General features: G+C 54.0%; 22 protein-coding genes across 22 annotated transcripts in view; 11 read left to right on the top strand and 11 right to left on the bottom strand.

Annotated features, from left to right (window-relative positions):
* Nucleotides 1-901: 901 nt before the first annotated feature.
* NCLIV_062410 (conserved hypothetical protein) lies at nt 902-5,022 on the bottom strand (the record flags this gene model as incomplete). The annotated part of the gene is made up of 3 exons (XM_003885792.1): nt 902-3,487; nt 4,184-4,417; nt 4,852-5,022. The coding sequence occupies 3 exons, from the start codon at nt 5,020-5,022 to the stop codon at nt 902-904; spliced, it is 2,991 nt and encodes a 996-aa protein (XP_003885841.1).
* A 1,950-nt stretch (nt 5,023-6,972) lies between these two features.
* NCLIV_062400 (conserved hypothetical protein) lies at nt 6,973-8,196 on the top strand (the record flags this gene model as incomplete). The annotated part of the gene is made up of 1 exon (XM_003885791.1): nt 6,973-8,196. One exon carries the CDS (start codon nt 6,973-6,975, stop codon nt 8,194-8,196), a length of 1,224 nt encoding a protein of 407 aa, XP_003885840.1.
* Nucleotides 8,197-10,435: 2,239 nt separating this feature from the next.
* On the top strand, nt 10,436-14,685 carry NCLIV_062390 (conserved hypothetical protein; the record flags this gene model as incomplete). Its single annotated transcript, XM_003885790.1, has 2 exons — nt 10,436-13,649; nt 14,429-14,685. The coding sequence occupies 2 exons, from the start codon at nt 10,436-10,438 to the stop codon at nt 14,683-14,685; spliced, it is 3,471 nt and encodes a 1,156-aa protein (XP_003885839.1).
* Nucleotides 14,686-17,812: 3,127 nt separating this feature from the next.
* NCLIV_062380 (putative CAM kinase, CDPK family CAM kinase TgTPK5) lies at nt 17,813-27,302 on the bottom strand (the record flags this gene model as incomplete). The annotated part of the gene is made up of 16 exons (XM_003885789.1): nt 17,813-17,904; nt 18,254-18,468; nt 19,049-19,163; nt 19,600-19,693; nt 19,836-19,956; nt 20,113-20,249; nt 20,553-20,678; nt 21,349-21,474; nt 21,894-21,976; nt 22,304-22,457; nt 23,279-23,371; nt 24,938-24,940; nt 25,133-25,231; nt 25,764-25,834; nt 26,504-26,573; nt 27,150-27,302. The coding sequence occupies 16 exons, from the start codon at nt 27,300-27,302 to the stop codon at nt 17,813-17,815; spliced, it is 1,752 nt and encodes a 583-aa protein (XP_003885838.1).
* A 3,312-nt stretch (nt 27,303-30,614) lies between these two features.
* On the bottom strand, nt 30,615-33,330 carry NCLIV_062370 (At5g09770, related; the record flags this gene model as incomplete). The annotated part of the gene is made up of 3 exons (XM_003885788.1): nt 30,615-30,725; nt 31,202-31,366; nt 32,050-33,330. 3 exons carry the CDS (start codon nt 33,328-33,330, stop codon nt 30,615-30,617), a joined length of 1,557 nt encoding a protein of 518 aa, XP_003885837.1.
* Nucleotides 33,331-35,129: 1,799 nt separating this feature from the next.
* NCLIV_062360 (putative DNA-directed RNA polymerases III, 39 kDa polypeptide) lies at nt 35,130-41,576 on the top strand (the record flags this gene model as incomplete). The annotated part of the gene is made up of 8 exons (XM_003885787.1): nt 35,130-35,309; nt 36,678-36,819; nt 37,564-37,730; nt 38,491-38,544; nt 39,014-39,098; nt 39,603-39,715; nt 40,114-40,260; nt 41,529-41,576. 8 exons carry the CDS (start codon nt 35,130-35,132, stop codon nt 41,574-41,576), a joined length of 936 nt encoding a protein of 311 aa, XP_003885836.1.
* A 1,778-nt stretch (nt 41,577-43,354) lies between these two features.
* On the bottom strand, nt 43,355-45,010 carry NCLIV_062350 (Ribosomal protein S27, related; the record flags this gene model as incomplete). Its single annotated transcript, XM_003885786.1, has 2 exons — nt 43,355-43,436; nt 44,844-45,010. 2 exons carry the CDS (start codon nt 45,008-45,010, stop codon nt 43,355-43,357), a joined length of 249 nt encoding a protein of 82 aa, XP_003885835.1.
* Nucleotides 45,011-46,159: 1,149 nt separating this feature from the next.
* NCLIV_062340 (DNA-directed RNA polymerase subunit N, related) lies at nt 46,160-47,272 on the top strand (the record flags this gene model as incomplete). The annotated part of the gene is made up of 3 exons (XM_003885785.1): nt 46,160-46,254; nt 46,745-46,839; nt 47,244-47,272. The coding sequence occupies 3 exons, from the start codon at nt 46,160-46,162 to the stop codon at nt 47,270-47,272; spliced, it is 219 nt and encodes a 72-aa protein (XP_003885834.1).
* A 1,562-nt stretch (nt 47,273-48,834) lies between these two features.
* On the bottom strand, nt 48,835-50,174 carry NCLIV_062330 (hypothetical protein; the record flags this gene model as incomplete). The annotated part of the gene is made up of 3 exons (XM_003885784.1): nt 48,835-48,898; nt 49,286-49,478; nt 50,099-50,174. The coding sequence occupies 3 exons, from the start codon at nt 50,172-50,174 to the stop codon at nt 48,835-48,837; spliced, it is 333 nt and encodes a 110-aa protein (XP_003885833.1).
* A 5,088-nt stretch (nt 50,175-55,262) lies between these two features.
* On the bottom strand, nt 55,263-57,780 carry NCLIV_062320 (conserved hypothetical protein; the record flags this gene model as incomplete). The annotated part of the gene is made up of 5 exons (XM_003885783.1): nt 55,263-55,328; nt 55,697-55,839; nt 56,293-56,343; nt 57,098-57,150; nt 57,515-57,780. The coding sequence occupies 5 exons, from the start codon at nt 57,778-57,780 to the stop codon at nt 55,263-55,265; spliced, it is 579 nt and encodes a 192-aa protein (XP_003885832.1).
* A 1,961-nt stretch (nt 57,781-59,741) lies between these two features.
* NCLIV_062310 (Function: human SRp75 can complement a splicing-deficient extract, related) lies at nt 59,742-61,646 on the top strand (the record flags this gene model as incomplete). Its single annotated transcript, XM_003885782.1, has 2 exons — nt 59,742-59,888; nt 60,732-61,646. The coding sequence occupies 2 exons, from the start codon at nt 59,742-59,744 to the stop codon at nt 61,644-61,646; spliced, it is 1,062 nt and encodes a 353-aa protein (XP_003885831.1).
* Nucleotides 61,647-65,234: 3,588 nt separating this feature from the next.
* On the bottom strand, nt 65,235-66,593 carry NCLIV_062300 (hypothetical protein; the record flags this gene model as incomplete). The annotated part of the gene is made up of 5 exons (XM_003885781.1): nt 65,235-65,254; nt 65,762-65,887; nt 66,074-66,121; nt 66,244-66,300; nt 66,509-66,593. The coding sequence occupies 5 exons, from the start codon at nt 66,591-66,593 to the stop codon at nt 65,235-65,237; spliced, it is 336 nt and encodes a 111-aa protein (XP_003885830.1).
* Nucleotides 66,594-69,171: 2,578 nt separating this feature from the next.
* Nucleotides 69,172-69,954, top strand: NCLIV_062290 (conserved hypothetical protein; the record flags this gene model as incomplete). The annotated part of the gene is made up of 1 exon (XM_003885780.1): nt 69,172-69,954. One exon carries the CDS (start codon nt 69,172-69,174, stop codon nt 69,952-69,954), a length of 783 nt encoding a protein of 260 aa, XP_003885829.1.
* A 1,493-nt stretch (nt 69,955-71,447) lies between these two features.
* NCLIV_062280 (conserved hypothetical protein) lies at nt 71,448-73,218 on the bottom strand (the record flags this gene model as incomplete). Its single annotated transcript, XM_003885779.1, has 4 exons — nt 71,448-71,704; nt 71,920-72,124; nt 72,388-72,497; nt 72,765-73,218. 4 exons carry the CDS (start codon nt 73,216-73,218, stop codon nt 71,448-71,450), a joined length of 1,026 nt encoding a protein of 341 aa, XP_003885828.1.
* A 2,303-nt stretch (nt 73,219-75,521) lies between these two features.
* NCLIV_062270 (putative high mobility group (HMG)box domain-containing protein) lies at nt 75,522-80,367 on the top strand (the record flags this gene model as incomplete). The annotated part of the gene is made up of 11 exons (XM_003885778.1): nt 75,522-75,538; nt 75,839-75,947; nt 76,380-76,448; nt 77,248-77,295; nt 77,593-77,657; nt 78,088-78,169; nt 78,693-78,731; nt 79,073-79,184; nt 79,501-79,545; nt 79,880-79,993; nt 80,171-80,367. The coding sequence occupies 11 exons, from the start codon at nt 75,522-75,524 to the stop codon at nt 80,365-80,367; spliced, it is 897 nt and encodes a 298-aa protein (XP_003885827.1).
* Nucleotides 80,368-80,883: 516 nt separating this feature from the next.
* NCLIV_062260 (conserved hypothetical protein) lies at nt 80,884-82,208 on the bottom strand (the record flags this gene model as incomplete). Its single annotated transcript, XM_003885777.1, has 13 exons — nt 80,884-80,895; nt 80,949-80,967; nt 81,026-81,155; nt 81,208-81,258; nt 81,315-81,327; nt 81,379-81,413; nt 81,470-81,515; nt 81,581-81,592; nt 81,650-81,696; nt 81,753-81,807; nt 81,866-81,908; nt 81,961-82,076; nt 82,131-82,208. 13 exons carry the CDS (start codon nt 82,206-82,208, stop codon nt 80,884-80,886), a joined length of 657 nt encoding a protein of 218 aa, XP_003885826.1.
* A 1,752-nt stretch (nt 82,209-83,960) lies between these two features.
* On the bottom strand, nt 83,961-91,466 carry NCLIV_062250 (conserved hypothetical protein; the record flags this gene model as incomplete). The annotated part of the gene is made up of 7 exons (XM_003885776.1): nt 83,961-85,418; nt 85,672-85,838; nt 86,200-86,347; nt 86,941-87,021; nt 87,407-87,526; nt 88,212-88,274; nt 88,752-91,466. 7 exons carry the CDS (start codon nt 91,464-91,466, stop codon nt 83,961-83,963), a joined length of 4,752 nt encoding a protein of 1,583 aa, XP_003885825.1.
* A 2,770-nt stretch (nt 91,467-94,236) lies between these two features.
* NCLIV_062240 (conserved hypothetical protein) lies at nt 94,237-99,132 on the bottom strand (the record flags this gene model as incomplete). Its single annotated transcript, XM_003885775.1, has 1 exon — nt 94,237-99,132. The coding sequence occupies one exon, from the start codon at nt 99,130-99,132 to the stop codon at nt 94,237-94,239; it is 4,896 nt and encodes a 1,631-aa protein (XP_003885824.1).
* Nucleotides 99,133-103,129: 3,997 nt separating this feature from the next.
* On the top strand, nt 103,130-107,009 carry NCLIV_062230 (Glutaminyl-tRNA synthetase,related; the record flags this gene model as incomplete). The annotated part of the gene is made up of 5 exons (XM_003885774.1): nt 103,130-103,553; nt 104,428-104,971; nt 105,574-105,674; nt 106,118-106,265; nt 106,649-107,009. The coding sequence occupies 5 exons, from the start codon at nt 103,130-103,132 to the stop codon at nt 107,007-107,009; spliced, it is 1,578 nt and encodes a 525-aa protein (XP_003885823.1).
* A 988-nt stretch (nt 107,010-107,997) lies between these two features.
* Nucleotides 107,998-111,007, top strand: NCLIV_062220 (Glutaminyl-tRNA synthetase,related; the record flags this gene model as incomplete). Its single annotated transcript, XM_003885773.1, has 7 exons — nt 107,998-108,179; nt 108,773-108,955; nt 109,169-109,307; nt 109,685-109,813; nt 110,027-110,163; nt 110,400-110,511; nt 110,681-111,007. The coding sequence occupies 7 exons, from the start codon at nt 107,998-108,000 to the stop codon at nt 111,005-111,007; spliced, it is 1,209 nt and encodes a 402-aa protein (XP_003885822.1).
* Nucleotides 111,008-113,669: 2,662 nt separating this feature from the next.
* Nucleotides 113,670-114,385, top strand: NCLIV_062210 (putative REX1 DNA repair domain-containing protein; the record flags this gene model as incomplete). The annotated part of the gene is made up of 3 exons (XM_003885772.1): nt 113,670-113,704; nt 113,934-114,048; nt 114,272-114,385. 3 exons carry the CDS (start codon nt 113,670-113,672, stop codon nt 114,383-114,385), a joined length of 264 nt encoding a protein of 87 aa, XP_003885821.1.
* Nucleotides 114,386-118,153: 3,768 nt separating this feature from the next.
* Nucleotides 118,154-121,098, top strand: part of NCLIV_062200 (HCNGP-like family protein, related) — a gene marked incomplete at both ends in the record, with an annotated part of 4,146 nt that continues 1,201 nt past the window's right edge. The window contains 5 exons of the mRNA XM_003885771.1: nt 118,154-118,648; nt 119,204-119,257; nt 119,467-119,565; nt 120,114-120,234; nt 120,711-120,890. Coding sequence (XP_003885820.1) covers nt 118,154-118,648; nt 119,204-119,257; nt 119,467-119,565; nt 120,114-120,234; nt 120,711-120,890 — 949 coding nt within the window. The remainder of the gene's footprint in view (nt 118,649-119,203; nt 119,258-119,466; nt 119,566-120,113; nt 120,235-120,710; nt 120,891-121,098) is intronic.

Below are 121,098 nucleotides of genomic sequence, written 5' to 3'. Positions count from 1 at the left end.
TTGTCAGTTGAACCAGCCCAGCGGTGGCCTCAAGACTGACGGGCAGAGGCGAGGTTTTCAAAAGCGCTTGTCAATACTTTTTCCGTTTAAATCTCCATGCTTTATTGAAGAGCGTTTTGCCTGGAGGTTTAGACTGCTCAGGGACTTTGCGTATACAGACACGGTGTATGATTATGAGACGCGCGAGCCTGCAACCGTGCAACAAAGGATTATGTATTTGGTCGAGTTCCGTTGCTCGTTATCGTGATGTATCAATTTTTCGTCTGTCGCGTTTCGACTTTGATTTAGTTTCGTCGTCAAAGTAGGCGGCACCGTTGATATGCACTCGGGGAAAACAGCCACGCTTTTTTGCATCAGGTGCCTGATGCGTGTTGATGGCCGGCATGTAAAAAGAAGCTCCACTGCCTGATCCTGTGGGGGCGTTTCTACGGCGAGTGAAGTGGGGCTCGGTCTCGGTTGAAGGCAGCGATGGTACATGCACAGCACCCCGTAGGACGTTCATGTGTTTGAATTCATATTCACAAAAGGAAACGCATGATGAAAAAAAACCGACTGCCTTCGATCGCACACCGCCGGTCGTGCGGGCCGTCGACCGTTCTGCCTCTGTAATGAAGGCGGCGTAACCGTTTTAGCATTCGGTGGACCAGAGCGTTTTGCGTGGTGTGTGCGAACGAAAATCACGATGCGTCACGTTAGTGAAGTCGGTGGAGGCAGGGGCTAAGCAACGAGGTTGCAGAGCACCGGTGTCGCAGTAAAGGTTACTCCGACTGGAAGTAGAAGCTAAACGTGTAGCGAGCTATGAGGCCAGCGCTGCGTAATGGCGCCCCTGAGAGAAGAGGCATGCTTTTGTCTGAGAAACACTTTTTGTGCTTTGGCCACTCCAGGCAGGCACACCATTCATTCAGGAGCACGTCCAGCTCGCGAGACGGTGATGAATCTGTTCCAGCAGCTTTTGCTTTTGAGCGGAGCTCTTGGGATTCGTGCGGGGCGTTTGTTCTGAGAGAGCAGGTTCCTTCGAGAAAGCTGAGGATTCGTGATATTTTCCCGCAGCCTTTTCTGCTGCCACGTCATCCACAAACAGGCCGATCGCCTTCTTCAGGCTCTCGAGCTCGTCAGGCTCCAACTGGTAAAGCAGCGACCAGAAACGGGTCTGACCGTCGCATAACTGGGTCAGGACTTCTGCAATGACTTGTTTTACCCGCGAAAGAGACCAGTTCGGGGATCCAGCCACCGTTGTCCTCGTCGCATTCATTTCGTCGCAGGTAGTGAAGTCTCCAGATACTGCTGTGCATTCCGCAGATGCGGAATTTTCGGAGGCGGCGAGTAGATCTAGCAAAACACCAAGTATCTCTGCGAGGATATCCGCCTCAAGAGAGGCACCGAAAAGCCGCCCGATCACACCTGAAGTTGCCAGGCGCTCAAGCAAGATACCTTTCTCGACTGTACAGATGGGGCACACCTTCCTCCCCATGGTGGCTTTTGCCTTACACTTGGCTGATGACCGCGATGCGCTTTCCTCCATCAGGACGGGCTCTGCGGTGCGGGGAGGCTGCGTCGATATAACCTGTTCCTCGCTGCCGTCGTCAGGCTGGACACTTGAAAACGCCGCTCTTCCTCTGTTCTCCGGCGAAGCCCCTGCTGTTAACGCACTGGCTAGCTTTGTGGATTCACGTAAGCCATCGTCCCCCTCTTCAGTGTTGAAATGCACCTGATGCCGGCATTTTGCTTTCCATTGTTGGACAAAGGAGAAGAAGGTTACTGGAAGCGGGGATGTACTTGGAAGTGCCGGCAAAGGGCCCTGTCTGAGAGGTTCATTCGCCCCTCCAGCGCCTACGCTAGTGAGAATTCTGCTTTTGAACCCTTCTTCGGATTTTGAGGAGCTTTTTGCTTGTCCTTCCCCGCTTTCTCTACGAATTGTCGCACCCGGCGTTTGGGGGGTGCCTGGCACCGGAGCCCGCGATTCATCTTCAACTTTCCCTTTTGGGAATGCCTCCGGCCCGCCGGCGCTTTTAGCTTCAACAACACGCGCCCCAACGTCAGCCGGATCAACCGCTCCAGCACGAGCCGAGGCAACGGTCGAGGTTTCGCTCGTAGCATGCGTTGGTTCAACGAGGTGAAGACTTAAATTTCGCGTCGGCGTGGCGACTAGGGTCCGAGCAATTGCATCTATGTTAGCGCGAGACTTCCTCTTTCCCGTTTTCCCGACCTCATTCTTTCTGTCATCCTTCGCCGTTTGTCGCTCGTCTCCCTGCGCCCGTGTGCTGACCTTGCCGCTCCGGTTGATGTCACGTGGAAGTGGCGAAATCTGCTCCTCTCGGAGCTTCTGCATACGGTCTAGAATTTCCACCGTCTCTTCGTAGAAACGTCGCTGTCGGATCTTTCTGGCGACGAGCTGCCGTTCCCGTTGCAGAGCTCGGAGTTCCTCGAGATCCGCTTTCAACCGATCAGCTAGACTGATTTTCGTGGTGGGCCCTCGACCTCGCAGCGTTGCAAGCGCAGGCTCTGCACCAGTGCTCGCCACCTGGGTGCCGGGATTCAAACTCCAACTCTCGATCTGCTGGTCTTTAAGAGCTTTTGGTTCGCTCTCAGCATCCAGAGAGCTTGACGCGCCTGTCAACGAAAAATCCTTTCGTCCTCGCTGGTGAACTGTGCCACAGGCGTTCCTCTGCTCTGGGCTGTCTGGGTGATATATCGCGACTTCAGAGCTCAGGCCGTCAAAGTCCTCTGTTTCAAAAGCGTCGAGGCTGTCGTGTTGCAACACTTCAGCAGCTTCCTCCCCTGTTGGCTTTCGCAGCTCCGTAGTTCCTCGCGACTGAAGTGCAGCGGCAAAAGAGTCTTCAGACACCAAGTCACCTCCAGTCGACGCCGGTTGAGCTCGGTTCGTTTCCTGAGGACGTTGACTTTGACGCATCTGCACTTCCAAACGTCTGAGTGTTGCTATCGCAGCAGCATAATCACCAGCTTTCCGTGAGCACGTGGCCTCTAAGAAGGCGACGAAGGGGCTCTCCGGCCACAGTTTCTTCGCCTCCCTTGTGCGCTCAAGAGCTGTGGCAGTTCGCGATAGTCCAAGCTGGGCAAATCCATCGTTGGACAAAACCACAGACTGGAGCTTCGCAAAATGTCGAAACACTGCTGGCTTCGGACCAGACGACGCCTGTGGATTGGAGCCAGCGGATCGCGGACCGCAAAACACAGGCGGTTTCCCCATTGCCGCGAATGCCAGCTGAAACGCTCGCGAAGCGCTGCGAAGGCTCTTTTGTCGAAATTGTTCGATGCCGTTGAGATTGAGAACTAACGCCTTCTTAACGTTGGCTTCCGCCTCGGCAACAGCATCGGCGAGCAGTTGCATCTGGGTGCCTTGTTCAAGGGTAACGCTCTGCGGAGAAGCCCCCGATTGAGCCTCCGCGTCATGTGCAGCATCGCGGCGTCGACCGACGCGCGTCAGCACCTTCATCTTCGACCGTAACACTTGATTATTTTCTTCAATCTAGCATTCGCATAACGCAAAAACGACAAACGCCGGTGTCGTGTTCCCCGCTAAAGAACCCAGTTGCATGCATGGAAGCGGAAACTCTTTGGAGGTTGCAAGGATTACAGATCTCGAGAAGGAGCGCCACACAGAAAGACGCAACAGAGACTCAGTCACATTGGTGTCCATGTTTACAGGGGCATCTTCTAAAATGGGGCCGGTGCTTCAGTCGCGCTGTCCGAGAGCGCTTGCAACGTCCGTGAGAATGGACGGTACTGGGCATGTGTTCAACTGCCGGGTGTGAACGCAGCTACGCACTTTTCCTGAAAAAGACGTGGAGAAAAGATCGGGAATCCATGTTAGCTGGTGACGTGAACATCGCTCTACGGCGGTTTTCTTTGCCTGAAAGGGGGAAACGGTGTCAACTGTACGTTTTTTGATCCTCATTTCTGTCGGGAAGGCGACCAAGGAATTACCATACACGAATACAGACTCCTTAGGGTTGTGCGCTGATACGGTGTGCAGATCCTCGACGGGGTTTGGCTGTCTTGCATATTTGGAATACAACTCGAGATCGATTGCAACAGCTGTCGTTTCGAAGCAGACGTGATCCGGTGATGCAGAAAGTGTTGATGGCAGTGCCCAGAAAAGGAATGCTACGCTTACACACGGATATCGATACACGCATGTAGGCGTTTGACAAAACAAATGTACCTTCGGTAGATGCCGTGAAATTTGCGGTGGTGCTGCCTTGGAGGAAGCAGTAATTAGTCCAGGATCTTTCACATCTTCCCTGTCGATTTTTTCGAGTTCCTCGTCCACATTGAAACGATCCCACGCGGAATAGTACGCGGGTAACGAGTTCTCGTCGCGGGCCAGCGTCCGGTTTCTTTCTCGCGGATATGAAAGCTGCTGCTCAGGCAACGGCTGCCGCTCGAGACTCTTTTGCTGCACGATCGATTGTAAGCACAGGCAGAGACCTTGAAGAGAATTTAAGACAGAGTACAGCTGGATGTAAATGAAAATCGGTGTGTATTTCTGTGTCGCAGTGGTCGTGACTCGTGACGGAAAAGAGAGCCTATGCGGCGCCCGAGATCGAAGTTAAATTAGAGGAGCTTCGGGAAGGATTTGTTGTTGGGGTCCAACAACATTCGGTTCCTCCAAACGCTGCTACAGAAGAAAGCGTTACTTCAGAAATCTCGGTTGTCGGTAGGTGAGCGAACGAAAAGCCATCAAAGGCGAATGACCCTGTCTTCTGACGCAGTCCCGTCTCCTATGCAAATGAACTTAGTCGAATGACAAAAGAATAGCTGTCGTCAGTCACATCAGCAGAAGCGTCTGAAATGTTTCTGCCATCACCGTACAGCTGCCGTTCCACGCACCTGAGACAGCCGTGAGGTCTGTGGTAGAGCCGGTTCGGGGGTGTGTCGAGTTTTGCGCTCCTTTCTCTCTTTCTCTTTCATCTCTTTCTCCCACTTCCTGAGGTCCTCAAAATAGTTCCGGATATCCTCGGCATTGTGGCGAATTTGAGTCTGAATACCAATCCCCGCCATTTTGCATCACTGAGTCACCGTTCGGAGAAGCCTTCGTATAGACAACAGACAAAATGGTCCAGATATCCTGTGAAAGGTATGCCAATCCTGTTGCAATAGTAAGTGTTGTTACTCCTGCGACTGAATTTCGTTTACATTAAAATGCCCGGCGCAGCGTTCCTGTTTGAATAAGCAGTTGCAGGCATCCACTGGTGCCGGTCACTTGGTAACACCTCGAATTTTCTGAAAGCAGAAACAATGCTGCTCGAACGATTATTGGTCTCGTTTGAAGACTCCGCTCTGCCTGCATATACGTTTTGACAGCCAATTTCTTCTTTGCTGACAACGGAAATTTGGTCCTCCCACCATGCGTTTCTCCTTGTATCTTGCAATAAGCGACGAGGGGCACAACCTATTTCTTTCAAAACAAGCCCAGCGATCAGAGGGTTTGGAATTTTGCTTCTCCCTGCCTCACATGCCACGCTTGCGTACCAGATATAAATTCAGCCTCCGAAGTGCAAATGATCATCTGTGGACAAAATTATTTACACCTCAGTATGTACCGGCCGAAAGGGAAACTGTGGTTGGACTTGAGAACAGATCCGTCGATAGCCGGGAGTCTCCGTTCAGCGAGCTCGAGGACGAGCAGGGCATCGGCCGCTGTTCTTGCTTCATACAGTAGAGTGATTGCTTTTCCGCCTCAAAACACACACGACTTCATCCTAACATGCGGATCTTTTGGAACCTGAATCGACCTTTCTGAGGGTTTCCCACGGCACGGTAAAGAACAAGGCATAGGTGCGCGTCTAAACTACATGGAAGGCAAATTTGCAAGGCGAAGGCTATTCAGTGGAGGCGATGGCTAAAAGAGGCAGAAAAAAGCAGCTTGTGATCGTCCACCTCAAACCAAGGCGCGCTACCGTTACGTAGGTCGGTGTTGAAGGCAGGATTGAGAACTCGCATGCACCCCCCAAACGTGCCGCGTCTCAAAAGAGTACACAAGCTATCAGCTTTGCGATGACGAAAACTGAAGGGTGCAGAAGCAAATAGTGAACCGCTGGGCTCTTGGAATGTAACAGCACTTCAGCTTTCGAAAGGACTACACCTGCATCGAAGTTGGGCTGCAGGCGCGCACTCTTGGTATGGGCATGTTACCCGCCGCTTCTGCCAAGAGGAGGCGGGTGTGTTGTCTTTTGTCCATTCCTCATAAACGGAAAAAAATGGCGAGATTCAGTTGGCATGTGTGTTTCTTCGTGGCTCAAAAAGACTCTCATCCGGAGAAATAATGATTAAACAAAGATTTCGTGGTGTGCAATCTGCAGCACTGGCTACGAAAAGGCGCCGCACCCTCGCTGCCACAGTCCAACTCGTTCATCGGCGACAGGCTCATCGGATACGAACTTTCGGAAAGAAAAAAGCTTTCAACGCACTGTCTACGCACTTACACACTTCTTTTTGTAGGCTGTAATTCCGAGACGTAGACAGATGACCGTTTTCTTTTGGTTGCAGTCACTGCCGCAGAGAGAGGTCACTACCGGGGTCATCTGTTAGCTGTTTTCGTGCATGCCGCGTTATCCGCGCTGTTTGGTTTCGACCGGGCGACATAAAAGAAACTGCAGCGAGGCGGAGCCATAGGGAGCAGGCCGGTGTGCTCCAGTAACTGTACCGCTTTTTCCGGTCGTGGCGCTGGTCAGTTCCCGCGTGCGTGTACACTGCCGTGTCTTGCGACATCACCCTCGACTTTTCGTCCCCCTTGGCTGTGGCGAATGCGACTCCGAAAGGAAAGTGCCCGCCCTCCACACATTTCGAGTTTCTACGAGTTGGCTGTAGAAACACTATTTTTCACGAGTAAGTGTGAACCGCGGGAACACTGATGCTTACGTCGCTCCCTACGGAGTGGACAGGCAGTCTCTGCGTGACTGGAACTGATCCCGCTCGTGGACTTTGAAAGCGTTCGTGATCAAGTCAATCATGTCCGCTTTTTCTGGCTGCCAAAAGGCAACAAGGGAACCATTTCGTTCAGTTGCATCCTCCCCCTGCGCAGTGCGCTCACCACGTCGGTCACTTTCTGCATTTTCGGCGTTGCTTTTCGTTGCACTGCTTCATCTCACCTGCCAGTCGGCTAAGTCTAGCCCCGGCTTCCCTCGACCGGCCCTCCAGACGGCCTCGTGTGGACATCTCCGACCATTCGATGGCCCGCCACTTTCCACCCAGCCACTCGTTCGTGTCCACCTTCCTGTGGTGTCGGCGGGTAGCGGCTGTAGCGTCCAGCTACTGACTTCACACGGGGATAGACCATGGCGTCAGCAACTGGCTTTGTCCTTTCAGAATTCTTGGTTATTTGCAGAAGCAAAGTGCCCAGTGGAATACATGCCTTGCAAAACTTGGCGCCTGCAGCCACCGGGACCGTATTTGTTTATTCGCTGTAGCTACAGCGGTCGTCATGCTTCTCGAGATCAGCTCGGGTATTCAGGACTGGAGTCTCGTCTGAGACAATTTTCATCTGGGAGACTGCTGACACCCTGGGCCAGGCGCTTCTCAGTTCAAGACAAACGAACCAGAGGACGGACACGTTCTCGTCGCCAGGCGCTTACTGACAGCCAGCGAATGAGCAGTTCAAGTCTCCACGATTACCCTCCCTGTGCTCCGCTTCCCACTGGTTGCCTTGCTGGCTGTTCGACGGGAGTCTTGAGCAGCCTCGCCAGCTCCCCTGACCGAACGGCAGGTTCTGCTTTTCTGCCTGCATTTGGCGGGGCCGGCCCCGCGAGTGGTTTTTGCTACTCGACGCTGTTCGGCAGCCGGAGCAGCACGAGCAACCCGAAACAGGTGGCGCAGCAAGGAGCTCAAAAGAGTGGCAAACAGGGCACGAGCACCTTCTCAGCGTCTGGGAAAATCGTATCGGCTCTGCCTGGAGGATACTTTATGGTCGAACTGACCGCTGTGACCTCTCAGCCACGAAGCCACGGCGCGTCTTCCGCTGGCCCCTATTCGCCCCCACCTATTGTCACACCCCCTGCTCTGGTGGGGAAGCAAATGCTGTGCAGTTTGGGCGGCAAGTTGCGTCTAAACAGAATTCGCGTGCAACTTTTCGACGTGGTAGACGTCGAATTCTGTCCCCTTGACCCCACACGTGGCCGCATTGTGTATCGGCGGAAACCAACGGCTCAAGACACGTCGTCTTCGCATCCCAGTTGACGCAATTCAAAAGAATGCCCTCACTTTCTAAAAATGGATAGAGAGCAGTCATGGGACAGTTCCCTTCTTCAAACTTGGAATGAACGGGTGGTACCTCCGCACTGTTTGGGTCACGCTCTTTCTGGGGCAAGTCCTGTCAGGCTGACTAAGCAACATCTCGGGGCATCTGGGCTCGACGTTCATGTCGGGAGGTTATGAAAACATCAGGATGGACGGCAGCAAATCCCCTTCGTCCCCACAGAGTGGCTGCACGGCCGTGAAGTGGGCTCTTAAGCCCACGGCATTGTAGTCGACAAGTTCCTACCGCGGGGCTGAACGTTTTATACTTGCTTCGCACACCTGTTATTGTTGGCGGGCAGTGAGGCTACTGGTTCAATGCAGTTCGGACAGTCAAGTTTTCTCATACGCTGTAGCGGAAAGGGGGGGAAACGGGGCATAGAGGCGGAAAGGCGCCGTTTGTCTGCGTTGGATTTATCGTGGAGCGATTCTGTTCACTTTCAGAATTGGCGGGCGGCGTCGGCAACGGGGGGCCGCCCGGAATTTCAGGCTCATGTGGTGATCGTGTGGGGCAGAACAGATGTGTGCGGATTTTTTTGCGGGAATCTGGGTGCGCACAGTTGCATTAGGTGAGACACTGGGTTTTGCCTAACGTTTGTACAGTCCATCGGCGCGAGCGAGCGTGTAGAGGACTCTTTGTGCCGCTAGCTTTCGCGCGAGAGAGCAAAGAATTCTTATGCAACAGGCAGCGTGACTGCCCCACTAGGCAAGCTACATGACGTGGTGTTGCTCCGTTTAACATAATATGCACGCCATCCGTATAACAATTCCTGTAGCCCGAGGTATTTGTTGTTACAGTACTTGTCCTCTACTCATTTCAAACTGTGTAGATCTGCGCACTGAGCACAGCTTGTTTTTGTAACAGCCTGTCTCGCCATACCATTCCGTTGTCTCTCAGAATCCAACAGTGGTTCAGATCACCCACGGATAAGGCTCGACCAAAGATAGGCGAAGTGAAGTACGTAGTTGGAGAAAGGTGTAGACACCAGTTGTTTGCATAAACGAAATATGGACGCACATAGTAGAACACAGCCCCATCTTTCACATACCCAATACGTGAAGTATCAGTGTGTTTCTTTAAAGCAGTTCTGGTACTACACGAGATGCCCAGAAATTTTAGGCGTTTTCTGTGGGACCAGTGGCCGCCGGCTTGCCACCGGTTATGCATGCAGTGATCCCTGTATGCTGCTGCGCGGTTGCGAAACCTCCTATTTCACCGTCGGACAAGTTCCTCCCCTAGTCAACTTACATAAAAAAGGTATCCGATGTAGTTGACTCGAGGGCTGTTTGGCATTCCATGCCTGACTTCGTGCCTCGTGAGAATCTTGCACCCGAAGAAGGGTGCCCTCGGCTAACGCACACTTGAAGAAGTTGCCTGTGCTACTGTATTGGACTGACGCGTTAATCGTTTCCAATAGCAATATTCAGAGTTGTGTGAACAGCAGTAAATTCGGCGAGCCTTCGGCTATACGCACTTGAAACAGTGGAATGACGCTTGCCCCACACCCCCGAGGAGTTTCCGTTGCCTCAGCGACTCCAGTCGGTGTCAACCTGGAAACAGAGTAAATCTGCTTGCTGAGGTCGAACACTGTCTCCGAACCATTTTTGGGGACAGACTAGCGGTTAAGGTTCATGTAGTGAAGAACGTCGTTCCAATGGATCAGGCTTGGCCGGATTTCAGTTACCGGCACGGAAAAGGGAAAAAACTCAGATTCAGCAGCACAGACACCACATGATAAACCCACAAACTGCCCTCTCCTGGTACTTCCTCCACCGACGCAATCACTCGCGGACGATGCAAGAAATTCCGTCTCCTGTCTATCCACATTCGTACCGATTTGAGTGAATCAAAGGAATCATATTGACGGAGAAATTACTGAGGGCGCTTTTCGAAACAGTGTTCGGATCAAAATGCCCATGACTGTCTCTGTACCTTCTCCTTGCTCCTTCTTCTTGCTACTTCGCCGGAGCTCATTCCAAACGGAACTTAGTCTGTCAGTTTGATGCCACTGCGTCGCTGCGTTTATAGGGATGATTCCACCAACGCCCTCGATCCTCGGTGCGCAATGGTACACGCTGAATGCAGGTTGCAGATACTGGCTCGGGTCATGCTGTCCCCGTGGAATTCCCAGTCCAAAACGTGGGTCCAGGACCAAAAGAGCAAAGCACCTTTTTCACCAGCATGGGTTGCGATGGTCCAGCGGCCTCGATGGCCGCTAACTTTTCTCTGGACAGTCTTCCGCCGCAGCGGTCTGTGTCTCTCTACTGGGTTGAGAAATGGCTTCTGGCCTTAGATGCCTTCCAAGTCTGGTGCCTGCTCTGGCTGATTGTTCTTCCCCAGTTCCCTCCGTCCTGGAACCAACATACTTTTCCGGCGCTGGCGGCCAACTTGGACTTGTTCCACTTGCTCTTGAATCGCTTAGACTCGTCAAATGTTCTCGTTGCCAGCGCTGCAGGTTCCACCGCCAACTCCCGTCTCGTTCTTGCTTGCGTCTTCACTCTCGTCGTTCTGGCTACTGCAGTGCTGCTCTGGGGGGGATCTCGATGGATAAGCTTTGCCAAATCCCCGAAAGAAAAGAGGCAGGAAGCTCGCGAACGCGCCGAGGAGCTCCAACGGAAGCAACGGCAGTCCTCAGGTCGTATGTCCCTCAGCGTCGTATTCGCTTTGCAGAATGATGAACAGATAAGAGATCGTGATTCCAAATTGCTGAAGCTTTGCGATTTCGGTGCTGATCTTTGGCATGAAGCCTGCCTCTGTGTTGTCCAGGGACGGGTCATTCTGGTGACGTGGATGTTCGCCCCATACCTAAATTCGGTACTCCCAATCGTTTTTTGTCAAGATCAAGCAGAAATATGTGACGACCAAGGCCTGTTCATAGGGCGTGTTGTGATTGGGATAATTGCCTTCCTGCTAGCTGTTATGGCCATGTACTACGTAGGCAACCAAGTGAACGCCCATTTGGTGGCGCAAACAGACGAAAACCATGAAGAATACGTCCAACAGAAAGAGCTGGAATACATGTTGCACCTGAATGATAGCTGGCGTGTACAAATGTTGTGGGCGTTCACATCTTTTCGGCGCGAATGGGGGCGAGTTTACCACCGGCAAACGCTCATGGTTGTCAAATTCCTCCTCTGCCTTCTGGTTTCCTGCTTTGGGAACCAGGCGTATAAGCCCTCTACGGGTGTCGCTTGGCTTTTTCAGCAGATGTTCCCTTCCGGCCTTTCGAGCGCGTCAACTTCTTCAGACACATCTGGAGCGGGAGGTTCGTCACCTTCCGTTATCACCACAGACACGCCGTCTTGGGCGATAGACCCTCTTGCAGAAATGGCTGCAAATCCGTTTGGTTCACGGACTCAGAGTGTCCTCGCCTTTACCATAATCTGCGTCTTTGTCCTTCTGTGTCTACTGAGGATGCCTTACCGGCAACGATCCTCGAATGTTTTGTTTGCGTTTACGTGGATCACGCTTGGAGTGCTCTCAGGCTTCAGCGTCACTCTTGCCTGCTCGGCAGAGACGCCTGTGCTCCTTCACGCTGAGAATATGCTGTTACTTCTTCCTCTTCTTCATGCTGTGCTCCTGTTTGTCTGGGGTCTCACGATTGTGATCGGCGTCTTTCGAACTCTCCTCCCGAGCTCGTCCAGCGCTCTTCTTGTGCCCCCAGAGCACGATACGGAAGAGAATCAACTCCTCGATGACCTTGGCTCCAGCGGCTTTTGGAAGGAGCAGCGGAAGCGACGGTGGAAGGAAAAACGAAACCTCTTCATTCATCATGCCCACAACATGATTCGTAACATCGCGTCTAAGAACGCCGCGAAAAAGATCCCCTTGGTCAAAAGGTCAAGCAGCTCCATCTGGGCAGGGGACGAAGACGACGGTAACGGTGCCTACCCCAATTTCGTGGATAGTCCGTGGCCGATCTCCTTCTACGAAGGACGATACTTCGTTAGAACCTTTCCGGACGTTTTACTATCTCTCAAAGTGGCCCAGCACACCATCGACCGGTACCTTTTCGCTGACAAGACATTGGTTCCGCTCTCGTCTCTGGACGCGGCGCACGCAGATCTGCAGCGCCATCTTCTCAGCTTTCTGAGTCTCGGGGATAGCGAGAACCCGCTCCTACGGAAGACGAAGAACGCCGACGAGAACCACCTCGATCCTTCTGCGAATCCAGATGAGCTCCAGCAGGCACTGGCGCGTGCAAAAAAGAAACTTGCAGATCTTTTTGGCGAAGAGGAATCGAGTGATCAAGGGGAGGAAGATGATCCGGGTGCCGACGACTCCGACAAAGAGCACACAGAAGTCACTGAGCCGGATGAGATGGATGATCTACTTGGCGCCACCGGCCCCCGACCCCATCTCGACACGAACTTTGTTGACGGTTGGGACACAGGAGGCGAAAACAAAAGGGTTCACAGACTTATCCATGCGGTTCAAGAGCAGTCTCTCCGGCCGCGCCGCGCGAACATGGCGGCTCGTTTTGACGTTCCCGAAGAGGAAGATCCTTTTGCAACACTCCTCGCCAGGAAAGCCCGGACACAATCTCAAAAGCGTCCCGTCGGACGTGGCATCGAAGAGACACCTCTCGAATCTGCTCTAAAGGCGCTAGACGAGGAGGGAACTGTACGGAAGAGGCGGGCGACCGCGTTGGCCCAGAAGCTACTCGACTCACTTGCTGCTTTTTCCTCAGAGGACCGCGGCTCGGATACCCACAGCTCCTCTGATGCTGAGGCATCCAGTTCCACAAACGGCATCAGCGGCGTGGAGAGCCGAGCCGTGGCACTAGTAGGAGAACGTATAGACAGGGCGGTTGAGCACAGCACACACGCGGATGCGGAGAACGCAAATGAGGTACAGGAAAGCGCGAGAGGCGGAAGAACGCTGGACGATCTCCAAAAGCTCCTTCAAATTGATTTTGATGTCCCCACATTAGCCTCGACCATGGAGTTGAAGAAGATGTGGGCGGAATTCGAGGAAAAGCGCGCCCCCCAGGCGCAGTTTGCACTTGTCCCTGCCAGCGGCTCCGAAGGGACAGAGAAAGGAGAGGCAGACAGCGCCAGAGTTGAATCCGCAAACGGACAACCGACAGAAGCTGAGAAGGCAGAAAATCAGGAGGGAAACCTATCCGCTTCTGGAGCATCCGCGAATGAGGTCAAGAAGAAGAAAAAGGAAAGGAAAAGGCTGAAATCGGATCCGGATGCATTTCCTTACCTTCCAGAAGATTCTCGGAGGGCTCTGCTAGAGTTTCAGGTTCGACGTCTCAGCACACTATCTCATCTGTCTCAACGCTTTTCCGCTGTGCCTATCAAAAAGCTGTTCCAAGAGATGCAACACCGACAATCGCTCAGTCACGCCTTCCGCTGGATTCTGTTGGAAGCGTTTGAAATTCTTACCAGTAAGAAAAAGCTCGTGCACGCCCGTCCTCCTACTGCCACAGGCGTGCAGCCACAGTAAAACGAGCACACACGAGATCGATCTAATGCTCGCCGGTAGACAGGAAGGCCGCGCCTTCAGAAACCAGGTGTTAGCTTTGCCTCCGTCGAAAGTTTGGCTATGACCTCAAAAAACCCGATGTTTGTCGAAGTATAAAAGCACCTCGGAAGGATCGGAGAACCGAGCACGAGGCAGCCAAGCCATTCATCCGATTGCTGTGGGGTGTCCCTAAATATGCTGACCTCTGTTTTGTGTTCAACAACAAGGCATGTGTCGAAAAAGAATGGACGAAAAGCGTAGCTGCACGTTTTGTCTGAAAGAGCGCACGCCGAAGGAATGTATTCTAAACGAAAACATTTCACCTCGTTCTTCCGACGTACACGCCCAAGCACCCCAGGCTCATCCTCGAAGCCACAAACGGTGTAGTACAGAGACTGCTCCTCCTGCAGGCACTGGATTTCCGTCAAAACACCGGTCCTTTCGCGCCTTGACTCGATGCGGGGAATCTGTTCCCTGCGCAGCGAGGCTGGTGCTTCCCGAACGAGCTGGCATTTGTGCCTCAGAAGGCGTCTCTGTGTACGGGCGAATGCTTCGTTTTTACCCGCAAGTGGCCGAGGGAACGGCGGTGTGTCAGAGCACCCCCGTTCCAGCTTCGCACTGGGCTCGTTTCACACTTCCCAGAAGCGCGAGTCGCCCAGAATTGACCCACCTTCGTGGGACTTCTTTTCGTTATGTGTTCAGGCCTGAGAAAAGAGGTGGCCCAGGTGACGTGCCTGCCTAAAGCCTTACCCAACGGGGGAGACGCACTCATGGCGTTGCTGGCCCAACGGTGCCGACAAAGGGACAGAGATCTGATTTTCATGCCCGCGAAGAAGAAGCGCATTCACATGAAACTTCTTGCGATACAGTTCCTTTGTGGCAAGCATCTAGCTACTAGCGATCGTACAGACGAAATCGTCTCTCAGATGCTCCGCGGTCTCACCAGTCTTTTCGAGTGAACAGGGAAAAACCTAGGCTGCTTGATTCTCAGGACTCTTGTTGAACCTGTGTTCTCGCAAACACAGTGAAGCACAGCCGTGCGGGGTCGTCTCCTCTTTATGTCCCCTCGTCGTTAGTCACGTCGGTTTCCACTTCCCTGCGTTTCCTCCTTCGCAAACAGTCTTCCCGACTATCCACGCCTTCGGGCGAAACCCTTTGCGAAGCAGGTGGGTCTCTCAGTCGCTGACGCCCGCCACGCAAACCACGCGTTTTCAGTGAAATCTTGAAGCCGCCATTCGCGAGCAAATGTGAAAGCCGTATCGAACTGTGTCGCAGCAGCCTCGCGGCAGGGCGAAGAGCGTCCACTGCCTCGCCCCTCCAGTATGAAGAGTCTCATATGAATACCAGAGACTGCATCGTTGGGGCACCCGCGCGCGATGCGAGAAGAGAGTCTTTCGGGACTCCAAGAGCGAGAAGGAAACAGAAACTCACGGAGTCCCCGTCCCGAGGTCGGTACAGCTCGTGTTTGTTGCTGACAGAAAGAGACGAAGCGGCCTGCGTGCGCCGAGCCATCGCGACGCGAGAACGCGTGGGGAATGCACTTTGTCGAAAAGGCGATAGCGGGCCTTTCCCCGCCACGGAAAAGCAGAGGCCGGAGTGGAAAGGGGAAAATGTGCAGCATCTACATTTTTTCCGGTTTTGTTCTAGGAAGTTTCCGTCGAACACAGCAAGACTCAGAAAACACATTAACCCAACTGGTACGCCGCGACGCAACAAAAGACAAAGTCGGAGACTGCTGGGACTGCCAAATCCGCCACGAAAAAGCCGGCCGCGAAAAATAAGGTTTTCACGACAATGTATGCCAACTGAATTTGCTTGTGCCGGCCAACACCTAAAAAGAAAACACGGCTTTCCTGCTTCGGCACACCCCTCGTGCGGGCGTCTGTTGCCGCCCTCTCAGAACCAGGTTTGCCAATCTTTAGACCAAAAATGAGATCCCGCCGTGCCGTAGAAGCATAGCTCCTCACCGAGGCGCTACGACGCGACAAACGGACAGAACGACTAGACGGAGTGTATACCTGCAGATGCACACATGCGTACTGGGACTCACTCGCCCAGCGGGAGAAACGGGCTTTCGACAGCCTTGCACGACACGCGTTCGCTCTGAATCAAGCGCGCGAACGCGACACGGATTTGTATGGAATTCCTTTCGCCAGCGCAGAGCATCCCACGAACACCCGGTGAGTCCGCGACAGACAGCCAACGCCGGTGGACAAAACTACGAGAAGTTGAAAACGGAATTAACGAAAACGACATACAGAGGCGGGAGCCTGGGGAGGCCACGCAAGTTGTGTCTGCCGGCAACGGTGCAAAAAAAGCCGATACAACGATGCGGAGATGAAAACGCGCTGTGTCACTTCCCTTAAAACACAAAATGCTCTTCACAACCGCACCTGGGAGACGCTGGAAGCAATGAGACTCGTCTTCTCCCAGAGGGCCTTGCCCCTTCCGTTCCTCCCTGCACGTCCCTGGCATGGGGCTAGGAACTCTAGCCGCCGACTGCAGGCCTGCATCAATGGTCTCCGCACGTGAGGCGCTTCACGTGCCCAAAGCCGACGCCCCAGAAACTGCGCTTGTTCATCAGCCACTCCACGATTTTGTTTCGGTGCGGTCAAGTGAAAGCCAGGACTGCGCTGTCGTGCTGCACGGCGACGGGTCTACGACGTCATCAAGTCGCAGAACTCGTAGAAGTCCACGTATCTGTGCCGTTTGCACAGACAGAAACAAGACACATTTCCAGTAACTTTGCACATCTCAGAGAGCGCGCGCACTCCACAAAGTGAACGAACACAAGACACACAAAAAAAGCAACGGCCATGCGCACGTCGAAGGGGAAACAAGCAAAACGAGACATGTACCCATCCGGGCAAAATGGGATTACACGGTTCGGTGTACCCGGCAATGTACCTGTAACTCTACCCACCTTTCCCCGACACATGGAAAGGCATATATATATATATATATATATACATGGAAAACATGCCCGACGAGCGAGAAACCACATGCTTCCTCTGAAAGCTAGATGGGTTCCATTTGCGACAGGATGCTTGGAGACAAAAATGCAAACGAAAACGACTTCCCATATACCGTCTCTGTGCAGTTACGTTTCTGCAGAGAGGAGATGGCCAGTCGGAGGAATGGCGTTGCCTTAACTTCTTTTCTCAGATTTTTATAAAAACGTCTTTTCTGTGTCTCTCTTCGGAAACCCAACTGGACACAGCTAATCCACTTACCCATCATTATTTTTGTCCACCTCAGCGAAAATCAGCCTGAGTTCCTCGTCTGTCAACTGCCCATATCTGCAGTCAACCGCGCACGGAGAAGTCCGAGAGAGAAACATTTGTGTTCCACGTAAGCCGAAATCACGAAGCAACTCCCGCGAAAAAAACACGAAAGCCGCGTGTGAACGCGAATCACCACGACAGCGACAAAGACATGCAGTTCTTAAAACGCGCAGTCGCGCGCCGTTTGGCGTCACCGTCCGAGAACTCGCACCATCAGAGAAACAGGAAACCCGAAAACAGGAAAACGACTGGAACAACTGATACAGCGACATCGGGACGAAGGATAGAACGACGAAAGAGAAGAGAATAGACAGACACACAGAAGGAAGGGAAAACGAGAGAGGTCTACTGAGACGACACTGCTGCATGCACCCTGCCGTGCGCACTCACCTGGACCCTTTTAGTGCCTTGCGTAGGGTGTCCATTGTGAGGCATCCCTCGCCACGAACATCAAACTTGTTGAACACTTCTCGAAGCTGCTCCTCCTGGAGCGTCATGCGTCGCAAAAGCAAAGCACTAATAAACTCGTTGTACCCTGCATGTGCAAACAATTCGCACACAGTGTATATATATATATATACATATATATACATATATATACATATATATATGCATATACATATATATATATATATACATATATATACATATATATACATATATATATGCATATACATATATATATATATATATATATATACATGTCCAGAGAAAACTTTCAATACACGTGTGGAAATATATATATATATATATATATATATTTCATCTCCCCTGTTGTGCACGTCAGTCCTGTCTGTCGTCACTAACCAATGAAGCCTTGCTGCTGGGCGTCAATGGAGTCGACGATGGCTGCCAGTTCGCTCTCGATCACTTTGTAGCCCGCGTTGTGCATGCCTGAATGAACGCAGAGAAGGCCAAGGCGCGCGAGACCCACACACCGCTGCAGCTGGATATTTGAGGAAAGCGCCGTGCCGTGAGTGCGAGCTGCCAGACAGCAGCATTCAATTCTCAGCCGCGTCCACCGAGTCGTCCACAAGCCTCAAGAGCACAGGTCAACAGCCCCCCCGCCACTCTCGCGCCTGTCTACTGCTGCCTCTATTTCCGAGAAGGAAGTCTCCACGATTCCGGGTAAACCACACCTCTTGGGTGAATCGCAACTCGCACCCTGCCGAGTACGTCCTCCGGCCCTTCACATATGGGTCCAAAAGATCCTTGGGCCGAGACAGCAAAACGCCTGACGTACTTTCTTTCAGTTCGTCAATGGTGATGGTGCCGTCGCCTTTCTGGTCGAGCGCTTCGAACTTTTTCCGCAGTTCCAAAATGTCTGTTTCATTCAGTTCCTTTGCCAGCAACTGCAAGACGGCCTGCTTCAGCCGGTTCTGGTTCTGCCAGTTTCGCAGACCTTCGAAGACTGACGGCGTCAGCTGCGAAGGCTTGGCTTGTCGACCCTGCATGAATCTGAGAAGAAACGAGAACGAACAGCGAACACGTCCTTTTAAAGCTCGAGCTGTGAACACGAGAAAGCAGGCAGGCAAAGATCTGCTGGCCCGCCAGGTGCTTTGCGTGTGTCCCTGGACACACGGATTTCCAGACTAGATGCAAATGGTTTATATACAGCCATCCGGGCCGACGGAAAGGCATGTGTACGAGAGCTCGGGACACACGTATATGCATCACCTGTGTATGTACACCGCGAACTACGGCTTTGTGGGTGACGCGCCTTTCCGGCTAGCACAAATACCCGCCAGGAATCAAGACTACGAACGGACAGCTCGGTGAGCCCCCGATGTGTGCAGTGCGCCCGCGGGAATCGAAGCTCCCGGCACACATCCAGGGTTCCTGTTGGTTCTGCGGACGCAGGTATTCTACGGATACCTGCAACCGTGCGTGCGTTTTTTACCGGGGGGAGAAAACGGCGCAGATCCCAGTTCATCGGTATTCCCCCGTTAGGCCTGCCATCCGCTTACAAAGCGTCCACCAGGGTGCATGCACACTCCTTTTTTTCTTCCCTTTGTGTCCCACTCGGAAGACGACTTACTGGAACCACGGATGCTCGAGAGCCTGCGCAGCACTCAGCCGCTTCTTCGGATTCTTGACAATCAACTTCCGCACCAAATCTTTCGCCTGGGCTGTCACACACTGCCACTCGTCGCCTAACGAAACCACCAGATCAGACAGCACAACTCAAAACTTGCGCCACGGACGCACCAGACCACCCGCGCTGAACGCTGATACGGCACTACCTCCCCGCCACGCTGCTTGCTCGCCAGTTATCCGCGCATGAGGCCCAATCTATATATATACAAATACATATTCACTCTCTCTGGCATACGCCCCCCCCGACGTCAGTACGCGCTCCATGCATGCGGAAGGACTGTGCGCGCATGTGTATGTACACCACGCAGGCGGGCCTTTTTTCCACGCTTAAACCAGAAACGTGCCGATCTGTGTGAGTAGCTCTCCCGTGTTTCCTGCGTGCACAAAGGAACCGCGTTCTTCGGCGCCCGGCTCTCCTGACTCTCCCCGAGCTGCCACAGGACAGAGACTGCTGGGCCAACAAGCCTGAAGCGCGCTCCCTGCATCCCGCACCTGCCGTGGGCGGCTCAATGGTCAGAATTTTTGTCTTCACTGATTCCTCGTTGTCCAGGCCAGGAACGTAGAAGGGGTGAATGCCGGAAAGAAGCTGCACAGACCACAGCGTACCAAGGCTCCGGCAATGACGCAAACCGCAAGCGCAGCGAGCGGGGACACCAGGGGGGATGTAGAAAGGCGAACCCCCCTCAAGTGTGCGCATAGAGGGCCTTCGTCGCGGCTGCGCGGTTTACCTGGTACATGATGATTCCGACAGCGAAGATATCGCATTTCTCGTCGTAGTCCCCGCGGATCATCTCGGGCGCCATGTAGTGCGGCGTCCCTGCCCGCTGCATGCGCACTCGACGAACGTACCTGAACAAGCAAAGCAGAAAGACGCTCTGAAATGGCACGCCTCGCACTCGAGAGTTCGCTGCAGGGACAGCGAGTGGAAAACGACCCCGACGTGGGGGTCTCCGCGGCTGTGCACACAGGAAAAGGGACGCCGCCTCTCGCATAGATGGTCCTCACCAAGGAATAATGTGCTTCCCGTTGAAAGACGGCAACAGGCGGGCCATCGCTCCGCCGACGCCGCCACGCTTCTCTTTCACTTCCTTGGCGGTCTCCCGCAGCCTCTGCATTGTATCGCTGAGGCCGAAATCGATCACCTGCGAGGAAACGAAGACAGAACACAGCTCGGTCGCACCCTCCTCAACGGGTGATTCTGGGGCCAGCGCGATCGCAGCAGATACACGGCAGCGTCGGAAGGCAAGTCCACATGAGGAAACGCGAACCAGAATGAAGCGAACGCAAGGTCAAAAGCCTTTGTGTGTCACCACGTGGGCGCATGCACACAAACAAACGACTGTGTGCACAAACACCTGAACGCCTACTTGCAGTTCGGTTCTACGTATCCACTCTCCGAAAACACCGATGCACGCTTAGGCTTTCCCGCGCTCGCACCTCCTTACCTTGATGGGCGAGTCTGGGGTTGTGTCGACGAACAGGATGTTCTCAGGTTTTAGATCTCGATGGACAACCCCCCTCTCGTGGCAGTACGCGCAGGCAGACAGAATCTGGCGCATCCAGTGGGACACCTGATCGCCAAGACAGCGCATTGGGAGGACAGGACCAGCCTAGAATCCACGACAGCAGGCGCGTGTAGAGAGTCGCACGGGAGGCGAGGTCAAGGAAGGAGCATGGCGAACGGCGGCGGTAGGCGGTTTCGCGTACTGCCCAGCTCTACGACGGCTGTTTTCTCACGCCAAGAAGCCAGATAAAATGTGGGGAAACCCAAGGCGAGAAACGCATGGCCTGGCCAACTGGCATACGCCCCCACACTCCCCTGTTTGTCCGTGATTGTATTTCCACAAGTGATCTTAACTGTGCTATCTGCTAACAGAATATCGCCCCGCCCCACATCGAAAAGAAAGCTCCACCCCGCCGCGGGATGGACGGCCAAGGTGGAACGAAGAACACAGGGGGTGCGACGCAGAACGAACTCCTTTTGTGCGACTTGCTTCACAAGACATGCTCCCGAATCCCCATCCGACTTCTGCAGCGAGACGCTACACATACTAAAATGCAAATGAGACGAAACGCAGTCACTGATGCGACTAGGAAAAAAGACCGCTTCTTGTCTTGAGAAAACGATCGAACAGAGACCGCCGCACATCGATTGGCATGTGTAGGTACACCGGGGCCGCCGCCTGGGAGGCGGGAAGGCAGAAGCGCAAACGAAACTTTTTAGGATTTGAGAGGCCCTACCTGCTCTTCAGTGATAGGGGACCGGAGTTTCTCGTAGTGCTGGACAATGCGGTCGAAGAGAGGGCCTCCGTGGCACAACTCGATGATCAAGTAGATCGTGTATCCGTCTTGATACGTCTCGTATAGCTGAAAAACAGCAGAGAAATCTCATAAGTTCCATGTGCAGCCTTTGTGCATAACTGCAGGCCTCGAAGTTTGAGAAATCAAAGATCTCCTTTGCGAACGTTTTCTTCACGAGCAACAGTCCGCGCGAGAGGCATTTGCAACCAAAGCGCGCCTGAAGTCTGTCGCCGTGGTCTGGCGACACGCTGCAGAGACGCTGCGTCAAACTCAGGTCCCGCACTCTGTTCTCCTGACTCTACCGCTGAGAAATGGGCATCAGCTGCGGCGACACTCGCCGCGTTTCTGGTGGCAACGAACGCGTCTGCTCTGACGTTCGCTCGCGGAGGCGCCTGCCTCAGTCTCTCGGCGCACAGAGAGAAAAAATCAATTTTCTCTGTTGTGCTATGGTTCACGGTTTGCCGCCTTCCCGAACCTGCGCGCACCTTCATGATGTTTGGGTGGTTCAGTGCCTTGAGCAGCTCGATCTCGGCCTTGATCAACTCCCACTGATCCGGTGACTGAATGCCTGCATCGAAGACGGCGACAGAGGCAACGACAGTGAGTGAGGAGAACGACGCGACGGCTGAACGCATGCTACGCGAACAGCAAACAACTTCGCCCCCGGCCCAGCTGTATCTCTTGGTTCCGACCCCAGGCCGCCAGGCTGTCAGGGAGTGGCGACGCATCCAGACGGCAAAGCTGCGTCCACTGTTTATGCGAAACAAAACCCTGGAAAACCTGTCGCTTTTGCCAAGAAGGCGTCGCTGAAAACCAACACTCCGCCTTCAACGACCGCATCTGCGTGAAAAAACTGGGAACAGGCAAACGCGCGGGAAAGACAAAACCAACCTACCTATCGACTTGCACGCGCGCCGCGCTCCTGTCTTTTTATTTGTGACCAACTGGACTTTTCCGAACGACCCCTTCCCAGCTGTCTCTCCGAAAATGTAGTCTTTGTACACTTCGCAGATCCCGTGGTGAGCCGGATACATGATGTAGGATGCGAGCTGCAGCACAGAAGCAACCGACAAAAAGAAGGATCGAAGAGATGATCTCTGCGCGCGTGTACATACACGGCGACGCCTTGGCGCAAAGATGCCCCGCTGTGAACAGCTGTCACCAAAGGACGAGTAAACCTAAACTGGCGAACGCGCCCATCGATAAGAGTCGAAAGCCACCATGCATTCTTTAACTAGCCGGATATTAATCTTGACTAAACGCCCCCTTGGCGAACAGGCAAGAAACCAAACGGAAGAAACCACGGAAACAGGTTACGCCGGACCACACACGCTTCCCCAGCGGGTACGCACGAGGACGCATCTCGGCGAGAGCGACGCGAAAATAGAGAGACGATAAACGTGGAGAGAGACACATAGGTATCTGTAGCAATGTGAATCCGCGGATGTGCGTTTCTGTTCTGGGCACCGGCTTCTTGTTGACGCTGAAGCCTCCGTTCACGTTCGTAACTCGTTCCTCCGGTCCTCCCCACCATGGACTGTATGCCCGCCAGGCGCGTGGCGATTCACAACCTCAGGCTGCACACTACGTGGGATCCTGGGATTCACTTTGCCACGACCGTTTTCGTGACATCGCAGCAACGTGCAAACGACGGGGACAGGCGTGACTATGGCAGACCTAAAAAGCTTAGATTTCGCGACACGGTAGAGGCGCTACAACAGCGCGCGCTGACCGATGTTGTGACTGATTCGACAGTCAACGCACACAAACACACACGCCGCGTTCGTCTCTCGATCGAGCGGGGCTGCGTTGGAGCATTCCTTTTGACACGTGCTCTGTCTTCCGTTGAACTCGCACAGGTGTTCCGTACCATGAGAGATTGCTCCTTGTTATCCACCAAACTCCCGTCGGCGCCGACCCCCCCTCGTGACGCCGCGCTCTGGCCAGGCGCCCCTGGACGTCGCTGAGGAGAAAAAACAAAACTTGAGACTGAAGCTTTCCCTTCCCGAAGCAGAAGAAAGAAGATGTAAGAGGACCGCCAAGCGGCACGCACTCTTAAACCAAAAAATACATATATATATATATATATATATATACATATATATACATAATATACATATATAAAGACATGTGCATATAAGTGAAAACGCACAACTCGGTTATCAAAGATCAGCCGTTGCTTCACTCCACGAACAGGAGAAAGAATCTGTCAGACAGCTAGAACCAGCACATTCACGCCAGGAAGCACCACGCGTGAGCGCGAGGCTAGGGAACGCGCATTTTCACCAAGTGGTCACAAGTTGATAAGCGCGCGCAGTCCGGGAAACGGCACGAATGGAACCTGCAGCCTTGGAAATGGCTAGAGGGACACAGACAAGGGGTACATGTGTTTTGTAGACCGGAGACACCCAGTTTTCGGCGTGTCGCTACAACAAGCATTGAAAGACGGGCGATCCGGCTCAAGGGGCTGGTTGCACTTTGCAATCTCCCGTGCACCCTGCACACGGCACTTCCCCTCAGGGGCGCCGAGGGACGGGAAGAAAGCCGCGTGACGCTAAGCAGTGGGAGAGGACAGACTGACGGAATCAAAAAGTCTAGAAAAAAGGTCCGAGAGAGACAGAGGGAGACCAGAGAGCTTCGCATGAAAAGACAGCTGTGGGCAACGAGGCAGAAACCACACCCGCGTAGGTGAGCCCTGTCGCCTTCTTTGAGGGATCTGCTCCACTGGCGCCTCGTCGGGCCGCACAAGCAAAGCGCAAGAGAGATGCGCACAAGCAAAGCGCAAGAGAGATGCGCACAACAGCGAACAGCTCGAGAAGCAGCCCGCCTTCCAGTAGAAAACGAGGCGCTGTTCTGCGAGGCCGACGACCACGCAGAAAACGCGGGCGCGGTCGACAGCGACGAGCTCGGGAAACACCGCGGCATAGAGACAACAGACGCTCTCCCAAGTGTGTACACAGGCATCTCCCCAAAGAGAACGAGGCTGCAGAGGCGCTTTGAACCCGGGAAAAGACATGGCGAGGCAAAAAGCGGGGAGAGCGCTTTTGCCAAAGACCGGCCAAGATAACGCTAGAGTCGGGCGGAGAGCGCCCTTGTCGCGCGCCGGGAAGGCAACCGCGGTTGGAGCGGAGCGTGCGGAAGGAATGTTGACAAAGGAAATCTTCCGACCGACAGCCCGTACACGGAAAACATAAAGAAGGATCCACTCCAGCGACACTTTCCTCGTGAGAGAGGAGACACGGACGGTGAGATCAGCGCGCGCAAGAAGGGAGAAGGCGACGGAAAAAGCATTCGAAACCCCACACGGGTTGGTCGACACCGTTGACGCACGCGACGCAGGAGGGGTCGCTTCGGAGACCGAAGAATCGAGAAGGCGAACCGAAATCCGGCCCGCGCGACACATCAACGCCCACGGAGACGGAGTCACCGCACGAGAAACATGGGCACATGTGCACACATGGAGGCAAGGAACGCGGCCAGCGCAGGAAGACGAAACGAATCCTAGAAGACAGCCTCGAAAGCCGCTCACCGCCTGCGACAACGCAAACACAAACACGAAAATCATTCGTATAACAGGCAAAGATCCTCAACGACCCCAGGAAGGCTTTCCGTTTCGATTTCAGCCGCGAGAATGAGCACGTGTAGAGGCGCCTCGTTGACCAGTGCAGCGTTGAGGGATCGAAGAAGGCAAACCACGAAGAAACGGAACTGTTCGGAGTCATACCAGAGACGTAGCCGAGCCGCAGCTGACGTTGACTGTGAGCTGGACCCCGTGGTGCCGTTGCTGTCGCTTCACCAGTCGCGCGTAGTGGTAGGCGTGATACTGCAACACAACACAAAACGTGTGCGCAGAACCGTGTGCTCGGAAAAGAAAGGAGCATCAAGACCAGGCTTCCCCCGCCACGGACGACCAATTTGTTCGATACTGTTTTCGTGCGTCCACACTTAAATTTGCTCGCAGGCTCCCAGAAAAGACAAACGAAACCACCTGAACACAATCCAAGTAGCTTATACATGCATATATACATGTATGTGTGTACGTGTGTGTATGTACGATGCAGGCACGTACGAACTTTTGGCGGCAATTTTGGAGGCACTTTTGGTGGTCCCCGTGTGTGTGTATGAAAACAGAGCAGCGTGGATGGGCGTGTGTTTGATAAACAGTCGCTTGACCTTTTTAGTTGGGGGCTCATGAAACACTGGCAACAACGCCTAGTTACCGGCAGCGCACACGCACATCCTTGTAATTCCGAGAAGAGCCGGATGACCCGCTTCTCTGTCCACACAAAGAAAACGACGAAGTGTACTCAGCGAATCCTTTTGCAGGTTTGACGGTCACTCCCTGCATTCCCCACCTGCTGAAGAATGTCAATAAAAGCCTCCTTATCGATCTCGCCGTCTCGGTCCAAGTCGTAGTTCTTGAAAACTGCGTCAAAGCGGACACGGGCATTCCGCGGGGAACCAAAGCTCTCCAGCTTCGGCACACATTCTTGGTACATTTTTTTATACAGCGCCTTTAAAAAAGGAAATTGCCTAGTAGCGGCCCCAGAAAAAAGTGTGGAAAGCGCACCATGTTTATCGCAAGTGTGTGTTCGTTGCAAGCCACAGGTCTACGAGACACGGCCGGGCGACGCGATGACAGGTGAGAAGAACTTCGCGGCGTTTTGAGGGATCTGCGCCGGCCAACCACTCTTTCGAAACCCGATAAAAACCTTGAGACCCAATGTTCGACGCATTCTGGTCTCACGCGCCTCACCGCGAGAAAGTACCGACTGGGTTGTCGCATCCCCCCCCCACTTGACTCTTGAAATGTGAGCTGTCTCTTCGTGCAACAAGTCCAGCAACGAAACGCGAATGCAGGCGTTGAAATGTGTTGCCTGGACTCCTTAACCGCGCATCTGCCTACAATGATCGCGCGGTGTACATACAGCGTATTTGGAAAGGCAATACGCAAGGCGTCGGGATAGTGTTTCAAGCGAGTTGTGACGGATCACGAAAAGACGTCACCCTCATGGCAGGGCGCACATCGCGAGCAGTCTCGGCGCCAGGGATCTGTGTGAACCTTCGCAGCGCTGGAGATGTTTGTGAACCTTACCGGCAGGGTACCAAGCCTTGTCGGGGAGCGGGCACACCGGGTGGAGACGTTTCAGAGCAAACTCCAAGCCCTGCAAAGAGGAAAAATCCGGATGAAAAAATACCTCCACAGGAACAAGCATGCAGAACGGTCTAGACAAAACCAAAGGTCCGCTAGGAACGGAGAAGCCTGCAAAGGTGTCGGGCGGTTTCTTGTTCTCCTGGTATCGCGTTCAGCAGTAACAGGCCGCAGTCCTCCAGCCTTGCCCCCACGACTTGAAAACTTAAAAGTAAAGGTCGGTATCTCATTCCTGAGCTGGGCACTCCTCGATTCACCGCCGCAATGCGTGCGATGTCAGTTTCTTGATGCTTTCTGATTCCCCTATTTGCAAAACGTCACCTCATACGCCTTAGAGTGCCATCTTCACCAACCGGACAAGCAGGCTAGAGCATTCAGTGGGCCAATAGATGTGGTGTTGTGCGTCCCGTGAATAAATTAAGACCCCTCTGCGCCCCTTCTGGATGTACACCGCAGAGATCCCCTGGGGCGCCGCTTCGAGGACAGTTTGCTTGAAAGGTTACTTCGCACCCGACCTCTCCGGAAAGACAAAGTATCTGTGTGTGTTTGTGGGGTCTGCTACCACAGCTCGTGAAGTGGCGAGACGTACCGTTGAGGCCTGCATGAGATTGATTGTCGGTTTGCCATTCGAGACCGAATTGAACGCCTCCTCCGTAAGCCGCTGCAGCATTTCATTGTCTTCCCCAAAAGGGTCCGCGATCCGCAGCTTCGGTTCGGGCGTCCCAGCCTTAAGCTCCGGCATTTTGGGCACGTTTTCGATTTCCGGCTCTTCGTTCGTGGCGCAAAACCCGTCGCGTTCTCTTCAAACGGTCTCGTCACGCACAGCAGACCGCCGTTGTTGTCTGTGGCGCTCATGCAGTGAGGAGCTGGCCGTGAAAGGCAGTGTGTCGGACCGGCACTGTGTTTCTCGGGGAGCGAAGGTAATCTAATGGGAACTCCGTTCAGGGAAATCAAAAGAGCTTCGAGCTCCCGACGGGCCAGGCGCTCGCGCGGGGGTCGTCCCTGACGAGTCGATGCAACCATGAAAAAAAGGGAAAGGGGCCGGATACTTTTCCTAGACGAAACGGTTTCCCAACGGTCGCCGCTCCTCAGTCCTGCGAAGCGGCCCGCGAAAACTCCAGAATGAACTCCGTTTTCAACACCAGAACCGATGGATACTGAGCCCAGTACGAGAGAAGCACACAGCTGGAGAACCAACCGACGCTACGGATGCCGAAGTCGGCGCGGTGTTACAGAGCGCATGTTGGCATCCATCTCGCAGATGCGAAGGTATTCACGCATTATTGGCAAAAAGACATGCACGCAGAAGCGCTGGGGAACAACTGCGAGCATCCGCTCGGTGGTTTTGGAACGCGTCGTGTGAACGGACGGTACTACGCAGGGATACGGTGCACGCGGGACAGTAGGGGAAACGCGTCCTAGGCGAAAAAGAAAGAAGTAAAAAAGCGGGAGGGAGTGTCAGAAGAAAGAGCCCGGTGACGCTAGCCGTCAGCCACGCCCTTGCTCAGCTTGCTATAGGGCAACTTCTCTACGTCGTTTCTGTTCAGGTGCCTGTCGCCGATTCCCGCCTTTGAGTGGGCGTATCAGTGACAGGCTTTCGCTCAGTTCTCCACAGAAGCGACGCCAGCAATTCGAATTTTGCGGGCCCAGACGTCCGAATCCACGACAAGAGACAGTGGCGGCGGTACATGCAGAAGAAAGGGAGACGGCCGACGGGAAGAAGCGGAACAGGTCTACTTTTTCAGTCCGCGGAAAGAGAAGCCCACGCAAGAAACCGTTTCCGCGAGTTGCGCGCACACTCCTCGAATCCAAAAAGGTAACGGAACGAGGGATCACGGAGAGACACGCACAAAAGCTTGTCGTCTCGAGATGCGAACCAACGAACCACTACGGTGAACATGGGAGTGCAGAGAAGCCCGCCGTTCCGCTACTCCCAATTTGAGGAAGCAAAAACTTCTCTTTCCGGCAACAGAAGGGAAGTCGCGACTCACAACACTCACAAAAGAGTTCAAGAGAAGCGAGAAAGAGACAGAGAGGGGAGCTGGGTGCGTACCAGGGAAGAAAGAGACGTCGGCAACCGCGAGCCGCTGCAGAAAACGCTAGGCTGCTGCTGACGTGGCACAACCACACGCGGATTTTCGGTAGGCGAAAAACGAGCGAAATGGACACTGGAGGAGGAAGAAAAGTGGGCACCACTAGACATGAGCCTGGTGCCTTCAAAAAATGGAAAAATTGATTCCAACGCCGCGGCAAATGGTTTACTCGACTTGCGGTGAGCTGTACGGCAACGCAGCTCAGATGACTCAGCAGTCGTTGATGATTCACACTGCAGCTGACTGGCGACCGGGTATCCGCGCACAGGAGACGTGTGCCGCGTTTGCACACGGAAGAACATGTGGAGCTGCTGACCGTGTGTAGTTTTATCCGTAGCCAAGTGAAATACTGTGGAACTTCTTGTTACGATACACACATATTGATTTGGTTGGTCGTACGATTTTTCCTATTCTGTGGCCATTCAGCGGCGAAAGTTCTGCACTTCGCAAGGCATAAATCGGTCCTCTGGATACGCGATTCATAAGCAAAGCGTCAGTTCGTGGAAGGTTTGTCTGGTATTATTAGCGAGACGAGACTTCCAAAGGTTTCTCTTCTGCGCCTCGGTGCCTGGGGATACACACCACTCAAAAGCTGACAGTGATTCCGTCTACGGACGCCCCAAACCGGTGTGATTTACCAAGAAATGATTGGATGTTACCTACGAAGGCTCCGTGATCTGTCTCTCTCCCCTTTCTTTTCGACTTGGTTCCTTCCTGGAAAAACCACTCGAAATACTGTTCCTCTCTGAATCCTCCGTTCCCTCTTGGTTTCTGTCGCCGCCTGTCTCTTCGTCATGAGCTTTGTCTCATGTGTTACTCTCCTGACTGTATTCTCGGTGCGTGTTTCTTCTTCATATCTCCACTTTTCTGTCTTCTTGGGACGCGAGAGCATACAAACAGGATACGCGTTTTAGCGAGGCTTTGGTTTGTTTCCAACCTTCATTCATGGTGTGTTGGATCGGACACATTTGCTTCCTGGCGACGGCGGCTCCCTTGAGCGCTGGTTTTTCCCTTCATATCACATGCGGTAAAATGGGTAGGCCTTTAAATACCGCGATTTGCTTTCTCTCTCGGTCAACTACACGCGCGGCAAGAGTATTTTCGTCGAGAGCGCATGTACAAAATGCACCTTTGGCTCTCGTGTCCTTGCACAGCACAATACTTTGTCCTCTATGCTTCCGCAAGGAAACCAAAAAAACATGTTTCTCCGGAAACAAACGCACTTGGCGACCAACTCTTCATCGCGCCGACATGGGCTCGTTCCAAGTTTAGGTACGTAATGGACGTTCGTCCATTATCGGCCGGATTTTACACCGAACCTAAGCGCAAAAAAGGTATCTCATGTTTTTGCATAGGAGCGCCTGATTGTCGAGTGGAGTTATTGGAATCCCTTAGAGACGTTTTGCGGAACCCGAGATACCAAAAACAGTCGAGCAAGTCAGATTTAACCTCGTGAATTGAGGCTACCCGTCGATGCAGGCAAAATGGGCTGGAAACCTGTCCCTAAATTTCCGTGCTGTTGACGCGAGAGCCAATCCAGTGTGCTTTCTTTTAAAAAGGCGCAATTCTCCCGCGTACCCCGCGCCTGTGGACGCGACGCATCTCCAGGTCGACGGGAAATGTGGACGTTTTCGGCCATTTTATCTCTTCAGGAGCGGTGTCTTTGCTTTGATCTCTCACGGTTCATCGTACCACTGTAGAAAACGTGATGCGTATTATAGTTTTGTTACAGTAAGAAAGCCGAGAAAACACTAAAAAAAACGTGATCGGCTCGTGCTCTTCAGCCAAAAACGCGTAACCCGTGTACGCAAGATCGGCACTCGGCGAGCATTTTCATGCATTTTTCCACTCTGAACTGGACAACGCAGAGGAACAGCAGAAAATGGATCCCTGGCGTCCGCCCTCCGGTGCCAAGTTGCATCGCGTAGAAGGGATCCTGCAGTGCTCGACTTCGGAGGCATCTAGTCAAGCAGTTCTAACCGGGCCATCTGAGCGTTGTCTCCTTGTCGACAAAACGGAAGCTTTTGCAACCGACAGAAACCGTGAGGACGGTACGCAAACCGCTGGGAGGCCTGAGATGAAATCACAACAGAGCGACACACGGGAATTATTTCTGGTTTTTAAGGTCCACGGTGACGCATTGCCCACTTAAAGAATCGGCGAAATCGCATCTGTAACCAAATGAGTCCTGCGATTCTGAAGAGAGGAGTTGGTAGAAAGAGGCTCGTCACCAGGCATCGGAGCACACCCTGAGGGCGTACGATCCGGAACAAGGACCACCATGCGTAGCTGAGGCGGTGCCATGGGAAATGAGAGGAAGCGAAGGCGAAGGTTTCCACAGGAGAAAACAGAAAATCCTTCTGTGAGAAAAAACACGAGTTCCTTCCGTCCTCGCTATTGGAGCCAAAACGGAATTTGAGCACATGCACGGCACCCTCTTGCTCAGCTTCCACGGTAGACCGCGCCGAGACCTACGATACCTTTTGACAGGAAGACCGGGATACAGAGTAAGTGGTCCCACGTGCCACGAGTGAAAAAAGGTTCGGACCTCAAGAAAGAGTTGGCGCGTCAGGCCTTTGTCGTACAAATAGCCGAGCGCCTGGCGATACGTGTGTAGCGACGGCTCCTTCGCGAGCATGAGCAACTTGTCGGTAGCCCGTCGGCACTCCTTCGCCTTTGCATACGTAGTCGTAATTGCACCGTGGCGCAGGAGCTGAGAAAAGGACACGCACGGAAGCTGTGCAAGTTCGCCCCGCCGCAACAGCCAACGAGGGCTTCACACGCCCGCGACTTTCGCCTGTGTGCCATCAAACCTGCTCCGTAGCAGCCTGGCCACGCGGTTGCTCAGCTTCACATTGACTTGCACACGAGAAGAAAGGAAACTCAGCATGCACAGCGTCAAAAACGCAGGCTCGCGCCTGTGTGCGTGACACGGTCGGCCTCTGAGGAAACGCATTCCGGAGCGACAGAAAACTCGGTGTCCCCGGATTAGCTGGACCATATCGGCCGCATAGGAACTCCGCCACTGTCGGTTGTGATAGTTTCGCACACCTTCTATTACACATCCAAAAGTTTTGAGCAGAGACGTGTACATACACCCGCGTCACGGTGTGTGGCCACTTGCAACGCCTGACCGCGAGGTCGACTCTTCTAAGACGCCAGGCCGACGTTCCGCACGCTCTTCGACCTGGAAAATATATGTGCTGCGTCACTGGGCGAAGGCAGGGGAAGAGCAAAATGCTGAACGGCTTCGGTAAAAAACCTATGGACGGATCCTGACGAAGAACGCGCCGTGCGATGAAGATGCGAGAAGTGTGTTCTACTTCCATCCTTAGAACCGCGCAGGCGGACAGAACGGCGGACCAGGAAAAGCGAGGGCCGCCTTTGTTGACTCACTTCGGTACACAGATTGCGGAGCAGACAGCGCCGATGCCCGTAAGGCCTGCCCAGCTTGTTTCGTTTCCGGTTGTGGTGCGCGTGCATCGTGATGCCGCCGACACCGAAGCGTCTCTCCGCTTCGCACGGCGTCGTTATCGACACTCCCCACGAGAAGGGCGTTGCCAAGACGCTTCCGTTTCTCGCATGCAGAGCGTTCTCCGTCGAGTGAGAAGCCTCGCCACCTTCTGCGAGTCCTCGTTGCTGGTCGACTCGCTGCGCCGTCCGGTTCCACTGGCGAGCCGCCAACGTTCCTTCATTCGCGGCCGACTCAGCTGCGTGAGGCTTGGCGACCGGCTGGGCTGTTCCTTCGGACCTCGTCTCGCGTGTTATTGTCCACACCAGTCTCATTTTTTCTGGTTCTTCCAGGAAACTCTCTCTCGCACAAGCCCAGGGCGGCGACGACGTGAGACTGCTGCTGCGGAAACAAGGCGACACGCCGACTCTTTTCCCAAACGGAGAGACTCCAGGTGTCCGCCGTGTCTGTGCCCGCATGCCGGAGGACACTCTTTGGCGCGTCACCTGCGAGCCGACCAGAGGCTCGGGCGTGGGTTCGCGGCCGCAGAGTCGAGGAGCAGGCGAGGAGACGCTGAGTCGTCCCTTCGCCAGACTGCCGCCCTCCGTTTCTAACGCGCCTCCTCGACACCAGAAAAGCGCCGAGAACGAACTGGTTCCTTCCCGGTGACCCCCAAGTCCCGGTCTGGGGACCTCCACGCCCGGCACGGCGGACTTCCCTCTCGAAACCACGCGATGCGCTCCATACGCGTTCGGTTGGAAACGCCGCCCATTCACTGCACGCCGTGCAAAGACGAAGGCCAAGGACGGTCCTTGTGGGGCGTTTTCTTCCAACGAACCGGGCGCGCATCCGGCGCCGCAGTCTCCGCTTGGCTGCCGCTCGCGGTCTGCCTGTCGGGCGAGGGTCTCGCGAAAGGCCACGTGGGAAAAGGGAGACGGCGAAGAAAGCAGTTTCAGAAAGGCGGAAGAAGCGTCGGGATCACTCGCTGAGTAAAAGAGGCGGGGGCCGGACGCCGAGTCTGGGGAAACCAGCCAGAAGGAGGGCGAGAACGAGGACCACACGCGGGGGTGCGGCTGAGGAAAGATTCCTCTTGCAGAGACACCCTGTTGCGAGGCAAGAACCAGCAGCTGCGCCAAGACCAGCCTCCCCGCGAAGCGACCAAAAGAAGCAGGTCCGAAAACGGGCCGCGACAAGTGGAGAATGCCCGAAAGGAGCGGCAGAAACATTTTGGGACACCAGAGACGAAAGCTGGCGAGTCATGAGGATGCACTTTTCAGCTCTGCACTTGGCGTTCAAGACGGCCCAGGAGCGCGTCGCCGAACGCGAGAGGCGAAGAGGTTCAGAGACCGCGCGCTCCCGTTCGTCGCCTCGGGGGAAATTCTGGCGGAACGGCGGAAAACATTCGAGTGGATCGCGCAACGGGATGGGTGAATCCACATGGGGAAAGGGAAATGGGTTCGTTCCGCAAAACGAGGCGGCGCGGACAAGCAAAAGCCTGCATTTCGCTGTACCAGCGCGTGTGTATGCACAGAGGAGCGCTCAAACTGTGCTTTACCTCTCCAAATAGCGGGGGCGCGCTTCTGCGGCCAGAGCGGACGGACACGAAGGCTACAAGGCAGACCTGTCCATCTGTTGCGCTGAGGCAGGAATGTGAACGCTCTTTGTTAAAGACATGGCTGTGTGGCGACAGCATTCGCGCGCGAGACAACAGCCGAGAGACCCAGCCCGGTTTGGCGAAACGGCGGCAGAGAGTTAGTTAGGCACGTGTGTATGCATTTTGAATCGCCCGCATTTTCGCCCAGAGAAAGACGTATGTGCGGGGATAAGCACAAGAACAAGCAGATCCACGGATCCAAACGTCCAACGGAGAGAGAGACGGTCGATCTCGCGGCGACGAGAGAGGGTTAGGTCTGTCTTCTGTGTACAGCTGGTAGGCACGTCGAGCGGGCGGCCGTGCTGAACGCACCTTTTCTCCTCTCGATGCCTGGGAGATGGTCTTCCATGAAGATGCATGCGCTGCCTGCGGAAGACCAAATCACCAGCGGTAAACGACTGGATCTGCTTCTTCCCGGCCAGGGTTGCATACAGCAAAATTTGCGTGCCTAAAGCCATGTGGGCACCGCGGGCGCATGCAGCGCTGCATGCACATGCATCGCACGACCCGCAATAGCGGACACTTCTGGAGACTCGACTCATGTGCCAATCTTTGGAGTGGAAAGGGATTCGGATCTTGGCCGCTCCACTAGACTCAAGCGCCTTGCACTTTTCAGAAATTGATGAGCGGCCTTTCTCTCCTTGGGAGTTCTCTTCGCAGCGTTCGCTTCGGAGGACTCCCGCACGCCTCGTCTGCTCGAGTGAACGGTGAAACGCGAAATTCTCTGTAAGGGGAGAAACAGACTCAGTTTCGAATCCGCAGAGTGTATGCAAGTCGTAAGAGGCGTATTCCGCATACCAGTCTTTTTGGTCCTGTCGACCTAAGGGGGGGGTTCATTTTTCGGAAACGGCTGCCACGTAACTGTAGTGTACTAAACGACGAGGACGCGCAGGAAATCTACCCGGTCCCGCGCTGTGTATTTGCAAGTCTACAGCTTCCAACCGTGCTTTCTGAGGATCCTGGGAGTCGTGCTTTTTCCAAAAGCAGGTAGGAGCCCGAGATCTGGTTCTTTTGCACGCAAAACTGCGGTGGAGCTCCTGTGGTGTTCCTGCCGCGTTCCCTCCCCGTCATGATCTTAATCTCGGTCTGCTCTGTCTTTCGGCCTTCCTGTTCATTTGTGCCACGCTTTCTGGTCTGATGTTGTCTCTCTCGACCAGTGCATGTACACCTGACGACCTGTGCCGCCAGTGCGGGCGTCCAAAGCCAGGGAGGCGGCCGCACGTTTTTCTTCCGTTTCTTTTCGGTTGTTCTTCCCCGTGACCCGAACCACTTTTTTCACCAGGTCGTGAACAAGAGTTCAGACGTCCACGGACGATGGCGCACTGAAGATGGTCTTTTCTCCACACGATTCGTTTCTGGTCTCCCAGCATCATGAGCACTCCCGACGGAAGTAGGGAGGCTTCCGGCCCCCAGACTCTTTCCGCTCCGCCAGCAAGCAACTCAGCGGCGTCTCCCAGGTCCGCGTCCCTTACCGCTGCAGACTTGCAGGCTGCGTACACTCTCGGGCAGCAGCACGAGAGTGAACTGACTCAAGAGCTTCTCTTGGAGCAGGTAAGAGGCGCCTGAGAAAAGCGTGGAATCCAACGGCCATGAACGCTTGACATCTCTACGCTTCAGAGCCCAAGTTCCCGTCTCGAGCCCTAGACTGGATCTGCCATCTCTTTTTTCCTACAGCCGCGGCAGGTTTCAAAGTAGACCTGCTGCGGTCATGCTCCTTTGAGGGGATTTCTGCCGGGATGAACAGCCGTGGCAGGACGAGCGAAGGGCCAGCTGCGGCGGAGAAAAGAAAGACTCTCGAGGAGACTCTGCCCCTTTTTGCTTGTCGGGCTCGCTGTACAACCCGTGCGTCCGTTCGGATGGCGCCTGTCGATGCGAGTGAGGCCTTCCGTGGCTCAAGATTTCGTTAGGCCTTCCTTGCTGAGCAGGACACCGGGGCACCACGCCTGGTGTGCGCCGCCTCTTTACGTCACGGAGCGAAACCCTCGTTGGAAGAGAGCTATGGGCTTCTCCTTCACCCTGTAGAGGCCGGAAAAGAAATGGTGTGCTCTCTCGTGTCTGGTGTTTGTACGCGGGGTATTCAGGGTTGGCCGAAAGAGAAAATTGTCGCTGCTTTCAATCGCTTGACCGAGGCACGCGCCGCAGTCATTAGACGAAAGGGCGCAGGTACGTCAACGGATTCTGAGGCGTTCTTCGACCTCGTCTCTCTCTCAGACTCTATATCGGCCCGTAGACCAGCGGCGCAGAGGGAGGGACGAGCGCCCCAACTGGTCCGCGTCTGCGCGAGTCCAGACGATTCATCCAAATAAGTATGACACGCGTTTACCATCCGTCACTAACATGTGAGGAACAATGGCAACTTGTAGTGCTGTATGTACACCTCCAGGGTCAGTTTTTCCCTCTCGCGGGAGGCAGCCATCCCCGTGGAAAAGGAGGCTTCAAGCCCTCAAAGGCACCCCCCCTAGCAAGCAGCTCTGCGGCGCCTGCGGAACTGACTGGGCTCTTGTGTTCTGTCCTGTTGGTGTAGGAGAGTCGAGGTATCCCGTCTCTCTGTCGAGTCGAATTTGTCCGTTAGGCTACGTGCATGCCTTGGCTCTGTGCTTGCGTACGAGTCTGTGCGAAGCTCCGTGGGAAGAGAGGCTTCGCGTGATGGAAGCGTAATTTGGTCCTTGGAGACTGGCATCGCGTTTCGTCGTCCGGTCGAAATGGGGTCAAATCGTCGAAATACACCCGTTGACACATGTGTTCAGACCTAAACAGAAGCGGCTTTGCATCAGTGTGTAGGTAAAATGCATGTGCAGGTTGCCCGCTTTCTGGAAAGAGGAGACAGGACACCGTTCGGGTGCCTTGCCGCGCAGGGTTGCCCCCCCTCCCCCGAGCGAAGTCGCTCGAGAAGCTTTGGTGTTGTGTGTGATCGTGCAGCCCGTGGTTGTGGGGATCGGCGTCATTTGGCGTGCAGGCCTCTGCTGTCTTCTGCGCCCGTCGAATGTGATTGGAAAGCTCAAGACCCTCGACGCGTTTGACTACAAAGTTTATTGCGCCATAGAACAAGCTGGGACGACAGGTGGGTTTTTCCTTCCCAGTCGGCTAAGAGCAAGCCTCTGTTCCGCCCAGTGAACCGCCGGATGTTTCTCTTGGGGGCTTCAATCCTGCACTGTGGGCGCAAGGGCCCACGGTGCGTTTGTGCGTGCACGTCGCGCCTGCATGCAGCGACCGCCGTGGCCAGGAGCAGTGTTTGGTCTGGGGAAAACTGTGTTTGACCCTCGCGAGTCACACCACGGACGCCTTCAGGACGGCCGATATCTTCCGCGAGAGGGTGCGGTTTGCCTTGCCTTGCGTCTCTCAGCAGAAGAAACGCTGCGTGTTCAGTGGAATTCTCGCTCAGTGCTACTATTTTGTTGGTGTCTGCTCCGTGAGTGGTAGATGAACGCCAAGAGCGGGCTCGACACATCGAAGCGCGGAAAACAGGCAGATGCCGACGTGCGTGGTGCAAGCAGCTTTCCCGTTCTGTTCCTGCTCCGATGTCCCGTGCGTGTGTCGCCACATGCGCGCAAGAGGGGAACGTCGGCATGGAACCAAGACGCGAGCTCGACCAGGCAATTCCTTTTCGCTGCCTGTAGTCGTGTGCGTTTCCGCCACACCGGTTCTAGTGAGAGGCCGCGACCCGGCGTGTGTTTCCGCGTCATCTGGCGGTCTGTTCGCTTTGTCCACGCGCGTCCGCGTTTGCAGTCGATGCCTCCAAAGTGTTCTCCCGCGAACGCGTGCCGCGTTCAGGAGCTTGGTGCCTGCACTGTGATCGGCTGCGCAGGTGTATGGACAGCGGACTTGCGGAAGAGCACCGGGCTTCAGACTCACATTATACAGCGCAGCGTGAAACAGCTGTGTGACTTCCTCAAGCTCATCAAGCCGGTCAAAAGCATACACGTCAAAAACAGGAAAATGTACATTCTCGCTCACCTCGAGCCGGCGAAAGAGGTAGGTTGTCAGGGCGGGGGTCAGGCTGTTGCGCTTTTCGCGGCGAGTGTCCACGCCCGCGAGACCGGATGAAGCAGCGTCGGTCTAGGGCCTCTTTTCGCATTTTGGGTCGGCTTCAGCGAGCTAGTGGTTGGGTTCCGCTGTGCTGTATCTACGGCCAGATCGCACCTGCATGGAAGGAGCAGGTTTTGTCGGACGGGACGTTGTGGTTCCCCTTTAACCGAGGCAAAAACGCAAGATGGCGGATGGCGCTCTTGGGTTGAAACGTTTCGTTGCTCTTCCCGCCGTGGACACTTCGGTCAACGGGCAGTCGTTGAGCAAGCGCTGGGGTGCCGCCTGTGTTCAGAGTGTCTTCGAGATATGTCCTGTGAAAAGATATATCCGTGATATATCCGTGAAACACATTCTCACCGAGAATATCGGCAGCACCTAATACAAACTCAGGAACCGGTTGGTGCACGTGCATGTGTGTACGCGGTTCTTTGCTGAGGGAAGTCGCTTACCTCACCGTTAAGGTTTTCAAAGTTTACAACGCACCATGGCATTTCGATTGTCGGCTTCAAATAAGCACGGGCGTCACGGTTCACTGTTTTTCATCATTCAGTTTTCACGTGTATCGTCATCCGCTTTGGACGGCTAAACCGCTTTCCTGGTGTGCTCGAATTCGATCTTCACTCCGGATTCATAACCTTTGAGCTTGCCAACATCCAAGGTAGTTTGGCTAGCCATAACTGACTCTCTGTGTGGTTGCACGCTTCAGATCGCCGGCGGATCGTTCTACAGCAACGGCGAGTTCAATGAACACCTCGTCGAGGTAAGAACTCTTCCTAGGCAGGAGGAAAAACGTCTGAGGAACGTCGGCGCCTTCTAAAACGTGTTAGACGCCTGTTTTGCCCCGTTCTATCGGCCGTCTATTCCTGGCGCGGGTGTCTTTCGTTTTTTTTTTCTGGTGACTCACGTATCGAGAGCTCCGTGAAACAGTGAGCTGGTCGGTGGTTCGAGGTGCGGATTGGCAGGCCCTCGCGACGGAATGAGGATCTACGCTGGATATGCTTGCACCGTCTGCATCGTCTCTTTTCGCTCCTAGTCCGGCACGTCTGTCTCCGTCAGTTTTTCTTGAGTTTGTGGCTGGCCTTCTGCCTCGGAGCTTTTCTTTGGTCTTTCGATTTCGCGAAAACTTGGTACAGTTGCAGAGGCTTCTTCTGTCTACCCACATTTCTGTTTCACATGCCGTTGGAGGAATCTCGCCGACTCCTGTCCCGTCTCACAACTGTTTTTCGCAGCATCTTCGCGAGCAGACTCGGACCTTTCTTCAGAATGCCGGAACTGCCTCGTTCCAGGCACTGGCCGCTTACACGCGAAGCAGCGGTACGCCCTCGTCATCCTAGCGGTAGAGTGGTACACTGCAATGTGTGCAACTGCGCGGCATCAGCTCGGAGCTTCGAAGCTGAGAAAGGGTTTTCACGGCGCAGCCGAGCAGAAAATGAGAGTACCTCTGATCCGTAAAAGGATTCGGAATCGTCCCTCAGTCGCCGCTGCACGTAGAACGGGCGTGCGAGCCAGGGGAAAAGTCTGGTGCACGCCAAAGACTGACAACATCGTTTTCCACAGACTGCGTCGACGCCGGTGCTGTGCAGCAGAGCCCACAGGCCGGCAACAACTCACGGGGAGGCTGCTGGCACACAGAAGGGTGTTATGTCTCTTGCGTCGTGTGAGACGGGAACCCGGCGGCGAAAGGAAGGCGAAACTCACGTCGCAGAAGGAACCGTGTTTGCGGTAGAAGCGCATTCTGGGGTGCCGTGTGGTACAGAAGAGATTATCGTCAGTCTCCTCTACCGTCGCATCTAAATCGGTTTTCCCTGTCGTTCTCAGGCGAACGCAACGGTGCGACTTTTAGTGACGAGGATTTGGAGAAAGTTCTGAACAGCCTGGAATTCGAGCAGAAGATCTGCCGAGTCCCGACACTTGGGCAACCGACCTTTGTGGTAAGTGGAGGGGAGACGAACCGTCAAGGAGTTCGCTCCGATCTGTTTGAGGCTGGCCTCACCGGCTCAGGCTAGAGCGCGTCTGTGACGCTGGTCGGAAACAGACTGGCAAAAAGATTGCGTCTCACGCATATGGCCATCGGCTTCAGCGGTGCAAGCTCTTTTGATTTCCATGAACGGAGTTACGTATTCGTTTATCTTCGCTGTGGCGACCCGTCGGAAAGAGCATATTAAGGATTATGGTTTCAATTCTTGTTTGACGCAGCTGACTGCCCAAAAACGCGTAGCCTCTCGACGCACAAGAGCCGGAGTGTAACGTTCTTTTGTGTGGAACCGTGTATACGAAGATGCAGTCTTCTCAGCAATGATTTTTCACGGCTCTGTGTTTGGCGCTGCAGTGGAGCAAGTTCCCTGCTCTCTACGACCCGTCGGGCTTACCGTGTAGTACGTGCCCTGTGAAAAGTTCGTGCTATAGTCGGGAGGAGAACAAGATCTCTCCGGCTAACTGCGAGTATCTGTCGTCTTGGCTGGGGCTAGATTTCGAGGTAAGCTCCGTACAAAACAGCAATAAAGGCAACCCACGCTGAGCATCGGGGTTTGCGCGGTGAACGGCCGAGGAAAACCGCCTCTCCTCATCGCATGTCATGGCCACGATTCGACCGTTCTGCCATAGGGTTTTGAGGACTATTCTGCCGTGGTGACGCTGTGGTGTCTCGTCCACTCTAAAAGGGTCAAAAGGCCACCGATATAGCAGGGAACGCGGCAGTCACGACATGAGGCGGTTTCAAAGACACCATGCTTCTCGTGCCTCATTCCAAGACAAGGTACACATCGAAACTGATTAGCTTAGCTTGTCGCACACGCTTTTGCGAACAGCGCACAAAGGGATGCAGCGGCAATAAGGCATGTGCCACATTGTGATGTCGGTATCACAATGCACTTTCCCTTGCTCACATTCTGGAGAAACCATTGCTGTGCATCTCTTAGTGAAGGGGGACGAAGCCGGTACGCACTCTTCGCTATCTGGCAGCGCAGTGTTATGGTTGAGGCTTATCCACTGAACAGAACGGTACACTGGTTAAGAAGAGAGTGAGCAATTGCTTCATCAGCCAAGTTATGGAATGTAGATTAGGAAGTTGCAGATACGCTCTCGAAGGGTCTGCATCATATGAGTACGACAAATCATTTCTGAACGCCTGCTGGCACAGCGTGGGAATCTCGCACAACCCCGGCTAGTTTTCTCTACTTCAACTGCACTACGGTTTTCGTATGTCGGCGCTCACATCATCGTGTTTCCACTGCAGTTTGCGGTGGGTGGAGCACGGTTTTTCTTGGCCTGTGGCTATCTGTTACCGGATTTCTTCGTGCTACTAGCTTTGAGTCGTTTTTTTGTAAACCGCACTACACGGTGCGTAGAGCACGTGCGCAGGAACTCAGGGAGCACCAGTGCTGGTGTTTATGCCATTAAACGCTACAACTGATTCATCGAGATCGCATCTTGTCACCCAAGTCAGTCAAAAGCAGCGTCAGTTCAAGCACTTCATCAGCTGTCCCCATAAAGGATGCTGAGGAAGCTCAGAAAGGCTGTCTGTATCCAGGATTCGTTTGGGTCCGCCTTTTTCTGTGTCGCCGGTCCAGTTTTTCTCGACCAAACGCGTTCTATAGACTACTGTAGAGGTCCTAGAAGTTAGCGAGTTGTCGCCTCGACGCGAGTGTGGTCAGTACCATAAAGAACTCGTCTGTTCTGCCGAGATTTACCGCGTGACCGTCCGGGGTGTGAAACGTGATTCGCATGTGTTCTGCGTCTGAACAGGTCGACGCAACGTCCGAAGCAGAGGAAGCCTCGGCAGCAGACCCATAGACTCCAGGCGGTCGGTGTCACACTGCACGCAACTGAAGGCAGGAAAGGCGGCGCTCTCTTCTGTCGCCGGCGACTCTATTTGCATTCGTTTCTCTTCCGCATCCTACAGTTCATCTACTGCTCATCGTCTCCGTTCTCTCTTCTGCCAACGTTAAGTTCTGTTCTCGAGTTTTTCTTTCTGGCTGGTCTATGTTCCAACTCTTCGTGCGCAGCGTCTTTGGCCTTCTCCCATTCCGGGTTCTTCGCCTGTTCTCCCGCACTCTTCCGCTCTCTCTCGCCTACTGCTCTTCTTGAAAGCCAGGTATCCAAACTTGTTTTATTGATGGGCACATGAAGTGCTCGTGCCAGAAACCGCTCTGCATTTCCGTATATTCCGAGTATCGAAACTCGATGCAGTTATTTCGCGGCATAAACGACGCGGGCTCTGTTCGCGGCAGACAGGAGTCGCTGATCGGGTGAATCTGTCTCGCTCCCAAAAGCACAAGGCACCTTAAGCTCATGTTTTGGTGCCGGCATGAGAGATGCCCAGCCTGTTTATTGGCCTCCGCATCTCTGGGTATATGAACCCTCACTCACATGCTTCCTACCAGCCTTCTCCACCACGATTGAACGAGTCCGCGCACGGGGAAACTTAGTGATGTACGGATTAGTCGTTACCGGACCTTCGAACGAAGCGTGTGCTGTGGAGGCGTGTGAAAAACTTCTTCAGTCTGTCGCTCTCCAGCCCTGTTTTGCCTAGGGTCTCGTGAGAGGCATGCACATGCCAGTGCATTGCTCGAAAAACCCAAGTCGTTCGTGGAAACTTGCCCGGTATCAAAAAGCCTTCCTGTTCCTCGGATCTCCAGCAGCAGTGTCAACCGTGCAATCCGCCACACTATGGCGTTGTCAATTCAGCAAGGGTGTTCACGTCGGAGGCAAAGGAGCATCTATCATCTGGCAGTCTTTTGGATTCGAGGGAAGTGTGTGGTGGCTATCGTGCGCAGCGTCCTATTAAACGTTCCTTTTGCGCCGTTGCACGAAAGCCTCTGCGGCTTCTCGTTGCCTTTGAGTTGCGAATCCTCTGGATGCTGCTGCTCGTTTCTGCGCAGTTTTCGATTCCGATAGTGTGTGCCTCACAACGTGAAAGGTTTCCTTGTGCCGTCCACAGCGTGTGCAAAAACAATTGCTGCGCACGATTTAGGGACAGGGAAGGGTGAAGTTCTCTTAGCCTCCTCTTGCAGGACATAAACTTCGCAGAGGGTTTTGGAAGAAGCAGGAGCTGTCTTGACAACAGTCACCTCGCGCGCCGCACCGTATGTCCGTTCTGCTTTTCCATCACGTAGCAAGAGCCAGGCGATAAAAACAGCAAACCGAACTTCTGTGTACGAGCACTTCACCAGTGCACAAATGCACCAAACGCCGATGTCGGGAACAAACTCGATTTTCCTCAAAGTTCACCCCACATCTCTCTGGTATAAGGTACTTTTGCGTCACACCTCCCAAGTGCGCAACGGCTATTGCTAGCTTAGAAAAACTAGCAGTAAACGGGATTTGCGGCGACGGGAACCCAGTATTGCCCAGAGACTGCGCGATTGTGTTTTCTCCTTGTAAACGCTTCTTCAAAAAGGGAAAAGGAAAGACACGCATTCGCCGCGTATCTATTTTCCCTCGTCACCTCGTTTCGCCCATCTCCCAACTTTCCTGTGCATATAGAGAAGATGTCTTTGAGAACAAAATAGACGAGAGAGTACTTCGTAAATCACGTGTGGCCCAGGCTGACTTCGGTTTCATCCATTCCTCTACTCCACCTTCTTGCGGAATGAGCAGCCCTCAGTCAACTTGCACTTGCCTCCGGTCGGCTGGCAGAGCATGATGTTGCAGCTGCACGCAAACGCCACACACTCGTCAGGAGAGGGCTGAATAATCGATCTTCGACAAAAAATCCGTCTGGAAAGCGACATAAGGGGAGTGCCACGCACAGGCGCCAATGCCATATTCAACGACCAGGCAGAGGACTTGTCGTCGGTTAATACAAAACAACACATTGTTATGTGGTCTAGTCCAGAGGAAAAATGCTAGAAATTGTGCACGAGGGTGCGCATAAATGCGTCATAGCCAACGTGGCCATAGTAGCTCTTCATTACGCTATATCCTGCGCAGCTTGTGTGCATATAACTACGAATAAAGCATCCGCCTCTTCCAATCAAGGATGTTCACACAAAAACACTGTAACGACCAATAACAATCGGGCATGCGGAAATACACCGTTAACGACGCCTCATCTCGGGGCGCCGCTGTCAGTGTCGGGCCCCGTATTCAGGCACCTTTATTCAACCGGTCTACACTCAGGCAAATCTGCCAAGAAAGGTAGGCCGGAAAAGACCAAACACCCTTGCGCGAGTGATTGTGCGTCCTTGACGGGGCCGACACTAATCAGCTGCTGGGCATTTCCACGTCAACGAGGGAGCAGTGTGAATACGGATCATCACGTTATTATCACCCGAATAGACATGGAGTCTTGTTTGAGGGTATCCGGAACATATTGACAGTGTAGCGCCGCCTTTTATGCAGCAATGAAATTCGCACGGGCCTGATGCAACACGCGAAACATTGCGCACGAGGGAAGATGGCCAACAGAATAGCACCCCCTATTGAAAGCCGCCGGCAACCCAAACCAATGGGCACGAAGAGTTGAGAGCCAAAGTGCCTAGGTCGAAACAAGCGAGAACGCTTTGTTGCGTTGTCCGTGCGCAAACGCCGCTGTAGCTGCAGCGCAGTCGTCCACATCCTCGCAATGCATTTGCCTCCATGCTGGCGCATCGGGGAACACTACGAAATTCCCCCGTGCCGCAGCCGAATCCAAACATTGCCTGCTTCCACGTTCAGGCCAATTGAAAAGTGCTATTCGTGGCTGCTTCCAGAGAAGAAACACCACGACGCAAGTGGAGAAAATTCCAGGCATCGGCGTTGGCGGTGAGGGCGGCCCTCCAGCGTTGCCAAGCGGAGACTCGGGCGCCGCACAGACAGTACACATGACCCCACAGAAAACGCCCGGGACAAACAAAAAGGTGTAAATGCATTTCCGTCCAACGTATTGTCACCTCAGAGCGAATTTCCTCCTATATGCACGACCCCCACAAACGAAAATTTCGCGGGAGCGGGGCCAGAGTGGGGAGCGAGAAGCCGTTTTGCGAAAGATTTGCGCCCACTGTCTCTGGACTTGTCCACGATACGAAGCATCAAAATGCAAGGTTTTCTTGAAGATCTCCCTGGAAATAGACTTCTTACCTGCCGCAGAGGACAACGGTCTGAGCATGTGAGAAAACGGTCGTGATTTGAAGGCAGCCAGGGCATTTGACATCCATGAAGAAGGAGTTTGGGTTGGGAATAAGCCGTTTCAGCTTATGCTTGGTTGCCTCGACCTTGGGGTCGGGGTTAAGCAAATCAATCTCCATTTTTTTGATGAAAAACGAAGTCAGCACACGATTAGAGGGGCATGAACGTTTAAAGATCTAGGCACAAAGAAAGAGAGGAAGGACAGAGAAAAAGGTGGAAACGTCGGGCTGATAGGTCTGGGGCTGCGCGTATGTATCGTCACCGCCGCCCACAAATTAGGCATACAGGCCGAAAAAGGTGGTTTACCCGCCGCCCTCCGCGAAGATGGGGATTCGCCCTGTTCGGCTTATTATATGAGCATGCCGCACGTTTATCCCTCGTTCACGTCCCCGCCCGTAACAACAGCGGGTACTGTTCCCGCATGCAACGGCATGCATGAAACAAGGCAGTACTAGTCATTTTCGATTTTCTGGGAATACGCGTGCGCGGCTGCGCGGCAGCATTCGTTCCGTCTCCTTGCATGCATACACGAGGCACCAAGACGAACAGCGGCTCTCGTAAATTCCGCGTGTAAAAGCAGGGAAGGTGAGCACTTTGCTCCAGCACACCTTTTCTCGGAGGATTGTCTGTTCGCTTTGCGTAACTGCCAAGACCCGCGAGTCCTGTGAAGAGAAGGACGGATAGGAGAATCGAGGATGCGAACTCCGTTCCGTCACCGTGTAGACGGTGGAGTCCCCATTCACGCGTTGACAAAACGAGGCGGTTCTCCCTTTTTTTCCTTTGGCATCACCTTGACGCAGATATAGTTAGTGACGCGAACGTTGTTGACGGAAGCTTTGAGTCCTGATCTTTCCCCCTGAATCCCTCCTTCTTCTTTCAGACACCAGACGTGACGTCACCTTCCGGACAGGAGAACCATCTTCATAGCAGTATCATGCCGCTGCTCGGCGGCCGTTTCTCCGTGTTGTCACAGTCTCGCAAGGCATCCCAACCAGCAGAAGAACAATAAAGTTAGTCTTCGTAACGCTCAATCCCCTGCCTCATCTGCTCGAACTGCGACGTTTGTCCATCGCGTTCTCTGCGAGAACGAGGCAAAGCTGGCCCTAGAGGCAGGAAACAACAGGGATTTGTTTTGAAGTGATGCGCCTGTGTTCCAAGTGGAAGAATTTCTGCGTTTCACGGGGCCGCAGTTGTTCATTCATTTTCCTGACCAGCCATTTCTGGTGGAACTAGTGTCAGTTGTTCGTCAGCCTTTTTTTCTAACCAGAATGATAATCCCTATTCGGTGCTTCACCTGTGGAAAGGTGATCGCGCACCTGTGGGAGAAGTGGATCGATATGATAGACGAAGACAGACCAGAGGGGTAAGTGTGAAGTTCATGCGGCCAAACGCGTACCGCTTCAGACATGCACTGGTTGACGTGTACGGTTGCCGATATTTTACCGCACCGGACTGAGTAATGCGATGTCCTGACACCCGTTGGGGCTGCTCAGGGTTTGCTCCGAGAGGCATTATTTGTTTGTAACTCCATGAAGTGAGTTCAGGCTGCTATGTATCTAAGGAATTACAGCATTCCTTTGCTGTGTATTTCCTCAAGTGATGGCTTCGCGCACAGCGTTCATCGATTCAGCGACGTGCCCAGGATATACATTTACCTTGCCATTCATGTCTGTTACAGCCCCGTTAGGCTGAGTTTTTTGCGTACCCTATCCACGGCAGGCATCCATTAATGCGTTTTACTGGGTGTTCGCCTCCGTTTCTCAGTGACGGTCCATTTTGCTTTGAAGGTCAAACAAGACAACTTCTCTTTTTGGTCTCATTGTAAAAGACCGCTTCATGTTTCTGTTGTGCAGAGAGGCGCTGGATCTTCTTGGGTTAGACCGGTATTGCTGCCGCCGCATGCTGTTGACGCACGCAGATCTCATTGACAAGCTGCTGGCGTATAACAGTAGGTCACAGCAAAATAGCGAGTTACGTCAGCAGAGTCCTGAAGAAGTTTTTTGTCCCGTGTCTAGTTACAGTCGTTCCGTCTTTGGGGCGTTGCGAGAGTGGGCACTGAGATCCGCAGACATGCTTGACGTGGTTTCCCACTTCCGATTGTCAGTCAAAGAAAGGAGAACGAGTACACGACTTGTTTCGAAAATGAGAGATGAATGCTGTGGAGGTCTTTTTTCTCCTTTGCTACCAATCTGTGTTTCTTCCGTTGAATTAAATAGCTGAACGGACTTTTTGCGAGCGAAGGGGCACTGATGATTTTGTTGGGGCGTGATAAGGTGGATACTTTTCAAGTCTCGTTGGGATGGTATGTTAGTTCCAAATTAATGTGCGTACTGCTATTTTTGTGTGCTGCAGTTTATGAGAAGCGCATTGTGGAGAGCTGAAAGGTTCATCGTGACCACATTCACGGTTTCTCACCAGGGTACTGGCCGAAGTTCTCTGACGTTCACGTGGATGTTCACGTGCGGGGATAGGAGAGGAGAAACTAAAATGCAGACGGAAAGCGCGCATGGTAAAAGATCTGACTTCCTTGATCTAGGGAAAATACTCGATTCATTAAGTGCGGGACAGAAGAAAAGGGCGCGTTATCAGTTATCCAGTTTGCCGGCGAATGGATTGCTGCCTTTGGTCAGTAACAGCAGAGTTTTGTTTGCATCGGAAGCACGCGAGGCGTTTCCTTTCTTTTGATGTTTTCTGCGTTCTCTGCGAGTAGTCGGCGTAAGTCCCCTGTGCGATATCTCACTTCGTCTGCTGCGGTGGTTGTCCGAGTATCGCAGTGTCGTTTCCCCTTGAAAAAAAATAGGTTTCCGATTGGAACCAGGTCCGTTCAGCAAAGATATCCGTTGAAGCTGTCGCATGATCACGTTTCGATCTTTTCAAAATTGCTCCGTCGTAAAGACGTCGACCCTGGAGCGAAAAGTGTTTCCAGTCCACTACTACTAGCAGAGGTCCCCTTCATCCCACGTCACGGGGTCTCTGGTGGTGCGCTCTTGTGCTGTTTACGATCAAGAAGTAAGAGTGTCAACTTAGTCGACATGAGGCTGCCTGCATGCTAGTCTGCAGAACGGAGCTTGAGAGCGAAGTGTCGGAAGAGAACCTGTGCCTCTTCCGTTTACGAGCACAACGGCAGCAGAGCCTTTTCCCTAACACGCGTTTAGGTGTCCTGCAGACGTGAGGAGGCTCTTGGGGCAAAAAAGAGTCGGAACTGATTCGCCGGCTTCCGACAGTCAGAATTGGTTGTTTCGAAATAGATACTTGACGTACCATAGTGCTTGTTAATGACGGCAACCAGCAGATACTTTCCTATGTGAACAGGTCTTCCACCGTATGGGGGTACTACTAAAATCTTGACGGTGACCAATCGAAGCACGGGTCTTCACCGTATGGGGGGGCTGCTAAAATCGTGACGGTGACCAATCGAAGCACGTTTGGTTCTTGTCTCTCCGGCAAGTTAGCATCAATACACTACCGCAACAAGAGACGTTTGGAAAAAAACACGCCTCATGCATCATACGCATATCAATTCCACACCGACGCTTAGGGTTTACGGTTTAAGTGATGTTCTTTCCTTTCGTTCCGCGCACACCTGTTCACAAATCGCGTCGTCTTCGCTTTCCACAAGCGTGGCCCATAAGCTATAATGGTGATGGCTGCACCAAATGCTGCAGTCATTGCACCTACTGCCGTCGCAAGCATTGAGCTGCGACAAGTTTGTTCATTGAGCCATGGAGAATTTGTTCGATGTTCTCCTGGACGGAGACCGGTTGCAGCAAGATGTGTGTGAAGGTTCAGAGAAACGTCTTCCATCAACAGGCTCAGACTACCTTTTCTTCACGCGCAGCTGAAGCACTACACCTGAGACGGGGTGTCCGTGAAGCAGTGTGACCAAGGCAGTGGGTCCTCGACAACACCCAGAAGCAAAGGGAATGGAAATTACTGAAGTGCTTCAGCCCGTTTGCCCGTGACGGGGCAGACGCCTGTCGCGACCATACCAGCAAATGGGCAGCCTCCTGAGATACACACAGAACGCAATCTGAGAAAGCGATGTCAGACAAGAGTGTGCCTAAGACAAATGTAGCTTCTGCTCGTGGGTGTGCGTACATCTACGGTTTGCTTCTGATGGACACAGCTTTCCGCCATTTATGCAGCACCACTGCCTGCTTGTGCTCGGTCACGGTCGTAGTGATGGAACAACAGGAAAATTTTGCGCGTGGGACAAGAAATCAGTGAGGTATCAGGATGGAGAGGAAGCTGTTCACACAATCATTGTTGACGACCCAGAGTAATACCTACGAACACCTTCTGTCATTTTTAGAAAGAGCAGCAAAGCAATATATATACTTTTTTATGCATGCCCCCTGGGATGCTGCGACATGTATGCTGTAAGTGGGCAATACGCACCCACGCGCGGAGCGCTTGTTCTCCCTTGATGGCGTAGCATTGCTGTATACGGGTCGTCTGCCCTATCTGGGGCTACTGGTGGTTCACAACCTTGACGTTCATATGTTGCAGAGCCACCGGATTCCCGACATGCTGCTTCTCCACGTTCCTTGGCGCAGCAGCTGCAGCAGCATTTCTGCTGGTCACTTCCTGCATAAGAGCATGTGCACATATGTCGGTGCGCATAGGAAGCAATTGTGCACACCCCCCGCACTCAGGCACGCGATGCCATCACAGCACACGCCTTCGCTTTGACACGTGTAGTCTATCCATGGGTAACTCAAACACTAGGTTTGTGTCGTGAAGTTTGAAGAGAACAAAAATTACGCACGACGATCCAGGGCTGCACTGACTTGTCTAAGCATAGCATCGACACCAGGTAATCGGTAAATGAATCCTCTGTACGCACCACGACGCCTCGCCGCGAATCCCGATCATCTAAACTCTAGGATGCGGCTGTCCTACACGAGCGCAGCAAAACAGACCTCGTCTTTGTGGTGCTGAATCCCGTTCGAAAGGTTATGAAGCAAGAAGTGGCATTACCGTGGTAACTCCTATACTGAAATGGAGCAGTGACACGGAAACCACCCTAGTAGTTTAAGCACGTTCGGTAATCACAGCGACCATGTGCCGTTTAACGACGAATCGGCCGGACTGTCGGCAGACCACCAGACAGGGTTCCGGGGTTGTTCTGCCCACAACGGGCTCCGCGATAATAACTTTGTGCTCATTGCACATCAAATGATTTCAAATACATTCATGGTTCTTACCCGTACTCACAGGTCTAGGATCGCTGCCCGTCTTCATAGTGCTGACCTGGTGGTGAAGCATGTGCAACCTGTGCATCTCCTCCCCATTCATCAGGGACTAGATGCCAGAGAAATCGTTCCTGTTTAAACGGAAGAGGACAAACCAGAATCTTACTGTACATCCAAACGCAAAGCTACCTGTACCAGAACAAAAAACGAGGAAGTATTTTAAACATAGACTGGTTAGCCACAAGGGAAGCCACATGTATGGAACTCGGCCTGCGCGTTTCAATGCGCGAATATATAGGCCCTGGAGGATGTTGCTGCCTCTGGTGGTGGTACGTCATCAAACTATAGCTGCCGGCGGCAATAATTCCGGGTACAACAGGAACAGCCGTTCATGAGGAGCATCGGGAAATCAACAACGTGTTTTGAGTTTGGTAGGCGAAGCATGAAAACCCCGCTGAAATGGTAGATGTGTCCCTTATTTTGGGATACACGTCTCCCACTTACCTGACACAAAGGTGCGTCACGCATACAGGACTACTATCGGACCAAGAAGGAGGATCTCCTAGCGACGCGCAAAGAACTGTCACTGGCCTAGTTGTTGACGTCGGTAAGCTCCCACAACTCCCCCGATTCTGACTTTTTCATTGACGTGCAGGAAGACTTCAGGTACCAAATCCTCCGTACGCAGCAAAGCATCCCAAGCGAAAGCCAAAAACCAGAAGACAGGATCCTAGCCGAGCACCGCAGAAATGGACCCCCTCTCGCAGCTGACGTGTCCGCTCCCCCACCACAGCGAAGTCGTCCCCCTTCGTTGTGGGCGAGGCCTTGTAGAGCAGTCACCGTTCATCATTGCGGCAAGCTATCCCTCCACCTTCGTCCAGTGATTTTTTCAGCGTGCCGAGATCAAACGAGTACAACGCGCAATGGCATGTCGAAAGAAAGAGAGAACATCTTACGAGCGCTCTTCTAGGCACAAGGCAAAACTGATGGAACAAGAGGTCGAGTGTGTCGTGTTTCAGTTCTCGGTTTTCGAGCAGGTATCTACCATCCTGAGAACATCCTGACACAAGGGAACGCAACTGGCCTTTCTGCAATGGGTACGCACCACATGCATTCAGCAACCATTTGAAAAGGGTTCATTGTGATGTGTCGTGAAGACATGCATCCACGCGCAGCTATAACTTCCCTGCGGAGGCGCCATTCCGCTGTATCAACGATGGCATGTGACTGAACCAGGACGACAACTTCTGCAGCCTCAAGCTGCAGTTCCTTGTACTGTACCGATCACAGTGTGCTAGTTTACTACCGGAATGTAGACGATACTAACACCACCCCCACGCAGTATTTATGTGTTTCATCCAACTGTGTCCTGCATCTGCGGTGCTGGGAGTCTCCATTATAGGAGAATGATGAGACTGGCCGAGGACATACGCACCCCGCGGACTCGAGGATCGAAAAAAATGCAGAACCCCCATGCGTTACCTGGGCACTTCCCCGATGCCATCGGCAGCCGACAGATTTCCTGCTTCGCTCAGTTTTGTGCAGTAAGCGGTACGGCCGTGGGAGGAGGCAGCGCAACACCCGCAGGCGGCTTAGGCATAGTCTTTGCGTGTGCCGAGCAGCTGCTCATCAAACAGCTACACAGCAAGAATGAAGTCTTTCGTTTTCTCTATAGCTGGTGGTGGTAGTGTAGGTTCTTGCCCCTGTTGAAATGTAGTGCAAAGCAAAATACTGGATTGAGTTGCTGTGTTTTCGTATACTCGTGTCCACATTGAGTGCTGTTCACCACTCGTATCACAGGCAGGGAATTAGACGGCGGATTAAGTGAATTTACTGCATGTCCCCAAAATCCGTTCTGCGGACTTGCGGCCACTTTCAATGAGACGTCCCTGTGTAGGTTAGCAAGCGTAAATAAATAACCTCGGCTTTCCGATTCTGCTGTGGCTCTGAACTCCTGCTATTCTTCCATAGCTCAACCACGGCCGCACACTGCGCATGAGCAAAACACTACTAGTGGACCTGTCGCCGTCAAACTTATCATTTGTCATCTTTCAAGCGCAGATGCCAGAATCTCTTTGTTGCTCACCAGTTGCTCCTGCAACATAAAGGTTCATATAGAGACATCCTTCCCCTCGCAATCTGGCTTGCATCTCTGTACCTCAAAATAATAAGATAGCAGAACAGTACATCGAGGAAAGACGTTGATCTCTTCACTTAATGCGTTCAGCTTAGTATTCGAGTATATCGGGCGGACGACAGCGTTGTCACCGGCGTCGGATGAAGTCCTCTCTACATCCGCGTTGTCCCGCTGTGTTGTACAAAACGGCGAAACGCGTTGTTAGGAAACACCAACAACACAACGACTAGCAAGCACGGGGTCCCCGAGCTCGTGTGGTCGGGTAGTTTGTGCAATTTCACTGAAGTGATCTGGCCCTCTGGCTGACAGCACGAAGGTAGGGTAGTAAAGTGATAGCACCGATAGGTGGCCTTCTGGGGCCTTTTGTAGACGATGTTATATCTCTCTCCAAGTTGTGACGAACGCAGTCCTGCAGCCCTCTAGCACAATCTTCACCCACAAGTGTGTGGAACAGAGGGAGATGTATCGGAGGGCCAGTCGAACCACGGAATCATGGTTACTTAGCAGGCCTTGCCTGGTAGCACCTGTAATAGCAACGATTCTGCGACGCCAGTAACTCGGCACTGGGAGCCTGTAATGCACGGCCCGAATGGTCCGGCACGAGTCGGGAGTTAGTGAGGTTCACGCGCACACCTGATGTGTTTGACCTAGTTCAGGCGCAGGGGTGACACTCAGGTAATGTGCAAAGCACATGCGCCCGGTAAAGTGTTCTGTATTCGTTAAAGTTGTTGGTCACGAGAGGAGGTATCGCAAAGCCTCTAGGCAAGTGTAACGCGCCGTGGCTGTGAGAGACGAACAACACAGCCTTGACATTGATTTCCGGGCCCGTCCCGCAACCCCCCGAAGTGTTTGGCAACGGATTGACGTCGTCGTCAGTTTTGCATCCGCCTTTGTCAGGCAGATGGCTTCCTAAGTGAACGGCAATGTTGGAGAAACGGCAGAAAGCAACCATAACAAGTGCCACAAAACTAGGAGCTCCTGTATCCTAACACTCTTACTCTGCCAGCTCGTTGCATAATACTGGCGACAGAGTCACTTGCTCGCGTGTGACGGCTTCGCTCCTGCTAGGGCTAGGAAGCCTTTTTTGCCACTCATTTAGGATCTTGACGCAGTCAGCTGAAGGTGGTGCGCGGACCCAGCCCAGTGACTAAGGTGCACCCCCAATATAGAAGTCAAAGACAGATTTTGCGTTTTCGGAGGGCCAACAGGAGGCAACGAAGCAGATTCCGTACAGTTTGCGTGATGGGACACGTTTTCTGCCAAGTAGCTAGCCGCTTGCGGTGGGCGCACCTGGAGCGGCCGACAATTGCGAGTTGCGTGCCGCCTAGCGCTGCCGGCTGCGGGGCCAATAAATCCAACGGAGCATCAGGACTACTTTTCGAACAGTAAGGCTCATTCCTCTCCACAATATATTCTTCGGGTGCCGAAGCCAAGACGTTTCGTCTCTGTACCCGTGTGCGCTCAACCGACAAACGCGGCAGGCAAGGCTTCGACATATCCCAGTCAAACGTGCCCCGTGCAATTCTACTCCGTGCTGCCCAAGTTGCATGCCACTGACCCCATCGCCAGCTGGTGCCAAAATGCCGGGCATTGCGGAAATGTTTTTCCTGAGTGGAGCGGTTAGCATGGCCTGTTACGTGATGATCATGGGCCTTGTCGTCTGCACTAAAGAGTAATAGGTTGACCTTGTTACACGGCGACTGGCGGTATCACTGCCTTTAGCACACACAGTAGTTGTCCGTCTCTCGGCGCGGGACAGAGAGACGCAGGCTTTTTGTGAGCGCAGTCGTTTCTTTGACTTCTTTTCAGCATTAAACAACAACTCATCGAACTCCACGTTCTACCGTGCTGCGTCCAAAAAGTGCCTCCCAGCGTAGCTCCCAATCTTGCAAGCCGAGTTTCCGGCCATTCCAAGCCAGAGGGCCTTGTATGACCTTCCTGAAACGCGTGTACTGTTGCCAAAATGGGATTTTTCAACAAACTAATTCTCACTTTGTGCCTTGTCGGAATCCTTTCGACTGGCTATATGATGGTTACTTTCGCGCTTCTGGTGTAACCGTGACATTCATCGAAGCGGCAAAACGGTCGACAAAGGGTCTGCGTATGGCCTGTTAGTGAACAGAGTGCCGCTTCTCTTCGCATTTAGCATGATGAAGAGCACCTAATGTTGGTAGCATCTTCCCCGGGATGCGCGTGTCGTTGTCTCCACAGGGAGGGGGCAGCGAGAAGGCCTGCCTACACCCGTGCGTAAGATACTGCGGGAAGATGGAAGTGTTGTATGGGGGAGGGGTGTCCGAGCTACGACAGTAGCCTTCACCCCGCTGACGTGCCAAACCTACAAGTGTAGTTTGCATGTGTGCCTTCATGAGAAGACGCCTTCGTGAGTGTCATGACCGACAACTGCTGAAAACTGATTCCCAGTAAACGAAATTGCACTCCGCGCATCTGGCCTAGCGCGTGTACTAAGCAGCGACATCTCCTGTCAAAAACGATTCTTCAACCGCGGTTCTCCACAGCACGAGTCTGTCCGCGCACTGTGTTCCATAAAGGATCTGAGAGGCTTGTTCAGCTGGCGACCATAGCTGCTCATTGGAAAGCAACGCAGCGAACACCTGGCAGGAACGTGCAAGTTCCTTCCGTTCCTCGCACGCCCTCATCCCAGCTGCAACGACTCTTTGTGCACACCGTATAGGCCCGAAATTTTCATGCGCGCGGTCAGGCCTACAAGTGGGGTCGGAACTGACGTTTCAAACAAGTCCGAAAAAATTACCTATTCCACTACGACAGGCAGAAATACAGTCGTGGAGTTTTCCACAGTATGAGAAATATCGAAGGATCCTCTGCCTCGTCCTGCAGGCATTTCTTTATCGCTCTAGCAAGAGGGATATGCCCCTTCATGAGACAAAGCAAATTGACACCACACACCAACTGGCGCCCGGTTAAATATTTGTTCCTCATGCAGCAATTTTGCCAGCAGACTCTGCCGCAGAACCTCGCCCAACAGGTTTTTGAAAACAATTACTCGTTATAATCTTTGATTCAAACATGATTCTCCAGCAATCGCTGGTGGGTCGGATGATGTGCCGCTGCAGCTGCCGCTTGCCTCTGTAAACAGCGCACCCGTATAGTCGAGTACCACCGAACTATTTCAGCATCGTGCACGCATTATACCTTGACAACTGGAACTGCTCTCCGCCAATGGCCATACACTGCCTTCCCGCTAATCATTCCTCGGCTGCTAGCACAGGTCACCACTCAGAAAAGTCCGATGCTCCGAGAAATAAACTCCGTTTAGTGTTGTGTTGATCGGTATATCGACGATGCCACGTGCAACGGAGGGATCTCCCGATTAAGAGTTCATTCGTAAGTGTGAACTCACATGCTAGGTGGTTAGACGGTACAAGCTAAACGGAATCCAAACAACTTTTAATGGTGAATGAAACACTTAGCGGGTATATTCCAGTATAGCTTACCATCATAGCGGAGGGGTCGTGGGCCATGCGTCCCGCCTCACCGTAAAAAACGATCTGGGATGGTATCACTCCTCTGGACTTCACTTTCACTCCTTGCGCCACATTACAGCCGTTTCCGAGCTCTTTACAGTCAACGACTTGGGCTGCGTGGAGCATTCAAGTACACAAGAAATGGAAACATAATACGCTCGCACGCTAATGCAACAGGGTCATTCGCTACGCTACGCATGGGAAGAGAAACGAGACTGAAGAGAAACACGTCGCAACTGCTCTACGCTGTCACTTCCTTTGCACTCTTGCTGATTCGGCCAGAGCACGAGATCACGCTTCCTCTATAGCAGGTACACCCACTCGACCAAGGTAAAAAATCGAAAAGATGATCCACCCGCACATGAACCGTGTCAAAACCATCGTTTCAATAACAGTGATTGTGGCCCAGCATCATAGGTCTGGCAACGCCCAACTTGTGGCTGCGTGGTTTCAGTGGATCGGCGTAAAGGAATGGTTTCGCTGCTTGCTGACAAGAGTCGCCCACAAAACCCCTAAACGGCCGTCACGAACTTGTTTCGCCTTTTCATACGTGCTGTTCTCCGTACCTCCTGCTTCAACGCGAACATGGTCTCCCACTTTCTCAACGTTTTCAAGGACTGAATCACACCATGGCAAACAGAGGACCCCCTAGAAACACACATGTGGAGCAAGCGAGATGCAGACACCGTAAGAACTGCAACGCAACGGCGTCGTGTCGACGATGCACTAAGCCTACTATTGCATATTGGTCCTCTTCTGTTTAATAGACACTCGCGATATGCGGTGGCCATCAGTCATATGGTACCACCCGCAGCTAAAATGCACACAATGACCGCACCGACAGACACGAAAATAGATTTACTATCTGTGGTAGCAGGTACTATGGCAACCTAACACCAACATAATAGAGTACATAACACTGCCTCTTGCGTGAACGCACAATTCTTGTCAGCCCTAACCGTCCTACACCCGATCGGGTATGCTGCTGAGAAGCTCTATGATGTTTCCTTGTCGCCTTTCTATTCATTGTATAGCACTCCAGAACCGAAGCCATGAGCGGAAGACGAATGATGGAATTGACCGTGGATCAACGAATGAAAACTGAGATTCGATGCCAGAATAAATTTCTAAAACGGTTCGCACCACAGATATTTACAGTGGCTACCACGCACGTGCACGCACTCGAGTTACACCGAAGTGACTTCATGCTCGCCCGTTCCACACCGAAGTCTGGTTCAGTAATGTACCCTGGCGTTGAAACCAAGCTCAGTTTGTGGCTACGATGCACCGTGCACCAGCAGTCCTCTGCACGACAGGCGCGATCTGTCAGCCTTTGCTGGGTTATCGTCACTGCCTGGTGTCCTCGCTCACCAGCTTGGTCCTCAATCCAAGTGTAACTCCCGATGGTCATACGCACCGAATTTCTGCACATGCAAAGGAACACACAAACGCTACCACGCGGTTTCAATGAAGCTACGTGTGCTTGGTCCCGCTTTAAACTAAAGTCTGTTCCCATCTCAGCTTGAGACCAGTGGGCCCCAATATGCAAGTAACTCGTAGCTGAAACCACCGCGCTCACTTCTGAAAAGCTCCCAACTGACAATGCACGTCGACGTCCCTTGGCAGGGGAAACCTGGCTACAGAAACGTTGCTTTCGACACCTGTAGAATCGTTGCCACGTGGCGCTGCGGTATTTTTACTGAAGCACCGGGCCTCGAAAACGATGTGCAGAAGTGTAAACACGACCATTCCGTATTTGTTAGCAGAAACGGAAATGTGTTTCTTCACCTGTTTGTGATTTTCACTCGATCCTCGACAACGGTGTTCTTTCCGAAAAAAATGCCGCTTTCTCCTCCATCGATAACAGTCGCTGCTCCAATGCAGCAACCGTCGCTTAGTTCCACGTTGCCTCTTATGACAGCCCGGGGGTGAACTCGAGGTCCTTGCGCGGTTCTATTCGTCTGGCCACTGGCAGATTCTGCCCCGGTGGCCTGGCCACCCTCTTCATGTTGCTTGACGGTCGAAACGGCACCTGTTTGACTGGCGGCGGTCATCTTTCTACATCAGCTGGATTGGAAGCCCAACACACGACATCAGTTCCACCTCCTTGCGCGTAGCCACCTCGCAGCAGAGCGCCTACTGCTACGAAACACCCTAGTTTGGTCAGCAAATGCGGAGGAGTGGAGTTCCACACCGGTACATCATGCTACACACACACAGCCACTATTTGATTCCACACGGAGAAATGCTACGTCTGGGAAGGTAGTTCCGTTAGTCGCTCCTAACGAGCTTTGGGGACGCAAACACGTGGAGTAAAATCTGAAGGCCCATCAGCCACTGCTCCATCAACCCATTTGTGCATACCGCAAGCAGTTCCCTCTCAGAGGAAGAAAGCAGGGAGTGACAGCAGGCTGTTTCCCTCGTTCTTTGAATCGTCTCTCACACCTCAGCCAGGCAAACCCGCCAGGAACACAAGCACCGTTGTAACCGTGCAAGCTGCTTCTGCCGTTCGCCTTATTTTCTGCACACGTACTAGAGCAAAGATATCCGGACGTAGTATTTTTGAATTCCAGCTTGTCGAAAGAGCAGCAAGTCCAAGGTGATAGAAAATCAGTAAAGCAGCGCATGTGATGTTGCACGTTGACGTCCGGTTAGTCCACGTAAAACCGCGCGGACAGACGTCGCTGTCACCACGAACCCCCAACGAGTTCAACGACTACAAGACCAGCATACGATATACTTTAAATAGGTTCCAAACTCTCCAAAACGCTCTTGATTTCTGAAACGCAAAAAACTCTTAGGAACACAAATTCAGTCCTAGTTGATGTGACTCTTCTTCACAGGGACGACGGCGCAGGACGGTCTCTCGCTCGCAACAAGACGGGGCTGTATCGAGCAGTTAATCGGTGTGGACCGTGACGAGGATATGAGTCGAGAAGCCACATCTCGCTCGCCTGAGCCTAAATTGCCAGGCTCTTGCAGGAAGACAAAAGTCGGCTGGAGCAAGCGGCGCTCACAGCGCAATCCAGAAGGCGCACCCGCCTGACCTTCCCTCAGCGCCACTGAGCAGCAAGCTTTAGCTGGATCCTGGTGAGAGATAGACCGGTGGCGGTGTATATTCGAAATGCTGGCGCGGAAGTGGTTTCCGTCCAACCGGCCAAGAGGTGCTTTCCTATCTCTCGTGCTATCTACCAAACAGTGTAAACGCAGAGGTTATCCCACGATTCTACAGTGTATGTTTGGTCGTGTTGGCGACGCGGACGGCCCAATCAGTGCAATCTTCGGCTCATCGTCGTGTCGCGCGTCTCCGACCTCTTGACACACACACTCTCCTTCCCCCCAATCGCGCGTTTACGGCTTTTTTGCTCCAGAGAGCCGTGTGTGACTTCTTTGCTATTTCACAGCCTCTGGTGCGTTTTCGGCGCCAGTCTTGCTTTCCATTACTCAGGTGGTAGCTCCGTTGCACAGACAAGCGCGTCCAAGACGTGAGCTGTGAGAGACTTGTGGCCGACTTCTCCGTCCACCGTACTCACGTCCCCTGAATCCGTTGCGAGTCCGGGCCGTGCGTGGTGGTATTGTTCGGTTTCCTGATAAGTTCAAAAGACACGAGAGGAGCGTCGGCGGCAGTTATACAGGGTTCATGGTAACCGGCGCGTGTATTTCATGTAACAGCGGCTGGGTAGAGCGGCACGAGATAACGCTTGTTAAGGCCTTGCTAGGGCGGCAGTGGCATTACTGGTTTCGCGAGCATCGTCACGCGCACCTTTTTTTTCAGCGTTCTTTTTGAAACGCGTGCAGCCGTACGGCTCATTGAACACATGAAGGACGTAGCTGCCATCCGGATTAATCGTCCTTGGGGTGTTCGATGAAAAGCATCTCCGGCGAGTCAGTTGGTTCGCGGCTTGTTATGGAAGGCCTTTTGTCGGCGAACTCAACGTTTTATTGCGATTGAAGGCTCAAGAGAGCTTGTTAATTGTATCCATCACCTCCATCACGACCCAGGAGACGTGAGAAGATGTTTGGAGGAGACAAAGGCGGCCCGGGAGGCGGTGGTGGCGGACGAATATACATCGGCAGCTTACCCGGAGAGTATACGGAGAAAGATGTGGAGCGCGAGTTCGAAAAGTTCGGGAAGATCGTCAAGCTCGAGTTCAAACGAACGGTACGCTGCATGTCAAATACCGCAAAAGCGTCCACATGTAGGAGCGTCCAACCCTGACGACTCCAAAGCGTACCCGGCAGCGCATGCTTCGGGCCTCGCCGGAATCGAACAGAGAACAGGATCTCTTTTGTGTCTGGGGCAGACATTTGTCTGCAGTGTGTGTCTTTGGGTACTCCCGTGTTTTTCCCCCCTGCGTGCCCCTACCAGTTGAGAAAGGTCGAAGCGTACCGTGAGCGAACCCATGATGAGGGCGAAAGCTCTGCTGTTCGGTTGGAGTGTTGACGCGGTCCCCCACGGGGCATTTACTCTACACTACAGCAGTCAGCGGAGGATCGTGGGGCGACTTCGGAGTGGCGCGTATGTCGGGTTTCAACGAAAACGGATGCGTTTGTGCCCGGACGGCAGGTCTGAGACCGGTATATCTTTGCGCGAGGAAGTCGAGATTCGTTCCCGCGCCGTTGGCGACGATGGAAGTGAATACTCTTCCCGGCCCACGTATGGGATGTTGCAGGACCAATAATCGTGGCTCAGCAGGCACGTATGTTTCACATCCGGGTATCTGGACGAAAAGCCAACCTCTTGTCGCTGGAGGACTGGACACTGTTGGATCCGCTTCACTGCGTCGAGGGTTCAGTACACATAAATAACGGTGTTTAGTCGGATTCGCCCATCAAAGAGAGCTGCAGCATCCATGGAGTCCAAGGAGTTCATCCTATGGCAGAGCGGGCCGCAAGAAAATTAGGCGAAGGGTGCGTGTGTCTTTGGAAGCCCAGTTACGAAACCGGAGACTCCCGTCAAGCCCCGTGTGTCGCACTCCGCATATACTTTTTATGTTCTTTTCAGGTGTCAGGTGCCGGGTACTGTTTTCTAGAATACGCTGATCCGCGGGATGCCAGGGACGCGATTGCTCAGCTGCACGGGCGCCCGCCCCCAGGCTTTCGCGACGCAGCTCCCCTGCGCGTCGAGATTCCGTTAGCGCGTTCAGGCCGTACCGATGGCTTCAGCGACGACGCAATGCCAAGAGGATTGGCGGGCCGACGGGGTCGTTTTGTTCTGGAAGTTCGGGGCCTCCCGCCGTCCGGAAGTTGGCAGGATCTGAAGGACCATTTCCGGGGCATTGGCGACGTCGGCTTCGCAGAGGTGAGGAAGGATCCGGATGCACCTGATTCCGTCATGGGGAAGGTTAGTTTCTTTTCGAAACGTGACATGATGGAGGCAATAGAAGCACTAGATGGCAGCACTTTCAGGTCACACGAGGGGGAGAAATCAAGAATCACCGTACGGGAGAAGCGGACGGTGGGGGGACGCGGAGGACGATCAGATGACGCGTACGACGCAGCAGCTTATGACGCGGATCCTCGAGTCGGGGGCCGTGGTGCTAAGTACGGTAGTCTCTATGAATCCAGCAATGGCGGATATTCAAGCGGAGGAACAGACGCGTACCGCGCTAGCGTGGACGTGGTGCACGAGTCTGCGGGCCGAGGTCGTGCCGGCGGCCCAGGCACCGGAGGCTACTACGGATACCACCCAGCTGGTAGCCCGTCGCCGTGCCGCGGTGCACACCCCGCGTACACTGAACACAGAAGAGGACGGAGCAGAAGCAGGGATCGCGTCCCGCCAGCCCGAGGTGGAGGATACGGAGCAGACGGCCCGCCAAGTGGCTACTACGATGGGGTCGGTACCAGTCCGCGCTGTCCAAGGCTCAGTCTGGAGCGTGGCAGCAGGCGCTACGACGACTGGGCAGACAGAAGACGATGAAGGTGAGAGCAGCGAACCGGCAAGGACCGGTCCAGCTGCGCTGGGGTCTTAAGCGCCGTAGCGTCAGAGCTTACGGAGATGTACCAGCGAGGGGGTCGTGCGTTTTGTCGGAGCAGCTGAACAGGGCATCACGCGAAGGCCACGAATTCCGCCTCTGTTACGGGTTTCGCCGTTCGCGACGGTGTAGGCTGACGGCTGAGGAAACTGACCACGTGCATACAGTGGGGTGTCTCTTTCGTTCCGTGGCCCAACAGTGGATGATGTTGGCTACGGTCGTGCTGGGAGGAATCACCGAGCCGCTCTACTTCCAGCACTCAAACAGCGTTGGGTCAGTGAAGGACATTCTAGAGGCTGCGCGCGGGTTCCCCTGTATTCGTGGTGTTCTCGTGGTCGTCCCTTTACAAATTCATGCCGAAAGCGTTTTGTTGTATCACGGGATTCGTGACGACAGTTTCTTGCCGTATTCCACTGCGGCCCAAAAGGCTGAGTCATGCAGTGTGGTGAACAGCACGCGAGAAGTCAGCTTGTAGTGACACGTAGACCACTCTTGTACGACTGACTTCCGTGCGTAACAGCTCCTTGCCTCCCGGGGGGACGAGGTATCAAAGACGTCCGTAGCTCTTCGATGTGGAGAGTGTACCAACTCATTTGCACTTGCGCATGTGAAAGTGGATACACTTTCGGAATCCCAAAGCTGGAGATGTTGCAGCGTTTGATACTATGCGTGCGTTGCGCGGGACCATACGAAGTCGTCGCGTTCAGTGCTTGTCTCCGCAGGCGAGATAGTCCCCCCAATAAGGCCAACCAGTGCTGATTCTCGTGTACTAGCGGGAGCACCTCTCGATCTGGATGGTGCTGTATTCGCCTCCCTGGAAGTGACGCAGACACTAGTCAGTGACGTCCATGGTCGACTGCGGCTCCATGAGGAACCTCGGATATCACTACTACGAGGAGGATTGCGCCTTCTATAGAGGGTGTGGACGAAGCCCGTTGCGTGCAAGTCGTGTCAGGGCTATCGTGTCGGTCTTCTACAGTTGGTAGCGAATTTCCAGCTTGCTATGTGGAAAAGAATTTATCCGGTGCGGTGCTGTTTCAGTTGTGACTGATCAGTGCGATTGAATATGAGCCCAACTGAAAGCCAGTCTTCGGAATTTATATCTGGTTGAGGTCAGGCGCAACAGGCCCTGTTGCTAGGCAAAACGACGGTACTCTTCAAGCAGGACAAACTTTGGTGGCATAGGTTCCGACGTCGTCTCGGTTGGAGTTACCAAAGTAGTTGCACGACTTGCCGGCGTTTGCCCGTTCAGCCTGAGTAGATGCCGCCAGGAAAAAGAGCCGGCTTCCCATTTCTTGATAAACTGCGGGTCGTAGATTCACGGCTAGGCCAGCACAGGCAAGGCGGCATGCGTCCCTGCAGACTACTTTGTTGACAGCATCCGGAGCGTTTCCGTCTCTGGCATATTTAAAAGGGCACCTAACTTGTGGAGTCTCCTTCCTGAGGTTCGGCTGTACGGAATACATAGGTCTCTATATTAACGATAATGGATTTGGTTATGGTCTACTAAAACTTCCTCAGCCGGGAAGTGTGTCTCGGCATCTGTAGAAACGCTCGTAGAGTCAGTAGCAAGTGAAATGGCGCTGATGTTACAAACATGTTTATATATGCTCGAAGACGTGGAAACATCGGTCACACCATCCACGTTATGTTCATCAGGAGTTTCGAAAAAAAACCATTCTCCCATTCTGTTTCCCAAGAATATTTGCATCGTCAGCAGTCTCTCGTCGCCTCATTGCGCGAGTCACAGACTCGTGAATGCACGGTTCGACCCATGTTGATACCCTTGCCAGCTGAATTCACTTTGCCCGGTATACAAGAAGAAAAAAGCTAATACTTTCCCAAATTAATGCGCCGGGAACTGGACGGTGGGAGAGCCATACTAGCGAAAACTGTAATACATACAACCAAGATGGCCAACTACATCAAAACAAGATGTTTAACAGGAAAGACTGCCCAGTCACCTACACGTACATCGACTTGGGCTCCAACGGCTTCAGCTACTCAGTTGTCGATCAGGAAACACCACAATCTGACCACCAACCGCACACACTGGCCACGCTTCACATTGATCTAGCCTAGTAACCTGGCTTCCGAGCGTTTCAAGAAATTCCCATCAGCAAACGACAGAAGCCATCTACGTTTCACTTGCATGCATGTACAGCCTGTATTTCATTTGTTGATCTGAAGAAGGGCATCGCCATCTTCATCGTCTTTGTCTGCATCTAAAAGGAAAGAGACATCGATTTCACCTTGCACGTCGGATATCTTGCGGATTTCTGTCCATGTCTTACTCTCGGTATCACCCGCTTCTTCCATAATCAGAAGAAGCTCAGTCACGGTGGCATCATCGGCCCCCCTTTCCAGTAACATATATTTAACCTCCTTTGGGCTCCGCGCTAGACACTCAGAGGGGATGTTGAACCCTTTGTCCTGCAAGGCATTATTGCCAAGCTTCACCATTCGATTTGCAGGATCGACTAGAACAACAGGTGGTCCTTTCAGGCTATCACAGGGGATAGTCAGGTGGAGGGTGCAATTGGGATACAGGGTCCACTTGTCGTCAGATTTACTCATTGTTCGTATAATTTGCTCAACCTCAGCTTTGTTAACAACCTCCCGAGGAACTGAAAACGGTGCGGAGCGATAATCCAAATCTACGATGACTGCTTGGATATCTTCCCCATTCCTACTAACTGAAAATGTCGAGGACCGGGAAGCTACACATTTGAACGGAACCGCGAATCTTTCCTTTCTAATCGTCATAGCATAACCTAGGGAGAGGTAATATTTGAACGTCACATTCGTTCCTCTTGAGTTGCTAAAGGCTGGCTTCTCTCTATACGTTATCTCAAGCGTCCGTTCACTGTTGTTTGCTTGAACGCGGACCACTTCTGCCACTGCTCCCATTGCTTTCAAGCAACGCGCCACGTCGAACTTCAACGCAAGTCTGCATGTGGATACGTTCCATGAGAATGCTCCTGACCCTTCTATTCCTTTCCGTGACTTCATCCTCTTGCGTGCCACATAAACACCCGCAGCCACAGCGGCAGCAATGACGGCAAACTACGTTCCTCTCCCATAACGACGGGCGTCTTCCCACATCTTCACCAAATAATAAAAAACAATAAAGGGAACCCCGCCCTCAGCCGGCAAATCAGATACTAGGAGAGGACGTTCATCTGTCTGACCTTTACAAATGACGGTTCGCGCACCGGCTTCGCCGCCATCACTAGTATCACAACCAAGAAGGGGCTGCTTCTTCAGGGTGTCAGGCACACCACACTGCGGTAGACCGTCTTCTTCAGCCTTGTCGAATACCGTGCTTGTTGCGGTGGATGGGGAAGGCGCGCGGGATAGCTCAACAGCGTCGGAATGGGAAAACGGAGGAGAAACGGGTGAAGAGTGACAAGGCGAACGTACGGTATTTGTCGATTGTTTCCGTCGGCCTCCGCTCCCCCTTAACGTGTGCCCTCTTCCTCTCCAGCTCGCGGGCTCTTTCTGAGGCTGCGCCGGCGAGCTTCCCGGCTACATCATCCTTCATTCTCGCTAGCTCACCTGCAACACCAAAGGCAAGGTAAGAACGACTGGACGTGGACTGTAAGCCGAGGTCACAACGATGCTATGCAAATCACTGTAATTCTGATGTTTCCCTGTAGACGGTGTACACGCCCACTAACTGCCAAAGATGATATCGACCGACGAAAGACGACTGCCAGTTCAAACATTCCATCCGGCTTTCACAGTCCCTTCCGCCGTCGCGATTGTGCCGAAATAAAAACGAAATACTCCAAGATCGAGTCCCAAGAGAGAGCGAAAAGGCAACACATCTCACAACCACCTTGATGTGCTGCGTTTCTTCTCGCGGTTATTCCAAAAAGAACCCCCCTGCTACCTCGGACGAGTTCCATTCGGCACACCGGAGTTTGTCTAATGCGCGTCCAAAGCAAAGTTTTTAAAAAACAACATGCCTACTGTACTGCATTCACTGCTGTACTTTTAGTATCAGAGCGGCACCGGGCTGCCAACTGACTCCAGCGGACTGTATGCTGTGCCTTACTGTTCGATATGTTGAGCTTAGTCGCGGCGCTTCGGTAGAAAGATGTCACCGTGTGCTTCACACCGGGAATTACCTCTGGGATGCCATTTTTCCCCCGTAATATATGACGCCATACATCAGATATTTCTTATTTGTGGTCTCAGCTTTTTCACCAATGAATGACATAAGCTCACTGCCTGCAGGAAAGCAACATGAATCACACAAACAATGCCAAATATGTATTGGCTTTCCGGCATAGAAATACTGCCAAGTTGGCGTTGAAGCACTCCAAAAAAAAGAGAGCGTGGAACGCATCTCTAAGGTACTGCTTACCTGGATTCTCCCGAATATATGTTTCCATTTGGTTAACAATGCGGTCAACTGCTGGCCGAAACAGAGAAACCACATCGCACAGCCCATAGATTGAAAGCGCAGCTCCCTTAGATCAACTGGTTGAGATGTTTACTAGCAGTAGTTTCGCGCGTCGATTTGAAAAGCCTTACTTTTAGGAGAGGGTGCATGGAAATCTCCCTCAGAAGCTAGGGCCCCCAACACGCGGCCTGGGCACACGCCACGAATCAAAAACATAAATCAACCGTTTGTCTTCAGAGCTGTTGTAAAATGTGGACCTTGACTAGTTATGGCGTCCTTGATATTCTATTGGAAAGGCCTAAACTCTCGGTGTCAGCGAGTCGTGAGCCGGGTCAACGCATTTATGGGCTGATGCACTAGTCATTTCCCTTATTTCCGAGAGGACTGCGTGCGAACTTACGTAGTCCAAATTTCCACGGATCTCCAAAAGGAGAAGCAGGGGTACGTAAAATATGGGAAGCACCCCACACACATGTGCCATTTGGTTCCCGCTAATTAACGGCTTAAAAAGTCCAAAGACACAGAAACAGGAGAACACACTGATGCTAAAAGGGGAGTGGCATACGACTGTCCGCACACACTGAAAAAGCGGTAATCCAAACAAGGGGATATCAGTTTTCTCAGGGGGCGGCCTCATTAGGGCACAGGCATCATCAGCCGCGTCGCTTTATGCTGGGAGATGCCTGGCTCTGCTCTAGTGATTATGGCCGACTATGTTGTGTTGATGCATGGGCCGCCTGTCAAGAAACAGCGCGTATCTCGGGGGCTGTTGACAAAATTATGAAGACGCAGCACTGAAAACAGTTTCTAAAACCTCGATAAGATGTTCGCGTTCAAAGACATGCCTCGAGCCCAGCAACTGGACAGGCCCGTTTGGAGAGAGAGGTGCGGGTTCTGTTTAGCGACGAAATGGTGCAGACAGCCAGTGGAGTAATCGAGTCACAACTCCCCACCATAAAAAGTTCTAAGAGCGAAGAATGCATGATTGTCGGTGGTGGCAATTTGGCCACGCCGTCCCACGGTAGTATCTTGTCACCCTCCTGAAGAAATCGGTACTCTGTCGTTGTTCCGTGTCCTGCGCTGTGTGGGGATCTTCATTTACAGCCTTGGAAACGCTTGTTCCCTACGGTAATGGCTGAAGATAAACGATCATGGGAGCATGTGCTCAGTAATGCCACACCACACTAAGCGGTATACTCGAAAGAGTCACACGCAGCTGCATAAGAGCGCACCGAAGAGCCAGCCATTATCCCGGAAGGGCTTTCAATTAAATCCAGGCTTCCATCAATGAGGCACCTGTCTAACCTTCCGATTGACCGGACTGGAGATTTCGATCCGTTTCGACGCGAAGTAGGTGGATGGAAGAGGCAGCAGCACTACTAATGCTCTCTGTTCTATCGCACATGGCACCTGAATTCATCTGTTCGTGTGTGTATGCAGCATTGTGGGTTATCCCGCATCTCATCAAGCGATTGCCAAGAGGACTGGGATCCCATGCCGTGCGCTCACTTGTGCATGATTTAATTACCGGAAATATACTGAAACCGTGCCAGCGGAGTTACTTACCTCTGTGAAAGCGCCGTGGCGCTACAAGTAAGGTCGTCAAGTTTGATTATCAACAAAAATTCTGCTTTCATGCTGGGAGACACCATGTCGTGTGCATCGACGGCACATCAGGGTAGACTCTACGATTGATCGATTACCAGCTGTTGCGTGGCGACTATTTATCCGAATTTTGGCTAGCTGGACATCTTCGCTGAACAGTGGGTTGGTAGAAGCGTGGTCCGAAAGTTGCTCGCCTGCTGGAAATATTTACGAGTCCGAATCATTCACTGTTAGCAACACGTGAGCGAGCTCAAAAAGAACTCCCACGCGTGAAGAAGAACTGCTGGGTGCTCCAATACCAAAAGGTGGCTACCCAAACGCTTCAAAGGAATGGGGACGGGTTCGCACAGGAGGTACAACAGACACATGCTACAGCAATAGTTCCCGCACAATTATATTACAGTTAGAACCAATGTAGTTTGTAGCGGACAGTTGTAATAACCTCATATGGAGAGCTCACGCGTGAAGACCCGAAAGCATGGGAGCTCTTGTACCTGGATGCAGACGGGACACGGTGAGAAAAGAGAACTTTCGAGCTACGTCCGCCTCTAGAACACACACCCAGTGGACCAAGCTAGAGGTAGGAAAAGCGACGGCACGACAACAGGAAAAGGAAGGACTTCCGCGAATATCTGATCGGGCAGCGGCTGTAAATCGTGTACAAAAGCCAGTTGCTGCAAAAAGCCTTGCGCTCACGGGTCGTTCACCCATTTGACTTTTTACCGAGCTTTTCAGTGCAAAACTGCTCTCCTGGTTTTGGGCCCGAATTGACACTGACGACAGATGGCTTGTGCCTTAACAGCCATTTGCTTATTCCCTCTCTAAACAGAACGTCCTAAGTGAACAACGTGGGGTTTTGAACCGTGCTAGCGAGCTCAACTTTAAAGGCTGGTGGACACTGACGCCTAACGAACAAGCCACAGCCGAAAGCTTAAAAATTCCACGGCACGCGGCAGCGATAGGCTTCCTAGGTAGGCAGCCGTTCTGGGCCGAGGATGCCACATGCCAGTGTGATGTCTTTTCCACGCGCCAGCACAGTGGCCAACAGAGGGGGTCACGCGCACCCATGTCTTCGTATATCGACCGTAATCAATAGTTTTCTTGAGTCAGTCCCAATTTTGATTGTGGTTTTTAGCGGTTTTCCCCCGAGAGAGACCGCTGATGATTTCGCTGCCTCTGGTATACCATGTCTTGCTAGGGGGCCGCGACGGATTCTCGGTGGCTGATCAAGCGCCTATGCCAGTCGTTTAAAACTATGGCGCCTGCTGTGTGGCGAATCTAGGGCGCGTGCATCACCAGGGAGAACAATCTCACGAAACCGTACTTTGTTTTCCTTACTTGTACGAAGAAAAAGAAGTGTATAAGGTGAAGACATCTCTCCCTGGTCGCAGTCTCGTGCAGGCTTTGCTGTCCAACGGAGACTAACTTTCAGATCTAAGTGCTCTCTCATCTGCATGATGAAGGTACGATCACTTTTAGTGACCGTTCTACTGGGTTGCATGGTAAGCCAAACCCTGGAGGGATACCTTTTTGTGAGCCCCATCCTCATCGTTACATGTGTCTCTCCACGAAGCCTTGCAGGTCAGCCCGGTGTAACTAGGTCGAGCATGTCTCCTCAAATTTTCGGCTTTTCTCGGGAAATGCAAGACGATGGAAGGATTCGAAGTCCCGGCATGCCGGTGATAAGTTTTTTAGAGTTGGGAGACCGGAGTGCGAAAGAGGTGCTTCAGGACCCCGGTGCTGGCCCCTGGGGCGCCGCTTACGGCGACCTGACAGCGCAACATGCGGGTGGGCACAAGAGCACCGCTTCCGTTGACAGCACTGACATGGGTGAAAGGGCATTTACTCAACTTGCTGTTTCGTCTGAAAGTGGCTCTTCCAAAAGCACTGGAGACGAGAGGAGCCACAATGGAGATGAAAGTGACGCTGGCGAAGGACAGGACCTCGTTGGAGGGCGCAACAATAGCTCAGATGCGAAGAACGATGGTGACGAAAATAAATCATTTAACCGATCTGGAGGGACGTCACGAAAGCACGTATTGTCTACAGAGCACCATGGCAATATCGCCGGAAGCTCTGACGGCAAACACGTGCAATGGTATAGCGTAAGAACAAACTTTCCGCCGAGGTTGTTGCGTTTGCTGGCAAAGAGCAACGAAACCAGCACGGGGCAGAAATGGTACACGATCTTAACCAACTTCAAACCACATATTCTAAAGCTTACGCCCGAACAGTGATGGTTTCCAGGGGTCTTGTCTGGACGTGCGGGGGCAGCGGCTTGCTCTCGAGTGCTGTTCACTGGACAGCGGTTGCCAATGTGTAAAAGGTTTTAGAGCGCCGTTTTACGTTGTCCTAAGGGAAGAAAGCATAACGTGGTGGACTTTTGCAGACAGAATGACGCATTATATTCTTCTTTATGTGCAGTACTCAATTCTGTGACGACGGTAACATCTGAGTGACGTTTTCAATGCTGCGGACAGTACTCTGAAGGGAACACTCTTGACCGAGCCATGCTCACACAAAGTAATTTACAGTGGCTGTTCTTGCATCGACCCCGCGACTGCCAAGAAGAGCACGGTCACCGTGTTTTATTTTGTGAGCATGCGGTCTTGAGTGCCATGTAGCCCAAGGCCCCAGACCACTGCTCCAGCGATTGTGCCTCATTTCAACTATGTTTGAATACCGATGATGCTCCAGATTGTGCAGAACACTTGTCTCGACGGCAGATGATGTAAAAAGCCAGAATACGGCGGGGGCAACTCACGTCTCACACACGGAACTGGGTATGTCTGGAAGTCGCATCTTCAGGCAGCGATGGCTTCACCACCCGCAGGGTGAGCTCCGACAAGTTCCACTTTCTAGTTTTCATTCATCGCGGAGAAACCGACTGGGCTCTTTTTTGAGCACACTGCCTTGGCTGCATTGAACCGAACTTGGCTGGGCCAAAATCTAGTGCGTATCTCCATCACACGCGTTCGATACCTAGTGTAGATTTACCTATCGTCGCTGTCCTTCCAGTGCACCGCGCATCATGATCTGCCAACGAACGCAACCCTCACGCATCCGGAGTGATCGAGTTCTGCGCAATCAGCTAGTGTCACTAATTAGTCCTGCCACAGGTAACTGCTCTAAGGGCCGCGGGCCTGTTTTGGCCTGAATGCCGGGGCCGTTAGATGCGCCCGAAAAGTACAAACTCAATACATGTATAGATTCTCATGAAGGGTTTGTGGTTGCTAACTTGTTAGACACAAGACACAAATATCACTACCTCGACAGTTCCTGTCCCAGCTATCAATATTATGTAAGAATACCGACTACAGTCGTTTTTTAACCCACATCACCAAATACGACAGCGGATCAACCCCCCACCTCCGGCCTACACTAATTTCAGGCCGCTCCATCTGAACTCTTGTCAATACTTGCCATCGGATGCTACCTCTACGTAAAGACGGGGCGCTGTGTCCACTTCTTTATGAAACCACGCACCACCAACTTCGAGGGGATGATCAAGTATAAACGGGCTGCATCAGCAGGCTTCATAATCTTGGCTGCGTTGCTGCTGGCCATTCGCTCACGGTTTTCCCGCCATTCGCATACAAGCTGTACAAATAACGTGACAATAATTTCGGAAGTCTCCTTCCGGATGTTAGAATGTACGGAGCAGACGGATCGGAATCGTGCTGTCTGGGTTCCTACGCAGAAGCTGGATTAACGCTTTTTACGCCAGGTACTAATCTTCTTCGGCCTCCACGCGCTGGCAGCAGACGAAAGTCCAGAAGGGATGCTGGCGACGCGACTTTCTTTTCTGGGCCTGCATCTTGTCAATCGTCTTGAAAATATCATGTGGTGTCATTTTTGGTAACGTGATCAACGGGTACACTGTGCCATCTGCTTGCTTTGCGAATAGGCCTTGCATGCGTCCGAAATTCGGAACGTCCACATACGTTGGAACTGTGCCTGCGCAGATTTCTCCAATCTTTCCTGGTGCTGCATACACCGGCCACACAAGCAATTGACACGCATAGAGCGGGGTTCGTCTTACATTTCCTTCCTAAGATCACCGCTACTGTGGTTAGCTGAAGCGTGTGCCACTCTTCAGGTGGGTTTGACGGCACTAATTTCTTTTGAGCGTTGGAAAGCCCGCCGTTTACAGATGCCGCGTTTTTCATAGGATGTACCGATGCTGAGTATGTAGGACCTACACATAATGTTGTCCAGCATGAGGTCATTGTGATAGAACTTTTGTGGATGACCCGGGTGGCCCTGCTCCCTCATGTAAGACCGTGCATCGGTTGGGGCCAATCTACTCCTTAGAAGAGGGTCTCCACCGAAGTGGTGTCCGTCAAGTGGCGGCGGAACCGGGTAGTGCTCCAAATACGAACCCTGTGCTTGTGTTCGTTGCGTATGCTGCTCACATAGGAGAGGCAACGATAGACAACACGGGCATTCATGCATTGTTGCAGAAGGAGCTGCCGTGGACAGTCGACATTAGGTCGGTGTGAGATAAATAAGAGTACGCAATATTGTCCGTGAGCGCGTTACCCAAAAGCATGCCTCGTGTCGTAAACTGACTCGGTCTCTTCTGTGAAATTTGCTGATCAAGTCAAGGTTCTTTTCAGCAGTATTGCATATATATTCGGATCAAGACTCTTAAGAAAAATCGGCTGTACCTGCTCAGGATAGGCCACTCCCGACAGACTAAGAAAATCTCTTCTTTCCTTGTTGGACAGGTCTTCGTATCTGAACACCGTCCGAAACTCCTCGTCAAGCGTCGGCAACCCTACAAATAGACCGCGCACATAAGAAGTTACACTAGAAACAGTTACTTATCAGGTGGAGTTCACTACACACTAATGGCCCTCCTTGATGCTTTGGAAGCGCCGCAGCCGCCAGCAGAGGCTACGAATCAGCCCCTGGGATAACCTGCCTCCAAGCAGCAGTTACACACGACCCCGAGTCGCATTTCAACTACTCCACCTGATGTAAACATCGACAGTCGCTTCTGTGGCAGCTTCGTCTCTGTGATGTTTCCAGCTCGTGGACTCACCTGACTGCCACGGTACATGGTAGCGTGCCCTGTCGGAAATCGGCGCATATGAATAAACGTTGCTGCGTTGAGCCACTTCGAATGAAGCCGACCCCGAAGTCGGCGCATCCAAAGTACGTCCTGCGTACCAACGAAACGACCTGGGCGAGCACGGCGAACTGTCAATCACAGACGCTGCAAAACTATGGGGTGGGGTCGTAGTCAGGGCCGATTGGACAGCGATAATCTCCGGATCGGGCTTTCGAGGAGAAGCTGGACTGGACATCGCGGTGTGCTGGGGAGGAAGTAAGAACGTCGAGGGTGGCGCGGTTTGAGGGCCGTTGTTGGACGACACAGGTGAATCCACGTAATGTCGGGCAGCAACGGCAGGGACGCCTCCCTGCGGCGATGATCCTACGCCGTGGCCCGTGGGCTGCACGGTTGGGGAAGGCGTATTGGTGCCTGGGGCAGACATTTTGAGGCCTGGAAGCAGACCAAGGCGAAAAGCACAAAACGAGCATCATGGCAACTCCGCAAAACCGGGCCACTCACTTCCCAGTAAACTATTTATATAGGTAATACCGAGTAGACTGACCGCATCTGGGCGGTTAAAAGCAAAAATGAACTACACGGTTCTTGAAGCACAGCTGCAAACAGCATCGCCAGTTCGCTCCATGAGTCCTTTTTCACTTTTGAGACCACGTAAACTGGACGACAGGCTTGACTGCACATCCTGTTTTTGTGAGTGGCCTGCGAGGGCTCGTTTTTTCCTGGAGCAATGATCCCAGCTATCATGACAATCGTCGTCGGCGCGGTAACGTCCTTCGGTCAGCTGCACACCTCAGCCGGTGCACGTGGCGGCCAAAGAAACGCAACCCACACATTACATGACCTGGAAACCTGCTGTACTGCCTCAATTAGCACCAGGACAAAAAACTTTGGCTCCGTTTTAGAAGCCGGCCTCAAAAGCGTATGGCTGGACGACTGTCGTTGTACGGGCGGTTTACGCGCGCCCGCCGCCTTTCCCTCTCAAAGGTCGGATCTCGCGTAGTCAAGTCGGCGAAAGAACCCTACCCACCGCCAGTTCGGCGCTGTTCACCAAGCACGAGACGAGAAGTTCATGAAATATCTGTGCCATCTGCAGCACGTGTAGGATCTTCTTTGCGTTGCGTCTCTCACCTGGAGGTTGTTAATCCTACAGCAATTGCACTCCGTTGCACGCGGTACCAGATGAACACGCGGTCCGGCGTACGGGCATGCCTGAGGCGGAAGCAGACTTTACCCTGCCGCTTGCCTGAATCGCACGCCAATTGCGTGACCAATTTTTTCAACGGGAAATCACTCGGCTTGGAAAAAAGAGGCTCAAAGGGGGGGAAAGGTATGATTAACAAGACCCGGCGGTCTGCCTCTACCATCGAGTGCCCACTCCCAGGAGCCAGAACCGTGCTTAACCCGGGAGCGTCGCAGAAGCGCAGGGCGGGCCGGGCAATCCCAGCACGCGGCGTATGACCCTTCTTGCCCATGCGCAACGAGTTGCTTGCCACCCCACCGTTACAGCTGTCGCATGTGACCCGAAAGAAAAGCCAACTGGCGACACGCCATGGATCAAAACGCAAGGGTACGCAAGGGTTGTGTTGTGACGCAAAGAATTTTATCCGCAGTAAACCGCACCGTATGGTGACGTGCGTGTGTCGCTGAAGCGATGCAGCTGTTGCATTGCGGCGAATCACGAGACTGGGGCACACCAGGGAAGCTCCTTGACTAGCTACTCCAACACAACAGACGTCCTCACGAGACGGCTCCTGACTGTACATTTGGAGGACTAAGAGAACCTCCTCTCGAGAGGTTCTACCACCGTATCTCCTCAAAAGGCACTAACTTACCGATAGCAGTTTTTAGGGGCATTCTAATGAGCATCTACGCACGTGTAGCAGTTAGGCAATCAAACACCACAGCATGGAAGACCGGACGGGGGTTGTTGCGGCTTTGCGAAAGTTCCTCGCGCTGTTTCTGGAACGGTTACCCTACAGCTTGGTCAAAACGTGAACACTGCACTGGGTTCTCCTCCTTTATGTGTGTCTGTCTTCTGCGTGGACGAAAAATGCCATTCCATGCCTCTCGTGTCCGTTATTTCTGGACAGCAAATAGCCTCTAAAATCCTCGAAAGCGTGTCTCCCCGGGCGCAAGCGCGTACCGCGGTCGCTGGAGGGTACTGGTTTGTCCGTAATCCATGTGTGTGCCTGTGCGAAATTACGGCGCAGCGGTTCCTGTGAACGCATTTAACAGAGGTTGGAGTCAATTTGTTGTCGGGACTTAACTGCTGTCTTACACTCCGCTGGCGTTTGTAAGAGGGGGGCTCTCCTGTTTCGTCCGGGTACAAGGCTGCCACACGCCTGAATCAAACCGAGGCTACGTAGAGGTGCCAAGACTGTGCCATTCTACTTTCCCACTGAACACCAAACGTATCAGCAGTTTTCATTCAGTATGGTCATTTCTGCCATATCTCCCTAGTTTGCTGCGGCACCCAGTTTTTTAAGACCCCCTGGTCCTTGAAGGTCGGCACAATCAGAGGCGGCCGAATCAATTGTCGCTCAGTCGCCGTTGTTTCCGATGCTCATTGTCAATCAATTGACCCCGGGAGTATCTACAGTCACTCTCGATCCCGCAGTCCAAGCATGACCGGGAAGTGTCCGGCCCATGTAGCAGCCTCGTCCATTTCTTTGGGAGTGCCAAGAATAACACGGGAGCGCATGTGCAGCCTGAACCGACAAAATCAAAATGGCTGCTGAGGAAAAGTCAGTCTTTGTCTGGCGGGGAGCGATGCTCATCACTCACCCAACATGCTATCTTTCATTCTCCATTTTCCATAGTAGCTTAAAATACAGAGTATCTCAGATGAACGAGGGCTTCCTGCGCATAGCCCAGTATTGCTCAGACTCAGCGAGGCGTGTCTGCTGTCAGGCGTGCATTCAAATTGATGCTGTCGGCATTCTTATCTGGCTGCAGAGGAGCGCGTGCGCCTATTGGTTTCAGGTGAAATTTTTTTACTTACATCTCTCCTCACCTTTTAGCTGTGTCTTTGTGGTGTCTCTCAGGATATCTGCCGAAAAGCCGCGCGCTCCACCATCGGCCTACTTTCTTTTCTTACAAAAAGAGCACGCCTCCATCCGCCAGCAGCTTGCCCAGGAGAGCGGCAGGGACCGGGTAAGAAGTGAATCGTCGAGACGATAAAAAGTGGACCGCTAACCGGTAAAACAAACTAGCGAAACGCCGTCGGGCGCCCTCGGAACAGCGTTCGCGCACGGATCAAGGAAGGGGCTGTGCCCGCTTACTCGTCCGTATGTTGACCAATACACAGTGACTTACGAGCGTTTCTGCAACTGTGTCAGTACTTTCCAATCGGCAATCGCGCTGTGACTGGAGTGACTGAGTTCGAAACGGGATGCGCTAAGGGATGGGCTCTGCAGTCTTTTCCATGGTTGTTCAGAACAAAGACTGTCTAGTGCTGAAAAGGGAGCGGGATGAGTTGTCGAGATGGGAGGTCGACGCAGATGTCAGAATCAGGGAGCCACCTAGTAGCACTTCCTTCTTCAACTTGTTTCAGCCGTAGCTCTCCTGATGTTTCCGGTTGTCCAGATTCCCCTCGCAGAGGTACAAAAAGCTGTTAGCGAGAGGTGGAAAAGCCTATCTTCAGCCGAGCGAGAGGTGAGAAAGGTGATCTGCAAGAAAGAGTTGCGGAGTCTGGCGAACGAAACACACACAAACTGCCAGTGGATGGTGATTCCTTGAACCTCTAGAGGCTCCTAGCAGGACCACGGTAACGCGCCGCAATGAAAGCTATGTGTCAGATGCGTAGCGTCGGCCGTCCGGCGTTTTTTTTGTTTCGTCAGAGTGGTGACGCATTCTCGGCCACAAACAGGTTTCCGCCCGTAGTTATGCTGCCTTGTGGTTCCCGGGAGACTCTCACCACGATACAACACACAAGATGTGCACCTGAAGTGTAAGGCTCGCGGGCCGCGTGCGTCTGGCTTGAACTGGAACGATAGCTGCACAACCCTCACGTAGGGCTAATACGTGGTAACGCCGATCTGACGAAATGCAGCGCCATGAGAATATGTACTGTGAGACATGGGAACAGTCTGCGGTGTGTAGGAAAGGTAACAAAACACGAATGCCGCCTGTTGCAGTGAGATATGATTCTCCTTCGCTGAACAAAAAGCGAGACTTCCGCCTGGGGGCCGATTCGGGTATCAGTCTCTGCCTGAGGTTGGTGAGGGTCCTGCCAGCGGCTCTACATCCCAGGATTTTCCAATGTGGGCGTACGCGTACGAGTACATATCTGGATTACCGTAAATGCAATATGTGTTTGCGTCTTCGCCGCGAGCGGCAGCCTCCCCTTCGTGCGGGTTGGAGGCAATTGGTTTGAGAGAAGACGGCGGCGGTTACTTCGGATGTTGCAATTTGCGTAGTTAGATTGTGTCCACATTCTGAACCCTCGCTGTAGGCCTACAATGAAGAGGCGCGACTGAGGAAGCAGGAGCACCAACAGCAGGTAGAGTTACTAGTAACCTAGCCAGAGCGTTTTTTGTTTGCGACGTTTACTCTGCTACCTTTGCAAAGAAGAGCGTAATATTGTCGTCACGTCCCCCCACGTGGAGACCTTTCCTGCCGTTTATCAGCCAACGCCTCGCCGGGTTGTTGCTTTCGTAGCTTTCTCTCTGTCGTACTTGTTGTCTAGACAATGTCGCAGAAGCAGTTTTGTACCAGCAGCTCTGCGTTTGGTGTGAGGTAGTCTCTGTAACGCTTGTCCTTGAAAGGCACCCCGGCGGCAATTGTGGATGGCGTCCAGGTTTTACGGCGCGACAAGGAGATACGAGAGAGAGCGACGGGGGATCAGAAAAATCCCAGTTACAAGTAAGGCCTTCGTCAGCTCCCCAAGTCGTTGCCTTGCTGGCTTTTTCTGACTCTGACACCAAACTGGAATGATTGTCAAGCAGTGGTTCGGCGGAGGAGGAAATAAGGCTGATATTGCCACTCCGTGGCGACTGCGTAGTGGAACTGCTTTTTCTGTACAACTCCACGGACAGTCCTCTTAACTCCCGAAGTTCACATGAAAATATGGTGAGCCCGCAGGGATGTCTTTCCGCTTTTCATGCTCAGTAGCATTGGATCCAACAGCACAGGCAAATTCTTAAATTTCCCTGAACCTATCACGTTACACAGGGTTCGAGCCAGTCGAGGCGCAGCTGCGGTAGAACCCTTGACCCGGTGACCAAGAGCCGAAAGGGGGGGGCGAAATGGCCACCCAGGAACCTTCTGTCCTGTTTCTGAATGTGTCGTGTAGACGAAGCCTTCCGGATGCCGCAGACCTATTCCCACAGGCCCGAGTCAACAAAATTGTCAAGCTCGACACATCGCGTGCCCGGGTGAGAGAAGGGATGTTCGTCTTCTCTTGAGGTTTTTAGAGATGTATCTGTTTGATTGCACTTCAGCGCGTGTTAGTGCTAGTCTTCACTGGGCCCCGGTTTCCGGTTTCATCGACGCTACGGCGAAAGGGTGAACTGCGCGCATGAGGGTAGTATGTGCGGCGTCCATTGTTCGTTTCAAGCCGCATCTGGTATGGCCAGACCGTTGGGGCCACCAGTGGGGTGAGGTTTTCGCAAGACATGCGCTGACGCACTACACAAAGTTGACCCCACACGTCACCTGTTGTCGTCAGTGCCGCTGTATTCAGTGCGACCAATGTTGTCTTTCAAGAAAGGGTGTGGCCTCTGCCTGAAAGGCTGCCAGAGGAAGATGGTTACTGGCGTACGTATCGTGAAACGTGCGGGTAATTGAACCTTGGGCCTGAACTCCACTTGTTTAACAAACAAGTGACTGTTCTGTCATGCAAATGGGAAACAACCGGGTTGCTAGCGTGCAACCAAAATTGTGACGGTTCGTGAACAGGTTACAGCTGTTGCAGCCCGAACGATGAACCTCGCAATGGTAAGCTTTCTTGAAACTGGCCCGCCCCTTCGCTGAGAGGCTTCAATACAATTGCTAGGAGCCACCACCAGCCCTTTGTGTTGTACTCTTGGTAATGCCGTGTACAGCAGCGAAGTCGAGGACTTGCAAATAGTCGACCTTTATCTTTTTCCCCCTGCGCGCGTAGGAGTGGAGTACGGGTGTCATAGTTGACTATGCAAACTGGCGGTGTGTGCGCAAAACGTGTTTTGCGTTCTGCTGCGCATGCTCAGTTCCTGTCCGGAGAGACTGCAGCAGTAGTCCCTTATAAGGGACCTTCTCTTCAAGTTATTGTGGTTCAGTTGCTCCAGTTTGGGATGCAGATGTTGTCTTATTCACTGAATGTGTTATGTCAGGTTCTGGCGCTCCGCCGCTTCGCAGTCTTGGCCGACTCCTGCCGAAGCGGGCGGAGCACTCTAATGCAGGAGGATGTCTGTGAGTTCAAATGGAGCACTGAGCAATGGCTTTCGATGGCGACGTTTAAGATGTCGAAAGAAATTCTGCTTTGTTTATCGAGTATAGAGGCTTCGATTATTACGTCAGATATCCTTTCCTTCCACGGATCCACTATGTCTACACGCGTAAGCATTTGCTGTGGCCCTAGATAGAGGGTAGAAGTATGTTCCTCATTTTGATGCTCTGGTAAATGAGTTTCTGAAATCAATCCGGAGTATCCACGCACGAACGAGCGAGCAGACATATTGCCGACTCAGCGTTGCTGCTTTTAACTTGTGTGTCCCTGATGTCTCAGTCTCAATGATTCGTCAAGGCGGTGCGGATCTGGCAATTTTGCAGGGTGAGTGGCCTGAAAGTCAGTCTCGGGTTAGCCGGTGCGACTCGCGTTTGTTGGAGTGTCGTGTTAGAACGCCAGTAACAGACTCGTTTCTGGCTTCCGTTCCGTTTAAGGATGCGACGGCCACGCTGCTATCGGCGAGACAGACAAATTCAGATATCATATCAACCCACATGGCGACCCGATTGAGTGGACCTTCTGTGCGTGGCGGGGCTCGAATTTCTTTTCCCGAGCGCCAGTGATGTTCTAGCGTGCTAGTTTACCTCTGGAGAAGTACTGCGGACCAAGAAACTACTGTCAGTGAGCCTATTGGAAGTGTGTCTGTGTGCCGCCTCAGGGGTTCTGTATGCTTTGGATACCGACGACAGTAGCGATGACGACGGTCTTATGGACTTGGCAAGCGGTACTGATGATTCGTTTTACAATTCGACGTCGGCTGACACTGTTGCCGGTAGGTGCTACGGTGAATGGCTAGCCTGGAAATAGTAGAGTAGCCCCATGCACGTTTATGGTGGAGGCTGTGCTCTCGTTGGCGGCGTTCTTCCGTTACACTGTCATTTCCATCGTCTTGATAATGGGGAAGCACTTAAAATGGTTGTAGGGTGTGCTGTCGTTCCTGTTATTGCAGATCACCAGACAGAGAATAAGAAACGACGTCTACCAAACGTTTTGAATGATGACGGTGCATATCGCGTTGAGAATGTGAAATCGACGAGGCCCACAAACCGCAAAAGAGTGCTCCCCATGAAGGGCAGGAAGAAACCATCAGGCTCGAAAGGTCTGCAGTGTGCGGATATCAGTTCGTTCTTCTCTCGCACACGCTAATTCGTTTCCACTAATAAGTATAATGCACTAGCTCAATGTAGTCTCGAGAAGCAGCAGAGCCCAGCACAAAACGCCTGCGCCTTCTGGGTTCTGGCATGGTGCCAGGCACCTACGTGGGGAGCAAGTAACGACTGTCGGTGAAAGTGCCGGCTTGTGTAGTACACGAGCACCGTAGTTACGATTGCTCATGTGTCCGCCTACAGGTCATTATTCGCGATGGGAAAAGTGGATTGTTGCAAGAATCGAGCTGATGTGTCGACGGAGCGCTCAGAGACAGATGTTGATCGATGTCGTCGCTTAATGGCATCGAGTGAACTTGTGTGAGGGGTCCCGAGCAAGTATGCCTTCATTGTAGCGAGGACAGAAAGTGTTAAGTTGGCACAATTGCAAACGCCGAACTGACTTATGAAATCCCGAGGATGAGAGCGCATAGAATGCCGAAGGCACGAAGCCGTGGTCATAGTGTGTCATCGCTGGCACATTTAAACTTGTCAGATTTGCATCAGTGGCTCTCTTTCACATAACAGTCTGCAGCAACAGTGAATCTCTCAATCCACTTGCTTGGAGAGGTTTCGACCTACAAGCTCGTCTGCCAAATGCCTGCACAGGCATGGGTCGTCGTTTTTTGCGGTGTAGAAATCGTTTAGAAAAGTCTCACTCGAAAATGTCAGGAGTTGCCGAATAGCTCCGAATATGTGGACCGGAGAAAGACTTGTTTTTATGTAAGGGAGGTGGGTACATACTATTCAGACGGGATTCGATCTGTGCCATAGCGTTCGTGCCCAGTGCTGAAGTCCAAGTGACCCGCAACGCATGAAAGACGAACAGCTTGGGACCCACCAGTTCCTGTTTTGATAGCTTCTGGGATTTTCTTCTCGACGACCCCGGCCGCTGGAGTTGTAAACACGATGTGGGTGGTAGCGGTTGACGATCACGAAGCCACTAACCTGTATTTCTCGCCTACACGAAAATTTGGTCAGATGAAAGCCTACACAGACAGTGATTTCTTACTTGCAATGCTTGTTCAACAAGCAAAGCACTCATCCCTGTGGCATTTTGCAGATTTTTCCGGACACACTTGTGTCTCGCATCGATCCCTCACCTTGCAACTGCGAATTCTGGCCTTCTATGACATCCGCAAGGTCCATCTGTTCACAAATCCATGTCGGCTCCCAGCCGTTCCCGACAATGTTTCACACGAGTTTGCCAGTACCTGGTCCTGATCCTGTAAGGATACGTCAAAATAGTGATCGGTTTTGTTCCGCTGTTGTGTTTGCCGTACCGCGTTGGCCAAGAACTTATTTCTCTCTCTTCGGAGAGCGATTCTATCTGGAGGCGTGCTGTCTTTCCCACGCAATGATTATCAAGGAAGACAAAGCACCAACCGCGCAGCTCTTCTCTCTTCTTGTTCCAGTCTTTCGGCTCGAAGTCGTAATGAACCTAGAAGTCTCACACACGTAACCACACCCAGTAGTACGGTCTATTCAGTGGCACCTACGTTTACTGTCGGATACTCCAAGTCATCTGCGTCCGAGCCGGACCTGACCGGCTTTTGAACTGGCCGCATTCACTATCTTTCCCAAGATTCCTCACCAGGGCGGATACTGTAACCCAATGTTCTGTGCAACCGGTGCTACTACCGTGTTTGGTGGTAAGTTTTCGTTGCCAGGTCGCTGCGGACTCATGAATTGAGGCATGACCGTTGGTCCCTAAAGGGTGTGTGCTTTAAAGTGAACAATGGCAGTGCTGTAGTGGTCGCTCACGAGGTAGCCCCCCGCCTGGCCGGACTGCATGTCAGACAATAACAGTAGAATAGACGAAGCAACCAGGCACATCCACATTGTCGCAACATTCGAAACGCACTTATCACAACCTGCAACTATCGACGGGAAACGGGTATGAGGAAGTCACATTCCACCCAACTGCCGGATCGTTCTGAAAATCCGGTGTACCTACACCGTGCTGGAGGTCGAAGACGGTCGTGGTTCCATGAGGGACGTGCGGTGCCGTATGAACATGTGCTACGTACGACTAGGTGTTTATTTTTGAAACGCCGGGTCCACCAGCATAAACATATTCGGCATTCTTTGAAAGCTCCTGCCAGAAAGGGAAACTCGGGCACTGTGTTAACAAGCGATTATCGCCCAGTGACAGCACGCTGCCTCGTATGACCATGGCGGTATCTGCCCTCCCATGGCAAACGGAACTGAACCAGTTCCACACTCGCGTGGCAAAACGTGATAAACTGAGTCTCAAAGCTTCCTGGAGCATTGTCCGTGTGTCCGGAGGACAGCGTCGGCACGTGGAAACATTTCAGCGACGCCTACTGCTACATGTGATGAATCATCTGGAAATGCTTTGAGAGTATTACAAGAAATACACGACGCCGGGACTTTACCAGACAAGCACCCCTGCTTCGTCACCGTTTGAAAGTTAGCAACTCCGGCAAATCTACCTGTCACTGCCACATGATACTGGCAGTAGCAATTCCCCACGTAACTGCAAGATGAAGTTTTCCTCGAGCGGCGTAGTAGGCATGTAAAACTGGATATTGGTCTGTGGCAAGAGCATGGCGGCAGTAGTGGCAACAACAAAACGCAAAGCCTCTCCGTTGCGACAGACGGAAACGGCAGTTCCGGTGTTGAAAGAGTAAGGGCACATTAGACAACCTGGCATACTGCCCTCGTCTCACGAGCGGCGGGATCGGGCAACGCTCCGTACGACACGATCACCTCTCTTCAACTGCGTCTCCACCAGGCCGGCTAACAAGAAGCTCTAACTTCCGTACCGAGTTTCAACAGAATATGCTGAGAGGATGACGCTACCGATAGCGAGTGTGCTACCGCCGTTGCTGTGAATAGAGTTCCAAAGTATCGAAACTCCACCTGCATCCGTCACCAGTTGCTTTGTTGTCACTCGCAGGTAATAGCAGACACCTTGCGATCTGACTCGAGTTACCCGTCACACGGGACAGTCAATGCCACGTACAGATAAGTCGGGTCGTGAGTCCCTTACACAAAAGTACACAGCACTACACTCGTTGTCTGAGCGATTGGTAATTGTCGGGTTCAACTCCATGTAAGACTCCGCACTTTAGGAGAACTGGTGCTCGCCATGCCCATGATCTTTCGCCATCACCTTGCGTTTGCATCCTTCCTTCCCTTCTTACAGCGACAACGGTTTCCATATTTTTCTGGAGCTCTCAACTCTACACACCTAAGGTCTGAACAATATTCTGTCCTGGCCCCCGCAAAGGCGTGCAAATACCACCTGCCCACCAATGACTACCTTCTCGGTGTCCACGCCGAAACTAGAGACGTGCAGCGTACATATGATATTTTCTTCGGCAAATAAGCCACCACATTAAATTCCAAGTGTAGTAGCCCGTACGTAGATCCCACAGTCATGATCAGTCGACTTCATCCGTGAAAGATTAAGTTTCTTTTGTGGCACTGAGCACATCTTTTGACTGCGAGATTTCCGACAAAGAGAACACCATCAAAACCCTCAAAAAACACGTGAACCACTCTACCGGTCAAACAAGCGCGTTTCCAAGGCTGTGCCATCGTCCCGAAATGTTTGCCAGAACGAAATCAGAGAACATGTCCATTGCCAGCAGGTTTCGGCGCCGCAGCTTTCGCGGAACTTTCCCGCGAATACGCGGCCTCTCCGCTGCCGACACTAGCCGCGTTTGTCCGCATTTCTATTGCTGGGTCTCTACCGCGTCTGTCACCATCCAGAGTTCGCAGCACTGGAGGTGCCGGGGTGTTTCCCCAACCGTCGCGAGAAGAGAACTCCGTACCACAAAAGCGTCTCTCAGAGTCTACCTTTCTGAAAAAACCTGCCGCGCCTTCGCCTGCTGCCGACAGAGACTCGCCGCGACTGACATGCCCTTTTGCAGTTCGTTCCTCGTGCACGAGACATGTTGAATCTGGTGACGCATTCATGCCACCTGACTCTCCACTCAAGTTAGCGGCCATTTGGGTCATAGCAGATTGTCTGACTGACGGGGGAACAACCCGCTGCCGCGCCTGTACTTGTTCATGCTGCTGACGAAGCAGTTGCATTTGCTGCTGCTGTGCGCGCAAAACTTGCTGCTGTTCGTGCAGCATGGCCAGGCGCTGTCGTTGTAGCTCGGCCTCTGCTCGTGCCCGTGACTCTTGCTGCGCCTCAAGCTGAGCGTGCGCTGTCGCCGCATGCCTCTGCTGAGGCCGAGGCGTCGGCGCACACCCCAGCTGAGACGAAGCGGCGGAAAAGTTTTGCACCGGAAGACGCCGGTCTCGCGACTCGTGGGTTTGGTTTCGCTCAGGGAGTGCCCGTTCGTCTGTTGGAGCTCCGGCCGCTTGTTGCGTTGCATGTGGACCCGGCGCCCTGTCCCTCGTCTGAGCCAAGGCATTGGTCATTCTGGTGAAGTCGGCACTCAATTGCGCCCACCCTTGCTGATACAGTGCTTGCCTTTGTTCTGGAGTCAGATCCTTGCGCTGCAGCAGCGACTGCCTGAGTAGATCCACGCGCTGTCTAAGCATATCAAGAGCTTGCTGAGGAGGAGCCGTCGTGGCAGACACATGTGGTTGCCTCTGAATTGGTTGGTGCGTCTGCTCTGACATCCACTCTGTTTGCCGGTATGCGGGAGGAAGTCCAGCCTGCGATTGTCTCTCTGACAACAACGTTGCACCGCCTGTTCTGTGTGCGTACGCGGCGGCCTGCTGCTGTGCTAGCAACTTCTGCTGATGCAGAGCTGCCATCACGTGCTGCTGTTGCATTAGCTGATGCTGTCTGTGCTGCTGTGTCATCGTGGACTCTTGTAGACCTACTCCATCAGCCGGGCTGCTGGCCATTCCCACCGATGACTTTGGCTGACGCTTGCGTGGCGGCCTCGCGCGAGGCACCGCCTTGGTCTCCTCAGTCTTTTGGACTGCGCCGCTCGAGGTTGTGCTTCCTCCATCAGTTGCCACTGAGGTGTACTGTTCTACTTGTGCAACCTCTGGCACGTCCTCCCCCTCGCCGTCTTTCTGCATCGCCTCAACCGCCGCCACCACACTTTGCTCTTCCTGAAGGGAAGGGAGCAGGGCACTCCGGCAAATGCTTACGACAGCGAAAGGCCCTCCCACTCGCAAAGGCTTCTCTGAACGCACGGTGAAGCTTCTGGAAGCATTGTCCCTTCCACGTGTGGTTTTCGCCACCACGCACAAAGCGAAGGAACTCGCAACCGAGTGCTGCTTGTGTTCGCGTTCGGCCTTCTTGAGTACCGACTGGGAAAACCGGTACACAGAGGACGAACGCACCGTGCTGTGATGGCCTCACCTTCCTGGCCTGCCGAGCTCGCAGCCGCTCGCTTCGGTCCTGTCGCTGGCTCTCCGCAAAACTTGGGCCACCGAGACGGGTGGACCCGCGAGTCGAGCTCTTGCCTTCGATTATGGCTTCATACGCCGAAAAAGTGTAATCCACAGCCTTTTTTTCGCGGCGGCTACCTGTGAGTGGGGTGCAAAGACCCACGCGCAGGCCACACCAGAAATCATGACACCGGACATGCAAGGGGTGTGCACACACACGACTAGCCTTTACGCTGTTCTTCCGAAAGAGACCTCGCGCGACGACACTGTGTATCTTCCACGGCCAAGCCACGGCGCAAAATATCAAAACACTCTGGGATCCCTCCCGTGAGTCCACAGCCCTCGTCGCAGGGTGCACAGCCCAGTTACGGCTTTTCGACATCGGAAACGCAGCTATTCGGGGGCCCTTCTCTCCGCGACTCGCATTTCCTGGCTCCTCATGAAAAAGCAGTCTCTGCCAGTTGCGGTCCGCTGGAGAGAACGGAGACAACACGCTTACTTGTCGGTACGAAGCCCCAGTTGGAAATCTCCAACTGCCGACTTATCGCCTTCTGCCGGCGGAGCTCGCGGCTCCTCTGCTTTTCCTGAACCAAAATCTGCTGGTGAGCCTCCAGCAGCACAGCACTCATTCCGGCTGTCATCTCATCCTAAGAACAAGAGAGCAATCAGGCACTTGAATCCCGACACGTTACATCTTTGCGAGGAAAGAGAAATGTGTGCACAAAAATCCAATATCTCAAACAAGAAATCCGGTCTCAAAAATAGACAGAGATTGTGGTTCTAGGGAAACACAGCAACTTCTCTGCAGCCGGAACTGTTTGACGGACTAGGGCCCTCGCTCTGTGTAGCCCAACTGGTTAAACGGAAGTTTGCTGCGGCCAAGCTTTTCGAATACAGGAAAGGCAGCGCGACCACGAGTTGTAGCGTACATAAACTACCAAGTACAGCTTCCTAGTTCGCATGCTCGAAGGAATAAATGTCCTGGTTACATTCGTAAAAAAGAGCCCTTTCCTGTTCGACTCTGCGCTGCATGAACCACAACTCAAAAACTGTGTAGTGTCAGCATGCCTCTGTCCCCGGTGCTCTTTCATCCACAGAATGGCAGAAAAGCCTGGAAAAATTTACGCCCAGATCACCAGCGGGCACTAAATACGAAGCATCACGTTTCGTTTCAAATGTACACTCTATCATTTTCTCTCCTTCACGGCCAAAAAAGCTAGATCTAACTCGAAAACCTCACCATGCCTAGCGCTTCTGCAACAGATTCGAGGGCGGAAATATCCTCGCAAAGAATTGTCACCTGCTGAGCGTGAGGATCCTCCTGACCAACGAGAAAGACAAACACTTGCAAAGGCCTCGACATGTTTCGCTCTTGCCCCACAATCAGTCTCAGAGAGAAACCGCCCGAACTCGAACAAACGGGACGCAGCAGACTGCCCAACGCACAGATGCCGACACCGCGCAACCGCCACGCCGTGCTCGTCAGTTTCCTCGCACCGCAATCCAGTGAATGGACACAAAATCCACCTTGCGAGGCTCGACCAGCAGCAACCTTTTTTCGAACCTTCTCTCACCGCCGAACGTCTGTAAAACAAAACTTGCGGGGAACGCGTCCCTGGTCAGCCCACACCACCCTGCCAGTCGGGGGTTTCACCCTCGAGCGATCACGGTTTCTCTGAGCTGCCTCGCTTGACAACGCAACTCACTCGATACAGCTTGAAGACAGTCGGGTCTCCGCACTGCGGAACGACCCAGTAGAGTCTCCCCGCGTCATCGTATCCCTTGAAACCGGCTTCGAGCTCGCTCTCAGTCAATCCTTTCAACGCCTGCGGACGGAAAAGACGGAGTTCCGGGCCAAATGGTCTGCTTAGCACCGTGTGTTTCGAGTGCAAACTGTCTCCCTGACTCCCCCGTGTCGCTCTTTCTTCCTGGCTTTCGAGCCAGAGAATCTCCACATTGCTGTGTCGGTGCGACGAGCGACACACTCTGCATTTCAACTAACGACGCATATACAGTGTTGAGAATTCGGATTCCTCGAGACGCAAGGCGTGAAACCGCACACGGCACCAAGTCTATGTATGTGGCGGCAACACCGCAAAGGACTTGTCTGTGCAAAGGCAAGGCGCGCGACAACGACAGGAACAGACCATACTCAACATCAGACGGACGTCAGGGTTCCACCTGTCCGGCGACTCCCCAGCCTTCTCCCTAAGGACACGGTTCGCAACTCGCAACGCCGGCACGATAGAAAGCACCTCTCAGGCGAGACCGGTCGACAGGAAGAAACGCGGAAACAATCTCAAGCGGGGGCACTTCACAGGGCCCACCAGACTCGAGAGCTGCCTGCAACGTGAGCTCTGCTCCGCCTCCGTCTTCACACACGCGACTCGCACAAGCAACGAAGAACGCATCGAGTCGACTTGGTAGCCGTCGAGTGCGTCCATCGTGACGGCTCCGCATGCCATGCCAAAGGTGGAAAGCCGAGTTTGCTGCGGAGCGTTTTTGCCTCACTTTGCTGATCTGCGGGCTCTCGCTCATGGCGTGCTCGATGAGAAGGCGAACCACACGCAGTTTCTGCGTCGCAAAAAGAGACAACGCGCAAAGGTCAATGGCAACACAGCAAGCAGGTACCCCGCTTACTCTGAAGGCAACTCCGCAGGAACCGAGAGACAACTTCTTTCCGATGTGCTCTCTGCGAGTAAGTCCACGGCCAGCTGGCGGCAGACGCACCCACTCTGTACATGTGGACTGAATGGACATTTTGCTGCCAGGGTGCAATCCAAAGAAGAGATGACGGAAAGCACAGCAGTGTCGCGATTTCCCGAAAACGGCGTTGGAAGCCGTTTTTCGCTCTCATCGCCCACGGGGGAAAACCCTGAAGCGAATCTACGGTGCGCGACGTTTTTCGTATCTCCTCAGCGGCGTCCCGAATCGCTCGGCGATCCTGGACAGCTGCAGCCGCTCCACGTGGTCAAAACGGCGTCTTCAGGGCGAGGTAGAGAAAGCAGAAATCGAGATCGCGTGCCCACCTTCTGTGGATTTGCAACTTACGTGGATGCTTTTTAAACGGCCCCAGTCCTCGCAGACCTTGAATGGGTTGTAGACGCTCTCTAGAAGAACGCCTTCTTCGTCTGCTTCTGCTCCGCCTGGAGAGCCTCGATTCTTTTCCTCCTTTTTCCGGCCGTCGTCCTCTGTTCTAGTCGTTCCCTTCTCTTCGGGGCTCGACGCCTTCTCGCGTTCCGCGTCGTCTTCCTCACGGGCGGCGGCGCCTTCCTTTCTCTTTCGCTTCTTCTCCCCGAGTCCCCCGTCACAGCTCTGCCAGGCCTTCACGGGGTAGTCGAACGGCCACAGGATCCCCGGCGGAATGCTGCCATCGCGGCGTTTCTCTTCCACGTACCGCCCACACATGCGGGTCAGCGACATGCCTGGCGTCATGCGCCGCCCTAAAAAGCCGAAGAGCTTGGTCAAAATTTGCCGCAAAACTCCGCCTGGCTCGCCCTTTTCGGCGTCGCCTGCCGAACCGCTCCCTCCTGCGACGCTCAGCCCCTGCAGGAACGAAGGGAACGAGGGAGACTGCGATGGGACTGCGCCAGGGGACACCCCAGCGGATTCGGTTGCGCGCCCTGCCTCGGGCGCAGTCAAAGACCGCGCAGGAACTGGGTCCGCACCCGGAGGGGAACTGATCGCGCTGGCAAGGTCGTCGAAGGTCCACGGGACGTTAACCAGGTTGGAAAAGAGATTCAGGAACCGGCACAGCAGAAAGAACTCGAGCGTTTCCTCGACGCGAAGAGCGGTCGAGCACAGTGCGCCTCGCCGAGTCATGCCGTTCGGGTACTTGCTACAGAGTTGCGTCTCCAAGAGGCTCTCAAAGTGGTAAAGGCACTGCGGCCGCAGAGCGATTGCACGCGGCATCTGCACGTCCTTCATCCGCGCGGTCCCCGGAGAACCAGCGGCAGAAAACATGCCCACGCACGCGGACTTTGAGCTCAACTCCGATTCTAAAAGTTGTCTTTCACGCGCGCGTTCCTTCTCCTTCTCCCTCAACCGGGTTTCTTTGCTCTTGCGTGGTTTCTCCCACTTTGCTTTCTTCCTCCGCTTCACTTTCCGATCCTTCTCTGCCTCTGCGGCTTTCCCTTCCGCCTCTGTCTCCGGCTGCGGCGCCGAAGCCTCAGGACCCATTCGAGCCTCTCCACTTGGAGTTTCCGAGCAGCTCTCAGCTTCCGAGTTGGCCTCGTTGTCGCTCTCTGGCGAGCTCGGAGCATACGAGGAAGTCTCCGAGGACGAAGAGGAAGGCGACGACTCGTCATCACTCGGACTCTTCGTCAGGTTGCGGAGGAGCTTCTCCGCCAGAGCGTCGTCTGCAGACTCCTCATCTTCTTGCGGCGTCTCCTTTTGGCTCCCGTCGCTCGGCGAAGCAGCTTGAGACGTGTCTTTCCTGCCCGGGTTTTTCTCTTCCGGCCTCGGGTCTGAACGCGCTGGGGCAGCCGGTGCATTTTCCGCGTCCGAAGCAGGTTCAGGCGAAATCTGCTCCCCGCCGCCAGCCCCGGCAATTTCCTCCACATCGTCCACAGTTCGCTTCTGCAGTCTGTCTTCATTCTGCGACGTCTGCCCCGCACAAGACACCCCTTCGCCGCCTTGTGGACTCGCCCCTTCCTCCTCTTCACCGGGCTGCGGAGAACGCGCGGCGGTCTCTTCTTTGGCGCCTCGCGGGCTCTGCGGGTCCGGTTCCCCCTTCCCAGGGGCTGTTGCCTTCTCTTCGACGGCGTCAATCTCGTTCTGAACGACGCGCTCGACTTCTAGGCGTTTGCTCCGGCGCTCCAGGAAACACTGCCAGCGCGTCCGCAGACCCTCCGTCTTTTCTTCGCTTCGCTCTTTCGCTCGCTCTTCTCCCCGATGTCTTCGAGGCGCCTGCCGATCGGTAGCTCTCCACGCCTTTCGGGAGGCAGGCGCGGAAGAGACTGGAGATCGGGTCAGCGCCCGAGCGTGGGCGGCATCTTCTGCCACAAACGCCCACGCTTTCTTCACCTGCAGCGCGTCACTTGTTAAGCTGCTCAGCTCCGCGTCTGTGGAATTCCCCTCGGTCTCAGCCGATGGAGACGCGAGCGGATCTGTCTCGGGTTGTGCGGCCTCGCTTCCCGCCGTCCCCGCGGTCGGCATGCAGACCCCGTAGTAGTGGCGTCCATGGTGGCGTTTGATAACGTCCACCAGGACATCCAGCAAGGTCTCGTCTGACACGTTCAGTTCATCTCTGTAGTAATCGTCGTACCACTGATCAAAGTGCGGCTCTTCAAAGCTCTCTCCCTCTCCGGAGCTGTCGGCCTCATCGGCCCGACCGCTCTTTTGTTTTCGGCGACTCTCCGTCCCTCCTTTTCTGCGACTCTTTGCTTCCTGCTTTCCTGGGCCGAGGGATCTCTCTTGCGCCCGCTTCAGAGACGTCTGCCGGGTGTCTCCTTTCGCTCGCTCCTTCCCGAGGGTCTGTGCGCCCGCTCCATCTGAATGAGAGGCGCGCCTGCCGCGAGTGGCATCACTGCGTGAAACGCCGCTCCCGTCTCTTTTGCTCCGTGAGAGGGAGGATTTGCCTCGAGTAACGGCAACAGCTGCCGCCTTCTTGAAGGTTTTTCCCTTCCGTCCCAGATCTACACCCCTCTGGGACGAAGCTTTCTTCGCGATCGGCGACTGGACGTCAGGCTTGCCGCTTGCACGCTTCACTCCCTTCGCCTGGCCCCTCGCTGGAGCCATCTTCGCGCCTCTCTTGCTCGCCTTCATTGCCTTCGGAGCGCACACGATTCACGAGAACTCCGTCCACCCTCTTTCGTGGCTCAGGAAGATTCGCCGGCTCTTTGCACTCTCTTGTGAGCTGCACAGGGGTTCTTCTATCTGCATGTCCACACACACATACGTGTCCACGGGCGGGCGTCGTCGGGACAGACTGGAGTCGGGCACCACGCAGAACGAAGCCTGACGCACGCCGGGTTCGGCCAGGAAACGTCAGCGCAGCAACGCACCTGCACGGACACCCAGGGACGAGAGTGCACCGTTGCGCACACGAGAAAACTTCGAGGGCCTGTCACCGCCACGCAGGGCGCATGGCGAGATCCCCAGCCCCTCCACAGCGACTTCGATTCCGACGGCGGCGAATTTTCTGCGGGGACACGGGGGCTGGGTTTTCCTTGCGGAGTGCCCGAAAACAACTCCAGCAGGACTCCGAACTTTGCCCAGCAAGCAAGGGCGGTTGAGACGAGACGGCGGCTGTTCCCTCTGTCTGCTCATGTCCTGGCCTGCTCCGGGGATCAACGGGAGACATGCGCAAGTGAAGAGCACTTTGCTCTTGAACTGCCAAGGCCTCTTGGTGGCTGGCACTGGGAAACGCACGCGCGATCGGAACCTGTGCGTGACACGTCAATCTACGCGTGAAGGTGGGTTTTTCCGCCGGGAAAAACACGCCGAAGCGGAATCTCGGACGGGCACACGTGATTCAGCATATACGCCTCAAAAAGCTGACACAGAGATAGACGGCATTCGTCGCCACTCGGTGTCTGAGCGCGTCTGCCAGCCCTCTGCTGGGAGGTGCCGCCGGTTTCTCAGTGGAAATGTGAAGACGCTCGCTGCCGCAGACCCCCCAAGAGTCGAGGGGCTCAGAGTACACAAGTCTGGAGGCCATACAGACAAAGCAGCTCTGTCGAGCATCGAGGCGGTTGGCGAGAACACACGGAAACCGGAGCGCTGCAGTCGCCCAGAAAAAATGAGACGGGAAACGAGACGCGAAAACGGGGGGGAAACTGTCCGCGCCGATTTTCCCGATTGCATCTGGACGCATCGAGGCACCCGAACCCGGGCCAAGCAGGCAGGCTTTCATTCGACGGTGGTGTGTCCCTTTCTCTCGGCAAGCAATTTCCTGCCACGAAGCGGGGAGAAGTGTGAAGACGGTGACAGTCGAGAAACGAGGACATACATGGGTACAAATAGCGATGGAATTGGACTCGACCTGGCAAGTTTCGTCATTGCTCTTCACCAAAGAGAGCACTGAACGTCCGCGAAAACTGGCGGGAGGAAGCAGCCCAAACCCACCTTTTACCACATGCAGGGACGCAGACAGGAAAATGATCGCCTCTTCGAGCGCTGTGACGATTTCTCTGGTAGGTCAAGAATCTCGGCCCCACCTTACAGATTGAACGCAAAGTACCACTCTCTTTGCTGGGCAAATGGAGTTGTTTATTTCGGTAATGCCGCAAATAACGGGAAGAGTAGGATCCCGGTTTGGTAAGTTCACGGGCAACCAAAGCAGGGCGGAATCGTAAGCGTGCTGCTCACACCAGGTCTCCCTGGCATTCTCATGCTCAGATGACTTCGCTGTTGAAGCCCCAGTCCACAGTTTTGTAAAGCCTCTGTGTTTCCACCTGTATGATTTTTCGTCTCCATTTTTCGGTGTTGCCCAATCGAGCCTAAAGAATCGACACTCGTCTTTTTCCCCCCTTTCGACGTGCGCTGTGAAACGCAGTAGAGAAGTGAGACCGAGCCTCAACAAGCGTGCACACACCACGCCAGTGACCCTGTTTCCGTTCGACTGCCCGACATCTGCCGTGCCGCAGAAAGGCAGAACCCGTTAACCTTTGAGAGGCGGGAGTATTTGCACTTCATCGCCGTTCCGCTCACCGGGACTGACGTACGAGCTTCTAATTCGGTGTGTTTTCGCGCATCCGAGCAGCCGGGTCTGGGCGCCGCGGTGTGCTTCAAGAAGTTTGGAATTACATCAAACTAGTCTGCTTGGCTGTGAATGGCCTTCACAGAGGGCGACGACCAACCGAACACCCTGGCGACACGGAGAAGCCCACGCTTGGTGTGGGTTACACCCAATAAAAACGTGGAAATAGAGAGTTCGCGTTGCTCTCAAAGTCGACAAAACACCCAAATAAAAGGCAGTAGCTAGAGTGTATTTCTCTTCGACCGCTCGTGTGTAGTGGGCAGTGCCGGAATGTTCATACTCCACGTCATTCGCCACGTGAGCAGGGCTGGCAGAAAATGGGCGAGGTTCGCTTACACGTGTCGTGGGGTAGGGGCACGTAGGCTGACCACACCTGCGTGGACGAGCCCACGATTTCAAACCGTTTCTAGACCTGCAACCTCCCATATCCTGCCAAGATGTGTGAGACGTCTCAGCGATGGCGGATAGTTACACGAAAGCAGGGAACAGACTTGGGCAGTGTAGGATCGTGGATGTGGGCTAGCTATTGGTAACTGGGGCGTGTTCTGTGTCACTCGCCCTTCGTGGCCTGGCACGGACCGTTTCGCTCCGAAGAAACACGATGCAGTTATTTATTTCAGTGCATTCCTCGGTGCAGGCTGGTGCCAAGGACCAAAAACAATTACTTGGACGCGTTTTTTATAAACGCGTCGTGGTCAACGACGGAGCCCACGCAGCAACAGTTCCTGTTGTCAGGCACACGCACTCGCCCTTCTGCGCAGTGGACCATTCAAAGATAATGCAAATATGTTTGAGAAGCTCTGACAGTCCTGTTCACGAACTGACAGTTTTGCGTCACGCGCTGGACTCTGGTGCTCGTGGCCTCGCCACAATGTCCACCCAGATCCCACTTGAGTCCCGATACTCCGGGACGATATCCCAAGTAGCCGCGGCCTTTTTGCGCACGCTCGCTCCAGGCGTTTCCTTTTCCTTATGTTTCTCCGCCAGTTTCCCTACCACGCTTTGTGGAGCGAATACTCCCTCCAGGAGAATACAGGTCGGCTGTTCGCGTATCTCCTCTCTGGTGTGCAGGATTTTCCTCAGCTCAATAAGTACCTTGATGTGAAGCGGGGAAACCACGTAGTGGGGGGTACGGTCGGGATGTGTATCCAGTGCAGCGCGGCATCGGAAAAACGCCGTCGGTAAAGATATCTGTTTCACCCGCGCTCGTTCCAGAGCTCGTGCCAAACCACACCGTGGACGGGTAACCGAGAGATCCTTGCTTTTTCCTGTCCTCACTTGGCCGAGCTTCTCCACCGGGGGCACGATCTTCTCGATCGCACCTTGGTGAAATGCGGAGCAGCTTCTCGATTCGTTCACTGTATGAGCAACATCCGTCGCAGGCCGAGGCAGCTGACTTTGTCGCTCGAAACCTGCGTCCGACTGCGATGACACCCCCTCGTTTACGGGAGAGTGCCGGCCCCAGTCTCTTGCACTGCCGAAAACGAGGCTCGTGTCTCCTCGCGTCAAAAAACAAAGAGTCGAAAGATAAAGCTGCGTCTGTAGCTTGTGAGGAAGAAGGGAATCGTCTAAGGGCTCCACGTCAAGCAATCGGCTGAAAGGGGTGGAGCACGGTCCCTCCGGGGTACAGGCGTTCAGATTTTCACCACGCGAAACCGTAGATTTCGAGACGCCAGATTCACCCACGCCAGCGCCACGATCGGCAGGCAGCGGGAATCGGCCTACTGCTGAACGAATTCGCATGCCTTTGGGGCGCCGACTCGCCCGCTCCAACGCGGTGAGGGCCGAGCACAGAAAGGTGGGCATGTAAATGTCTTGAAGAGCCAATGCCCAACACAGCTGTACTTTTTCAGCCGTCGAGTACCGCCGGCCGTAGCAGTGTGCATGTGAAGCAAGGTACGAACTGAGCTCGGAAAACAGTTGCTGCTCACCCCTTCGCCCGTTCTGTAGCGACAGTGAAAACGGTCTTTCGTGCGTGGCGTCCCTGCCGCTTGCGCATCCAAAAGGTGCGACACTCAAGGCAGTCAAGCTTTCCTTGGCCTCGCTGACCACCCTGCAGTGTGCCTCGTCTGCGGAGTCATCTCTGCTTTGCTTCACCAGAGATGTTCGGTGAGCCGCGCCTTCACACCCTCCTAGGTCTGCGCGAGCTCCACACCTTTGGGCACGTCCCACGGCGTTGCCACGAGCCGATCCAGCAAGGAATGCGGAGAAGGCCCAGGCCAGGGACGTCACATGGCTTGGCTCCAGCGAGGCCAAAAACGGGCCGAGGCTATGTGGCGAAGAAAGGTGGCTGTTCGCACACGAACGCGCGACTCCCGACACATCTCGAGTGGGCGCCGCGGGCGGCGGCGCGAGATCTCCGCGTCCCTCCCTTTCTGCACTCTTCTGCACTCCGTGGGTGATCTGTCGCCGTGGAGCAAGCTCGGCTGGACCTGGAGACGTCCGCCTTACGTCGCCGTCCACTGTCTCTGCCATAGAGTCCCGATCGTCCAGCAGCAACGCAGCAACCGCCCGAAAGCTGTTGGGAACCGGCACCGCGAGGGCTGCGAAAGATTGCAAGAGAACGGACACGTTTGCCCCCAGCGTCGTGGCAGCTGCGTCGTCGAGCGGGCCGACGTCTGCCTCTCCAGACCGAGAGGGTGTGTGTTTTTGTGCTCCGTTAGGCCCGCCCAGGATGTCCTCCCTTTGGCGCACATGTCGTGTGTCCACATCCACAATCTCGGTGGAAGCGCCGGAGACACCCTTAGGCAGACGTCCCCACGCAGCTGCCTGTTGACGCGCTCTGCATGGCTCTGACGCCGCCAGCGGGCGCCCCGTCTTGTGGCTGCGTGAGGACGTCGGCCTCCCGCGAGACTGCTCCCACTCTCTCGGCAGGCAGCGCAGCATGGCGTCAGCGACCGCCCCCATGAGAGCCTCGTTTCGATATCCCACAGTGCAGCAGGTCTGCGCGAGCATGGCAAGCTCTCGCAGGGGCAGTTCCGGAAGGCGACGACGAATGCCCTCAACGGCTTGTCGCCAGAAGTTCTCCCGAACCCTGGTCGTACCCCGGCCGCGTCCGTCTTCGGGACCCGACGGGCCTGCAGTTGCAGCGTGGCACTGCGCAACGCCCCAGAGGCCGAGTGACAGTTCACGAGGCCGGAAAAACGGGAGACACCGTACCACGCAGTTCTCGAGAAGGCAGAACATTTCGGAGCACAGGCGCCTTCCTACCATTAGGTCCGCTTGCTGTTTGTCGAGAGCAGGGGCGGCAGCCACCGGGCGCGCACCATCCGAAGCCAGTGGACGAGTGCAGCCGCTCGGTCCTGGTTGAACGCCAGGGGACGAGGCGGAGCCTCCGCTCTCGGACGGCTCAGCACGCGGAACCGGACGCCTGCGTCCAGTGGTCGAACTTGAGGGTTCCAAGCCACTGCGGGAGGCATCTCCGTCTTTCGCACTTGGCGCGTTCCCGTTGCTGCCCGCCGCGGACATTCCCGAGAAGGCTGGAAGCGCTCCACTTCGAGCAGTGCCCGTGGACGAGTGCAGTTCAACTGAATGGGCCCCCAGAGCACCTGGCAGCCGCAGCTTCCCGCACGCCCAACACAGGGAGGCGATAAATCGCAGCTGCGCAGCCGTCGGCCCGCGTGTCTCGGTCTTTCCACTCCCATCGCGCGCGACGCTGCCTGGCCGCGCCGGCAACCACCCGCCTTCTCCGCGCGTTTGCTCGCACGGAGCGGCATCGCAGTGGACACGTTCTCGAAGCTGTTGCGCGTTCGCGAGGGCGCGGGGGGGAGGAAATCGGGCGCATCCGGGTTCTGCAGCCACAGCGGCTCGGGGTGCACTGGCTGTCGCCTCAGCTGCGAGAACAGCAGGGTCGTCTGCCTTCCCTGCTGTCGAGGCGGCCCCATGGAGTGCATGCGGAATGGGGAGGTTCGCGAGCAAAACGCGGGGACACGTCCCGGAGGAACCCTCCCCAGAGGGCGCCGCTCGCGGAGAAGCTTCGTCCCGCCTGGAATGCGAGGACGGGAGGGAAACCCGCACGAGAGGTGTAACGACTTGAACACTGTCTTTAACAAATATTTGGTCCCCTATTGCTGCACAGGCGCGTGAAAAAGCAGACCAAACAGGGCTGCTCTCCTTGTAAGCAGTCCCTGTTTTCGGAAGTGCATGCGGCCCATGCTGACGATCCCCGGGAGATTCGCCGTCGCGCAGAGGCACTGGTCCGGGCGGCGGGTGTGCGTGCGGCGAGCGGATGTTGGGACGCCAGCTCACCGGCCTGCCGAGATTGACGCTCTGCAGGTTTGAAACTGCGTTTTCTTCACGAATGCCACGTGCTGAAGGACAGTTCTCCGATTCGAGCAATGCTTCGTGCACTTGTCGGAGGTGATGGAGCACACAACCTAGAACAGAGAGGAAACGGGTGTCTCGAAGCAAATCTTCGGCGGCTTTTGTGTCTCCGCTACGCGTTGCCGAGAGGCCCGCGGCGCCTGGTTCTGATGCCGCCTGGACGCCAGAGCCTTCCACCCCAGAGGGCGAACCTGCAACTCCTCCGCGTTGAAGTTTCTCAGGGCTGTCAACGACCTCGTTGTCGTCTCTGGAGCCGACCCGAGCTCGTCTCGACTCCTGTCCCGCGCGAGATCCGCGCGTTTGCTGTGTGGACGCGTTAGGAACTGCCTTGCGCCGGCTGCTCTCCGAGGCGTCTGCATGCAGGAGCGCAAGGCGGTGCAAAACGTGCGCGGAGTTGATCCAACCTAAATCCGCAGCAACGTGGGGACATACCGTAGGTCCCAAGAAACCAGGAGACACGTGCGAAGAAACGCACGGAGAGGAAGGCGCCGACGCAGGGTCCGCGACAGAAAGACGGTGCGGGGAAAAAGGAAACCGCGCCGTTCTCGCGACGAAGGCCTTCGCGTCCCTGCTGGCGTCTGTGTGTGAACAAGGCGAAGAGTCTGACAAAGGCAAAAGTTGGCAGACGTCGGAACGGCGTTCACTGGAGGGCCGACGCTCGCCAGCTGCTTCGCGCGGAGACGCCGAGTCGGAAACGTCCGGCCGAGGACAGCTCGGCGTCTCAACTGCCTTGACCGCGTCCGGAGTGGGATTCGATGGATCTCCACTCAGCTGGTCGCGCAGCTGTCGGGTCGTCCGCGAACAGCGGGGCCTCTTCGCGTGTCTGCTGGCATCCCTCGCACAGCAATCTCCCAGTTCGTCTTTGATTTCTCTCAGGAACTGCGCACAAATCTCCAGCACGCCCTCGACAGATCTGCTCCTCCTTACTGCTGAGTGAAAATCCAACTGTCTCAACCGAATTCGCGTTCCACGTTGCCTGCCTCGAGTCGCTGTGGGGACACAGACGCCAGCTTCGTTCTCAGCATGAGCGAGATGAGGAAGAGACCTTCCACCGCGTGTTTCCAACGCACTCGGGCCTCGCCTATCCTCGCCTTCGCTGCCTACACAGATTCTTCCTTGGCGCATCGAGGGCCTTGCATGCGCCTCGAAAGCGCACTCGCCGGTGAAGCGCCCATCTGCTTTGCGCGGCGCAGGAGACAAGGCGGCTTGGTAGAACCGCCTGGCGTCCTCCGAGCCGGACGCGTGGACCTCGTCAGCCTGCGACGCGGCATGGCAGGCGGCGAGCGAGCTCAAGCGTCTGCAGTCTCGGGTTGGAACAGAGGGACGGGAGGTGTCGAGTGTCGTGCGGCAAGTTCCCTCAACCGATCTCCGTGCGGCGCTCATCCAGAGGATGCGAACTCTTCTCATCTTGAGACCCGCTCTCGTGAGTGCCGTACCGGGAGCGCCTCGTCGAAAGTTCCCCCTGGGGCCAAACCGCGCTCTAGGTTTTCCCCTCTGCCGCTGTGTGTCGCGCAGGGAAAGAGAGTGAGGAACGGCCGTAGACACCTGGTGGTTGTCTACAGCGCACTGGGAGAGTGCATTCCAACGCGAAAAAGACGCGGGGCAGAGATCCGGGAGAACGGCGAAGAATCTCCGCAGCAGTCGGAGCAAGCAGCCTGTTTGAAGACAAGGAAAACCCGCTGCAGCAACTGACAAAAGCGTGGCCGAAAAAAACTCGAATAGACGGCTTATCAGGGAGTGAAGATCTGCACTTCCTCGCGATGGCGCAGAGGCGGCGGATTCAACGACGCCTCAGGGCGGTGTCTGCGGCAAAAAAATCCGGCGCCTCTCTCTCTCCCCCCACGCTCCAGTGGGTCACAGACCGTGTCGAACAGGACACTTGACGAATTCAGACTACACCTGGTCCTCAGATATTGAGAAACCGCACACAGAGCGCGCACGCGCGAGATGGAGCAGAGGACCATTTTGTGACGCGGCTGCAGCCAGCAGCCTGCGCGCTTCAAATGCATTGCCGAACTACGTTCCTCCAGATTCTATGCAAGGCCAGCACTGGACGGCAGTGTCGCACTCGGTGGAGCCCCAACTGTGTCAAGGAAAGAGGAGAGCTCCGTTCCGATTGTGGAAAACGTCTGCTCTTGTCTCGCAGCATCGTCCGAACGGCCACGCCGCTCAGCTGTACACGCGGCAGAGAGAATGAGGCGGCGGTTGCAGAAGAGTGGCTGTTGCCCCAAAAGTGTGTCGGGCCTCCTCTTTGTGATTTGCACGAGAGAGGATCACAACGGGGGACATAAAGAATATCGACGAACACTTCACGGGGATTCTCAAAACGGCGAATGAACCGCAGGATTGAACCGTTTGCTCCGGCTCACGATTCGCGCATGCAGACAGAGACTAGCAAGTGATCCCAGCAGCATCGATCTTCGGCAACTCTCATCGGGAGGCCTCTGCGGAACAGAGAGAGTTGCACCAAAGGGAGCGGGTGTATTTGGCCAAGACTGTTGCGCAGCAGACCAAATGGGTGCGGTGGAATCAGGAATTCCACCGTTGTTTTTTTAAACTGTCCAGCTGTGGACATGCTTGTCGGGTCTCGAAATGGGGTGTGCTTTGGGGGGTCGTCCCACCAAGGATTGTTTCTTCTCAGAGTTCGCGCCCATTGGCTGTCTCCGTGTCTTTTTGCTATGCACATCTTCACTCAGGGGACCCGCGTTTGCTGTCTGCGACGACTTCGGGCAGAGCCCCAAGTTGTGTTACCCAGCGCGGGGTCACCAGGATCCCAGAGGGCAAGCAGATTGAAGTATCTGGTTTAATTTCCTTTAGCTACAGTAAACCTCACGCTTTGCGTCTCCTTTTTCACGTCAGCGCAAGTCTGTTGACGCAGAGCTGATCCCACGGGTTGTTCGCTTCTAGGGTATAGCTGCGGGCGGTGTCGGCGCTGCCGTGAAGTGTGGCTGCTTTACGGCGCTCTCTCCAACCGCCGGGACGCCCTGTCAAAAGCCAAAACCAGCGCTGGCGTCCAACTTTGGAGACCACCACAATCATGTCAGAAATATATGTCACCGGACCCGATAAACACTGCTGCAGGCGTTGCTCTTCCCGCAGCGACAGGTGTTGCACGGGGATCCAGTCTCGTTCGTTTGGCTACTAGCTGTGTACTCAGAAGGAATTGGCGAGAATTAGTGCACTGGGAGGATGCTCCCGGGGAAGAGAAGAGGAAGAGCCTATTCTCTCACAGCGGCCTACTGCGATCATGGAACGTAGTTTTTGCTGCGGGTGAATTGTCGGAAAAAGAGAAAGGAGATCCATGGGACTGCTTGGTTCCGTTGTCTTTTTTGTCGGTTGATACTCGATGGGACGCGCCATCACGCCCGGACTTGCAATCGCTTGAAGCTAGGTAAGACGGGCTCTGAAGTGATATCCAGGGATATGGAGCGCATGAGAAGTAGACTTCGCCTGTTGGCAACAGACGGTTTAAAATTCAAACGAAAAGGGCTGCGACATACCAGAGTAATCAAAAGCAGGGAATGGAACTTTCCTGGCCGGCCGTCAGCCCGTGCTCGCTGCTGTTTGCATCGCGTGGCCTGGTCCCCAGTTCCGTACTTTTTTCTGCTTGCTGGCATCCCGAATGATCCCCGGTACTGCTGCGTGTGGCAATCGCTTGAACGGCTCCTCAGCACGCATGGGGACGAACCGTATATCACAGATTCATCCCATGTTATCATGTAAGAAAACCCATCACTCTCGGTCGCTATCGCTTTATGAGCGGCTCCACCAGTGGGCACAGGCCTCTTCACTATCTAACGATGCCGAAGCCATCTCGCACCGTGTACGGATCTATTTTTTGGATCTATGTTTCACCGCTATGCGCCGCCACCAGCGGCGCAGCGCTCTGCTCTGTTGGCTGCGCACTATCTACAAGCAATCGCGTTCGTAAACAGAATTACCAGCTAGTGATTCCTCGCGCGGGTAGCCAGCTGAGGAAAACGATGGAGAGGCTTGGCAGCTTCTCTCGAGATTGCACAGAGTTCCCTCTTCCATGCCCTCGCACATGTCAGCCAAGGTACGTTTCAAGGCCTGGTTTGTCGCCAGTGGTATTACTGGTGGACAATCGGTGTCGCGGGAGCTCTGCGGTCCAACTACGCAGAAAAGCCGGCCTGCCAGGCAGAGAGGAAACAGCCCGGGGCCCGAAGCGACTGTGCGTGCCGTGGAATTGTGGCCCCTGGCTGTTGAAGGTTGTGGCGGCAACTCTCGATGCGCGCCGCACGCACCGGCCGCTCCCTGCGCGTGAGTATTACACCGTGTGACCCGTCCAAGCAAACTCTAAGCAGACTCCCGTACTCGCAAATACCTGGTTGGCGAAAGGACCGTGACGGGGTTCGCAGAGTCGGCGAGCTTTAGCACTGCCTGGCGTTCCCGGATATGATTCCACACAAAGCGCTCCTGCGGGGATTCGCCGGGGTGAAACGTGAGACGCATGTGAGACCCCGTTGCACGCAGCCAATCGTCACCAAACAAATGGGCACACAATCCCCTCTCCGCCCCCACGCCGTCGCAGGACTCGGTCCGAATCCAGTCACGCTTGCGTGTCTGCCTATATCAAGTCAAACTGTCGTCGTCCGACCCCCCCCCCCCCCTCCGAAGCCGATGCTGACAAATGAAACGGTTGGCGTCGACATCGGGGTTGGCGTCGACCTCTCGCGTAAAGCTAAACCCGCTGTAGCCTTAGTGCGCTCACTGTTGAAACATTCGCGATTTCCCAGTCTCCACGTCAGCGACGGTTTGTTATATTTCGATGCACGAGCGTTGCGGGTGCCTACCAGGCGGGAATATCCCTACTTCCACCGTCCACAGAGGCCTAGACAAGACGGATCTCCGCCGGAAAGATCTTTTTGGCAAAAACAGATTGCTCCATCTTTTGAGCGTGCACATCGCGTGTATAGCCGCAGGCAAAGCACGCATGAAACCCTCACTCATCGCGCGCCCCCGTGGTTGCGTCAATTTCGCATGCAGAGTGCGGTCTCTCTCCTCACAAAGGCGGCGAGTCGATGCCCAACTCTTGCGGTCGCGTTCTACAGCGGCGCGCCCCGCGTTCTCTGCAGAGAGCTGTACATTTTCAGATCAGGACGAAGCTTTTGTGCGTTTGTGTTTCACTTGTTGAAGTCGGACCCTCGGCCGCATCCTCCGTTTTCAAGTTGCTGCGTGGCGGGCCAGCGCGCTGACGAAATTCCAACCCCCCGTCTTTTGTCTCGGACGGTTCATTCGGAGGGACGCCTCCGTCCTCTTTCGAACCATTTTGCGGTGTCTCGCAATATCGCTTGCTTTCGCACGCTTTGCGCTGCAATCTCCCGTTAAATAATTCGTGAGGTTCCGTTCACTCTCCGGAAACGCGCAGCTCCCGACTGCCGCCATGGCTCTGTCTCCAGGTGCCGTCATTCGCGTCACTCGCCTCTCTTCCCTGCCGCCGCTGTCGACGGTAACAGATGTCGTCCTTTCCTACCTTGAACAGCATCTGAAATCCGCGGGAGGGTTTACTTTCTCAGTGTACCCCGACACATCGTCCAGTCCCGCGACCCCGTTTCGCATTGCCGTGGAGACGAAAAAAGGGGAGGCGCCTCGTCCGATCGCAGGTGGTGAGGCCTTGTCGGATTACGCCGCCGCGCGGTGCGTCGCCCGTCTAGCCGCTTCGACGGGCGGTGTTTTTGCTTGCCTCTTGAACGAGAACGGAGCGACGGAGAGTGCGGACGGCGCTGTCGACGCGTGCGAGCAATGGGCGGCCTTCTGCGGCGTTCCGGGGAAAACTCCCGAAGCTGCGGAACACCCTGGACTCACAGGTACTCGGCAGGCGAAAGGAAGAAACCCCCAGTCTCTTCGCCACAAAAAGAGCATTTCCATTGCCGAAGATACTGAACCGGTCGACGCGGGCGAGGGACGTTCCCCAAGGAGCCGAACGCGAGATCGCCGCTGTGTGTGCGGGGACATCGAGCGCTCGTTTCCTAAACGGGAACGGCGCCCCTCGATCTGAAACGCTCGGCCGCAGCTCCAGGTGTGCACATGCACACCGTACACAGCGAAGCCGTGGTATGGCGCGGATGCCTAGTGTTCGCGAGCGGGTCTCCTGGAGTTGTCTTCGCGTCAAACGCTGAATCTGCAAAGGGACTGCAGGCGCTGACTTGAACTCCGGGCGCGCAACAGATTTCTGAGGGCTTGCCATTGCATCCACCTTCACCGATCACATTTCCTTCTCACTGAGATACTTCAAAGGCTGCGTTCAGCTTACGTTCAACAACCAAGGGAGCAGAGTTCTCGCCTCCAATCCAATATAATATATATATATATATATATATATATAGAATGCGTATACATCTGTACGCGATGCTCCTTGCGGCGTCTCATGACGCCTTGTGGCGTTGGTGTGTACAGGCGCAGAGTGCGTCCCAAGGAAACCCGCGGGCATGAGTTTTGTTTTCTGAACTGTGTGTTTCTTGCTTGCGCTACGGCACGTGAAGCGTCGGCTCACATGGCTGTTCGGTGTCGGTGTACGTGCGAGGGTCTGGTGTCACGGCGATGCCGTTTCGGCTGGCTTCAACTAATCTATGTGTTTTCCACTCCAAAGGCGGAAGTTCGGATGCTTTTGCGGCTGGTTTCGGAGCGCATTTTGCAAACAGACACAGCGTTTTCCTATGTCCTCGGTGTCCTTTCTTGCAGCTTGCATTGAGTTCTTCACTCGCCGGTTTTCGACGTCCTCGGCGTTTCTCTGCAACACTCCGAACCCGTCCCTTGCGGATATGGCTCTTTTCGCTCTGCTCAAGACTCAGCCAGCCGCGCACACGGCACTGTTGTCAGCGCTTCGAACCTCGGGCGAGGCTGCGAAGCATTTCTCGGCCTGGTCTTCGTCCATTGCAAAGGCGCTCCCGGGGGCGACAACCCTGTCGGGCGCGGGCGTCCCTGACGGCAGCGCACAAGGCAACCGAGGCGAGATTTCGGGCGCGACCGGAGCAGGGGCAAGCCCCGAGTCGACGGACGGTCCTGACGCGACGGCGTCTGTGAATTTTTTGAAACAGATTGTCGAGGAAGATCTCCGCACCGGGAAGCACAAAAGCGTCGTCACGCGTTTCCCTCCGGAGCCGAATGGATTTCTGCATTTGGGTCACGCGAAGAGTGTGTGCGTGAACTTTGGCCTCGCCAAGGCCTTCGGAGGCAGATGTCACCTGCGATTCGACGATACCAACCCCGCGAAGGAGGAGACACGGTAAGTGGCGACACGTGTCCACGGTTTGCTGCAAACGACGCGCTAGAGTGGGACTGGACAAGGGACGGACAGTCGAGCGGGGTAGGAGTGAAGAAAAGACGACAGAGGAGAGACACGCGAGTGATGGAATCTGCAACAGAAGCGACAAGGATATTGCGTGCACGTCGAGACTTGGACGCGTTAGACGGCCAGGCCCGATGCTGGTCCTCCACTTTGAGTCATGCAGGAACGGGACGTCGATATTCACTGTCAAACGCGCGTTGATAAAACTCAAAGGGAAACCCCGGCATCGTGCCCGTGCTTGCGGGGTGGAGAGTGGAAAAACCGGTTAATGGGAATACGGCAAATACGAGGCAGCTGAAAACGTATTCGAGAACCCACAAAGGTGAAGCGGCTCCCTTTTCCGACCTGAACAGCATACCAAGGGATCAACTGTGGAAGACCACGTTCACGAGCCTGGTTGCTTCCTCGCAGGGTCGGACGCCCCAGGAGACAGACTGAGTCCGCGACGCACTTCGTGCGGCATATGTGGCCCTTGCGTGCAGTTCCCTTTTACCGCAGAGGGTGAACTGGGTGTCTGTCTGCTTTCGCCCTTTACACAGGTACATCGAGTCGATCCAAAGAGATATCAAGTGGCTCGGCGGCGACTGGGGAAATCACCTGTACTACGCAAGCGACTACTTCCAGCAACTCTACGACTGGGGTACGCAGCGCTCATGGGTGCCTCTCCCTCGGCTGAAGCTGATCGGGCCTCAAGGCAGCGTTTGTTCGTGGCCCGTCCCCTCGGTGTATCTTGTTGCTCACGCGCAGCTGGCGGTTTTCATCAGCTGCGCAGGTCGGCGTCGGTCGCTGTGTAGCAGCCGTCGGGAAGGCGGGCCGCTGCCGTCGCCGGAACCCGCGGGGTGTTTGTGCTGCGTGCGTTGCGCATCAAATGCCCGTTTCCGGCAGTTTCTCTGCTTGCTCAGTGCAGTGTCTCCGATGCTCGGCCGGGACAAGAAGCTCGGAGTTCAGTAGCCGTGGCGCTTAGCAGTCTGCCGCGGGTATGCCTTTCCCAGAGGCGCAGCACAGATGAGAAAGCCGCAGCGTTCAGGAGCTGTAGACGTGCGCAATCTGTGTTGTTTTGCCCTCGCTTAATTGCTCCTACAGCTGAGTTGCTGATCAAGAAAAACCTCGCCTTTGTTGATGATGATTCCTTGGAGGAAATCCGGCGAAAACGCGGCAGTATCTCACAGCCTGGAGAGAACAGTCCGTTTCGCGAACGATCCATTGAAGAGAACCTCGACCTCTTCAGAAGGTGCGTCGCTTGTGCAGCGCAAATAGAGCGGCGAAGGCAGAGTTCGCTCTCCTCCGGTTTCCTGCAGTTCCACTTGAACCGACAGAAGCGTCAGGTGTGCTCGCTGCGACCAAGGCGTCGAACTCGTGTCCGTGCAGTTCTCGTTGGAAAGGACGCCAAGACGGAGACTGTGGACTCTGCCGTTAGCCGGTGGTTTCCTCGCTGCTCAGGACGTCGCGTCTCTTTCGTGCTGCTGTCTTCTCTCCCTTGAAGTTTTTTCTCTCACTTCCTCTTCCGCCCGCACGGCTGCAGAACTGACGTTCCGAAGCTATCTTCCGGTCGAGGGCCCGTTGGCCGCGCCGTCCACGAGAAGCTAAGGCCTTTTTGACTCCGTGTTTCCGCAGGATGCGTGCGGGCGAATTCGAAGAGGGTAGCCGCGTGCTTCGCGCAAAGATTGACATGACGCACAGCAACATGAACATGCGTGACCCGATCCTCTATCGCATTCTCAAGAAGGAGCATCCCCGGACAGGTCGGGCGTTGGCGCAGAAAACCGTTGTGCTCACCGTATTCTCTCATGTCTCACAAAAATTGTGCGCGTCGAGCCCCAGTAGAGGCATCTCTGTGCATTCGGCGGGGCGCCGTGGTACCACCCTGCCTTTTTCTGCCTCTCTTGTGCACGTTTTCTGCCCTATCGAGGCGTACATATTTCCACCGATGGGCGTGGATGCATGTGAATCGGAGCATACACTAATCAGCATATAGGGAAATGTTCATGCATGGAGGGGACGCGCCAGCGCGCGCATATACGGATACACTTGCGCAGTCCGATGCTCAGAAAGGAAGCGTCTTCACGTAGGAACTCCCAACGAGCTTCATATGCATGCCTTTATATATGTATGTATATATATATATATATATATTTGTATATGCTGCAGTCATATGCATATCCAAAAAGAGGACTCTTTCGCGTTCGGCCCAGAGTACGTTTGGGTGTTTGTTTTGGTTCAAAGCGGCCAGCTAGTTGTTTCTCGTCTCGACTCTCAGTGTTTTTACGGGACTTGTTTCTGTCGTGCCCGTTGCATGTGTGGAAGGAGAGGAGAAAGGAACGTCTGTCCCGTTAGCTCTCCCTGAGGGGGTTTCGATAGAAGGTGGCTGCCTGGTGTCAGGTTCTGTTAGTTCCACGGTGTGCACACGCCGCTTCTGGACAGGCACGCGCATTCACTTCCTTTTGTGGGAATGGACCCGTGGGAAGAAAGCCAGCGGAGTCAGGAGTCCGGTGTCGCGCCCCAGGTGTGACGGCGGCTGGTGGTCAAAGAGCGGACGCGGTTGTGTCGGGGTTGGTCCCATGCACGCGTTCATGAGCTGCGGCTGTGTCAGCTACAGAACTGTTTCCTGGCTTCTTCGGTGGATGCGCGTTGCAGAAAACGTGCAGTCTGCTTTAGGCTTGTGCGGCGGATCGAGGGTTGTGCTCCGCCTCAGAAGCTGATCCAGCGGCCGCGCCCGTGTGTCAGAAGGCATCGCTGTCTTTTCCCGACTCAGAGGTTGTCGTGGCAGCGGATTGCGCCGTTCGAGCTGTGTCGCCTGCCGACGGCGCGCTCGAGGTGGGCTGAGGCGGTAGAGGGGAATGGCTGGACAGGACAGGGCTGGACAGGACAGGACAGGGCTGGACAGGCTGGCTAGTCGAGGCGATGGATGGTGCCTGTGCAGTCTGGTCCGTGGCTTCACAGGAAACCAGTGGGTGATTTATCCCATGTACGACTACGCGCATGGCCAGAGTGACTCCATCGAGAACATCACTCACTCCATCTGCACTTTGGAGTTCGAACTGCATCGCCCGCTCTACGACTGGTTCCAGGAGAAACTGGAAATCACACGGACAAGGCAGATCGAGTTTGCCCGCCTCAATGTCACGTACACGGTGATGAGCAAACGGTGAGGGACACAGCCAAATGAGGGTTGTGGACAGCCTTGGAAGCTGTCCGGCTTCTGAAATGTCGATTGGGGACCGGCCGCGGCGCGAAACGCCGTCCAGGGAGTGGAAGCCTATCATACTTGGAGCATGCAGGCTAAATCGGGGACTTGGCGTCTGCGGCGGTTGTGCGCTTGTCAACGCAGCGCCGTAACAACTAAGCAGGCCTCTTCCCACGGTCTGTGAGTGCTCTCGCAGCAGTCTGGTTCTGAATGGGGGGTGTAGCTTAGCATCGTGGCATCTCTTCCGAGGATCTGCCGCGACCTGCGCAATCTTTGCGGGGCACCAGGGTTGGTAGAACCTGTGACTTGTGCGTCACGTTCCTCTTGCATGCGTGGTTCGCAGAAATGAAGCTCCGTTCCCTGAGTCGCCCCGGAACGTCCTGTGTGTGTCCGTGGAGTGCCGCATGCGCATTTTCTTCACGCGGTCGCACGCTCCTTCGCGCGGTGGTCAAGAAACTGCAGCTCTTGAAAGATGGGGCTCACCTCAATCACAACCGTTGTCTGCTGCGCCCCCAACGTTCTTGCTTCCCGACTTCTTCCCCTGATGATTTCAGAAAGCTGCTGGCCTTGGTGACCGAGGAATGGGTGGAAGGATGGGACGATCCTCGTCTCCCGACGCTGTCCGGTCTGAGGCGCCGCGGTGTCCCGGCCAGTGCGCTGCGAGACTTTTGTGACAAGGTCGGAGTCGCCCGACGGGAGAGCACGATCCAAGTGGAGGTTTTGGAAAAGTGCATCAGGTGCGTTGTAGCTGGAAATGCTTCCGGCACGCGTCGTCCACTCCGCGTAGCTCCAGCGCAATTTCGTTTGGAGTTGACATGGTGTTAGGAGCAGACGGCGCGAGGGCGCTGAAACCTGAGAGGAGGAGCTGTGCTTCCAGCAAAAGTCGCGGGGGCGTAGCTCGAGAGCTCCTCCACAGCTCTTTTGAGTCTGTCTCCTTTCTGTGTGGACAGGGACGCGCTCCACCAAGTCGCTCATCGTCGCTTTGCTATCCAGGATCCGGTCGCTGTCACAATCACCAACTATGGAGACTCGGTTGAGACTGTCACAGCAGCCAACCACCCTGAGGATGAGTCTTTCGGCACGAGAGAGGTGAGTGCTGCGCGGGCATTTGGGTGCGATGCATGCAAAGGGAGTCGCAGATATGGATACGGTTTTCTCGCACACGCGTCCGTCAACTCAGGGCTTTTCAGACCTTCCGGTCGGCAGAGCTGGATTTGTGTGAGGGTCCGGAGGATATGTGTGGTAGACGCCACAGAAGACAATTCCCGGAGGCCGCTGTTTCAACGGAAACGCGGCGCGTCAGGCAAGACCGGTAGAACAGAGGCCGATGCTCTGAAGGGATGTCGACTAGCGGAAGCAGGGGCAGTCGGCTGTCCTGCCTGAAATCGACAAGGCGGACGCGTTGCCGCGTAGCTCTACGTAGCTTTTCTGCTTGTTATATGCGTCTCTTCTTGAATCTTGTTCAGCTCCATTTCAGCAAACGGCTGTACATTGACCGCGAGGACTTCATGGAGAACCCGCCGCCAGGGTACCGCCGTCTAGCCCCAGGTGCCGAAGTTCGTCTCAAGCACGCGTACTGGATTAAATGCGTGGACGTAAGTTCGGATCTTCTCTTTTCTGCAAGGACATGACCGTCCATTGCTCTAAGGGCCAGCCGCCGGGACGCGCGTCTCTCTCTCTGCCTTTGATTCGGTTTGTGTGCGCTGGGACGCAGTTCTGGATGCACTTGTGCGTTTGCCGAGCCGGAGGTTGATTCGGCGCCTGCCTCAAGCGGTGTGTGTGTGTGTGTGTGTCTCGATGATCTTCAGGTCATCAAAGATGCCAGCGGTCTCGTGACGGAGCTTCTGTGTACCCACGACCCGCAAACGAAGAACTGCTCTGTTGCCCCTGATGGCCGCAAGGTCAAGGGCACCATCCACTGGCTGTCTGAAAAAGACGCCGTGCCGTAAGCAGACCGGCAGATTGTTAGCGGAATGAAAATGGGGACCCGGCGCGTGCGCTGCCTGTGCCAGGTCGTACTTCTCGAGTTTCCCCCCAGAAGGCAGCTTTTGCTCTCCCTGTTTTTGCGTGGGGGTCTGGGGATGGTGTCTCTCCGGTGCTGCCGGGGCAGTTCATTGCAGCCTGGTGGCGCAGGGATTTTCCCACGCAACGGAAAAACCTCCGCTGTGAATTCCTTTTCAGTGCAGAGATCAGGATTTTCGGTCGGTTGTTCACGAAGGCAAACCCTGAGGAGGAAGACGAGAGCAATCCTAACGCAAGTTGGCGAGACAACATCAACAAAGAATCGCTGAAGGTACGTCCCGCCCGCGGTTGCTCTCGTTTTCGGCAGTCTCCACCAATTCTCGCACGAGGGGCAAAGATCGGAGGCAAACTCAGGGCGGATCTCTCCGAGAGCAGAGTGATGTGCCAAGCCGTGCAACGCAGCCCGTTTCGGACTGCCTTTCCTCCGTTTGCTCTTTCAGGTCTACAACGGCTTCGTGGAGCGATCGGCTGCCGACTCGGTGGCGTTCCCGCCGCAGTCTTCGCTGCAGTTTGAGCGCCTCGGCTTCTTCACTCCTGACGGCTCGACGTTGCCTGAGGACGCGGCAAGGAACAAAGCGAGTACTACGCCGGTGTTCAATCTCACAGTTGCGCTCCAGGAAGGCTTCACTGCGACAGACGACGCGGACAAGGACAAAATGAAGCAGCAGGATCGATTGGCACGAGAGAAAGCTGCTCTCGAACGCCAAAAGAAGAAAGAAGAAAAAGAGGCGCGGAAGAAGATGAAGGAGCAACAGCAAAAAGCTTAGCTGTAGTCCCGGACCGTCGTGCAACACTTTCTCGCTTTTTAGGTACATCTTGATATCCAAGCATGTTTTAGATGTGGTGAAAGGAAGTCACACTTACGCCCCGTGGGTTGGTTGCAACGGCCACGGGGGGCTGTAGTGAAAAAAAAACGTATGCACGTGAACTAGAATGTTGTCATGCTTTGTTGCACGCTCGCTTCAGTTTGTTTTGGTTGCCGGCTGCAGGAAACTATGTCACGACGGTATCGACGTTGACAAAGTCAGCGCGTGCTTCTTTTTTGAGGCAGCTTGCTGTAGATAGCGTCGGTTTACCGTATGCAGTTTGGCGCCTCTGTTGAAAAATTGCGGAGTCGAAAAAACGCTCCATTTCTCCTGGAGGCCCTGGAAGGCCACTTACAGCCCAGAACAGCTCCAGGGCAGTTGGTGTGTGAATTCGCTAACAATGCGACAGAGGAACGGTTCTCCGCTGTTCGCATAGGGCTCAGCCTAACGCTACAGACAACCATGTAGATCTGCACGTCCACAAACACTGAAGGGTGCGCTGCTTTTCCGATTGTACCGATATTTCGTTAGAGGCGTAGACGAATTGGCGCTGCGTTGAAAAGACGTTGTGTGGAGGCACTGCGAAGTTTGTGTATCGGTTGCCCAGTGGAAAAGCTAGTGAAGCAGGTCCAGATCGAGGCGCCAGATATTGCGGCAGAGTACACGAACTGAATTGATTGAGTAGGAAACTTGCGAGGCGTGTAATTCAAAGAGACATTTCTGTTGCAGTGTCTCTAGTTGTGCCGTTTATAATAAAGGTCTGGCGACACGTTTAGGACGGCCATGAACGACGCGGTGAACTTATGTCCGTTGGAGGGGCGCCTGCATGTGGATCAAGGGCCCGACAGCATCAGGCTAGACGGCCGCTTGAACGCACGTCCCCCCCGCAGCCGTATCTGCTACACTATTCGGCACAGTTTATGATCGTATGTAGCGCTCTAAGGGAGGATACTCTTCCTGTCGGCGTTCACAACGTTGCTGGTACACCCTTTCCTTCTGCTGCTGAACGGGGGCGGCGACCGCCATGGACGTCCCCTAAACGTTCGAACATTTTGAGAGAGTATAGGATGTACTGTGGAGACTGCCACACGTGAGAGGGGTTGATGCTTCTCGTAAGTTCGCTCAGTGGGAAACTGGGATTGGGAGCTCGAGTACGCGTGCGCTGGAGCAACCCGGGCTGATATGAGCACTGTGTTCTACAACTGTTTAGACATGCGCATATCAAAGGTAGGTGTGCAGATGAAGCTGCGCAGTGACTATCCCGCCAGAAGAGCAATTGCTTTCGGATGGTAGAGCATCCACAGGCGAGGTGAAGCCGCACAGGGCCGATCAGTGGGGGGGGAAGACACGGTTGCCTTTTTTTTGCCTCTGACAGATCGCCTTGTAGCGACAGCTTAGATACCCGCCAGAAAGCGAAGTTAGGGTGCACAAAACTCCTGCAATATACTGAAGCTTTTCCTCGGTCAATCACAAGAGAGAAATAGGTTGGCCGGCAGCCCGCCAGCACGGCCGTACAAGCGACACGGACATGTTGCTGCGTGGTCATTATCATTTGGTCACGTGTTTCGAGTTCCCAATAAGGAAACTCGAGGTGTTCCGGCTACACGCAGAATCCCAGATGCCACGCATGTCTCTCTTTTCTCGAAAGAATCGAGGTTTTTGCTGATCACAAGTGATTTGGGGATCTCAGATCCATGTGCGATACTGATAATATACCAGTCCGCGTTCCGCATTGCCACTTTCTATTTTTGCTTCGTTGCATGCTGCAAGCATTCGCGGGATGCATGCGTTCCTCGGACGTAATTTTTTTTGCGCCTTCTACCTTTCGGCGCCCTTCTTTCTGTGTGCTGAGCATTCTTGTTTCTCCACGGTCTATTTTCTCTTGCGCACGCGCGCCGTCTTCCGGATTAGGAGGGTCCGGTATTCTCACATTCGTTTCCTTAGTTGGTCCTCATCCCTTGGCATCCAACCGGTAGGCCGCCCCGGAGGCTCTCGATACCATTGTTGCCGCCGTTCTAGCTCCACTTTCTGTCTGTCAAACACCCTTTCTGTGCTCTTGGTACTTTTTTATGGAGCTTTGTAGCTTGATTCGTGGAAATACGTGCCATGCGGTCGGTTCTCCGCAAGCTGCTGGGTCCACCCTTGATGAGACTCTTCACGAACCGTTTGTGTGACGGAAGGCTGAACAGCAACACCAGGGAGAAATGCGCGGCTTTTCCATTGCCGTCTCGTGGAATACCGTGTGCGTCATAACAAGTTCTGGATCCCCCTGGAGGAATGAATCCCTGACAAGTCGAAGAAGTGGAGCATCAAACTGTACCATTCTAAATCTAGTCAGTTTCGCTTGCTTTTCCCGGTGCCCAGATCCTCGTGTATGTGGAATCGTGTTTCACGCTCCGTACAAGCTTTTTTCACACTTTCAGGGACTGGATTGTCTTTGCGGGGGGAAAGCAGGCCCCAGAGAAAGCTGCACGGGCGACTGTCGGCTGTGTCCCTGTCTATCTCGAAAGAAATCTGCACCACTGCGGTTGTGTGTTAATTGGAATGTGCCATCTCAGAGATCTCTTCGCGCTCGCCCCCTGGCGTCCCAGTAGCTCTCCCCAAGTCTGTGGATCCCGTCAACATGGTTGCGGCGTTGAAGGGAGTCCTAGTGAAGTGGTAAGACCTCGTTCGCCTCACCCAAGCGGGGGTTTCTCTTCCCTAGTGCAACTGTCTCTTCTGAAGAGCAAACAGGGAACTCAGCTGAGGCGCGCAATACCGTTCTTGAGGCTGAGCTATAGAGTGACCAAGCAGTTCGCTGGTGCGTCTGTGTCGGAGTGAGTTGCCAGACTCTCAAGTGTTATCCCACTCCGCAGCGTTCATGGCTGCTTTCCATGTTACCCCGCAGCGATCCGCCAACGATGGAAATTATTCGGCTGCTCAATGAGACACGGGACTTCATCATTGAGCAACTGAACGAGGAGTACGTGCTGTGCAGAGAGTGCGTCTTCGATTTTCTCGAGGTAAGCCATGCAGTGTGCTCGTTGGGCAAGCACTCGCGTGGTCTTAGACCTGTCTTGTAGAGCGTTCGCACGGCGGTCACGGTGCCTCCACCCAGTACGATTCTCGCAGTTTGAGTCTGAAATCCAAAAAGTGCGCGTAGAGCGACGCAAAAAGGGTGTGCGAGAAACTAAGTTTCTCCAGCAATAAAGACGACTGGGAGGCGTGTGTGGATTTCACCAACAGGAAGAAGTGACGAAGCGCCTCGAACTGGCAGAGCGTCAAACAGCGGAGCTCCAGCGTGAGCTTCGGCAAGCCCGACAACAGGCGCAGCCACTCGCGCAGGATCAAGACGAATGAGCTCCGGTTCCTGTGTCCACTGTTTGGTGTCTTCCCTGAGAGTCGTGGAATAGTGACTGGCTATTCGAGCCTCGTCTTCCATCACGTCGACGGAACACCCATGCCTTCCGAGTGCTACAGATCTTGGGAAAGAGCAGTATGTGTCCCTCGCCGACGCTTTAGACAGGGAAAGTCTGCTGGTAGGATTATCTCTTCCAGCGGTGGAACACTAGCTAAAAAACCCCATCCCGAGCGGTGGAAGCTACGTTATCAAACGTTCAGCACGGTTTTTCCCCGTTCGGACCGCCGAACGGAGAAGGCGTGCATGTTCGCGCAGTGGAAGTTATAGTGTCGAATGCCTGTTGCAGCGGGTGCCAGGGGCGGGTCCGGTTCACTCCTGAAGTTTGGAATTGTGACTGGCCCTGTCACTGTAATTTTTGTGACTGGACGTGAAGGGGAATCAAGCGGGTTTTATCGGGTCACATTAGCTCTTTTTTTGATGTTGAATTTACTCTTGTTCCATTTCAAAAAGTACCTTCAACACTTGGAATCCCCTGCCCAACGGTCAGGTAGAGCAGGGTGCAGTAATGAGCATCACTCGAACGTGGCAAAAACATCCCCGTATATCAGTCGCAATCAAGGCACAGAAGAACACGGTATTGGTCTCCGTTGTTGACGCCTTCTGCAAGTGGAGTTCTTTCCAGTGTTCGTGCGTTTCCTTCTTGCCACTGCCAAGCAGTGTTTTTGAGTCACTTCGAGGTGCCAAGGTGTTCACCGTTTAGCTGCGCTTCTGTAGCAGCATTGGTGTACTGTGCATTGATTGGAACAGGGTCTTCGTCAGTTGTACTCCGTAGCTCATCTGTTCCGGTATAGAAGCAAAAAGCAATCGTCGAATGTCCTCTCAGCTGTTCGGCCATCGATGACACTCACAGTTTCCTCTTTGACACACACATGATGCAGTGGCAGTCATCAGTTGACTGTTCTCTGTTTTTGGCGATCTGCTGGACGAATACGCTTGTCAAGTTCTTTGTGTCTGGTTCGCTCATTGCGTACTTAGAAATCGAACCGAAAGAGCTTACTAATGGCACTAGGAAACAGGAGATCGCTGAGTTCTTAGGAAAACGACTTACGGACACTTGCGCACTGCAATTAGCCACAGAAGTTGCGACTACGATGACATTACTAAAAAACATCTGCCAACTCCAGTGCTGACTAGAACGGCGTGCCGCATCATATCTGTCGGCCACTCTTCGAGGAACGTGTCGTTTCTCCAGTAGCCAACACCGAGCACTTGCCGTATCACAACCTCGAAACATGAGATGCTCCCATACGGCTCTATGGAGCAGTCTCTTGTGGGAGGATGCTTTACCAAACTACGTCACTACTGACAATAGGATAACCTCTTTGCTTCCCTCAGGGGTGGCTCTGGCGCACCGGACAGTCAAGTCTGCAAAATTGAGATTGTTCCGCGCCTGAAAACGTTTTACACTGTGGCAAACGTCTTGTTCCTTGAGGCACTTCACCAGTTGGGTTGCTCTTGATAAGTGGCTGTTGGGAAAGTCACATGCCAGCGGAAATTCGGCTGGTCTGTGGTATCCACGTGCCCCCAACTGCTGGTGCTACTTCGTCTTCACATTCGAGTTATGCGATGCGCACCCTCTGCGCCTATCTGGTCACCTTCCACTCTTAACTCCACCAACGGCATCCGACGGAACCGTGACGGATATTGTTGATGTGTCCACCTGTGAGAATTGGTGGTTCCTGATTGGCTCGGCGTCACAGAGGAGCTTTCACCGCGGAGCTGGCGACCTTGTTTGATGGCGTCGCTTGCGCGAAGCCACTAGACCTGCTGACAACTTCACTACCATCCTCTGCAAAGTCCACTTTTCCCGCTTTCCACCACAGTGACGCTCTGCCTGTGCCTCCCGCAAAGCGGGTATCTCTTCAAATATTGCTACCCTGCTGTCTCCCCTTTTCGGCGTTCGAGGTCCTCCACACATTGCAGAGTTGCTGCACGCTAAGGTTGCTTACCACGACTAGTCGGTGCTTTACAACGGTTGGTGATGATTCACCCGGAGTCGAGCAAGACAGGCGACCGCTGAGCCGTACTGAATGCCAGGTGCGCGGGGCACTAGAGGTACTACGGGTGTTGACGACAACTGCATCTACAGGAAGCAGCCCAAGATCTATACGCGAAACGGCAGGCTTCGGCGGCAGAAAACTTTGAATCGTTTTAGTTCAATTATCTTGCGCATGTAGTTCCTCCCCCAGTAACTGCCCAACGCGTCAGACACGGGAAGGCGGAACCCGCAGAAACGCGACCAAGTCCCCGCCGAACAGTGTGCGCAATTCAGGAGCGGCTTTTCCCTAGAGAAGCTGCCGAAACATGTGTTTGAAGAGTGCCATGGCCGGGACCGTGTGTCTCGATACAGTCAGATTCATACGTGCAATGCCAGCCCTCTCCTTGTTATTGATTTTGTCAGTTGTAAAGCGGTTTCCACAACACGGGACGGTAGTGACATGCTGGAGGCTGTGGTGGTGCCACACCGCATGCAAAAGTGAGGTGATCTTCCCGTTAAAGAGTTAGAACGGGTTCCGCTCCGCTGTACTCTGTCTTGGAGTTTACCAATCACAGGCGAAACGTACCAGTGTTTGCGCCCTCGAGCAGTCATGCAGTGGTAGCAGCGCTGTGTGATACGGTGCTTTCTTTCTGGCGGCGGATTTCCGCTAACTGTTTGTCATCCCCCGCACCTTCGGAACCTGGCCTTGGGGAGTGCGTGAGTGCGGTATTTTTCCCGGCTACCGTTCCATCTCAGGCCCCTTGTCCAGAGTTGAAGCATTTTGAATCCTGTTGAATTCCTAGTGTTTCCCGCTTTTATTAACGACTGCGATCCTTTTGTAGGGGGGCTGGTGTACGCTCGCTGGGCTTATGCATGCGGATGGTGGTCTGAGTAACGGCAAATTTTCCGCTGTGCCCATGAAAAAGAAAACCGTCGTCATCTTCCACTTTCTCTTCAGCCTTTATGTACTTACTTCTTCCGAATCCTGAAGTCTGCGTTGGGAAGCGCCAATCATGCTGTGTGGGATTCCGTAGGAAAAGCACTGGCTGTCGAACGGGCTAACATCATGCGGACATCGCTTTTTGGCCGCGCAGAAACCGTCGCGACCATCCACTGTTGTTTGGTGTTTCATTGCTGTTTTTCTCGTCTTTTGTGTTTCCTGTTGCGGGGTTTGCAATATCTGCTGTTTCGTCGTCCATAGGTACTGCTTTGAATCAAAACTGGCCGCTTGTCTGGTGGAGCCTCCGCGCGCTGTTTTTTACCGGCCGGGTTGAGGGTAATAAGGATCATTAAGGAGGAATGGTGCGGCAGGATTCAAAGTGGTTCTGTCCCGTAATCGCGAAACGAGTTTCCTGCAAGAGTATTCTCCGGTCTCGTACGTTAGAGGCGGGGGATATATAGAGTCGCAACTCGATCCGCTGATGTGTTGTCAGTGAAATTCGTGCTGTGACTGGTCTCTCTCTTTTCTGGCTCTCCAGCGTCGCATCCGGGGGGGCACTGCTGCCGCTTCGGCATTCTTTTCTTATTCGTTCGGGGGTATCGGACTGGATCCTTGGTGTACAGTATTCCTGGCAAATCCCGGAGGACTCCGAAAGTGATCGCGGCTCGAGTCATGCTCGCAAGCTAGAGCCACGGGGAAAGACACATCAAGTAGCGCGAGTTTCTGCCTGGTCCAGGATGCCTTGGGGCCATCTCTGCCTCTGCTTGTAGGCGTTTGTAAGCGTCCAGTATGAGTTTAGTTGACTATGGCTTCTATTCAGATGAGGAGGAGGAGGAGACTTTGGAGGGACGTGATGGCCCGACAGGGCTGGAGGAAGCGAATGAATCGGGCGTCCCTGCTGGGATTGTAGGAGATGATGGCGGTGTGACTCCGCCTCCGGGCGCAGCATCCCGAAGCGTGTCGTCACGTGTCGCTCCAAGAGGAGTGCCTGATGATTCCGGGACTCAGATCGACTATGAGGACATGGAAGAAGATGGACCCTCCGTTGAGAGGGCTTCTGATCCCACAGAGGATTCGGATGCAGGAGCTCTAGCAAAGGGGGACAGCCACAGGCTGCGCGTTCGCACGGCATTAAGTGCTTCTGGGGACCTCCACACAGACTGCCATCCCGTGGATGGGAGCGTGGCAGACGTGAGCGACGACGAAGCTCCGCAACAGAATACTTCAGGAGCGCGACGAGCGCACGACAGACAAATATTCAGTGGTCGGCCTCCCACTGAAGGCGTAAGGATACAAACACACAACGGCCGAAACATCTTTTCCTGTGCATTTCCACTGCATGTGCGGGGGAGGCTCTTGTGTTCCCGAGGGGCTGTGTTGCTGCGTGATAGAGGCTTCCAACCTACGGGAACTCCGCCGTCGGCATCGACAGACAGTGCAAGTGGGGAGAGACTCGATGCTGCATACCTGTCGTATCTGCCTCATCCGATGGAACAACGGGCTAGAGGTGATGATGGAATCCACGGTCAAGGTAACTGCGGTAGCTCCTGGGTGTACCATTCCGCGTATCGCTAGAGGGAGTGTGCCACGGAAATGTGCGTGATGGAGAGCCCCTATCAAGGGATTATATATATATATATATTTAATTATATATATATTTGTCACATAGTAGATATCGCATGGAGAAACCCTTTTCACAGCAATGCAGTTGGCAAATAGCTCTGAAGGCGTTGACTGAGGCCGGCGGTGGGGCGTAGGTACACACTTTTTTTTTGGATGGTGACAGACGTGAGGTCTTTGTATTCTTGTTTGTTGCGTGTCTGTCCGTTGCGTGTGCAGCATGTCAGTTTGATGCCTCAGGCACCCGCAGGAGATGTTCCCCAGGAGCTTCTGGTGAGTCCTCCGCGGTAGCGCTGCTTGTAGCATGTGCTTTCGTTGCCCGTCAGGTGTAACAGGCTCCCCACATTATGCACTGGAGCAGAACGTGCGTTTTCTTTTCCAGTGAAGGCCTCAGCGCAGAACCGACTCGATTCCTTTCGAGGAGTAGGGTAGAGCACTCGCATCTGCCGGCGTCAATGTGGTTGTGGTCCTTCCTCTTTCAGCGAACGGTGGAGCGCCTTCAGCAGCTGAAGCGGCGAGGCATCACGGTTAATGGGAACATTGCAGCTTCCCTCGACTTCAAAAATCCGTATCTGTTAGAGGTACGCACGAGCGGAAGTGAAAATCTGTTCCAAGTGTAGCTGCAAATTAGCTTTTGGTTCCCCTCCGATCGCCGTACATGCGTGGTGGCAAGGGCTTCATCGCTCAACCTACACGTGTCGCGTCCCTGTATTTTTCGACCGAATGCCTCCGGGGGAAGGCGGGTGCAATCCGCTGTCTCATTGCGTTTCCGTGAACTCACTGTGGCAAGTGATCATGCCAGCTTTTCTGACACGCAGCGCCGGTGGAATGCCTATCGGGAATGCACCACCACTCATGCAGAGCAAAGATTCTTCGCAGCGTGAGGAACTTTGGTGTCGATGGTGTGGTTCAGTTTCGAGCACTTCCCCTTTAACTTGAGCAATCTGTTCACTTGCCTTCCGTTAGGCTCTCTCTTACCTCCTGTTCAATCGGATGGCCGTGTGCTCGGGGACCCGCGAGACCTGTCGTCCGCCAGTCTTTGAAGGCATTTTCGAACAAAGACAGAGAGAATCAACTGCTCGTCCCAGCTGGTGTTTTGCCGTTCGGAAATTGTGTTTTGGGCGTGCAGAAAATTATGAAGGTATTCGACATTGACCCCTACTGCTCGAATTACCCTGCGTCGGTGTTCGATCCCGCGCGCGTAACTCCGTGGGAGCCGGAAGGCGGCGTCTCCTTTGCAGTTCACCTAAGTGAGTTTTCGTTTTTCATTCTGTAGGGACACTCTTTAACAAAAATCGAGGGCACACAGCACTTGTAGTGTTGTCGAAGTAAGCTTGCCGGCGTTTTGCAGTGCAGTGAAGTGCTACGCACATTGCAACAGAGTTTAGGAGACGCAACTCCCGGGGCCTGCTGTTCCGTCTCTAATTAGAGGCGAAGGCAACCTCTCTTACTCTGTTTACAGCAATTGGATTATGGAAGTCTGAAGGCCACGGGCGAGTTCCGCGTGTTTTTGGTGGTTCTCGAGTGTCATACTACAAGTCATTCAGACGAAATCCGTACAAGGGGGGGGGGGGGAGTCAGGCGTCGATTCGAGTGGTAAAACCCGCGATTCCCAGTTTTCCCTGGCGCCTGCTTCGGTGGTATTTGGCGTGTGCTACTCTCTTCCAACGAGGGTACTGCCCCACGTGTGTATGTACCCACTCTCTTGGCGCTGTGTTTCGTACAGTGCGGCGCTTCGAGAGTCGCCGGCAGCTGACGAGACGGACAGACTCTCACGCGGGAAGGGAAACAGAGCGGGCGACTCCGCCTCTCCCCGTCAGTGTACCGTCTGTTCCCTTGGCGGTTGGCGCGGCCGCGTCCACTGCAAGTGCATCGAACGTGGTCCCTTTGCCTGCCACGACATCGGGTAAGCGTTGCGGTCTGCGACCACACCTGGCGATTGCTTCAAGGGCTGCAGCGGTTCTCCCCACAAAGGACCGATATCGGTGTCTACAGGCTTACAGCAGAGAGCTCTACGCCTTTCCATTGCGTGCAAGACTTGTTCCGGAAAGAGAAAAAAGCAGGGGAGGACGCTCGGAACACTGCGGCGGGTGGACTTTCATTCGGGTGTCGAG

The sequence above is a fragment of the Neospora caninum genome, chromosome XII (genome assembly GCF_000208865.1).
Source record: "Neospora caninum Liverpool complete genome, chromosome XII".
NCBI lineage: Eukaryota > Apicomplexa > Conoidasida > Eucoccidiorida > Sarcocystidae > Neospora > Neospora caninum.
Note: the sequence above shows the minus strand (reverse complement) of the source record. Positions and strands in the feature narration are given on the sequence as shown.